Genomic DNA, 101360 nt, shown 5'->3' on the forward strand with positions numbered 1-101360 from the left:
TCTTCCTGACTTCTTTAATTTAGGATCCCCTTAATCCTTTTTACCTGTTTCGCCATCCCCGCCGCCCCCCCCCCCCCCCCCCCCCCCCCCCCCCCCCCCCCGTCCTGGCAACCGCCAGTCTGACAAACAACAAACAAACAGAAAAACAGGCTCTGGGCTAATATTGGCCAGGAAGAAAGAGCTCCCAAAGAAACAAGGTTGGGGAATAGGCCTGGGAAGTTTAGTCATTGAAAGAAAGATATTTCTGGTCCCAAACTCTGACATCTTTGATAGAAGCCTTCTTTTCCACTGGTCAATGGTGAGTGGGTTTTGTTTTCAGGAAGTAATAACCACAAACACTAATGTTTGTTGAGCTGCTATTATGTGCCAAGCACTCTATAAGCATAGTTTTCAATTACTTTTCACAACATCCCTCCCAGCTGGGTTTATTATCTCCATTTTATTTATTTACTTACTTATTTATTTATTTATTTTCATCCCCATTTTAGAGATGAGGAAATGCCGGGAAGTTAAGGAACTTGTGGGAGGTTATAATCTCCCTTCCAGATAAATGCAAACTCCCAGAGGTAGGCAATTCAGACAGCCAGGATTGCCAGAATTGCACTTGGAATTCTGGAGGCCCTAATCCTCAATTCTCACAGTAATGATAGCTGTGAACGGAGTGCCCACAGCAAGCATCTGGTAAACATGGGGAGCTGGCGAGGGGTGGGTTCTATAACATTTTATGTGACTCTTTCTCTCTTTTTTATTTATTTTGTTAAACGTGTATTTATTTTTGAGAGAGTGTAAGTGGGGGAGGTGCAGAGAGAATGGGAGACAGGACAGAAGCGGGGCTCCCTGCTGACAGCAGAGAGCCAGATGCGGGGCTAGAACTCACAAACCAAACACACAAACCTGGAGATCATGACCTGAGCTGAAGTCGGACACTCAACTGACTGAGGCATCGAGGTGTCCCATCTACCTTTTTTATTTATTATTTTTTAAGTTTTTTGCTTTGTTTTGTTTGAGAGAGAGGGCACAAGTGAGTCAGAGGCAGAGAGAGAGGGAAGTGGGGCTCACCCAAAGCGGGGCTCCAGCTCACTCAATTTGGGGCTCAAACTCAAAACCGTGAGATCATGACCTGAGCTGAAGTCAGATGCTTAACCGACTAAACCACCCTGGCGCCCTGACTCTCTTTTTCATTTGTAAAGTTTATAACCAAAACCCACATTCTCCTGTCCAGTCCTCCCTGACTCAGTTCACTTTCCAGAAATGAGCATTTTTAATTATTTCAAAAAAAACTTTTACTTACTTCTGTGTTTCCAAATAACATGGCTATCTGCTGTTTCTTGATGTTTCTATCTTGGATATTATTCTTTGACTTCCTAGGATGGAAAAGGAAATTTTAATTTTAACCTCACACATCCTCAGAAGGCATCTTTCTGTGCCTTTCATCATCCCAAGTGTTTTATCTCAAGCTTGAAATCAGTAATCAGCATCTACGTTATTATGACCTGTGAGTATTATTCATGGCTGAGCTTGTGGTATTCTATGATTCTGTTTCCTTTTTTGTGAACTTTCTCCTTATCCTAGAGGAAAGAATTAATCTCTGTTATCCTCCTCCCTTCCCCCTGTCTTCACCCACCACCTACACTTCTTTGTTTGTGTGCTTGGTATCCTATGGACACTTATGATTATGGTCAAATTCTCTGCAAGACGCATGAATCTCTCAATGCATTCAAAAGTGTCAGTCTGGGGGCGCCTTGGTGGCTCAGTGGGTTAAGGCTCTGACTTTGGCTCAGGTCATGATCTCACAGCTTGTGAGTGAATTCAAGCCTGCTTGGGATTCTGTGTCTCCCTCTCTCTCTGCTCCTCCCCTGCTTGTGCTCTCTCTCTCTCTCTCTCTCTCTCAAAAATAAATAAACAGTAAAAAAAATTTTTTTTAAGTATCAGTCTGTATTTTAGGTGATGTGTTTGATATCTTTCTTTCCCTTCCTTTCTTTCCTTCCTTCCCTCCCTCCTTCCTTCCTCCCTCCCTCCCTCCTTTCTTTCTTCCTCTTTCTCCCTTTCTTTCTTTTCTTTCTTTCTTTCTTTCTTTCTTTCTTTCTTTCTTTCTTTCTTTCTTTCTTTCTTTCTTTCTTTCTTTCTTTTTCTTTCCTTAGAAACATCCTTCCCAGAGCACAATACATGGAAACTAAATAGAATACCAAGTACATAAACAAATAAGCTTGGCTGGGGGTTGAGGGGAGATAGTTATTACCTCTGGGGTGAGCCAGAAGTTTACAAGAAAGGAAACAATCATAGAATACTGTAAGTTTAACTGTGAATGATACTCACAGGTCATAATGATGTGAATGCTGATTACTGATTTAAAGCTTGTGTCTAGAAAATAGAAGGAACTCAACAACTCAGAAACAACAAGAAACGCAACACAAATTTTTAAATCGGCAAAATAATTGAACAGATACCTCACCAAAGAAGATATTTACCAAGAAAAAGATGAACACATGTCTATCTGAAGATTTACACACGAAATGTTCATTGAGCTTAGTCCATAAAACCCCCAAACTAAACAATGTAAATGTCCAACAAGAAAAGAATAAACAAATTGTGATCTAGTCATACAATGGAATACCACTCAGCAATGCAAAGGCATACACTACTGATACACTGAAGCATCTAAAAGTGTTCACACTGAGTGAAAGAAGCTACAGGAAAAAATATGTATATAATTTATTATTCCCCTTATAGGAAGTTCTAGAAAAAGGAATAGAATGCTGACATCCAGAGTTGGAGGAAAGAGATTTCAGATGGTACCAATTGCTCAAGCAAAGGCAGAATAATGGGAAAGCATGGGACTTTTTCTGGAAAAAGATCAAAAGCTAGTTTTATTGATAAATAGAGTGTAGCCTGAGACTTGACAGGAAAGCTAGGGTCACACGTCGAAAACCTTGAACTCAGTACTAATTTGTACTTTGTTTCCTTGAACTTTAAGAGTTTTCAGTAATTCTGGACTTCCTTATTAAAAATGTCTCTTTTGTTGGCTGGCATTCTTGGTTGCTAAAGGATGAAGAGAAATGAGGCTTTTAAAGGTCTTAGCACAGTGTGTTTCATAATGTTCTCTCAATGAATGTTTTGAATACTTATCATCTTATTTGCTTCTTGTTTTTATTTTCTGTTGTGGCAGGCCAGAGTAACGGCTCCACAATATCCTAATCCCCAGGAAACTGTGAATACATTACCTTACACAGTTGGAGGGACTTTGCAAAAGTGATTAAGTTAAGGATCTTGAGATGGAAAGATTATAATGGATTGTCTGGATGGTCCAATGTCTTTTTAAGGGTCCTTATATCACCAGCTCCAGTCCTTGGATTCCCCAAGAAATAGAAATTGATGGCCGTCCAACAGGAACAAAGGCCAGGGAATGTTTTTAAAGAGACTGAGGAGGGAAAGGAGTGACCTAAGCGTGAATGGGTGGGAAGAGATAATAGGAAGTGGGGCAAGCATGTATGGCATGTCTCATTAGCATGATCAATCTCCACCCTCCCTCCCTCCCCCGCCCCCGCAGGATTTTTAGTATTATAATGAGGGAGAAAGTCGGTGAAAGGTCAGCACTGGGGTCCACCTTGGCGAAGACTGGTTTGGTTAGCTCTCTGCTAGTCTACATGATGAAGTCCCTCCTTTAGGTAAGCATGCTGCATTTGCATTCCTGCAAGATAATGCTACTCAAGAGGCCTAGAGTTCCAGCTGCCAAGGAATGCTGGGTTTTGGGTTAGGGTTGAGGGGGCCTGAGTCCAGTCCCCGCTCTGTCTCCCTTATAAAAGGGAGGCAGGTGGATCAGAGACACAGAGAAGGCAATGTAATGATGGAAGCAGAGAGATACTTGGGGGTGCTATGCTGCAGGATGGGGCCATGAGACAGGGAATGTAGGCAGACTCTTGAAGCTTGAAAATGCAAAGAAAGATTCTTCCTGGGGTGCCTGGGTGGCTCAGTCAGTTAAGCGTCCAACTTTGGCTCAGGTCATGATCTCGCGGTTCGTGAGTTCAAGCCCCACATCTGGCTGTCTGCTGTCAGCACAGACCCTGCTTTGGATCCTCTGTCCTCCTCTCTCTCTCTCTCTCTCTCTGCCCCTTTTCCTCTCACTCTCTCTCTTGCAAAAGTAAATATTAAAAAAAAATGGGGGGGGCACCTGATTGGCTCAATCAGTTGAGCGTCCGACTTTGGCTCAGGTCATGATCTCACGGTTTGTGGGTTCGAGCCCCGCACTGGGCTCTGTGCAGACAGCTTGGAGTCTGGAGCCTGCTTCAGATTGTGTCGCCCTCTCTCTCTGCCCCTCCCCCACTCACACTGTGTCTCTGTCTCTCAAAAATAAACATTAAAAAATTTAAAAAAAAAAAAAAAAGGAGAGATTGATTATTCTCTAGAGCCTCCAGAAGGAACAAGCCTTGCTGACATCTTGACTTTAGTCCTGGGAGACTGTCGTTGGACTTCTGACCTCATTTCTAAACAGATACATGTTGTTTTAAGCCACTAGGTTTATGGTAGCTTGTTAGAGCAGGATCTGGAAGTATCCCTTTTCTGTTTCCCTGTTTTCTTCAGTTCTGAGACTGAGCTTGGGATGTCACCAGGGACAGTTACTCTTGGCTAATCTTGGCCAGAATCTGCAAGGAGTTGCCCCAAAGCAGAGGTGAAGTTGGAGAACAGATGAGATAGCTACAGTCATCAAAACAATGAGATTTTTCTGGCTTCAAATTTTGGCAAGTCTGCTGGAACAAATACTCAAAATATGGAAGTGGTTTGCAACTGCACGGAGGCTGAAACCATTTGGGGGAACACAGAAGTAATCTACATTGCCTTAAAACAGATTGTTAGTAGAAACATGGGTGTCAAAGACTCAGGTCTCTGAGGTCTCAGGACTGAAGAGCACGGTAGAGAAAACCTATATCATCCTTTTTTTTAAGTTTATTTATTTATTTTGAAAGAGAGAGAGAGTGACTGGGGGACAGGCAGAGAGGAGAGAGGATCCCAAACAGGCTCCATGCTGTCAGCGTGTAGCCCCACATGAGATCATGACCGGAGCTGAAATCAACGGAGCCATCCAGACACCCCAAACCTATATGGTCTTAAAGAATACCTGTATCATTGGGGTGCCTTGGTGGCTCAGTAGGTTAAGCATCCTACTCCTTTTTAAAAAAAATTTTTTTTTTAATTTTTTTTTTTCAACGTTTATTTATTTTTGGGACAGAGAGAGACAGAGCATGAACGGGTGAGGGGAAGAGAGAGAGGGAGACACAGAATCGGAAACAGGCTCCAGGCTCTGAGCCATCAGCCCAGAGCCCGACGCGGGGCTCGAACTCACGGACCGCGAGATCGTGACCTGGCTGAAGTCGGACGCTTAACTGACTGAGCCACCCAGGCGCCCCTAAAAAATTTTTTTTTAACGTTTCTTCATTTTTTGATAGAGAGACAGAGCGTGAGTCGGGGAGGGGCAGAGAGAGAGAGGGAGACACAGAATCCGAAGCAGGCTCCAGGCTCTGAGCTGCCAGCACAGAGCCTGACGCACGGGGCTCACACCCACGGACCCTGAGATCATGACCTGAGCTGAAGTCGGACGCTCAACCGACTGAGCCACCCAGGCGCCCAAGCATCCTACTCGGAATCTCAGTTCAGGTCTTGATCTCAGAGTCATGAGTTCAAGCCCCATGTTGGGCTCCCTGCTGGACATGAAGCCTACTTAAAAAAGAAAAAGAAAAAAAAGAATACCTAAGTCGTTGTAAACAACCCGTAGCATAATTGGATGTTAAAAGCACTGCTGTGAGGGCTCAGAAGCACCTCGCCAGCAGTTTTTGGGTTTTTTGGGGTTCTGTTATAGAATGATAGAAAGGGGAAGTTTAGGATGGATTATGGCCTATAATTATATAGAAAACAGGACTTGAGAGCAACGAACTTGGATTTTATGTGAGATTTCCAAGCGAAGTATTGGAGGTATGTCCTGGGTTTTTTTGTGGCTTTTAGTAAAATGTAAAAGAGATAAAAAGGAGGGAACTGTTACAAAAAGGAACCAGAATTTAATGTTTTTCTCCCTTTTTGAATGGGAATGGGTTGTGACTATTACCCTAGAAGAGTCTGGGTATTTTGAAGTACAGAACTGGTTTCTAATTTTACAGGTCACAGATGCAAGATTTTGCCTCAGGATAGATTATACCCAGATACTGTACCCACACCTAATCTAGGTGATTTAGGTGGAAGACTTGAGCCTTTGAGCCAGTGAGACTTAGACGAGGTTTTGGACTTGAGTTGATGTAATGGGCTGAGACTTCTGGTCACATTCAAGATGGGTGAGTATCTTTCTCATGCAAGATGCGTATGAGTCTTTGGTAAGAGAGGACTGTGATAGGCTGAGTCCCCCCTTCACCACCCAACAGATGTCCAGATCCTAATCCCCGAAACCTTGAACGTGTGCCTTGCACAAAGGGATTCGGCAGAGTGTCATATACCGACAAAAAGACACACGATCTTTGAGTGAGAAACAATTTATTACTCACAGCCAAAAAAAAGAAGCAGACACATCAGTTTTGTTTGTTAGCTCCCCATACCCCAACTCCCACAGCGTGACATGGTAAGGATCAGATGTCACCTCTCCATCATGCAGTGGGTTGCATGATATTAGACTCTAGGGTTTTGTGGGGTTGCTGGTATATCTTCCCATCCTCGTCTCCAGGGAGATTATCCATTACTCTGGAATGCAAGCAAACAACTCAGGGGAGGGAAAGAAGGCTTTATCTTTACTTCCCTGGTATGTCTCTAGCTTCATGATCCTCAACTGTCTCCCTTTACAAACATTCTTAATGTGGATGCAAATACCTTCATTCAGAGAATCCACACTGAGCAGACATGTGAGATATTCATGGGGAACTGTATTCCAACACTTTATTTCGAGTACCAAAAAGGCAAGTAAAAAAATCACCTTCAATAGAAGACAAAATCTGAAAACACAAATATTACAAGAATGCTAAGCATGGTAGCTGATGGAAAGGAATTGCTCACCTTTACAATTTTAGAGAGAGCCCTTGCCAAGAGAAACACCACCCACTGGAATCAGTGACTATATAAAGGCAGAAGTTGAAATTAATTTGAGGAACACATATTAAGCAATTTAAGTTGCTTAATTATCAGCAACAATGTGAGGAAGCCATATCAATCAATGCCATTTTTGAATGCTTATAGAGATTATCTGACCAAATCAGATTTTAAAATGTTAAAAAAAAAAAAAAAAATGGGGGGGGGCACCTGGGTGATTCAGTCAGTTAAGCATCAGACTTCAGCTCAGGTCATGATCTCAAGGTTGGGGAGTTCAAGCCCCACATTGGACTCACTGCTGTCCATGCAGAGTATGCTTCTGTCCCCCTCTCTCTGTCCCTCCCGTGCTCGCACATTGTCTCTTTCCCTCAAAAATAAACAAATATTGGGGCGCCTGGGTGGCTCAGTCGGTTAAGCGGCCGACTTCGGCTCAGGTCATGATCTCGCGGTCCGTGAGTTCGAGCCCCGCGTCGGGCTCTGTGCTGACAGCTCAGAGCCTGGAGCCAGTTTCAGGTTCTGTGTCTCCCTCTCTCTGACCCTCCCCCGTTCATGCTCTGTCTCTCTCTGTCTCAAAAATAAATAAAAACGTTAAAATAAATAAATAAATAAAAATAAAAAAAAAAATAAACAAATATTTTTAAAAATGTAAAAGAGACTTTGCCACACATTTAATAATTATTCCTGAGAATACAACCTCAAGTTACAGATGTTAGAGATCATTATTTGTTAATTAGATGTACATTACATCCCCACTTACTGTGTATCATACAAAATGGACATGAATTCTGCTCCTATGAAGCACTCGTTCCAGGGTAGCAGATTGACAGAATTAGTTATCAAATAAATAAAAATATTACAAATGATACACTACCAAGAAAAGAAACAAAGGGAATAATGGAACAAAAACTAAGGTGGGTTAGGAAAATCCTCTTTAGGGAAGTTAACGTTGAATTCCATTTATTCTCAAAATGTCAGCCAGAGTCTTCTATTTATTTCATCTTATTTTATTTTTTTAAGTAATCTCTACACCCAATGTGGGGCACAAACTTACAACCCCAAGATCAAGAGGCACATGCTCTAGGGGCTTCTGAGTGGCTCAGTTGGTTAAGCGTCCAACTTCAGCTCAGGTCATGATCTCACGGTTTGTGAGTTTGAGCTGTCAGCTCAGAGCCTGGAGCCCACTTCAGATTCTGTGTCTCCCTCTGTCCATCCCTCTGCTGATTGCACTCTGTCTCTCGCATTGTCTCAAAAATAAATAAATATTGGGGCGCCTGGGTGGCGCAGTCGGTTAAGCGTCCGACTTCAGCCAGGTCACGATCTTGCGGTCCGTGAGTTCGAGCCCCGCGTCAGGCTCTGGGCTGATGGCTCAGAGCCTGGAGCCTGTTTCCGATTCTGTGTCTCCCTCTTTCTCTGCCCCTCCCCCGTTCATGCTCTGTCTCTCTCTGTCCCGAAAATAAATAAACGTTGAAAAAAAAAATTAAAAAAAAAAATAAATATTAAAAAAAATAATAAAATAAAAAAAAAAGAGGCACATGCTCTATTGACTGAGCCAGCTGGGCACCTATGAAGTGAATCTTTTAAAACCTAATTCACATCACATCTTTCCTCTGCATAATCCTTCAACTGCTCTCCATTTCAGACAGAAACCCAGAGGCCCTTTGATGGTCTACAGAGCCCTTCATGATTTGGTGCCCATATAACAGTTCCCGAGCCTTCTTTCTTATTGCTGTTTCTATAGCACTTATTACCTTTAAAATATTTTAAGGGTTATTTATGGTCTGTCTGTCTCTCTCCCTGCCAGTTCCACGAAGTTCCACTACAGAATGATCTTTGCTTTCTTCATTTTGCATCCCAAATGTCTCTAGAAAACTTCCTGGCCTCTAACAGAAGTTCATTAAAGTTTTGGTCAAAGAATGGAAAGTTACATTATGATTTCATTAATATTTAAATATGCCAAAAATAAAAACCAAGTTACCACATACAATGCTATGTTAGCATCTGAATTCAGCATAGAAAAATGTCACAAAATAAGAAACACAAGAACACAAATCAGGGAAGATTCACTTAAGGTGACGGGTGTGCTTGCCTGCTGAGAAGTTCGCTCCAGTCGGGAACACAGGAGGACAGTGCCACCCGCATATCTGCTGCACCTTTCAACCCGTTTCTTTCCTTTGCTTGTAACTGGGTCAGGACTGAAAACCCACGCTCGCACAAACTGGCTGTCGTGAATGGTAACAGAAGCGGGACACTCTTTCTGCTTAGCAGAGGGAAGTCTTCCTTTACCTTAATCCAAAATGCCGATAATGTTAATGCTTCGTAGTCAGTCTTCAATGTACATGAGGAACTGAGCTGCAGTAATTCACTCTCTTCTTCAGGCACCAAGTTTAACTCAATTACTGATTCTGGGTTTCGAAAAGCAAAGGGATCTTTCACCCAGCTGTTTTCTCTTAACGTTTCAAACTTCTCTTCTGGAAAGAAATGGTTAAAAGTTTGAGACAGAGAAGTGAGATGCACCAACATCTCTAATTTTATTTCTTTCAAAAGGTTTTCACTAATAACGTTCTCTTCGATATGTTGCAAAAATCTTGGAAACATGTAGTAGCTGGGACGGCTGCTTTTAAGCCTCGCTTGCCATAACAATAGTGTCTTTTGGAATCCCTGGATGCGTTCGACCTGTTGGAATATATTGCTATTTTCCCCCTGTAGTTTTAAACTCAGTTCGTGAAGAATGCCAAAAATATCTGTTAAATATGCCAATTTCATCACCCAAATGTCATCTTCCAAAATACTTGCCAAATGAGATTTTTTTTCAGTAAGAAAAAGGTGGATCTCGTTCCTGAGTTCGTAAACCCTGCTTAGTATTTTGCCATGAGACAACCAACGAACTTTGGTATGGTATAGTAAGTGGGTACGATTAGCTCCAATCTCTGAACAAAATGTTTCAAGAAGCTGGTTATTTAGCGGACTTCCTTTAATGAAGTTAACAACTTCCACTGCGTTTTTCAGTACTTCCAAGAGATTCTGTGGGATTTCTCTGGATGCTAAAGCTTCACGATGTATAAAACGGTGATTCCACACAGCGCCGTTATTAGTAACTTCTAGCAATTTTTTAATTACTCTGCTGTGTCTTCCGGTTTTGCTTGCTGCTCCGTCACTTGTAACCCCTTTGCAGTTCTTCCGGCTTAATTTATATCGGCCAACAATGCACTTTTCTAATTCTGTAAAAATATCTAACCCGCTTAGGTGTGAGGTTATATTTAAATAACACAAAACATCCTCCATGAAATCTTCTTGCCACGCGTATCTGACATAAACTAAGAGTGTCGTGCCGCTCCCCAGATCGGTGCTGTCATCGAGCTGGATCGCAGTCTATACCAGTCTGCAACCGGGTAAGAAGCATTGTTTCTAAGTGTTCCGCAATAGTGCACATTCGAAGAGATATTATATCATCACTAGATATCGTTTTTAATTTATCAGCCGATTTGTCATCAAAAATTGTACGCACCATATCCAAACACGCTGGAAGAATTATTTTGTCAGCAGCCGTGTGAGCCATTTTCTCTTTTGCCACTCGATATGCAACCAAATACGACGATAATAAGGCTTTCTCGCTAACAGCTGTAGGACAACCAAGAAATCGTGTAGACAACTTTACATCCTTTTTCTTTCTTTGAAAATACTCAAGAGGCTTATCAGTAAGTTCAGCATGCTGAGTTTCTAAGTGCCTTTTTAATTTAGAAGGTTTTAAGCTCTCATTTGCAAGAATATTATTACAAATAACACACTGAGGTCTGTCATTTTCAAAGGGTTTTTCACATTTGATAAAACCGTATTTTAAATAATCTTCATTATAACGTCTTGCACTTACCTTTTTCTTTTTGAAATGTGGCTCAAACGAGGTTGAAGTTTGCAGATTACAGTCAGTATTTCTCTCATCATGGTCACTATTCACATTTCCAGGTGCAGCAGCTGAACTTGAACAAGTGTCTGCACACTTCACTTCATTTTTCCTCTTTCTTTTAAAAACGATAGGATCCATTTTAAAAGTAATGCTAATTAAAATGTTTTAAATGCCACGAAAAAAATTGTGTATATATATATATATATATATATATATATATATATATAGCCTAGATAACATCTTTCCCAAAAAATATAGTTTGCAAATGCATCTCAGTTGAACATCTCAGACTTCACATCTAGTTGTAAATCACGGGAACATAAACTAGACTGCTCACCAACTTTATTATTATGAAAACGAAACAAGACACCAGTGGACAAATGCTTGAAAAGCCATTTCTTAGCCAGTATACATTCTATTCATTATATGCCATCCATTAGTTAATTTTCTTTTCAGATCTTGAAACTGACCTTAGTATTCCTGGTAGCACAATTCTGGCAGAGGAATCACACAAAACACTTGATATATTTTACTGTTTAAAAAAAACTTTCACTGTGACTTACAGAACTGATTTCATGACCTGCTAATAGGTCACACACAGAATGTGAAAAATGTTCATAGAGAGATTTTTCCTGTGCTGTGCTGAGCTTGAGTACGTCTGCTTGATGATCAAAGCAGCTAGCTAATCTGTTAGGCTGTTGGCTGGTACAGGAGCTTTCTTGAAGTGGTAGGTATATATCCTACATTTTCGTTCTTGATACTTTATGATGGGAAGAGTTTTTAAGAATGTCAGTTATGGTCTGACCCAGTGAGGATCCAATGCTGCTTTCCATGGCTAGGTCAACTACCAAGTTGGACCTGATGATATATTTGTAGAACTTTCTTGGACTGCACCCTTGGCCTGGGAATAAGAGCAGAGAGATGACATTAAAACTTTATAATACAGAGGTTATTATTGCCAGCTATGGCAACCTTCAGGATATCCAAGATCATGGGTCCTGAAGCAAAAGGCCTAAAGCTCTTCTCATCACTATGTCGTATCAGCTTAGGTCTATTTCTGTAAGACAAATGACCTAAACCAAGATTGGTAAATAGAAACAATGATGTCAGGGGTGCCTGGGTGGCTCAGTGAAGCATCCAACTTCAGCTCAGGTCGTGATCTCGCAGTCCGTGAGTTCAAGTCCCGAGTCGGGCTCTGTGTTGACAGCTCAGAGCCTGGAGCCTGCTTTGGATTCTCTCTCTCTCTCTCTCTCTCTCTCTCTCTGCCCCTCCCCTGTTCACGCCCTGTCTCTGTCTCTCTTTCTCTCAAAAGTAAATAAGCATTTAAAAAAAATTTTTTTTAATGTTTTTATTTATTTTTGAGACAGAGAGAGACAGAGTATGAGCAGGGGAGGGGCAGAGAGAGAGGGAGACAGAATCCAAAGCAGGCTGCAAGCTCTGAGCTGTCAGCACAGAGCCCGACGTAGGGCTCAAACTCACGGACTGTGAGATCATGACCTGAGCCGAAGTCAGACGCTTAACCAACTGAGCCACCCAGGCGCCCCTAAAAAATTTTTTTTTTTTAAATTTTTTTTTCAATGTTTATTTATTTTTGGGACAGAGAGAGACAGAGCATGAACGGGGGAAGGGCAGAGAGAGAGGGAGACACAGAATCGGAAACAGGCTCCAGGCTCTGAGCCATCAGCCCAGAGCCTGACGTGGGGCTCGAACTCACGGACCGCGAGATCATGACCTGGCTGAAGTCGGACGCTTAACCGACTGCGCCACCCAGGCGCCCCAAAAAATTTTTTTTAATAAAAAAAGAAAAAATGATGTCTGTAAAACCTGGAAGTTGGCATCAGAAACTGCAAAATACACTTAATAAAGCTGAATACAGCGAGCCATGGAGGCCCATGGTTCATCTGCCACTTTAGACTTCCTCCCAGTTCAGTTTGGGTATATCCATCGTAGAAGCACAGGTATCCCCTACTTTCTAAAAGGCTGTGTTATGCCATTTCACTTCTAGGGCAGACCTACATTGATAGCTGTTTTTGCTAACTGAAAGAAATCCAAAGGGATTTTCACTTTTGTGAAAAGAGCCATTACCATACTAACGTAGGTCTTTGGTAAAAGCAAAGTGGCCTCACACCAACTTTCTGAAAGCAGGGGATTTCACAGGAATGCCCTATTTTCAAAGGGGAAACCTGTGCTCACTGCACTGCCCTTTGACCTTGGTGTTATTTGGGTTTTAGTGTCATACACAGCACTTTCTTACATAGCATTGCATCAAGTTGTTCCGCCCTTCTGGGGGAGGGAGGTAAAGCCTTATACTTACTGTAGTGTTTATTAGAAATTCAACAACTTAAGGGCACCTGGGTGGCTCAGTCGGTTAAGTGTCCAACTCTTGCTTTCGGATCAGGTCATTATCTCACGGTTTGTGAGTTTGAACCTCACATCTGGTTCAGTGCTGACAGTGTGGAGCCTGCTTGGGATTCTCTCTCTCCCCCTCTCTAGCCCTCCTCCACTCACATGCTCTCTCTCAAAATAAGTAAATAAAAAAAAAAAAAAATTCAACATCTTACAGAGTGAATAACTGTTATTAGAATCATTTACATTAATATTTTCTTATTATCTGTATTCTTGATGCACTCTGGCATCTGGGTTCTCACGAATCAGAGAGGGACTGGGCATCCCCCAAAACTACTCTAGAGATGGCAAACAACTCATCAGATAGCAACCAGCTCAACCAGTTAACACAACTTTCATATGCAAACTCACCATTCTAGAGCCCACCCCACCTGCACACACACCCCAGCCCACCCCAATCAGGCTCTTAAACTCAGGCAATATTCCCCTCCGCCCCAGTCATCTCAGAGCCAGGTATCTGACAACTAGGAACAGTCCCTATGCCCTAGAGCCTGTTGAAATCAATCAAAAACCCAATTTTAAACCTGCTTAGCCAGCTCATCCTGCCTCACTGGTTCTGTCCTAGAAAATACCCAGGCTTTTCCACAATACAGGCTTTTCTGCAGTTTCCCTTCTGCTCCCTCTGCCTCCTGAAACCTCCTGTTTCCCCCTGTGGCCCCTTGCATGGCTTGGCATGCTCTATGTCCTGCCTCTAGGGATCTGGGTGTATAAAAACTTCCTACTGTGTGACATTTCTGTGTCTGTGTGTCTTATCATGCCTGATTAAAATAAATCCTGAAGAGGTTTTGAATCATTTTTGTTATTGCTCTAGTTACAAAGTCATATAGTTTGGTGCTAATCCCATTGTCCCCATAAGGCCTGTTATTTTTTAGTATAAATCCTGCATTCCTTGAGTTTTTCCAGGAAGTCATAGTGTTAAAGCTGAAATACACATTATCTTAAGATTACTTATTATTTGTCTGGTGAGCAGATTTCCCCCACTCACCTGAGAGAAATATTAGAATCCCCTGATTAGGGGGACACACTAAGTATTTTCCTTTCTTTTTTTTTTTTTTTTTTTTTTTTTTCAACGTTTATTTATTTTTGGAACAGAGAGAGAGAGTATGAACGGGGGAGGGGCAGAGAGAGAGGGAGACACAGAATCGGAAACAGGCTCCAGGCTCTGAGCCATCAGCCCAGAGCCCGATGCGGGGCTCGAACTCATGGACTGTGAGATCGTGACCTGGCTGAAGTCGGACGCTTAACCGACTGCGCCACCCAGGCGCCCCTAAGTATTTTCCTTTCTAACTACCACCAATTCTTCACCTGAGTGAAAGAGCAGACTTGATACTAGGACACAAGCAAGGTATGGGTATAAGGAATATCAAGCGGCTCTCAAAAATGAGCATACAGGGGCGCCTGGGTGGCTCAGTCAGTTAAGCGTCGGACTTCGGCTCAGGTCAGGATCTCGTGGCTCACGAGTTCGAGCCTGCATCGGGTTCTGTGCTGACAGCTCAGAGCCTGGAGCCTGTTTTGGATTCTGTGTCTCCCTCTCTCTCTGCCCCTAACCCACTCACATTCTGTCTCTGTCTCTCTCAAAAATAAACATTAAAAAAATTTTAAAAAAATGAGCCATACATTATTTATATGCCATCAATATTCATCAGCCTATTGCTGTTATATTTATGTGGGGACCTACCCTTTCAACTATAAAGCCAGCTTGGAAAGAGGCATCACAGAGAACGGTAAATTTGAGCAAAAAAGATGTCAGAAAAGTCTATAAAGAAAAGGCTATAGTCTTGGTGATATTCTTCTGTGAGACTTCATTAATTATACCTATATGGACTTTACTATTAACAATAGTTTGACAATAATTGACAAATGTATGACATGTATCCATCGCTATGATATCAGAATATGTTCACTGCTCTAAAAATCCTATGTTCTGCCTATTCATCTCTACCTCCCTCCAATCCCTGGTAATCACTGATTTTTTTTTTTTTAATGTCTCCAGTTTTACCTTTTCTAGAATGTCATAAACTGGAATTTACAGTATGAAGCATCTTTACATTGGCCTCTTTCACTTAGTAATACATATTTAAGGTTCCTTAATGTCTTCTCATGGCTTGATGGTTCATTTCTTTTTACCACAGAATAATATTCCATTGTCTGGATATAAGTTTATTTATCCATGCACCTACTGAAAGACTTCTTGGTTGCTTCCAAGGTTTGGCAATTTTTTTTTTTTTAATTTTTTTTTTTTCAACGTTTATTTATTTTCGGGACAGAGAGAGAGACAGAGCATGAACGGGGGAGGGGCAGAGAGAGAGGGAGACACAGAATCGGAAACAGGCTCCAGGCTCTGAGCCATCAGCCCAGAGCCCGACGCGGGCCTCGAACTCACGGACCGCGAGATCGTGACCTGGCTGAAGTCGGACGCTTAACCGACTGCGCCACCCAGGCGCCCCCTGGCAATTTTTTTTTTAAGTTTATTTGTTTATTTTGAGAGAGAATGTACAAGTGGGGGAGGGGCCGACAGAGAGAGAGAGGAGAGAGCCAGAATCCCAAGCAGGCTCCGCACTGCCTGCGTGAAGCCTGACACGGGATTCGAACTCATGAATGGTGAGATCGTGACCCAAGCCAAAGTTGGACGCTTACCTGCCTGAGCCACCTAGGCATCCCCAAATTTTGGCAATTATCAAAAAAGCAGCTATAAACATCAGTTGCAGATTTTTGTGTGAACATAACTTTTCAACTCCTGTGGGTAAATACAAAGGAATCTGCTGGACTGTACATACGGGTGCATTTTAAATTTTTTTTTTTTTTCAACGTTTTTTTTATTTATTTTTGGGACAGAGAGAGACAGAGCATGAACGGGGGAGGGGCAGAGAGAGAGGGAGACACAGAATCGGAAACAGGCTCCAGGCTCTGAGCCATCAGCCCAGAGCCCGACGCGGGCTCGAACTCACGGACCGCGAGATCGTGACCCGGCTGAAGTCGGACGCTTAACCGACTGCGCCACCCAGGCGCCCCCATACGGGTGCATTTTAAATGAGGATATCAGCAAAGGCTGTGTATCTTTTTGTTGCTGGAGCACACCATAATTGTGGACACAGATTACACATTATAGACAAAGTGTAGTTGTTGATTCTTCTTCTTCGACTTCAAATGCCAAAGGGACTACTCAAGGATCTCATGAGTCCTAACGGCCTAGCATGCTACTCAGGTGCCTTGTTGGTCTCTGATATGAAATGTCAGAAAACAGAAGCAAGTTAGAACTGAAGGGTACAGATCTGGAGGTACAGGCAGGAATAAAGATGGCTGTGAGATGGGTCACACTATGTGGCATAATTCAGTGAGAAACAGGGATGTGAAGAGCTGGTCAAGAGAAATCTGTCCTGTTTGGTCAGTTTAGCATTGGACAAATGTTAAATCTCGAATTTAAGGGCTGAAACTTTACGAAAAGCTTTAATAGGCACCCTGGAGCAATGCTGGAATGCAGCTTCAGGAAGGTGCCAGGGAAGTGGCAGGAGAGGCCACTGAGGAAACGGGTGTTGCTGTAGGAGTAGGATGAAATTGTAATACGCAACAGCACAAAATGCATCACCTTGTCTCTAGGCTAGCACTCTCTTGGCATAGTTTTCTGTTTATAGTAATATAAAGGGTTGGTGCCCTCAGGAAGACCTACAGATAGGGACAGAGGTCAGGGTTTATTAGAGTGGTGGCAATTTTAGATGTTGGTTGCCTTAGATGGGGCTTGGGAATATCAACTTGGCTAGTTATTATAAATGCTTTAATGATGGCTAAGTAGCCTAAGTAACTAGAAATCTACTGTATACAGTACCAGACTATACTTAAAAAGATGTGCATCTGGGAGAGAATTCGGGGACTGGTAGATGCCTTGACTTAATCTTGGTTAGAGGTTTCCTTGAAAGATGGCATGTTCCAAATATTTCACCATGGTCTGAAAAAGGCAAAGCTTTTCTTATGTCCTGTCTTCCAAGATAGGTTGGTAGGACTAGAGAGTTTATTTCTCTTGGATGTCAGAGCACAGTGTATATCATCGATGTTTAAACCAGAACTAAACTGTTGGAAACTCAACTGCATCTAGATTTCTTTTTAATGAATAAGAAGAGTTGGAGGGAAATCACAGTAGCCTTAAAAGCAATCTGACTTAGATACATAGCTGCCCTTAAAAGGTGAAAGAGAACAATTATTGAGTCTTCCTCTCAGTTAAAAGTTCCAGTAAGGATGCTTTCTTGTTTTTAATACTTCTTCCCCTCCAAGAAATCTCAAATCACTAGCGGTTTTTGTTGTTGTTGTTGTTGTTGTTTTTAAAGATTTTAAGTAATCTCTACACCCAACGTGGGGCTTGAACTTTAAATCCCAAGATGAAGCATAGCATGTTCTCCCAACTGAGACAGCCAGATGCTCCACAAGCCATTACAATTTTAAGGATAAAATATGCCATGTTCCCCCAGGTATTTTATAGATATTTACCTTATACAGCTAAAGAAAAAAGGGGCTAAATGTGCTACAAAGTCTTTTGTCTGCCCTCCTTTTGTTTAACTTCTCTTACTGGGAAGTCATAGGAGTTTTGGGGGATAGGCTCAAACCTGTTTTTGGTCTAACCATAAGTTGGGGAATTTTAATTTGAAGAGACATATTCGTAATTAGGAGTCAATGTACATCAGAGCATACACATACTATACATAACATGGGCAAGTACATCAGTGTAATTCTACGGCCCAAATGGGCTCTGCTGGGACAGATCCCTTCATGGCCAAAACTTAAAAGATCATAAACGTGTGCACTGATGCTTAAGATAGACATATTGAGGTTGACCATTGTCATTTCCGAGCAATAATGCTCTTTAATCAGATGTGCATATAGCGTAGCCATCCTTTAGGACAGAATTTCAATTAAGTTGACCAACTAGTTGTACGGGAAGTTTCCTTATATACCAAGATGCACTAACATAGTTATGTGATGTAGTTTCAGGTTACTGATTTTGCACAAATGAATCTTATCTACCTGTTCCTAGAATGTGTTTGTCATATGGTAGGTACTCAGTAAATGTATTTGAAATAAACGAGAGAATGAATGACACTATTTTTACCAGTCAGTGAAAAATAAATTACCAAACTATATTTGAACAATTTGGTAACATGTAAGACAAAGGCTAGTAAAACATATTCTTTAAAATAGGATAATCAAAGATACCCTATTTTACAATAAACTGCTTATAATGTTAAGTAGCAGAAAGAAGGGTCCTATACAAAGATACATGTAAACTATTTAGATTTAGTTTATAAAGCTTAGCACCTAAATCTACCTAAAAATAACTCACGTAAAATACTAGTATCTCACTTATAAGTTTGTATTACTATTCTTTTAGACAAAATCAACTGTCATTTAAGCATTGTTTTTTAAAATATTTTTATTACTCCTATTTCAACCCAATCCTCTCAGGAGTTTATAATTGGCTATGCTTCAGACTGTTGAATTAAAAAAGTATTTCTTTGGTGGGGGGGGGCGGTGCCTGGGAGGCTCAGTCGGTTAAGCGTCCGACTTCGGCTCAGGTCATGATCTCATGGTCCGTGAGTTCGAGCCCCACGTCGGGCTCTGTGCTGACAGCTCAGAGCCTGGAGCCTGCTTCAGATTCTGTGTCTCCCTCTGCCCTTCCCCTCTCAAGTTCTGTCTCTTGCTCTCTCTCGAAAAAATAAACATTAAAAAAAATTTTTTTAAGTATTTTTAAGTTTATTTATTTTTCAGAGAGCATGCTCACAGGAGTGAGGAAGGGCAGAGAGAACCCCAACCAGGCTCCACACTGCCATTACAGAGCCCAACGCAGGGCTGGACCCACAGTGAGATCATGACCTGAGCCAAAATCAAGAGGCTGATGCCCAACAGACTGAGCCACCCAGGCACCCTCAAAAAGCATTCTTAAAGAGCGTACTCCCTCTCCTAAATCAGACAATTCACCTACAATAATAGTAGAGGGAATGTATTAGGGTATAGACCTGGTAGAAGTGGTAATGAAAGCCTGGGAAACCCCTTCCTTTTTTTTTTTTTAAGTTTATTTTTTTATTAAGTAATGTCTACCCCTAATGTGGGGCTCAAACTCCTGACCTCGGAGATCAAGAGTCTCAAGCTCTTCTGACTCAGTCTGCCAGGCCTCCAGGGGGGTAAGTCCTTTTTTAACTGAAACAGGACGGCAAGATATCAGCAAGGTGTCAGCTAGGTGGAACACAGAAGTAGAAAATGTTGCAAGTTTGACAGAAGGTGTGAAACAGTTCTTCAGGAAAGTGGGGCTATGAATGAATGGTGTAGGAAAACGTTTCAGGATTTTAAGCAAGTATGCATGATTGTCTTATATGTTTAATGCAATGATCATTCTTGCTGTAAGCGTAACAGGTGATCTTTAATTCCCTGACACTAATTCTTACATCTTAGACATATCTCCATGGTGTTATGAATATTATCCTCTAAAAATACAGCTTTTTGGGGCACTTGGGTGGCTCAGTTGGTTAAGTGCCCAACTTCGGCTCACATCATGATCTCACAGTTTGCGAGTTCGAGCCCGGTGTCCCGCTCTGTGCAGCCTGGAGCCTGATTCAGATTCTGTGTCTCCCTCTCTCTCTGCCCTACCCCCACTTGTGCTCTGCATCTCTCTCAAAAACAAACATTAAAAAAGTAATAATAAAAATAAAAGTACAGCTTTTCATTTATTTTTATTGCCAGGCACTCACAAAAATTAGTTTTGATCAGTTTTCTCACAATTCAAAAACCTCTAATGGTTCTGAGCTAGTGCATTCTCCCCAGGACAATTTCTTTAAATCTAAGCCTCATCTTATCCTTCATACAATTCTATATTTTAAGCTCTAAGACTACCACAGTTCTTGAAATTTGTCATGCACTTCCACGATTCTGCTTCTGACTAGTATTCTGTTTGTATGGAATATCCTTAAGTCATTTGAGATCCTATTCATTCTTTAAATGATTTAGCTCAAATGCTACAGCATTCATTCACTTAACTAATATTTAGGAACTTACAATGTATCAGGCACTGGGCATACGGAGCAAAAAAAAAAAAAAAAAAAAAAGGATAAATACTGAAAAATTAATATAAGGGAATACCTGTTCAGGTGTTACAATGAATGAACCAGAGTTACGTTACACTGGTAAATCTTAAAAACGTAAGTTAACAAGCAAGCTACAAAAGGATATATACACTGCTGATTGTTAAAATTATGCAAAACATTACTATATATGTTGTTAAAATTAAAGCATAAAAGTGCTTGGGAGAGTGGTTACCTTGGGCAAGAGGGAACAGAATGAGACAGCGTGGGTCAGACAAAGGATTTCAATTTATATTATCAAGGAATTTATGTAATTTATTTCTGCAGTTAGGTGGCGAGTACACAATGTATGATTTATACTTTTGTCTGTATAAAATATTCTACGTTTGTAAAGGACATGTAAGGCTTGATTCCCTCCTGAAGACACTGCAGATCTGTCTCATAACCCGTAACCTAAAATTACCTTCTGTCTCTTGTACTCTCGTTTACCGTATTGCCTCGATGCACTCATTAGGTAGGACACTAGATCCTAAGGGTAGGAACTTGCAGGTATCACCTTCAGGTATATTCACATGTTATCCTCTTTCCAGCGGATTCCTGACTTCTCTCCAGTCCTCTCGGGCCCAACTAGGCCTTCTAAGAATTTCAGCTTGCCTCTTCCAACCGACCCTAGAATAGCTCCGCTCAGACCCTGGATTGCTGTCCCTCTCGCCCCGGGAGGCCTCAATTCGTCCCCTGTGCGAAAGCAGAAGGTGCCTCCCCCAATGAAACCCGGGATATCTCCCGTTAGCAGACTCTGGTCCATCCCTATCAGAGTCTGCCTTTCTTCTCACCTCCAGCCCAGCGCCACAAGCCTCCCGCTTCGCTCGACGAGCGGCGGTTCAGCTCGTCCCATTCTCTACGCAACACCACTTCCGGCCTAACCTCACCACTCACAAACATCTCACTTCCAGCCGGGAAAAAAAACAAAAAACAAAAAACAACACTGGCTCGGCCCTTTGCGCACGCGCAAAACGGCGGACAGGGCCGAAATTTTCGCCTCCCGGCAGTGTCGCGGTAGTCTCGCGGTATTTGCTTGTCCCGCGGGAGTTCTTTTGAAAGCTCTGGCGGTAACCCCGCCCTGGGTGCTCAGCTGCGGGCGGATCGGAGCCGGAGGCGGATTTGGAGTCTGGTCCCGCAGTCTGTCTGGTCCCGCCGTCTGTCGGGGCCGCAGTACCTCTGTGCAGACGAAGCTCGTCCCAGCCAAGTCACGGCGCCATGGGGGCGGAGTAGAAGCTGCTGTCGGTTAAGGAGGCCTTTCAGCTGGCGCAGCAGCCGCACCAGAACCAGGCGAAGTTCGAGGTGGCGCTGAGCCGCACCTACTGCAAGGTCAGCGCGGCCCCAGCCTCGGCCGCCGTCCCCCCGCGCTCCCGGGACCCTCGAGTGGCCCTTGAGCGCACGCTACCCCTGACGGTCTTCGTAAGACGATTGTAGGGAATTTTGAATTTTAGTACCGTTTTACCTGGTTTACTTGTTTAGAGACCCATGTTGTATTTAATGATCATAGTCTTGTGTCTCTTTAGGTTAACAGCTCACGGACTTTTAACATACATCTTCATTTCATTAAAGTAGGCTTAAAATACATACATAAGTACATATTTATGTTTCTGCCCTGTAATGATTTTAACAAAACACACTTTTAAATTCTTGACAAAATCAGTGCAAATAAGTGCATCTTTGTTACAGCGACTTTTCAGGTTGATATATTTATCGCCTTTTTTTTTTTTTTTTTTTTTGTAGACTATACCCAGTACCGGTGGTGGGGGTAGTGGGGAGGTTGGGGGGGTGGAGGGGGGTGGGGTTGTGGTGGTGGTGACCCAGCTCTGGGCTTGAACTCACAACCCTGAGATCAAGACCCTAGCTGAGATCAAGAGTCTGCCGCTTAACCAACCGAGCCACCCAGGCGCCCGTTTATTGCCTTTTATTTATTTATTGCCTTTTATTATGATTTTAAGAAATAGAAAAAAATGTTAGGTGCAGGAGTTTTTATTTTAACTCATACTTCACACGACATGAATCAGTAAATATTTTACAAGCACTAACTACACAGAAGAAATGCTCCTTCCTAGTCCCCACCAGTACTGTCCCTCATAGTCTTCTACAGGTAACCATTTTTTTTATTTTTATTTTTTAATGTTTCTTTATTTTTGAGAGAGACAGAGACAATGCGAGTGGGTTAGGGGCAGAGAGAGAGGGAGGCACAGACGCAGAAGCAGGCTCCAGGCTCTGAGCTGTCAGCCCAGAGCCCGACGCAGGGCTTGAACTCGCAAGCTGTGAGATCATGACCTGAGCGGAAGTCGGTGGCTCAACCGACTGAGCCACCCAGGCGCCCCTAAAGGTAACCATTTTTAATCAGTTTCTTGTTTATCCTTCCAGTCTTCATGCAAATACAAGCAAATATGACTATGCATGCTTATTTCCCTCCATTCTTCAATATTTTTTGCATTGTTTTGCACTTTGCTTTTTTCACTTAATAGTATATTTTGGATATTCCTTATCACTGTCTAGTTACATTTCCTCTTTTTTTTTTTTCTTTTTTTAGCTGTGACATAATTCCATTTTGTGGACATACTCCAATTTGTAGCCAATCCACTATATGTACACACTTGTTTCCAGCCTTTACATATTCAAAACAATTTTTTTTATTCTTTACACCCAAGGTGGGGCTCAAACTCACAACCCTGAGATCAAGAGCCCGTGCTCCGCGGACTGAGCTAGCCAGGTCCCCTAGAAACAATATTTTAATGAATACATGTCGTATCCTACATTTGCACAGGTAACTGTCAGATTGTCTGAAGAGAACTGGGTCAGGTAGGAAATGCAATTTTTTTTTAAGTTTATTTATTTTGAGAGAGACAGAAGCAGCATAAGTGGGGTAAGGGCAGAGAGAGAGGAGAAGGAGAGAATCCCAAGCAGGCTCCTCTTTGCCAGTGCAGAGCCCAACTGGTGGCTGGAGCTCAGGAAACCTTGAGATCCTGACGTGAGCTGAAATCGAGAGACAGAAGCTTAACTGACTGAGCCACCCAGGCGCCCCTTATAGGAAAGGGATTTGTAAATGTGATAAGTACTGACAGCTGCCCTTCATAGAGTGGTCCATTCTACACTCCCAGCAGCCAAGGATGAGAGGTATTCCTTTTTTTTGTTTGTTTGTTTTGAGGAGGAGAAGGAGGTTTGGGAACCACTGGAATATAACCGAGAGGATGTTTTATGATAGAAAAGAAAATTGTAAGTGAAATCCTGAACAGTGTGGGAATATGAGTTACAATGATAAACAATTCATCAAAAAGAAAAGAAATTGCTGTATTATAGGAAGGCGTAATTGTAAAAGGCAGTGTTGAATTGACACCAGTGGGTTTTTTCTTTCCTTTTTTTTTTAAATTTTTTTTTTTTTAACGTTTATTTATTTTTGAGACAGGGAGAGACAGAGCATGAACAGGGGAGGGACAGAGAGAGGGAGACACAGAATCTGAAGCAGGCTCCAGGCTTTGAGCTGTCAGCACAGAGACCGACGCGGCAGGCTTTGAGCTGTCAGCACAGAGACCGCGAGATCATGACCTGGGCCGAAGTCCACCACTTAACCGACTGAACCACCCAGGTGCCCCATGTCCAACTCTTGATTTCAGCTCAGGTTCATGAGTTCCGCCCCGTGTTGGGCTCCTCCCTGACGACGCTGAGCCTACCTGGGATTTTTCTGTCCCTCTCTGTCTGCCCCTCCATGGATTGCTCTCTCTCAAAATAAACTTAAAAAAATTAATGGGTTTAAAGCTTTAAGAGCTTATAAAATTTATTTATTTTTCGGTGTTTATTCTATTATTGAGAGAGAGGACAAACTGCGGAGGGGCAGAGAGAGAGGGAGACAGAGGATCCAAAGCAGGTTCCGCAATGACACCAGCAAGCCCGATGTGGGGCTCAAACTCACGGACCACGAGATCATGACCTGAGCCAAAGTGGGACACTTAACTAACTGAGCCACCCAGGCACCCCAAGAGCTTGCATAATTTAGAGAAAAGACAGCTCCCAGGGGTCTAAATTTATATGTGATGATAAGTAAGTTCATGGTATATGTATATACACACATATTTATGTCCTATGAAAGTCACCTTATAAATATTTTCTATGATAAAATATTATAATCAAAAGCCAATTTATTGTATAATACTAGGTTTAATTTGTTTACTTTTCAAATGCTACCTTATTTTTTTAAGTTTATTTATTTTGAGAGACAGAGTGTGAGTGTGGGAGGAGTAGGGGGTCGCTCAATCTCATAGAGCACGGAGCCTGATTCATGAACCGTGAGATCATGTACTGACAGCAAGAGTCAGCTGCTCAGTGCACAACTGACTGAGCCACCCAAGCACCCCTGTAATGCTAGCTTTAATTTAAAAAACTTAGGAACCAGTTTGAGGCAAATATATTTAAATGAGTACTTAAGAAGATCAAAGACTTTTTTTTGATCCAAAAATTATTGCATTCTTGTTATTTGGCAAATATTATTTCAGGTAAAGTTTATTTTGAGACTCAAATATATATTTAGTAAACCTATGCATGAAATTAACATACTTTTTTTGCATGAATTATGGCTGCCTTATGAATTATTATTGAATTCTGGAATTCTGAACCTGGGGAAAATCAAATGGTTGTCATTATAATGCCACCTGGGAATAATTTGATTTATGTATTTTTTTCAGGACTGAGGCAAATAGCAATGAAGTTGGGTTTTTAGTGTGCCAGATTCTAAGTAAATTCTTGGGAAATAAGCTGGAAAAAGGCCAGATTGGTAATGTTTTGTGCATAAAAAGAATGAAGCTCTTATTAGGCTAAAAGATTAGATGTGAGGATACAGGCAATCCCAGCTCTTTCAAGACTTAGAACATTTGGGTAACGATTGCCCCATGGTTAAAGGTATGTGCTACTTCACGGTGTCTTATTGATTTTAAATGCAGGTAGTTGAATTTTTTCCTTATTAAATATATAATATATAAGTGAGAGAAGAGAGTGTGTGATACATGCATATACCTCATTTAAAGATAGATTGTTTCAGGGGCACCTGGGTGGTTCAGTCAGTTAAGCATCTGACTTCGGCTCAGGTCATGATCTCATGGTTCCTGAGTTTGAGACCCTCATTGGGCTCTGTGCTGACAGTTCAGAGCCTGGAGCCTGTTTTGGATTCTGTGTCTTCTCTCTCTCTCTCTCTCTCTGCCCCCCCCCCCCCCCCCTGGCTTGCACTGTCTGTCTGTCTCTCTCTGTCTCAAAAATAAATAAGCATTAAAAAAATAAAGATACAGGGGCACCTGGGTGGCTTAGTCTATTAAGTGTCTGACTTCAGCTCAGGTCATGATCTCAAGGTCTGTGAGTTCGAGCCCTGCATCGGGCTCTGTGCTGACAGCTCAGAGCCTGGAGTCTGCTTCAGATTTTGTGTCTCCCTCTCTCTCTGCCTCTCCCCAACTCATGCTCTCTCTCTCAAAAATAAATAAAAAACTTGAAAAAAAAATAAAAAAAAATAAAGATACATTATTTCAATAGCAATATTGAAAAATTTTTTTAACGTTTATTTATTTAATCTCTACACCCAACATGGGGCTCAAATTCCCTACCCCAAGATCAAAGCGTCCCCTCTCCTTTATTTTTAAAGTCAATTGCAATCCTTTGATACCAACTTGGTATCCTATAATGTAAGTATAATTAGAGCAGAGCCACAGGTCAAGCAAGGGCTCAGTCCCACAAGACTGCCCTGACTTAGGACACCAGCCACAAGTCTCTGGTATCCCCAAACTGCTTCCACTTCTATGTAGCTAACTGCAAATTTTGGGGATACCCATGACAACCACACCCCTTCCCCAGGTATGAAAATTCTCTAGAATGATTGACAGAATTTGGGAAAGTGATGTACTTACTAATTACAGTTTTATTGTAAAGGATGCAGTGAAACAGCCAAATGGAAGAGATCTATAGGGCAAAGTAAGGGAGGCATGGGGGTGCAGAGCTCCCATGACCTGTCTGGGTATGCCACTGTCCCGGCCTATCTGTGTATCCACCAACCTGGAAGCTTGAGCCTAGTTGTTTCAGGGTTTTTTATGAGATTTCATTGAGTAGATATGTTTGATTAAATAATTGACTATTTGAACTCAATCTCTAGTTCCTCTCCCCTACTTGGAAAAAGGGTGATAGGCCTGAAAATTCCTGCCCTGTAATCACCTGATTGTTTTTCAGCTGACCAGTTTCCATCCTGAATCTAAGGTCTTCACATGCCCAACCCCTGCTCGAGTCCCCTCATTACCATAAACTCACATAAAGTTGAAAGGGACTCCAGAATAACAAGACATTCCTATCTCTCAGGAAATGCCAAGGTTTTTTGAGCTCCAAACCAGGAATTAAGATCAGATACATTTTTTATTACTCCATGAAAGAATAATAAAATGAACACATATACCTAACATCTAAGTTAAATGGAATGCTGAGGTACCTTTGTTAAGTTTCTTATGCCTTTTTCTGAATGTATTCCCTCTTCTTTCCTTCCCAGGGGAAACCCTATCGTGAATTTTGTGTTACTAATTACCTTTCTTTTCTTTTCTTGGTTTTTTTTTGGTGGGACTTTCTCTTTAATTTTTATTTAATTTATTTTTTAAATTTACATCCCAGTTAGCATATAGTGCAACAATGATTTTAGGAGTAGATTCCTTACTACCCCTTACCCATTTAGCCCCTCCCCCTCCCACAACCCCTCCAGTAACCCTCTGTTTGTTCTCCATATTTAAGAATCTCTTATGTTTCCCCCCCCCCCCCCATTTTTATATTATTTTTGCTTCCCTTCCCTTATGGTCATCTGTTTTGTATCTTAAAGTCCTCATATGAGTGAAGTCATATATTTGTCTTTCTCTAATTTTGCTTAACATAATACCCTCTAGTGCCATCCATATAGTTGCAAATGGCAAGATTTCATTCTTTTTGATTGCTGAGTAATACTCCATTGTATGTATACCACATCTTTATCCTTCCATCCATTGATGGACATCTGGGCTCTTTCCATACTTTGGCTATTGTTGATTGGCTTTCTTTTCTTTAGAGTTTACTTTATTATAGTTTTAAGGCTACGTAGATGTATCCCCCACATAAGTACTTATCTTTGCCTTTTTTCACCTTAATATAAATGGAATTATATTACATATACACTTTTGTAAGTGCTTTTTTTTTCCACTTAATACTCTTGGTAAGAATCTGAAGTGCAAATTTATGCATGTAGCTATAGCTCATTCTTGTTCACTACTAGATGGTACAGCATTACGTTTTAGACAGAGGGCACACTTGGGGCGCCTGGGTGGCTCAGTCAGTTAAGTGTCTGACTTCGGCTTTGGTCATGATCTCATGGTTCGTGGGTTCAAGTCCCACATCGGGCTCTATGCTGACAGCTCAAAGCCTGGAGCCTGCTTCAGATTGTGTGTCTCTCTCTGCCCCTCCCCCACTCACACTCTGTCTCTCTCTCTCTAAAAAATAAATAAACATTAAAAAAAATTTTAGAAAGACAGCACACTTGAATTATCCAGTCTCTTTAGTATTATGAACTAAACTGCCATCAGCATGCTCAAACATGTGCTAAAATTTCTCTGGCTAATAATGCCTAGAGGTAGTGTTAGGGACTGAACTGTGTGTCTCCGAAATTCATATGTTGAAGCCCTAACTCCCGATATCTAAGAATGGGACTGTATGTGGAGACAGGGTCTTTAAAGAAATAATTAAGTTAAAATAAGGCCTTTGAGAGGGGGCCCTAATCCAGTCTGACTTGTGTTTTGATAACAGAAGGCAGTTAGAACATACAGAGAACTCATGGAGAGAGGAAAGGCCGTGTGAGGACACTGGAAGAAGACACGTACAAGCCAAGAAAAGGGCCCTCAGGAGAACCCGGACCTGCTGACAGTTTGATCCTCAGAAGTCCAGCCTCCAAAACCAAGAAAAGAAATTTCTGTTGTTTAAGCCATCTCGTCTGTAGTACTTTTGTTATGGCAATTCTGGCAAACAAATACAGGTAGAATTGCTAGATGGGAGTATGTCGGTGTGCAGCTTAACTAGTGGTACTCACGTGTTTTTCTGAAGTAATTGGACCAATTTGCAATCCTGTCAGAATTCTGTTTTTCTTTTTAAGTTTGTTTATTTTGAGAGAGAGAGAGAGACCACAAGTTGGGGAAAGGCAGATAGGGAGAGAGAGAGAGAGAGAGAGAGAGAGAGAGAGAGAATCCCAAGAAGGCTCTGCACTGTCAGCACAGAGCCCAATGAGGGGCTCAAACTCAAGAACCGTGAGATCATGACCTGAGCCGAAATCGAGTTGGACCCTTAACCGACTGAGCCACTCAGGTGTCCCTCCTCATTTCTTTTTGTACTAGTATGTTTTGTTTCCCATTTTAGTTTCTTTGTCCTATAAATATTAGGTGTAGTTAATACTAATTTGAAGAAAATGAGTTATGTAACAAAATATAAGAAAACTAGAAGGAAGTCACATTCTTCTACAGCTTATATAACTGAACAGATGCTTTGAAATCAGTGATGTGAAAAAATCTTCTATAAGCCTGGTTACACTTCACTGAACTATCTTAGAGTTGCGTCATCTGTCTGATATGTAAAAGTAGCCTGCAGTGGCAGACTCACTGTTTTCTTTTTTAGTAACTCCCAGTTGAACTGATGGGAATTTGCAAAAACAATGGTTGTAGGTATATGACAAATTAATTCATCGTTAAGCGCCATTACCTTGATTATTTCCTAACACAATAGAAATATGTAAGCTGATAGGGAGAACAGAAGGTTATATCACTGAAAAGTTTCATGCAATGATCCCTTTGTAAGAAAAAAAATATCCCATGCAATTTCACTAATGTGTAAATACAACAGAGAGATAATCCCAAATAAACACAATGCAAATAAAAACTGGGCGACATTTTATTTAATGTGATGAGTGTGCTGTCTTTAGGAGTTTGTTCCAGTCGGATACACTATTAACCCTGTTTCTTTTTTTAATTGGATTAACTATTTAAAAGTATTAATAAGTGCTATAGTAATTCTGTTTTTTTAATGAGCAGTCTTCATGCAAAAGAATGATAAAGCCAATGTCTCATAATCATTGTTCAGTGTTTGTGAAAAGTGTTAATGTTTTATGTTCTTCTCGAGTGTAATTGATTTTCTGATTCAGAGTTTTAGAAAGCGAGTGAATCTATCCAGATATTTTTCTTGAATGTATCAAAGGTTTGTTTGTGTGTGTATTTGTTTGTTTCTGAGGCATGATGGTTAAAAGTTTGAGACAGGACACTACAGTAAAAAATAGACAAAATATTTGAAACGCTGTTTTTCAAGATAGGAGGCAACGAAGGATGTGAGCCCTCATGGAGAGGAAGCAAGGTGAGTTCTATGATTGCTCCAGCTTACTGCCTTGGGAGAGTTTCTAGGCCACTGCACAGGGAGGGGGGAAACAGAGACAGCCTGGTGAAATCTTAGGAGACAGAGCTGAGAGTCCTTGTAGAGTTTGCAGCAGAGACCATTAGAGGGAAGAGAGCTGCACAGAAACAGCTCTAGAAATCTGGAAGGACTCTTCTTGAGTTTTTAGGTGAGTACTAATCAGCATATGCAGCTGAGGAAAAAACCACCCGAAAGTAATAGAGCAGCTCAAAGGTCTGGGAATAATGTCTGTTCCTACAAGACAGACTGGAAAAGAAAACCTCCTCATTCTCAGGGCATTGGGTAGAGTATACAGAAAGGTTTCACCTCTGTTGTGGGGAGTAATTAGTCCTAGGCCGAGCACTGTTCTGTCTTGCCTTGCGTTTAAAGCAGGACCTGAAAGCATCAAATTATTTCCAAGGAACTGGACCAGAGCAAAGATTTGTAGAAATAAAAAAATACCTTGTACCCAGAAAGATAAAATTCCTAATGTTTAGCATCCAGTCAAAAACTACCAAAGATGTAAATAAGTAGGAAAATAGGGCCCATGATGAGTCAAATCAATTGAAACGGACAAGTATGTTAGAATTTGCAGACATTATACTGTAACTATTCCATTTGTTCAAAAATCAAGTAGACAGACATGGAAGATGGAAAGACACCAACCAGACTTCTAGAAAGAAAGTATAATATGTGAAATATAAAACACCGGTTGGAATAAATGGCAGATTTGATATTGCAGCAGAAAAAAATTAATGAGTTTGAAGACCTGTCAATGGAAACAATGCAAGGTAACAGAAATTTTTAAAAGCATCCAATATGTTGAATAGACTAAGGTGTGGGGAAGGAATTTGAAGAACCTATTTGAAGAAATGATAGCTAAAAAGTATTTAAATTTTGATGAAAACTATAAACCCACAGATTCAAGAACAATGAATCCCAAGGACAAGAAGTATGCAAAAATGTTCACCAAGGCACATCATAATTGTTTAATACCAATGAGAGATTAAAAAAAAAAAAGTGAGAGAGACAAGAGGATAAAGACACTATTTGCAAGTAACTTGGAAACAGTTAAAAGACGAGGATGAAATCCGATTTCTTTCAGGAAACAAATTGTAAAAGTCAGTATACATGATGTATTAGAAAAAGCCCTGTCAACCTACAATTCTATGCCCAGAAAAAGAATATTTAAAGATAAGTATTTATTTAAGTGTTTAGGTAAAACATAAGATTTATTTAAAATATCTTTAAAACGGGCGCCTGGGTGGCTGAGTTCGGCTCAGGTCATGATCTCATGGTCCATGAGTTCAAGCCCTGCGTTGGGCCCTGTGCTGACAACTCAGAGCCTGGAGCCTGCTTTGGATTCTGTGTCTCCCTCTCTCTCTGTCCCTACCCTGCTCATGCTCTGTCTCTCTCTGTCTCAAAGATAAATAAACATTTAAAAATAAATAAATAATAAATAAATAAATAAATAAAAATAAAAATAAAATATCTTAAAAACAAAGGCAAAATACTTTTCCAGACTAAAGCTGAAAGAATTCATCACTAGCAGATCTATTAAACAAGAAATGTTAAAGGAAGTCAAGTCTTTCAGGCAGATGGATATACACTGGAGACCAAAAAACTGATCTGTGGCTTGTTATTTAAGCTTTAAGCTTAGAATGGATTGCACATTTTTTAAGCGCCCCAGTATGGTGACAATTATTAGAGCCTGGTATTAGGTACATGAGGGTGTTCATTATACTATTGTCTATTCTTATGTTGGATTTTCCACAAGTTTTTTTTTTTTTTTTTTTAATTTACATTACCCAACAATCTTATCTCCTGTAAATAAATACAATTCAGTTTTGTACAGTGTTTTATTTATTTATTTATTTACTTATTTAGTGCCTTTGTTCCTCATTTTATTTTATTTTATTTGGCTTTTTTTTATTTTCAACGTTTATTTATTTTTGGGACAGAGAGAGACAGAGCATGAACGGGGAGGGGCAGGGAGAGAGGGAGACACAGAATCGGAAACAGGCTCCAGGCTCCGAGCCATCAGCCCAGAGCCTGACGCGGGGCTCGAACTCCCTGACCGCGAGATCGTGACCTGGCTGAAGTCGGCCGCTTAACCGACTGCGCCACCCAGGCACCCCTATTTGGCATTTTTAAAATTTATTTTTTTAATTTGCATCCAAGTTAGTTAGCATATAGTACAACAATGTTTTCAAGAGTAGATTCCTTAATGGCCCTTACCCATTTAGCCCCTCCTTCTCCCACAACCCTTCCAGTAACCCTCTGTTCTTCTTTAAGAGTCTCTTATGTTTTGTCCCCCTCCCTGTTTTTATATTATTTTTGCTTCCTTCCCTTGTGTTCATTTGTTTTTGTGTCTTAAAGTCCTCATATGAGTGAAGTCATATGATATTTGTTTTTCTCTGACTAATTTCACTTAGCATAATACCCTCTAGTTCCATCCACGTAGTTGCAAATGGCGAGATTTCACCCTTTTTGATTGCTGAGTTATACTCCATTGTACATATATACCACATCTTTATCCATTCATCCATCGATGGACATTTGGGCTCCTTCCATACTTTGGCTATTGTTGATAGTGCTGCTATAAACATGGGGGTGCATGTGTCCCTTCGAAATGGCACACCTGTATCCCTTGGATAAATGCCTAGTAGTGCAATTGCTGAGTGGTAGACTAGTTCTATTTTTAGTTTTTTGAGGAACCATCATACTGTTTTCCAGAGTGGCTGCACCAGTTTGCATTCCCACCAGCAATGCAAGAGAGATCCTCTTTCTCCGCATCCTTGCCAACATCTGTTGTTGCCTGAGTTGTTAATGTTAGCCATTCTGACAAGTGTGAGGTGGTATTGTGCAATGTAATATTTAAACGACATAGATCTGTACTAACTGATCTTGCTACATATATCAAAGTGTTATGCAATTTGTTCTCATCAAATCGGATTTTGAAATCTACAGACTACAGTAAGAACTATTGCTTCTAATTGTTATAGTAAATAAATAAGCTGTGCTGTCTGCAGAGATTTTAATTAATTAGCTGAGACTTAAAGGTATACATACTGTATCCAAATATGATCAAAGAAAGCATGTGAGTCTCTTTCTTTTGTCTCACAATATGCTTTCATGATGATAGTAAAGTTTCATCAGTAACAATGGTGGACTAAGAAATTAGACTGGGGACTTGAATGTATTTTTCTCCTTTTCTTCATCAATAATTTTAGCTTGTTGGGGCGCCTGGGTGGCGCAGTCGGTTAAGCGTCCGACTTCAGCCAGGTCACGATCTCGCGGCCCGTGAGTTCGAGCCCCGCGTCAGGCTCTGGGCTGATGGCTCAGAGCCTGGAGCCTGTTTCCGATTCTGTGTCTCCCTCTCTCTCTGCCCCTCCCCCGTTCATGCTCTGTCTCTCTCTGTCCCAAAAATAAAATAAACGTTGAAAAAAAAATTAAAAAAAAAATAATTTTAGCTTGTTTCCAAGTAGCTTTTTGATTGTAAAGATCTTATGCTTTCATTTTAAGGTAGCAATTATTTGATAAGCCCACAAATCAAATTATCTTTATTATAATCTTCTGTACTTTTTTTTCTTTTTAGAATGTAGCTTGAATGATGGCACCTGGCTGGCTCAGTTGGTGGGGCATGTTGCTCTTCATGCCAGGGTTATGAGTTTGAGCCCCACACTGGGTATAAACACTGCTTAAAAATAAAAAAATTTTAAAAAGGAAGAAGAAGAATGTAACTTCGATGAAGTAAAGCTTTGCTGTTTAAACATTTTTGGTGGTGTCTGAGTGGCTCGGTCGGTTCAACATCCAACTCTTGGTTTCAGCTCAGGTTATGATCTCACAGTCCGTAGGTTTGAGTCTTGTGTATCAGTGCAGAGCCTGCTTGAAATTCTCTGTCACTCTCTCTCTCTCTCTCTTTCTCAGTGCCCTTCCCTGCTTGCACTCGCACACACACCCTCTCTCAAAAACAAATAAGCTCTGTTAAAAAATTTAAAAAAACACTTTTCTCCATATAGTCATTACCTTACATTCCAGGTTCAGCCAATGTTCAGTTGAATGTTCAACTCAGCGTTCAAGTTGAGTTCGAATACTGTTTTCACTTCACACTTTAAAAAAAAAATTATGGGGGCGTCTGGGTGGCACAGTCGGTTGAGCGTCCGACTTCAGCCAGGTCACGATCTCATGGTCCGGGAGTTCGAGCCCCGCGTCGGGCTCTGGGCTGATGGCTCAGAGCCTGGAGCCTGTTTCCGATTCTGTGTCTCCCTCTCTCTCTGCCCCTCCCCCGTTCATGCTCTGTCTGTCTCTCTCTGTCCCAAAAATAAATAAACGTTGAAAAAAAAAAAATTATGAACTTTTTAAAAAGTAATCTCAAAAAACAAAAAATAATCTCTACATCCAACATGGGGCTCGAACTCACGACCCCAAGATCAAGAGTCACACACTCTACCAACTGAGCCAGTCAGACATTCCTTCACTTCATACTTTTTTATTATTTTTTAAATATAGTTTATATGCAGTTTGTATTTATGTGCCATTTGTATTAGTTTGATTAAAATGTTACAATTTACAAAGTTGAAAATGTCCTACTACATAGTTTCTGACAAATGGACTGAACATCTGTAGCTGAAAATCTTGATACTTCTTGTCTGTAGCAGATGAAATTCCTTCACACATTAAGCCACAAATAATTGGATTATATTAGCCAAACATTTTGTACAATTATGAGCTTTCCCAATAAAGCAATAGTTAAGGTGACCATCTTATACCAGGAGAGCAAATGAGAAGTCAGCAATCAAACCATCCTAGTGATTCATGTTTTATTACATCCTTTCCATTGGTTGTTTCTTATTTTTTTTTATGTTTATTTATTTTTGACAGAGAGAAAGAGAGACAGAGCATGAGTGGGGGAGGGACAGAAAGAGAGAGAGAGACACAGAATCCGAAGCAGGCTCCAGGCTCTGAGCCATCCACGCAGAGCCCAACGTGGGGCTTGAACTCACAGACCGTGAGATCATGACCCGAGCCGAAATTGGACACTCAACCGACTGAGCCACCCAGGCACCCCTACCTGATTGTTTCTTATAACAGTTGCTACGATTGATGATGGTATTTGTGGCAACAGGCAATAGTCCTTGCTCAGACTTTAAGCAAGTTGCTCTGGCATTTTCTGTTAAAAAGGTTTGCTGGTTTCAATTCACAATTAGCTTGTGACCTGTTGTTTAAAAAAGCACTATACTATGCCATTTAATTTGCATTTAGAGGCAATATGAAACATTGCTTAGTCTCATTTGAATGCAATCATGAGTCTTTCCAGATTTATGTGTCAGATAGGAGAATATTCCTACTTAGTATGTAACTCATAAAGAATACAAGTTGTTTAATATGTGATACAACTTCCATCTTTACAAATATTGAATTCCTGGGCACCTGGGTAGCTCTGTTGGTTAAGGGTCCGACTTCAGCTCAGGTCATGATATCACGGTTCATAAGTTCAAGGCCCACATCGGGCTCTGTGCTGACAGCTGGGAGCCTGCTTCAGATTCTGTGTCACCCTTTTTCTCTGCCCCTCCCCCTCCCGCTCACACTTTCTCTCTCTCTCTCTAAAAAAATAATAAAAATTAAGAAAAAAAACAAATGTTGAATTTCTGTAGAATATGTTGTGTTATGCTAGGCACTTTTACTGTGTTTTCTCAGGGACTGCTATAAAGGTTAAAGATCTTGCCCATTAGCATATGGTTATGTAGTGCAAGAACCAAAGAATAGAACCTAAGTACTGTGACATGTATTCAAGTGTCCTTTACACCTACCATGATTCAAATCATTAAGCATGGGATAAAATTTCATGACTTTTTTTGAAATTTCATGATTAATAGTTGCAATTTGTAATAGTACTATAATACAGTTTATAATTTTTCACATTAAACCGGAACGTATTCAACAACTGGTAATTTCTTTTTAAATGAATCTTAATTAATACCAGTGAACTGAAAACACAACCAATGTTTGAAAACTCTGATCCAGTTAGCAGTTTGGGTGAGTTTTCTCCATTGATACCTAATGTTTAATAGGCTCCAGTTTCATAAAAATAAAACCAACAACAAATACCTCATATATTTAGAATCTGAAAAGTCAAGTCAATCTAAAAGATTTGCATTACATGAACAAGATAACTAAATGGTCTCTCTCTTTTTTTTTTTTTTTTTTTCAATCCAAAGTGTGCTTATTGGGATATTTTCCCACTCATCTTGATTCGGGATGCTTTTAGTGCTGCTTCCGTCTGAAGCCTTGTTTTTCCTCCTGCAGGCTGGCAGAGGACAGTGGAGTGGCCAACACACAAAACTACTGTTTGTGCATGGCTAAAGATGATGGTCATTTTGGCATTTCACGCCCATGAAGTAGGAGTTGGGGCTCTGCCCCAGGAGCTTCTTCTGTGCTTCCTCTTCTCTTCCAGGGAGGGGTGGAGGACCCTTTGCAAGGGTCATGTTCTCGTGGGGAGGTCATCGCTGCCGGATAAATGGTCTTTCTAGAAAGAGTGTGTCAATAGGCGCTTGCAATCCGGTCTCCAGTAGGTCACAAGAAAACTGAATCAGCTTCCCCTTGCTTCAGCCGAAGGGTTTGGCATGTGGTCTTGCGCACTTCACTTGTGACCCAGATTCCTTTGGAGGGGTGCTTTGGAGAACATCCCTGCATTTTATCCTGTAGTCCCCAGAGTCCTGGCAACAGTCAAATGCATCTCAGCTGAGAGCCCACGATCTTTGTTTTTGTTTTTTCCTGAAATGCCAGAATTTCTGTGTAGTTGTGGATTTACGGGCAGTGAGTCTCATCTCATCCAAATTTGTGCTGCTTTCCTCAGATAAACTCTGGCTCTTCTCAAGTGGCATATAGATTATTTTTACTACATTTAAAAACATTGACTGAGATTTTCGTACGCACAGAGCTCCGTGCTAACCAGTGGGGTTGCTGAGGGTTGTGGGGAGGGAGAGACAGATGTAGCTTGGCATGTATGTTCCCTGTGGGCACTCTGTGACTCAGATATCGTATACATCTAGCATACTGCCAGGGTGGCCCCACAGAAGTTTGACCAGATTTGCCGAGGTCAAAGAAAAAGAAATGAGTTGGACCAATACAAAACCATTGTTGCAGGGAAGGAGGGATTTGAACATGATGGTATGGCTGTACCTCAAATTTGTCCTGGCTCAGACCCCTGACAGATCTCATGCCCAGGGAGCTAGAGGGCTTTATGTGAAAGCTCTTGCACGAAACTCACGAGGCTGAAGCCAACCCTCCTTTAACATTATTTCACAGGGAAGAAAGCCATTCTGTACCACTGTGGCACCTAAGCTCATGATGGTGATCAGCACACGGGACTCCGAGGATGAACGGGAGAACCACAGTGGCTCGTTTGTCATGCGAGGCAGCGGCCTAGCTACAGTGGGAGAGAATCTGCTCCTGAGCATGTCAGAAACATCCCTGGGGAGTCCAAAGTTCTTGGTAGCAATGGTGGATTTTGCTAAAGCTGCAGTTCCTACACCTGCTGGAGGAGCCATGAATCGTTAAGGTTCTTACGTTAACGATACTGTGACCTCCTTTGTACCTGTGGGCTCTTGGGCAGATATGGTCATATAAAGATGAACAAAAGTGTCCCTACTTTCTATCTTTTTTAATTTATTTTTTAAAATTTATTTTGAGATAGAGATAGAATGAGAGCAGGGGAGGAGCAGAGAAAGAGAGACAGAGAGAGAGAGAGAGAGAGAGAGAGAGAGAGAGAGAACCCCAAGCAGGCTCTTCACTGTCAGTGCAGAGCCTGATGCAGGGCTTGAACTCACAAACTGGGAGATCATGAGCTGAGCTGGAGTTGGACACTTAACTGACTGAACCATCCAGGCATCCCAAATGTCCCTACTTTCAAAGAGGGCTCACTTTAGTGGGGAAACAAGAGATGCTCATATCGACAGGAATGCGCCGGGTTCCTCACCAAACAACACATTCTGTAGAAACTGCTGTTAAATGTTTTGAACTAACGGAGAGTCATTTATCCGATCTATGTTTTAGAAAAACTTCTGACTAGCTGGTTTGGAGGAAGGATTGAATGAGAAGAAGCTAAAATCAAGGAAATCGGTCATTTGATCAGAAGGTCAGTGGGACCCAAACTAGTCTGTATCAGTGTGAACAGAGCAGAGGGGATGAGAGATGTTTAAGAGGACTATGTGGGAGCATCTGCTGACCCAGTAGGTAAAAAGCATGCACTCTTGATCTTGGGGTCGTGGTCCAAGCCCCACGTTGGGCATAGATACTACTTTTAAAAATAAAATTAAAGGGCTCTGAACTGTCAGCATGGAGTCTGACACTGGGCTCGAACTCACAAACCATGAGATCATGGCCTGAGTCAAAGACACTTAACTGACAGAGCCACCCAGGCGCCCCAGGATCCAGCTTTTCATTTCGGCTCAGGTTGTGATCGTGTGGTTTGCGGGATGGAACCCCCATATCAGCCTCTGCACTGACAGTAAGGAGCCTGCTTGGGATTCTCTCTCTCCCTCTCTTTCTCTCTGCCCCTCTGCTCACAAGCATGTGCCCACGTGCTCTCCCTCTCTCAAAATAAACAAACTTAAAAAAAAAAGCTTCATACATCTTTAAAAAAATAAAAGTAATCTCTGCACCCAACATGGGGCTCAAACTCATGACCCCAAAATCAAGAGTCACAAGCCCCACAGCCTGAAACATCCAGGTGCCCCTAGAGGCAGTATTTTGCACACTAAAAGATACGAGTTCTGGGACTAGACTGCCTAGATTTGAATCTTGGCGCCATGGATGGGAATGCCTTGGGCAAATCATGTATCCTGTCCATTTCAGTTCTTTCATCTGTGAAATGGGGATGGCAATAGTGCCTACACTCATACAGTCATTCTGTGTGAATAGATCTAACTGAGTACCAAAAAAGTCCTTAGAAGAGTCCCTTGTGCTGAGGTTTGTTTGCTATCGTCATTCTAGGTAGGGTAACTAGGTGAACAGCAATAAAAGTCACTGAAATGAAAATACAGAGGATTGGCAAACTCAGAGGACAGAGAAAATGGTGAGTTCCCTCTTGGGACATACTGAATCTGGTGTTCCTGACCCAGATAGTCACATAGTGTTAGAAATGAGCAGGTTTTTCCTTTAGGGCTGATTTACTGTGTTGGTGGTAAGTGGGAAAGTAGACCAGCTGGGATTTGAACCAAAGCTGGTGTGCTGAACCACTACAATGACTTGAGCCATTTTGAAACCTCTGGCCCCTGAGTAGCTAAAACGAACAACTCGGGAAACTACAGATACTGGCAAAGATGTGGAGAAACGGGAACCCTCTTGCACTGTTGGTGGGAATGCAAACTGGTGCAGCCACTCTGGAAAACAGTGTGGAGTTTCCTCAAAAAATTAAAAGTAGATCTACCCTATGACCCAGCAATAGCACTGCTAGGAATTCACCCAAGGGATACAGGAGTGCTGATGCATAGGGGCACTTGTACCCCAATGTTTACAGCGGCACTTTCAACAATAGCCAAATTATGGAAAGAGCCTAAATGTCCATCAACTGATGAATCGATAAAGAAATTGTGGGGGCGCCTGGGTGGCGCAGTCGGTTAAGCATCCGACTTCAGCCAGGTCATGATCTCGCGGTCCGTGAGTTCGAGCCCCGCGTCGGGCTCTGGGCTGATGGCTCAGAGCCTGGAGCCTGTTTCCGATTCTGTGTCTCCCTCTCTCTCTGCCCCTCCCCCGTTCATGCTCTGTCTCTCTCTGTCCCAAAAATAAATAAACGTTGAAGAAATTGTGTTTATATATACAATGGAATACTACTTGGCAATGAGAAAGAATGAAATATGGCCTTTTGTAGCAACGTGGATGGAACTAAAGAGTGTTATGCTAAGTGAAATAAGTCAGGCAGAGAAAGACAGATACGATATGTTTTCACTCTTATGTGGATCCTGAGAAACTTAACAGAAGACCATGGGGAAGGGGAAGGGGGAAAAAACATTACAGAGAGGGAGGGAGGCAAACCATAAGAGACTCTTAAATACTGAGAACAAACTGAGGGTTGATGGGGGGTGGGGGAGAGGGGAAAATGGGTGATGGGCATTGAGGAGGGCACCTGTTGGGAGGAGCACTGGGTGTTGTATGGAAACCAAGTTGACACTGAATTACATTTAATAATAATAATAAAAACCTCTGGCCCCTGACATCTCTTAATACTAGAGTGTATTAAGATATGGCATCCTATTTTATACACTGTTCGATGTTTAATAATAATAATACCTATCAGGGCACCTAGATGGCTCAGTCAGTTGAGCATTTGACTTGATTTGGGCCCAGGTCATGATCCTAGGTTGTGGGATTGAGCCCTGAGTTGGGCTCCGCGCTGAGCATGGGGCTTACTTAAGATTCTCTCTCTCTCTCTCTCTCTCTCTCTCTCTCTCTCTTTTTCTCCCTCTCCCTCCCTCTGCCCCTGTACCCCGCTTGCACTCTCTTTCTCTCTCTCTCTCAAATAAAAATTAAAATAAGAATACCTATCATTTACTGGATGGCTATTATGTATCAGGCATTACACATATATTGTCTTCAGTCTTCACAATACCCCATCAACGTGTCATAAGCAATATTTTAAAGCAGTGGAAACTAGGGCTCAGAGATGTTCAGAAACTTGCCTATAGTTGTACAACTTCTAAGCAGCAGAGGAAAGACTTGAGCTCAGTTCTGTTTATTCCCAAAGTTTGTATTATTTCTATAGTAATCTATCTTCCAAATTTGGCTCTATTACATTTAATGTATCATGTCGTATTTTGCAAATGATACTATGAGTTCCATGAATTCTATAACCACCTTATCAGGGTTGAAAAACAGTTTTAGTTATAGAAGCATAGTAACTGGAATAGCAGTTCTCAAACTTTAGTTACATAAGAATCGTATACAAAGCCTGAGTCCTTGCCCCAAATGTACTGAATCAAATGTCCAAGGGCGACTCTTAGAAATCAGGTCTTTTTTTTTTTTTTAATTTTTTAATGTTTATTTTTTTTTTTAATTTTTTTTTCAACGTTTATTTATTTTTGGGACAGAGAGAGACAGAGCATGAATGGGGGAGGGGCAGAGAGAGAGGGAGACACAGAATCGGAAACAGGCTCCAGGCTCCGAGCCATCAGCCCAGAGCCCGACGCGGGGCTCAAACTCACGGACCGCGAGATCGTGACCTGGCTGAAGTCGGACGCTTAACCGACTGCGCCACCCAGGCGCCCCTTTAATGTTTATTTTTGAGAGAGAGAGAGGCAGAGCACAAGTGGGGAAGGGGCAGAGAGAGATGGAGGCACAGAATCCAAAGCAGGTCCAGATTCTGAGCTGTCAGCACAGAGCCCCATGAGGGGCTTGAACCCGGAAACTGTAAGATCATGACCCGACCTGAAGTCTGAGACTCTACCCTGACACTCTACCGATTGAGCCACCCAGGTGCCCCTGGAAATCAGGTCCTTAAAAGAACCTGATGTGATTCCAATGCAGGTTCTCCTAGGACCATATTTTGAGGAACACTAAGGATGGGGCTGGTTCAGGTGCTCGTGGTTCTCCGAGTGAAGTCTCACGGCACTTACATTGCCAATACCATACAGAGGATTACCTCCTAGTTATTATTTCAGATCTTCTATTATTAATCTAGCTGAGAGCAAGCACTTAGCTAAGAACCTTGAAGCAGTGTGCACTCTGCCTCCCGTTCTGCCACGTATCATTTCCCACTCTCTGCACCCCTTTCCTCTGTTGAAATTCCCCTCAAAGCTGCATGGAAGGACTTGCATTTCACAGAAAATAAAGTGTGATAGTTGTACAAGAGGAAGAGCATTGTGGTGTGGTGAAAGCAACAGACCCGGCTGCAAACCCTACTTCTGCCTCTCCAAACTTTAGTTTCAGTAAAATTGGGTTGGCATAACCTACTTCACAATGTTGTGAGATGATGTGGTTCCTGGTCTAGTGTTAGTCTTTCAAGAATTGGTGGCTGTTAACAGGCACATGAAAAGATGTTCAGCGTCGCTCCTTATCAGGGAAATACAAATCAAAACCACACTCAGGTATCACCTCACGCCAGTCAGAGTGGCCAAAATGAACAAATCAGGAGACTCTAGATGCTGGAGAGGATGTGGAGAAACGGGAACCCTCTTGCACTGTTGGTGGGAATGCAAATTGGTGCAGCCGCTCTGGAAAGCAGTGTGGAGGTTCCTCAGAAAATTAAAAATAGACCTACCCTATGACCCAGCAATAGCACTGCTAGGAATTTATCCAAGGGATACCGGAGTACTGATGCATAGGGGCACTTGTACCCCAATGTTCATAGCAGCACTCTCAACAATAGTCAAATTATGGAAAGAGCCTAAAGGTCCATCAACTGATGAATGGATAAAGAAATTGTGGTTTATATACACAATGGAATACTACGTGGCAATGAGAAAAAATGAAATATGGCCTTTTGTAGCAACGTGGATGGAACTGGAGAGTGTGATGCTAAGTGAAATAAGCCATATAGAGAAAGACAGATACCATATGGTTTCACTCTTATGTGGATCCTGAGAAACTTGACAGGAACCCATGGGGGAGGGGGAGGAAAAAAGAAAAAAAAAAAAAAAGGTTAGAGTGGGAGAGAGCCAAAGCATAAGAGACTGTTAAAAACTGAGAACAAACTGAGGGTTGATGGGGGGTGGGAGGGAGTGGAGGGTGGGTGATGGGTATTGAGGAGGGCACCTTTTGGGATGAGCACTGGGTGTTGTATGGAAACCAATTTGACAATAAATTTCATATATTAAAAAAAAAAAAAAGAATTGGTGGCTGTTGTCAATGTGAAACACACCTTTGTGTTTAGAGAGGAGATCATAGAGGTACCATGTTGTATGCAAAGGGAGGGAGATCATTTCTCATGAATCAGTTCACTTAGAGGCCGGCAAGATTAAATGCACGTAAATCTGTAACTTTTCGTGAATAATAGCATTCCTCTTATTTCGATCTATCCTAAAGCTGACCCAAATTGGACATTTACGCTTGGTAACATTTCACAACGATCTTTTAAAGTTTATTTATTTTGAGAGAGAGAGAGAGAGAGAGTGCATGCGTGCATGAGCGAGGGAAGGACAGAGAGAGAGGGAGAGAATCCTAAGCAGGATCCACACTGTCAGCACGATTCATGAATCCTGACATCGTGACCCAAGCTGAAATCAAGAGCTGGATACTTAACTGACTGAGCTGCCCCTGGAATATTCTTATTATATATATATATACATATATACACACACATATACATACATACATAGCATTGAATTCTTACTGTGCAAAGCCTGTTACACTTATTAACTCAGGTGTTTGCCACACAACACTTGAGGTGTCTCCTAGTTTATCAGTGAGGACCCAGAAATTCAAGGTTTGGGTAATTTGCTCTGGGTGCCATAGCATGGAAGGATGGGAACCTAAATCTGTCTGATCCTGTGCTCTCACTTCCAACATTAGTCCCGGTGAAATCTCGATATCTGGCTCCCAGCCTGACTGCAAACTCATGAGGGAATCTGGATCAGCATGGCCCAGCTAGGCCACTCCGGAATTCTTGATCCTCAGAAATTGTGAAATCATAAATGTTGTTTTAAACCACTAAGGTTTGGAGCAATTTGTTACACAGCAGCAGGTAACTAATACCCCGAGAAAAAGAAGAAAACCTCTCTTGTTTCTTGTCATTTTGGGTCTTCAGTCACTTACAGCCCAATCTAATTGAATCTCTCCCTTCTCCAGTTTAATTAATTTATAGGATTTGCCCAAAGAACCAGCTTTCAAGGTGCTGTTCCTTGAGGCCCAGAATTCAGAACTGGAGGAGACCAAAGAGAATATCTTGTCTAATTTCCTCTTTTATACAAGCAAAAGCAATAGTTAATATTTAGTGCTTCCTATGCTAGACTCTACAAAGTTCCTTACAACATACAATTCTCAGGACACAGTGAGGAAGAACTCACTATCCCATTTTACAGAAAAGGAAACTGGATTCACACTCTTACCCAGTCTGCTGTACTATCTCTCTACTGTTAAAGAATACTTTTCAAGTAGTTCAATTACAAGCACATGTCAATGTGCTATTATAATCTCGCACTTAAGGGACTGTAATAGTCTAAAATCACCTTGGTAGAGACATTTTAGGAAAAGTGAATGGAACTAATCACAGTAAAATGAATCACAATTAAACTAATTACAGTTAAACTAGTTACACAAAGCAAATAATGATTGGGTAAAGGTCAACTAACTCTTGATAGATTTATCTGGTTGGTTGGTGATTGATTTCCCATAATAGGTAAGCAGTTGTCTGGGAGAGTCCTTTTTACAGGTGTTGTAGATTGTATGTATTAATTACTTATCACGCCTTATCATTCTCAAAAGCTTCCCAGAAAGGGCAAGTGATTTGCCCAAGATCTCATGGATAGGTAGGTAGTGGCAGAGGGTATTTAAAAAAAAAAAAGGTATCAGCCCATGGGAATCAAAGGTATATATGACATTCCTGTTTCTGCCTATATAGCTGTCAGCATCTAAAAATTTTCTGGGAGTTGCCTTATGTAACTGCAGATATTTTTTGTACTGTGTTTTGGGTTTATGAAGGTTTGTTGTGGTTTTTGTTGTTTATTTCTTTTTAGCTAACAGGTAGTGTTTTATTAGTTTCGGGTGTGCAATGTAACGATTCAGCAATTCCATACAACACCCAGTGCTCATCACAAGTGCACTCCTTAATTCCTCTCACTTATTTTTCCCATTCCCCCAGCCACCTTCCCTCTGGTAAGGATCAGTTTGTTCTCTACAGCTAAGAGCCTGTTTCTTGGGGCACCTGGGTAGCTCAGTTGATAAAGCATCCGACTTCTGCTCAGGTCATGATCTCACAGTTCACAAGTTTGAGCCCCACATCCAGCTCTGGGCTGGCAGCTCAAAGCCTGGAGTCTGTTTCAGATTCTGTGCCCCCCTCCCTACCCCTCCCCTGCTCACACTATGTCTCTCTCTATAAATAAATAAACATTAAAAAAAAAAGTCTGTTTCTTGGTTTGCTTCTTTCTCTCTTTGCATGCATTTTATTATTATTTTTCATTTCCTTTAAAGTCAGGTTAGCTAACGTATGGTGTAATAATGGTTTCAGGAGTAGAATTTAGTGATTCCTCACTTCTGTATAACACCCAGTGCTTATCCCAACAAGTGTCCTCCTTAATACCCATCACCCATTTAGCCCACCCCCCCACCCAACACCCCTCCAGCAACCCTCAGTTTGTTCACTGTATTTAAGACTCTCTTAAGGTTTGCCTCCCTCTCTGTTTTTATTTTTCCTTCCCTTCTCCTGTGTTCATCTGTTTTGTTTCTCAAATTTAAATGTCACTGGTAAGGAGGAAGGAAACAGAACTAGTACTTCCCTAAATAATTCCCCCCCGCCCCTTCTGTAGGCAGGGATTAAGCAATTGCCTGCCAGATTTCATCATTACAATAAATGTAAGCCCGACAATTTACAGGAAGCTTATCGGTCCTTTCCGTTCCGAAACTTGCGATGCTTTTCCTCGCTACACGGTGCAAACAGCTGAGTCAAGTTGTCTTTGAGAGTAGCCACCTTTCCCTCAGGCCACATACACAGCAACATCCTGTTAGCTCATAATAGGCCCTTTGAGTGGAAGTCAAGAAGTTGGAATTCACTTGGCACCATTTATTAAGAATAAGATAAGTGACACACAGGTATGTTTAGGAAATGGAAGGCTCTTACTCGGTTGAAATTTTTGCAAAGAAACATTAGAAGCCATTACACACATTATTTGTCCATATTTGTAATGAAGCAAAACTACGTTCTTAGCATTATCTGAACTACTAATCTTCAAAAGGTAACCTAAGGACTGAGACTTCTATATTTGGACATATGTAGTTTATGGGGTAGCCCGCGTTCTTTGCAGTAACCTTTGGCTCCAGGTCAGAGATTAAGAGCACATGTTAGTCATTTAGTTTGTTGACATAAACTAATGACAAAATTGTCTTTTCAGTGTAAGTTTAAGTGCATGTTCTAGGATGAGTAAGACATAGATTTATAGCCCTGATTTTCCACTAACTGGCTCTATGACCTTGGACAAATCAAGACCTCTGTCTAAACAGCATTTCCCTTTTCTGTCACATGAGAAAAAATAGAACCTTCTGCATATAGTAGTTGTAAGGACTACACATGATAATTCATGTAAAGAATTTATAATGCCTGGTACATAGTAAGACCTTAGTAAAATTCAAGCATTGCGTTCTCCTTTCTATTTCCACCTATACATTTTTCTTTCTTTTTTATTCCTCCCTCACTCTGTTGTTCATCTTTTTTTTATTTCTGTCTTACCTATCTATCCCTTTATCTTTTACGTCTCTTCCTCTTCTCAGCTCTTCAGTTATCCTATGCCTTTGTATATGTCTGAGCAATTCTTTTTCTCATATGTAAGGCGCCAGCCAGCCACCTCTAGGGGAGACAGGGCCACACCTGTAAAAAAGGGCACAGTAAGAAGGAGCATCTGTATCCCAATCTGATGCCCTATCAGCTTAGCCGAGAATGGGAAGCATGTGCTCCAAAGATGCAAACTTGAAGTTCTGGAAAGGGATACTGAGACCCATTGTGGACACAAAGGGCCATCAAACAGGAAAATATCCAAGGTGGTAGATAGCCACCCCCCCCAACCCCTGCTTCCACCCCCCCCCCCACCCCCTTCTCCACACCCCTTGTATCTCTAAGGTTTTAAAAGAGCTAGCATCAACCTTGGCCGCTGGCTAGGGAGCTCTTGCCAAGGTGAAGGCAGTCTTATGTGTGTGTCATGCCAGAAGTGCCACAGAGGCTTGGTGGTCTAAAGAATCGAATCCAGCTAGAACTCACTGGAATGGCTTCCAAGTGACAAGCTGGGAAGTCCTGTGTCACAACAATAGGACCATGAGGCGAGATGTAGGCAAAGGTCTCCAGGCACAGTTCTAGGAAGCATCCTTGGACTCTCTCTGTGAGGTGGGATGGGCCTCTGAGAGACTGGCTGTAGCTCTGACAGTGATTAATGTTACACTGAAATCTTTAAACCAAAGCCTAATTTTTAGGGGACATTTTTTGTTCAAATTTCAAGGAAAAAGTAGCTCCCCTCTCCCCCAAATCAACTATAGGTCTACCGCTAAAACACAGCCAGTATCAACATTTTGATATATCTCCTTCCAGCCCCCTTTAAATGTATTCATAAAATGTAATTATCATCAGATTGTAATATGCTCATTTCTCTATTTTTGACATTAAAAGTAGAGCATGTTCATTTAAAACATTGGGAAAAATAGAAAAAATGTAAAAGAGGGAAGGAATCACCTATAATTCTTATTGTTCAGAGGAAACTTATTAAGATTTCGCCTCTCTATTTCTAATCCTTATGCATTTTGTAAACGTGGGTGTGGGTTCTACTGTAAGTACAATTTTGATCCTGCTCTTTTTCACTTAACACTTTACCGGACCCATTTCCTCAGTGTCTTTAAAACATTGTCCCTACCCTCGAAGATGCCTCTAGTCCTACGGGAAAGATGATTGTGGACTAAAGGGCAGGGTACACAGAGAAGCCAGAGAGGCAAAGCAGGCGTACGATACAGGTTCGAATAAAAACTTGGGATAAGCATAAAATGACTCTATGTGCAATGAGCACTGTTGCTACTGATTATGTATAATCAAACATTTTTCCTCTCATAGTATTAAAGATTTAAGTTATTGCCTAAATTCTGTTAAAATGCATTCTTATTAATGAATTTGTACAACTGAAGACCAACAGGTGCGTGTAGTAAAATAATAAAACTATACCAAAAGGTACATATTTGAAAGGTATTTAACTGCTTCCCATCTCAGAACCCCTGTTTACAAATTTCTGTTTTTATTCTAGAAACATACTTTTTGTTTTTTTAATGTTTATTTATTTTTGAGAGGGGGAGGAAAAGGGCAGAGAGAGGGAGACAGACAATCCCTAGCAGGCTCTGCACTATCACTGCACAGCCTGATGTGGGACTTGATCTCACAAACCTGAGATAATGACCGGAGCTGAAATCAAGAATCTGTCACTTACCCGACTGAGCCATCCAGGCTTCCCCGTACCTTTTTTTTTTTTTTAACACAAAGGAGATCCTATTTAACAAAGTATTCTCTACATTTTTCTAACTTAGAAAATCTTGATTTCATTCCATCCAGCAACATAGATTTATCTTATGCTTATGCTTTTAAGCATAAACATACATATATATATACACAAACATATATATAAACAAACATATATATGTATTTACATATATGTGTAAAATATATATGTTAAAAGATGTATATGTATACACACATATGTACATATGTATGTATATATGTTAAAAGGTATATATATATATATATATATATATATATATATATATATATTAAAGTAGGCTCCATGCCCAACATGGGGCTTGAATTCACAACCCTGAGATCAAGAGTCACATGCTTTATTTTTTTGTTGGTTTGTTTTTTTAAATAAAATTTTTTTAATGTTTATTTTTGAGAGAGACAGGGTGTGAGTGGGGAAGGGGCAGAGAGAGAGAGGGAGACACAGAATCTGAAACAGGCTCCAGGCTCTGAGCTGTCAGCACAGAGCCTGATGCGGGGCTCGAATCAGGAATGGTGAGATCATGACCTAGGCTGAAGTTGGACGCTTAACCGACTGAGCCACCCAGGCACCCCGAGAGTCACATGCCTTATGAAATGAGCTAGCCACGCACCCCATATCTTATGCTTTTTTTTAAACAGATGCCTATTTGCCCATTGAATAAATGTGCTGTAATCCAGTATCCTTCTGAGGGACATCTAGTTGTTTCCAGTGTTTTTGGTCGTTATATAAAAAGTTTTATCATACCTTTATGACAAACTTTTCTTTCCATAGTGTTACAGGCTGAAATGTGTTTCCCCCTAAATTTGTTTGTTGAAGCCCTAATCCTCAGTATCTCAGAATGTGACAATATTTGGAGATCAGGCCTTTAAAGAGGTGAGTAAGTTAAAATAAAGTGGTTAGGGTGGGCCCTCATCAAATCTTACTGGTATCCTTGTATGAAAAGAAGATAAGGACATAGACATACACAGGACAGAGGAAAGGCTCTGTGAGGACACTACGAGAAGGTGGCCATATGCAAGGCAATGAGGGAGGTCTCAGAGGAAATCAGACATGCCGACACCTTGATGTTGGACTTTCAGAACAGTGAGAAAATAAATTTCTGTTGTATAAACTGCCTAGTGTGTGGTATTTGTTACAATAGCTCTAGCAAACTAATACACACTGTGACTCATCTATTATTATACAGTGAACACCAATGGGGAAATAGCATTCACTATTTAAATTAAAAAAAGAAAGTAAGGGTTTGGGGCAAACTACAGGCCTGTATATATATTTCCGTTTCTGAGGGCCATTTGCATATAAACTATCCTAAAGGAAAATGAAAGAAAGAAAATGGCCTTGCATTTCAAATCTGGCTATCTTTTCTTTTAATAATGCCATCAACCCTACTAAAATCTTTACTCCTGAATCAACCTAGCCTGTTGCAGCAAACTGTTGATTGGCTGTTTTGACAGACAGTGAGGATCAATTCTGGTACGAGTTAGGACTGGGATTCCAACTGTTTTTGCAACAGCAACATTCTTCCATCGCTTGTTTTCACAACTCACCCCCTGTTGGGGAAAGTGCTGTGTCACTCAGATAAACAGAGTTAAATGCGTTAGATTTGACTTTCCTTGACCACTAAGCTTTTCCAGGGCCCTCCAAACTAGGGTTGGAAAATACTAGCCAAGAGGCCTACCATCATATTTTTAGGTCACCATGGAATGATTTGGCATCTTCCCCCCCCCCCCCCGTGTCATGCAGTTTTTCAGAGACAATGAGAGCAGGAAAGAAGGAACCCTCAATACACCAGGCACTAAGCGATGTGGATTTTCAGTGCTCTGTTCACATGTCTATCCAGTCTCCTTGAGGTAGCTGATAGCTAGATGGTCTGTTAGAGTTCCTTCTCTGTCATATAGGAGAAGAAATCAGAGAAAGGTGGTTTAACTGACAAGCTTGGCCTCCATAACAGTTCCTGATCTGCTGTAGCTGCAGCGACCCATAATGAGACTACGCTGATCAATGTCTTCTTTCTGGGGCTAAAGTTTAATGTAAATCAATCATTTATTCTGGATATAACAGGTGATTAATTGCCACATTACTCAGCATATAGAGCTAATGTTAACAGCTTCTTTCAAGGGGAAGAATGATCCACAGGACTTATTTATTTTTTTATCACTTTATTTCTTTCATTTTGTCATCTTGAACAAATTCCCTGAAATGGCCAGCGTCCAAAGTGGCTGTTATTATTGTTGAGCTGACTGCAGAGCTTCAAATTCTGGGTTACAGCAAAACTGTGTGTGGAAGGATTTGTTGTTGTTGTTGTTGTTAAACACTTATTTAATGTGCTTGCTTCTGGGGATACACAGGTGAGCAACACAGATACAAACAAGTATTGAGAAATAGAATACGGTGTAGTAAAAGTCAGTTAAAATGAGGAAATTACAGAATGCCAAGAATTTCCCTCATTCCTTCTTTTTTTTTTAAAGACTTTTATTTTTAGGTAATTTCTACACCCAGCCTGGGTCTTGAACCTACAACCCCGAGATCAAGAGTTGCACACTCTACCCACCGAGCTGGCCAGGTGCCTCTATTCTTTCTTTCTTTTTTCCACAAATATTAAGTAGTAACGTATGATAGGCATTGTTCTAACCACTGAGCATGAAACAAAATGCATGTTCTCTTGGAACTCATTTCTCCATATAACTGGTTCACCTAATTCTACATTTCAAGACAGCTGGGGGGAAAGACCCGAACGAAGTAAAGAAATAGAGCGGAAATGAGACAATGTCTTCTGGGGGATATTAAAAAACATAGAAGCAAAGCCCTGGTGAAAGAGCAGAGTTTAAAAGAAAGGAGGGGAGGGGCACCTGGGTGGCTCAGTCGGTTGAGTGCCTGACTTCGGCTCAGGTCATAATCTTGAAGTTGAAGAGTTCGAGCCCCGCGTTGAGCTCTGTGCTAACAGCCTGGAGCCTGCAGCCTGCTTGGGATTCTGTGTCTGCCTCTCTCTCTGCCCCTTCCCTGCTTATGCTCTGTCTCTGTCTCTCAAAAATGAATAAACATTAAAAAAATTTTAAAAGAAAGAAGGGGAAAGGGGAAGAAGATGATAGAAATATTAAGGGCCCTATCTATGTTCTATTATTTAAGTGTTATTCTTGTTTCTTTAGTACGGACGATGCATAAACCATATCTCCATACCCCACACAACTAACACAGTGCCTGAGAGGGTGTTACTGGACCTAGATTCATATGGCCAGATTATTCGGTTACTAATTTGTGGGATGTTAGGCAATTACCAGAGTGTCTTCAGGACTTAGTTTCCTACAGGACTACCTCACAAAGCTGTTTTAATAATAATAGCTTACAGGCAGTATTTACTATGTGCCAGGTGCTAACATAAGCAGGTCAAATATATGAACTCTCTTAATTCTCCCAACAGTGACCTGAGGAGGTATTTGTCTTAGCTCTAACGAAGATACCACAGACTGGATGGTTTATAAACAACTGCAACTTATTTCTCATGGTTCTAGAGGTTGGAAGTCCAAGATCAGGATACGAGCGCGGTAAGAATCCTTTTCCCGGTTGTGAACTGCCAATTTCCGCTTCTATCCCATGGCATAGGAAGCAAGCTCTCTAGTGACTCTTGCAAGGGCAGCAATCAGTCACGACCTAATGTTCATGACTTCATCTAATCCTGATTACCTTCCAAAGGCCCACCTCCTAATACGATCACAGGGTGAAGCAGGGGGTCAACATATGAACTTGAGAACACAAGCATTTAGTCCATAGTTTTGTCCCTATTTTCTGGAAGAGGAAACTGAGGCACAAAGACCTCATGTAGCTTACTCAAAGTCATACAAGCAGTATCTGGCAAAACCAGGAATCTTACTTTATCTCCAGTCTGTGCTTTTAACCGCTGCTCATACTTCCTGTCCATAAAGGGCACATAGTAAGATGAGAAATAAACAGATGCGCCCTATTGCAAGATTCTTTCTCACCTTCTATCCATCATTGATTGAATATTCATCAAACCCCTGTGTTGTCACGGAACTGTGACAGATAATGGGGAGATAAAGGATGAACAGATCCTGTTTCTTGCCTTCCCACAGTTTATAGTCATTAAGCAAATAACGTAACACTTTCAGGTTCTCAGCCTTCCCTGTTTTCTCCCGTTTCTCTGTGTGTCCACTAGTCCACCAACCGACCAGTCGAGGTTTGATCATGATCGGCGGAGCCCGTGACAGGGTCTCTCTAGGTTTCCTTGAGGTCTGGAGGGGCGGGGCACGTGACCTGTGGGGAAGAGACTGACCTCTCGGCAGAGACCTTGCTGGTCTCCTTTCTCCCTGAATCTCGACTTAAAATGGAGGGATGTGTACCAAGGTTCTTTCCCCCCACTAACCTTCTGTGATCATTCGCCCCTCCCCTCCCCCCCCTTTCTGACACCCCTGACCTGGTGTTTCTGTGCTTGAGGTACATTCCAGCCTCCCTGATTCCCAAGGGACATTTTTCCTTCCTTGGAGGCGCCAGAATTCCACGCTGCCCTCCCCTCCGGCCTGCTGGGGAGGAGATGCCGCCCTGCCCCCAGACCCAGGCTGGGCGCCCGCCCCGAGCGGAGGGGCGGCCAGGGTCCAGGCGGTTCACGGGGCACCGTTTCCCTGTGGGTCCTAAGTTCTTGGAACCCCGGTCCTGGGCCACCCATTAGCCGGGGCCTTTGACCAGCGGGCAGGGAGGTCGAGCCCGCCACCTGGGCATGGCAGGGAGGCAAAGGGCGGCCTAGGAGGGCCCAGTGGCGCCCAGAACAGCCACCCGGGCGAATGGGCGTCACGGCCCGCGGCGCCCAGGCGCAGCTCCCGGCCCGAGCGCGGCCATTGTGCCCGGCGGCCTCGGCCTCAAGGCCTGGTGGGCGTAGCGGCAGCGTTGAGAGGGCCTCCAAGACGACACCCCCTGCCTTCAGATAATGTGTTTTATGTTGCGAAACAAATAGGGTAAAGACTTGGGTTTCTCTCCTCAGCAAGCGAAGGAGACAAGCACGAAAGGAACCCAGGAGGTAAGAGAGAGCTCCAGCCGCTGCCGCTGCCGCCGCCGCCGCCGCCGCCGCGCGCCTGGTCACGTGGGCCTCGGGGACCGCATGGCGGCGGCCCGCGCGTCCCCGCGTCCCGGCCGGCCGAGTAGGCCGGGCGCGCGCGCCGACGGGGCGGGCGCATGCGCAGGGGGGCGCGCCGCCTCTGCCCCGCGGCGAGGGTGTCTATGGAGAGGCGGCGGCCGCGGCTGCTGAGGCAGAGGCTGAGGCAGTGGCGATGGCGCCCTTCCCCGAAGAAGTGGACGTCTTCACCGCCCCGCACTGGCGGATGAAGCAGCTGGTGGGGCTCTACTGCGACAAGGTAACGGTGTGCGGGGTCTCTTGCTCCGGGCAGCGCGGGCCGCGAGGAGGAGCGGGCCGGTCCCTGGGCGGCCTGGCCTGCGCCGCGCCCGTGGCCCCCGGGGCCGCGCCGCGCGGCTTGCCGCCTGCGCAGCTGTCAGCGCCGCGCTCGCTCCCCCGCACCCTCGGCGGGGAGCCCGCGCCCCCGCCCGGCCGGCGGCCTCGGACGTGCCCTCGGGGCCCGCGGTGCGGCCCCTGCCTGGCTGCGCACCCCTGGCCGGGCGGGCCCGCTGCCTGCGGCCGTGCAGAGCCTCCCGCCCCCGCCCCCTTGGGGAGAGGGGCCCCTCCGCGCCCCACCGACCTTCGGGGACCCCGGGCCGGCCACCTGCGCTGGGCTTCCTGTCCGCCTGGGGCCGGCCGTTTCTGCAGCTGTCCCCCGCCGCCCCCATCGCCGCCGCCCCTCATCCTGCTCCCGGCCGGTTTGGGGGCCCCCGGGTCTGTTTGCAGACGCCACCCACCCATCCATCCTTCCGAACCTCTCGCTCGCTTCCTGGCTCGAGGGGCAGCTTCTCCCAACCACCCCCCTGTTCATCTTACGCCCCCCGGCCGTTCCCTGGCTTGATTTGGGAGAAACCCCAGGTTTCTTGGTCTAGGATGGGGAGACGCTTCTCTCTTGGTTTAGAGTTCTCTTTCTTCTTGCAACTTTTATTGTCCTGGAGCATTTCCTCGGCGTGGATCGTGTGATACGACCGCTACTCTCTGTTGGAATTCTTTACGTGGGCTCCAGTGAAACGGGCCTCGGAAAAAGTTGGTTTAACTGTGCGAACCTTTTTGGACTCTTGATTGGTGCAGCATTAGCTGAAAAAGCACTTTTCTGGAGATGGCTCAGGGCCTTCTGCTAGGGTTTTTAAAGCAGTATCAAGCGCCCACATTTTTGTCAGTGTTACGTTGGGGGAAAGAAGGGCCACCTATGTCCACATAGGTGCTGGAAACTTCGGGCAGGCCCGTTTTCGTGTAGAAATGAACCAGATGAAAAGCATTTCAACAACTCTTGTTGAAGCCCAGAAGTCAGCTTTTGTGAATTTTCAGAACTTCCACAGCACGAAGCAAAAGCCCTGTTGAGGGAAAAGAGGGGTTGTGAGAGCCCAGTGAGGTGGTTGGAGGATGCCCAGAGGGCTCAGGGCGAAGCCACGTTAAAAACCAGCAATTAAAAACGCACTCACAACCACCCTTTTCCTCCTTCCATTTTGGAAATTAAAAAATAACCCGATTCGGGTATAGGTTTAAACAGGACGGGCCAGCACAGTGCTTCTCAACCTTGGTAGCTGATTAGAATCCGCACTCCACCCCCCCCCCCCCAGGCTGTTAAAAATCCAAATTCAGTGCCCAAAGCACTGAAAATTCGGGAGTGACCCTGGCATCAAGTATGAACAATTTGAAGCTCCCCCGGTGAGTCCAGCTCCCGTGCAGCCAAGGGTGAGAACCGTTTACCCAGAAGAAGCGAAAGGAGCGGGTAAGCCATCCATTAAGCTGCCCGACCCTGAAGTGTTTCAGTTAGATCGCTGCAGTGTTTTTACCTCCTCTGGGCTTTCAACTTAGTTATTCCGACAGTGGTCACGAATTGCAGGAAATTAAAAAAAAAAAAGGGAGGTTTTTTTTTTTTTTTTTTTTTTTTTTACTTTCTTAAAATTGAAAAGGGAAAGTTGGTGAGGACTTCAGGAATATGAGGTCTTCTCTGCAGGTCAGCCTGGAGATGGCTTGAAATTGTTACGGAAATTTTTGTGCACGTGTACACTTTCCCAGCGTGTTTGTGGTTTTCGCCAGGCGGTTGTGACTTTCCCGTGGTAGTTAAGAGTCACAGTTTTATTTCGTTATGTGATAGACTAACCAGCCTTATACAGTGCCATTAAAATTTTTTTTTTAAATGTTTATTTATTATTTTGAGAGAGCGTGAGCAGAGGAGGGGCAGAGAGAGAGGGAGACCCAGAATCCAAAGCGGGCCGGGTCTGAGCTGTCAGCACAGAGCCCGACGCAGGGCTGGAACTCACAGAGATCATGACCTGAGCCAAAGTCGGACCCTTAACCCACTGAGCCACCCAGGCGTCCCATATACAGTGTCATTAAAAAAAATTTTTTTTTTAATCTTTATTTATTTTTGACAGAGAGAGAGACAGAGTGCAAGCAGGGAAGGGGCACAGACAGAGGGAGACCCAGAATCTGAAGCAGGCTCCGGGCTCTGAGCCGTTAACACGGAGCCCGACTCAGGGCTTGAACTCACAGACCACAAGATCATGACCTGAGCCAAAGTCGGATGCTTAACCGACTGAGCCATCCAGGCGTCCCTTACAGTGCCATTTTAAAAACCAATACTTGGGTATGGGGCACCTGGGTGGCCCAATCTGTTGAGCACCTGACTCTTGGTTTCAGCTCAGGCCATGATCTCACTGTACATGAGTTGGAGCCCTGTGTCAGGCTTGGGGCTGAAGGCACGGAGCCTGCTTGGGATTCTCTCTCCCTCTCTCCTGCCCCTCCCCCTCCCCTGCTCCACCTCTCTCAGTCTGTCTCTCTCAAGATAAGTAAATTCATTAACAAAAAATACCTGAGTCAAATGAGATTCTTTTCAGTACTTAAATGTTTCCTTTTGCAGTAATTAAGAAAGCATTTTCAATTTGACATAGCATAAGTCAAAATTATCACTAATTCTTAATTAGATGTAGTTAATGAGATTGTTGTAGATATTCATCAAGGAGATTAAAAGTCCAGTTTTCCAAACTGTGGATCAGAGATCAAGGTGATTTAGGGAGAAAAAAACTATAGGAATTCTATATCCAGATTTCTTCTTGATACTAATAGCTAGTGGAAATGTCCTACGATGTCCTTTGGGAGCCAGGGTGGAGAGTAAGTGTTTTTTGATGGCTGAATAATCTTAAAGGACTAATTTAAGAAAAAAAAAATTTTTTTAATGTTTATTTATTTTTGAGACACAGAGACAGAGTGCAAGTGAGGGAGGGGCAGAGAGAGAGGGAGACACAGAATCCGAAGCAGGCTGCAGGCTCTGAGCTGTCAGCACAGCCTGACGCTGGGTCCCAGCTCACGGACTGCGAGATCAGGGCCTGAGCCGAAGTCGGATGCCTAACCGACTGAGCCACCCAGGTGCCCCTAATTTTTTTTTTTTTTTTTATTCATTTATCATCTCAAGTTTTGCCTTCACCATTGTTTGGTGGTAAAGACCAGGGATATTCAAATAGCCAGCAGTAAAACTTTACAAAATGAGAACTAGTTTTTGTACTCAAACTAAAAAGGTACAAGATATATTATTTCACTGTATTCTAATGTTGATTCTGAATGCACGGTAATTATAAAAGAAGTCAGTTTTATTTCCAGTATCAAACTTTTCAAGTACAATATACTTTAGAAGCATCTGTGTATTTATTAGCATCAACTCAATCATTTATATACTTAGACTATAGTTTACTTAGAATAACATACTCTGAAGTTATAGGCCATTTTAAATATTGCTGTGTAATACCTAATTTAATTCTTTGCTCTTGGATTTCCTCTTAAATTTATATACGGTTTCATGGAAAGTTTTTTTCACTGTTATCTGGACAACAGTCCTTTGAAGTAAGTAAAGGAAGGGTTATTCCTGTTTTATAGGTGGGGACTTGTAGGCCTAGATTAGCTAGACCCAATTCACATGAGCAGGTAGTTACAGATCTAGATGGAAACCCAAGTCAGGATCATGATTTCTTTTCTTTTCTTTTTTTAAATTTAATTGTTTTTAAGTGTGTTTATTTTGACAGAGAGTGAGCTAGCGAACATGAGTTGGGTAGGGGCAGAGAGAGAGGGAGAGAGCTTTCCAAACAGACTCCCCACTGAACCCACGAACAATGAGATCATGACCTGAGTGGAGATCGGGAGTCGGAGGCTTAACCAGCTGAGGCACCTAGGTGCCCCAGGATCATGATTTCTATTTATATCATGATTTAATTTGTATGAAACCATAGTAGTTTCTGAAAAATCTTTTTGGGTAACAGTCTGTTATGAAATCTTTTTTGCTAATTCGCTCATCTTCCAGATTGGGAGGATTTTAGCGAACGTTTCATTGGATGACATCCTTTTTCCAGTTTACTCCGATTCCTCAGTCTTTCCTCTAGTCCTCAAAATTTAACATTAATTCTGCCAGTAAGTCTGGAGTCTCTACTGTCTGTTGGCCCTGTGTTGTGTCAGTAGCTTGCATTGGTGATAAAAGGTGTGATTCCTGTTCTTAAGGAGTTTACTGTCTAACATTTGTGCTAAGGTGGAAATCCAGATGGGGTACAGTGGGAGCCAAGGGAAGTATTTGGTCCGCTGTGCATTAAAGTTTCAGGAGTGGTCTAAGTCTCTTTGAACTGAGTGCTGAGAACAAAGTAGGTGGTGGTTCTAAGGATGTGCATGATACAGAGATTCCCAGACTTACACATAAGCCAGTTATAAAAGATTCAAGTGGCGGGGGCTTTATGGAGTGCCCAGGTTCTTCAGGTAAGGATATTAAAAGTGTTATTTACTTTATCAATTTATAAACAAAGGACATTTTGTAACTGAAGCCCTAAGAGGGAAATAAGCTAATAACTTGAATAGATTATTTTAAAAAATGGGATGTAGCTTTATGAAGAATTTAGTTTCTTTGTTTTTCTCTGCATACCTGTAAAAGCTGTTACTGACTGGTATTGGGGAGATTGGTTTATTAGAGGGAATATTGAATTGAGAGCTAGAAAGTGAAGGAAAGGGGAATTTAATGAGTTCCTACTACATGCATACATTATTTCTTTTAATCCTTACAAGAGCCTCGTGATACAGGTATTATCTGTTATTTAAAGATGAGGAAACAGACTTAGTTTAGTAATTTACCCAACCCACTCAACTAGTAATTAGGAGAGACAGAATTTTAATCATAGGATTTTTCCCCCCTTCTGAAGCCCACGTTTTTTTGTATCACCTTATTGATTTTGTTACTTATTACCTGTTACATGATTTTCTGCAAACATTTCACCTGTGGGCCATAGTTTTTTTTCATACAGTTAGTCCATAATATAGTTAAGGTTTTTTTAATTGAGTATAAATCTCCATTGATTGAATCATAGCATTGTCTGGCTGAGTAGATAAAAAGTAAAAATTTATTTGAAGCAATAATGTTTGGGTTTTTATTGTACTATTGTACTATTGTACTATTATATATATATATATATACACACACACATATATATGTATGTGTATATGTATGTTTGAACCTAATCTAGTCTTTAAGTGACACAACTTTTTGAGTCCGTTTGAAGCCAAGTTTTAAGATTTTAGGTTGTAGAGTGTCTGAGACAGAAAGCCAGTTACAAATCCTTTTAAATATGAGAGATACCATGTTACTGGGTTGTTACTATTTGTTGACTATGTGTATCCTGTTCTATATAGGTTTATGGGGTTGAGTTTGCCAGGCATCAAGGTATACAAGTTTATAGGTCATTTAAGAAATTTTATATCCTGTTGTAGCAGTGTTTTTCCTAGTGTGTTCTATAGTCCATTAGTGGGTCATGGAATCAGTTTCATGGGATACAAACAGACTTTAAAAAATGAAATGGAAAAGTATATATTGGAGTACATCACAGGGTAGAGAGGGAAATAATTGTTTCCTGAAATTTGTTTGAAGTGTTTGTGATGTGTGTGTGTGTAGGTTGCACTGTATTTCAGACTAAAGGTCATGGTTAAATGTGTTTGAAAAACACTTCTTTAGAGTAGCATTTCTCAACCACAGCACTGTTGACACTTTGGGCTAGATGGATGATTCTTTCTTGTGACTGTTTAGCTGGATCCCTGCCCCACTAGATGTCAGTAGCACTTCTGCAGTGGTTAACAACCAAAAACGTCCTTGCACATTAGTTCCTGGAGGGTAGAATTGACCTTTGGTGAGAACTATTGCTTTAGAGCAAGGTTCTGACAGTTCACTCTCTTTGTTGGATGTGGAAAGATAGCTTTATTATTGGAACCGATATTCTATGTTGCAGAAAGAACATAAGATTTAGAATCATAGAGGTTTGATCTCTGTTTTGTTGTGTACTAGTTGTATGGTTTTGGGCAAGTTATTTTTTCTGAGCCTCAGGGTTTTCATCTATAAAATGGGAATTATAATACCTACTTTATCTAAAAATACTTACTTTAGGGGCACCTGAGTGGCTCAGTCAGTTAAGTGTCCAGCTCTTGGTTTCGGCTCAGGTCATGATACGATGGTTTGTGGGTTCGAGTCCTGCATTGGGCTCTGTGCTGGCAGCTCTCTTAAAATAAATACGTAAACGTTAAACAAACAAACAGCACTTAGTATATAGTGCATCATAGGCCTCAATATGTCCCAGATATTACTAGTATCTAGGTTTTTTTTCTCAATCAAGTTTGTGTGTTTGAGTAACTTTGCAGAGGCAAGCTAAATTTTAAAAATTCCTATAAACCGATTTTTTAGAAGTTAAGTTGTATGCATTCTGGTTATCTTTTTAGCTGCAAAATTTACGGACTTTAGTACCAGGCTAAAACAATTGCTCATTTCAAGTGGAAATGAAGTGATTTGGGTAGCATAAGGACTTCTAATGATAGTTTTATTTGGGCTAACTATAAAAATAACAGAAAAACCCAAGCAGGGCTTATTTATATTAATTCTGTGTTCTTTGGATGTATTATTAAATTATAACAAGAGCTCTATGAGGTAGTTAATATTATTAGCCTTATGTTACAGATGAAGAAACTGAGGTAGAGAGCCATTTAGTGACTTGTGGCAGAGATGGATTCCTTTTTTAGCAGTCTGGCTCCAGACTCGCACTTGCAGCCACTAAGCTGGATTGACTCTATGAATCATGTAGAGTCCTTTCATGGATCTCATTGGGTTCTCAGTCTGTAGTATGGACCTGGTTTTTATTTTAGCTTGTTATTAAATCTGAAAGATTTCCTAATAGTCCAGTGAGAATGTATGCAGAATTTCCTGCATGTCTTTTAAGATGTTATTTTCCTTAAGTCATGTGAGGGCATTATTTATTTTTTTTGCCATGCTTTGGTTTTTGTTTCTTAAAAATTGTATAGCAATAGTGTGTTTTAAGATTTATCTGTTATTTCTAAGACTTATTTTTAATTAAAAAACATTTTTTATGTTTATTCATTTTTGAAAGAGGCAGCACAAGCAGGGGTGGGGCGGACAGAGAGGGAGACACAGAATCCGAAGCAGGCTCCATCCAGGCTCTGAACTGTCAGCACAGAGCCTGATGTGGGGCTCGGACTCATGAACCGTGAGAGCATGACCTGAGCTGAAGTCGGACACTCAACTGACTGAGCCACCCTGGTGCCCCTATTTTTAATTTTTTTAAATGACCCATGATAGTATTTGCTAAGACTAGCCACTGGTGAATTTTGTTGTGATCTTGTGTAGCATTTCTTAGGATAAAATCAACGTTAGTATAACCAGATCTGTTCTGCCTCTTGTTTTTGTGTGACTCAGGAGCTACGAATGGTTTTTACATTTTTAAACAGTTGGAGAAATCAAAAGAATAATATTTTGACATGTGAAAATTGTATGAGATTCAGATTTCTCCATCCATAAATAAAGTTTTATTGGAATATAGCCACATTCATTCGTATGACTGCTTTAATGCTACAGCAGCTAAATTAAATAGTTGCTACAGAGTATGCCCTGTAGAACCTAAAATATTTATTATCTGGCCCTTACCAGAAAAAGTTTCTCGATAATTTACTTACTTATTGTGGCTACTGTTCCTAATGTTATTTCCCTTCACTAGACTAGAAGCTCCATAAAGGCAGAGATGTCTATTTTGTTCATGATGTTCCTATCTTGAGTACAGGAACAATGCCTAGCTCTTAATAGCTGCCCAGTAACTATTTGAATTGAGTAAAAAAAAAAAAAAAAAAATGCATGAATTTATAAAAGCGAATGATTAATTTTCAAAATGACTAGAGCTAGCTAGCATTTATTAAGCACCAATTCATTTTAATTTCATGGCTACCAGGTGAACTACAGATGTTGTTATTCTCATTTAACATCAAGAAGAAACTAAGACATTGCAAGGAGTAAAGTAACTTACCCAGGGTTACACATTTAAATAAATGGTAGAAGTAGGATCTGATCTGTAGAGACTCTGTTGTGGTTTCCTATAAATGACTTAATACCTAATACACATAAGTTTTACATAAGCTACTTGGTTAATTCTATGTGTAGTGGAATAGTTCTGCTTTAGGTGTTTACCATCTTTTCTGGTGCTTTGTCATAAGCCTACTACTCCTGTTGAGAACAGGCAATTGAGACAGCTTAGGGTCTGCTCCATTTTAGGAATACTGGGTCAGACTTGACAAACCAAGTCTAGGAAGTGTGGTGTCAGTAGCTTCTTCCCCTCCATTCACTGTGTTTTTAACCTAATCAGGTTTTCCCTCTTAAAATGGACTTTGAAACTAGAGTTGATACAATAGAAAGTAGATTTAATATGGCAATGGAGGGTTTGTATATTATTTTGAACTTTAATTTGAATCAGGTTTCTTGATAAGATTATACATTTAAACATGAGAATTTAATTTGCCATTCAGTGTAAAAAATTAAAATTACTTCTGAATAGTTATTTTCTTTGGTTGAATAGTAGAATTAAAGAAAATGACAGTGTATATATTTCTTTATTTTGTGATTGATTTGTGCCTTTCCTTCAAGTGCATTTACTTTCTCGTGCCGTGATGTGCTAGGTTTCCATGTTGTACCGTTGCAGTGCCTTTACCTCAGAAAAATACATGATTTCTTATCTGAGCTGCTAAGTGTTTATTCTGTTTTTCTTAAAAAACAAAAACTAGTTCCCCTAAAATCATCTAATTTTTTTTTAAGTTTATTTATTTATTTTGAGGGAGGGAGAGAGCAAACAGGAGCAGGGGAGAGGAGGGGGGAGAGAGAGAGGGAGAGAGAGAGAGAGAGAGAGAGAGAGAGTGAGTCCCAAGCAGGTTCCATGCTGTTAGCACAGAGCCTGATGCAGGGCTCGATCCCACAAACCAGACTGTGAAATCATGAGCTGACGTCAAGAGTTGGACACTTAACCGACTGAGCCACCCAGGTGCGCCCCTAATAATATTCTGATAGCTCAATATTTTATAATTATTTCTGGAACAGATCAGACTCATCTTGATATTAAAGTTTAAACAAACTATAATAGAGTATTTTTAAACTTTTACATTGTAAAAGTAGTATAATAGCATAAAGAACATTTTGAACAAAGAAAAAAGCACTTATATTATCCTAACACAACTATTTAAAGATTTCATATAACTTTATGGAGTATCTGTATTTAGTATATGTGTAGAATAACAGAATCTTAGGTTTGGAGGGAGTCTGGTCTAATCCCTTTTATTTAAAGAAACTAGGGGCGCCAGAGTGGCTCAGTCGGTTAAGCGTCCGACTTCGGCTCAGGTCACGATCTCACGGTCCGTGAGTTCGAGCCCCGCATCGGGCTCTGTGCTGATGGCTCAGAGCCTGGAGCCCGTTTCAGATTCTGTGTCTCCCTCTCTCTCTGCCCCTCCCCTGTTCGTGCTCTCTCTCTCTCTCTGTCTCAAAAATAAATAAACGTTAAAAAAAAAAAAAAAAAAGAAAGAAACTGTGATTTTTTGGCTCATGAATCAGTTTTCTGTATCATCAAGCTCTTCAGAATGCAAACCATTTTCTTTCTGACCCTAGTGTACTTTTTATTACACCATTATAATTTGTCAATTTATGAATTCCCTTTATGTGTACTTGAACAAATAAGTGTAAGGGAGGTATTTTGCTGTGTACAAAACTAAATAGGAGTGTATTTGAATATTTTTTATTGGTGTGTATTTACATATATTTATTATGCCTTTCTTTTTAAAATGTTTCTTCAGCTTTCTAAAACGAACTTTTCCAACAACAATGATTTCCGTGCTCTTCTGCAGTCTTTGTATGCTACTTTTAAGGAGTTCAAAATGCATGAGCAGATCGAAAATGAATACATTATCGGGTTGCTTCAACAACGCAGCCAGACCATTTATAATGTACATTCTGACAATAAACTCTCTGAGATGCTTAGCCTCTTTGAAAAGGGACTGAAGAATGTTAAGGTGAGTTGCAAAAATGAGTATTTAACTGTCAAAACTTGTGTCCTTACTAGTGTGTCATTAGCAAAACCTATTAGCATTTTATAGTAAATGATGTTATGTTACAGAAAAAAAATATTGTCACACTGTTAAAGACAGTAAGGAAGACTTTATTCAAGGGATTACTTCATTGGGGTTTTGCAGTAGGGAAGAGAGATTGGGCTCAACTGTGAATAGGATATCTAAGGATTTATAGCCAAGGAACAGAGCAGGGATCAGGAAAATTTCTAAGAAGAAACATCAAGGCTGGACTGACTCAAGAGGATTTTTGCTGAAGGCAGATCAGGGTGGTGAGATATTGAGGATGGATAGATACTGACTATGATCAATGTCAAGGGTAGAGGGATTTTTGCTAAACTGAGTCAGAATGACTTTTGCTAAAACTAGACTAAGTGGGCCAAGGACAGAGCTCAAGGTTGAGGCCTAGTTGAGAAGAGGGCTCAAAGGAGCCTGAGTCTATCAGGTTGACGAGAATCTTTGTTAGTTACCTCTTTATTACTGTATATAAAATTTATAGTGAATGCTACTCCACAGGTCTTAAAGTTTTTGTACGTTTAAATTTTAATTACCACAAAATTTTTACTTTCTGGTAACATTTGCTCAACTCTTAGAAGAAAGCTATAATGAATGCAGTTACTGGTGACTAAAGGTGAGATTGTTACTACAATGCAGGAATACTTTTAAAAAATTTTATTAAAAATTATTAATTTATAAAAATTTATTTATAAATTTTTATTTAAAATTTTATTTAAAAATTGAATGTTAGCTAGAACATTTACTATATTCCCTTTTTCCATATTTTAGGGTGCAGGGATGGTTAAATGGGACAATTTGTAATTGTATGACATAAAATTAGACCTATTTGAGTATAGTTTAGGATAATGATATAGCAAGATTTTCCTTTTACTTATATTTGCATATTGTGGAAATGTGAAGTTTTATCTTTTATCTCCCTCTGGCTTGGTGAAGCATAGATTTAAGTTGCAACTCTGTCAAACAACCACACACCTTTCACTTACAGACTTGCGTTCTAGAAAGACTGTTGTGCAGCAGGGAGGAGGATGGGTTGAAGGGAAAGAAAAGACTGAAGTAGAAAGACCAAGACCATTCTAAAAAATACTGTAGTAGTGTCTAGAAGAAGACACTGTAACTCCTTGGTGGAGAGGTGGGTGATGGGGTGAGGGTGGGGTACTGGGTAGTAATGGAAGGGAGATTTACTTTTTATTGAATACTCTTTTGTACTCTTTCAATTTTATGTCATGTTCATGTATTACTTGTTCAATAAAATGATTACGATCTGAACTAAAGTAGTGACTAGAGGAGATAGAGGGAAGAAGACAGACCTGAGAATTATGTAGGACATAAAATTGATAGAATGTAGTGCTTACATACAAAGGAAAAGGGAAAGGAGAAGGAGAAAGAAGAATGAGAATTGAGTCTGACTTTGTAGGGAATATAGAAGAGGCTTGGGGAATAAAAAGATCCATTTTGGACACGTTGGGTTTTAACTGCTTTTGCAATCCAGGTGGGCACTTATTAATAGGAAGAGGTATAGATGGGATTTGGGGACAGAAGAGTGATTTGATTTAGATAAGCAAATTTGATCATTATTAGCATGTGAAGTGGAAATGGAAGCCACTTGGGCATGCTTAGGGAAAATGTGTAAAATCTTTAGAGATTAGGACATTGGGTGGAATATTGGGAAGCATTTGAATAAATTAGTACAAAAAGGAGGAGATTACAAAACACTCATCAGGAATAAAATATTCCCACATTTTATTGTTTAGATTTTAAATTTTAATTAATTATTTTTTTAAATTTAGAGAGAGAGTGTGTGTGTGTGAGCAGGGGAGAGGGGCAGGGGGAGACAGAGAGAGAGAGAGAGAGAGAGAGGGAGAGAGAGAGGGAGAGTATGTTTTAAGCAAGCTCCAAGCTCAGCATGGAGCCCCTGACACAGGGCTCAAACCTGTAACCCTGGGATCATGATCTGAGCTGAAATCAAGAGTTGGCCTCTCAACCTGAGTCACCTGGGAGCCCCTATTCCCACGTATATGCAGTTTCATTTTTAAAAAAAAATTTTTTTAATGTTTTTATTTATTTTTGAGACAAAGACAGAGCATGAGCAGGGGAGGGGCAGAGAGAGAGAGGGAGACACAGAATCTGAAGCAGGCTCCAGGCTCTGAGCCGTTAGCACAGAGCTGGACGCAGGGCTTGAACTCACGGACTGTGAGATCATGACCTGAGCTGAAGTTGGACGCCCAACCGACTGAGCCACCCAGGCACCCCTAAGTGTTTATTTGTTTTTGAGAAAGAGAGAGAGGGAGAGACGCAGAGCATGAGCAGGGTAGGGGCAGAGAGAGACACACACACAGAATCTGAAGCAGGCTCCAGGCTCTGAGCGGTCAGCACAAAGCCTGATATGGGGCTCGAACCCACGAGCTGTGAGATCATGACCTGAGCCAAAGTCAGATGCTTAACCGACTGAGCTACCCAGGTACCCCTGTAAAATTCTGCATGTTTTAAGTTGATAGGGCTGATGTAGAAGTGTTAGATGTTACAGGGAGATGAGATCTGAGTTCATGTGAGAAAGAACTTTTTAGCTATTGTCCAGAATTAGAGTGATTTACTAAACAATGTTGGGAGCCCCTTACCCTTAGAAGTACGTTGATAACCTGACTTTTTGAAGTAGATATGGTCTTCCATCAGCATAACATAACAGGGTTGTAGATCGTGTAGTGGAGGGTGCCCCAGATGAGTTTGAAGGGACTCTGGTGATAATAGTCCAGTAGGCTCTTATGAACTGCTCAGACATAGATTAGGAAAAGAAACATAGAGATTATATAAATGTAGACATTAGAAGTCAATAGAAGTTTTGAGCAAATACTTGCTATTTTTAGACTTTATGACATTTTAAAGTTTTTTCTTTTTTTTTTAATTTTTTTTAACATTTATTCATTTTTGAAAGAGAGAGACAGAGTGGGAATGGGGAAGGGGCAGAGAGGGAGCGAGACACAGAATTCAAAGCAGGCCCCAGGCTCGAAACAGGCTCTAGGCTCCAAGCTGTCAGCATGGAGCCTGATGCAGGGCTTGAACTCACAGACCACAAGATCATGACCTGAACTGAAGTCAGCTGCCCAACCGACTGAGCCACCCAGGTGCCCCATAAAATTTTGTTTTTTTAATGTTTATTTTTTTTTGAAGGAAGAGAGAGACAAAGCGTGAGGCGGTGGGCGGGGGCAGAGAGAGAGGGAGACACAGAACCCAAAGCAGGCTCTGGGCTCTGAGCTATCAGCACAGAGCCTGACGTGGGGCTCAAACCCATGAACCACGAGATCATGACCTGAGCTGGAGTTGGAGGCTTAACCAACTGAGCCACCCAGGCGGCCCAACTTTATGACATTTTAAAGAAGTATAAGATCACATTACTAAAAATCCAAGGTTCCTTTGCAAGATAATTTAAAGACATCTTTTTTTTTTTTTAATTTTTGATATTTATTTTTTGAGAGAAAGAGACTGACCATGAGTGGGCGAGGGGCAGAGAGAAAGGGAGACACAGAATCTGAAGCAGGCTCCAGACTCTAAGCTGTCAGCACGGAGCCTGACACGGGGCTCAAACTCACGGAACGCGAGATCATGGCCTGAACCAAAGTCGGATGCTTAAATACCTGAGCCACCCAGGTGCCCCTTTAAGGGTATCTTTTATGCTTTGAAAAGTACAGACCACTTTGCTATTTGTCAGTCTATTCTTTTTCCTGAGGTTTTATGTTGCATTTTAAACTGATTTCCTAGGATCAGTACAGTGTAAATAATGAAGCAAAACTTATAGGATGTAATTTTTTTTTTATGTTTCTAGAATGAATGTGAGCAGTTAAATTATGCAAAACAGCTGAAAGAGAGATTGGAGGCTTTTACAAGAGATTTTCTTCCTCACATGAAAGAGGAGGAGGAGGTAAGCATAATTTTTTCTCCCTTGTAAATTTGATCTATGAAATTTTTAAGATGTTATTTTGCCTTTCATTCTTCAAAATAATGCACAGGAAGATAAGCCTCCAGTTCATTTTAGGAAAGGAAGAAAAACATTAATTTTGTTCCCTTAGTTGCTTTTCATTAAATCCTTTATGTATGTATGTATGTATGTATGTATGTATGTATGTTTAGTTTTGAGAGAGAGAGAGTGCAAGCAGGAGAGGGGCAGAGAGAGAGCAAGACAGAATCTGAAGCAGGCTCCAGGCTCTGAGCTGTTGAGCACGGAGCCTGATGCGGGACTTGAACTCACAAACTGTGAGATCATGACCTAATTCGAAGTCAGATGCTTCACTGACTGAGCCACCCAGGTGCCCCCTACTCTATACCTTTAAAATTTTTTTTTAATGTTTATTTTTGGGGGAGAGAGAGACAGACAGACAGACAGACAGAGACAGACAGAATCCCAAGCAGGCTCCAGGCTCTTGAGCTGTCAGCACAGAGCCCAACTTGGAGCTTGAACTAGTGAACTCAGCCACCACCCAGGGGTCCCTCATTGAATCCATTATTTAATTCAATTAGTCAACTAATATTTATTTTCTTACTATGTAGATGGCATTGTATTGAATGTTAATAGCTTTTTATGTTTCCTTAATGTCTTCATAGAACCTTTAGGGGATTCTTTAAACTTTTTAATGTTTTGTGTATTTTCATGCTAAGTTTAAAGAATTTTTACTGGGGTGCCTGGGTGGCTCAGTGGGTTAAGCGGCCGACTTTGGCTCAGGTCATGATCTCACGGTCTGTGAGTTCGAGCCCCGCGTTGGGCTCTGTGCTGACAGCTCAGAGCCTGGAGCCTGTTTCAGATTCTGTGTCTCCCTCTCTCTGACCCACCCCCGTTCATGCTTTGTCTCTTTCTGTCTCAAAAATAAATAAACGTTAAAAAATAAATAAATAAAAAAAAAAAAAGAATTTTTACTGATCTTTTTTTTGTAGTACATTTTGGTAATCAAATGGTAGTGTTAAACTTACCAATTTTATTCCTACTACACACGTACTGGGTTATCACTGAGTGGATGAGCAAAACATTTTTCCATTCTCTTTTTTCTCTAAAGTGGGGTGAATATCAGGATTAGGGTAAGGAATAGAAAAGTAAATAATTTTGAGGAGCTGGATTCTTGTTTCGTTGCAAATTAGTTACTGGGGTCATTCTCACTTATGGCTTCACCTTATAATCAGATCTATATTTAAAAAAATAAAATAAAACTACTTTTCAGCTCTCTCCGGACTAATTAAATCAGGTGAGAGATACTGGCCTGGATATATTGAAAGGTCCCCAAGTCATTGTGACGAAACCACCACTGAAGCCACTGAGTTATTAAATAGTGTTTCTTAACCTGTGATGTACATCAAAATGATCTTGGAACCCCCCCCCGCCCCTTCCCGCCCTAAAAAACAAAAGCCTTGTCTTCACTTCTTCAGGATTCTAATTCTGTAAATTGGAGGTTGGGACTAAGCATCTGTTTCGAAGAAGAAATATAGATAGTTCAAGGTCTCAGTAGACTTCTGAGTTTTATGGTTCTTAGTACACTGGGTACCTTTCTCATGATTTAGAGGCCCTGTTGAGGTAGAGTTCAGTTACTGAGGTATCAGAAGGCAGTTAATGGATCTAAATGTCTAACCATATGAGACTGATAAGAGTGTTTGTACAGAAAACCTTCTGCTTTTGACGCTTTTAAATTCCATGGGATTTATTAGAGAAGCTGTAGAAAGAAGGGTCTTTTGGTGATACTCTTTACACACTTTTTTGGCTAAACTAACTTGGTGGCAACAAGTAAAATTTTTATTTTTTTGAAATACAAGGTCATAATACTACACTCGAGCCATTAATAATTTAAAAGGTATAGGGACGCCTGGGTGGCTCAGTCGGTTAAGCCTTTGACTTCGGCTCAGGTCGTGATCTTGAGGTTCACTAGTTCAAGGTCTTCATCGGGCTCTGTGCTGACAACTCAGAACCTGGAGTCTGCTTCGGATTCTGTGTCTCCCTCTCTCTCTCTGTTCCTCCCCTGCTCATACTCTATCTTTCAAAAGTAAACATTAAAAAAAAAAATCTATACATAGGAATCTCTGGGGCACCTGGGTGGCTCTGTCGGTTGAGTGTCCGACTTCCACTTAGGTCGTGATCTCCTGGTTCACAGGTGCGAGCCCCAAATTGGGCTCTGTGCTGGCAGCTCAGAGCCTGGAGCCTGCTTTGGATCTGTGTCTCTCTCTCTCTGCCCCTCCCCCGCTTGCATTCTGTCTCTCTTAAAACTAAATAAACATTTAAAAAAAGGTGTAGAGTAAACAAAACTAGTTAGGCATATTTACTTATGAATATTTTGTCTCATTTAGGTTTTTCAGCCAATGTTAATGGAATATTTTACCTATGAAGAGCTTAAGGATATTAAGAAGAAAGTGATTGCACAGCACTGTTCTCAGAAGGACACTGCGGAACTCCTTAGAGGTCTTAGCCTGTGGAATCAAGCTGAGGAGCGACAGAAGTTTTTTAAATATTCTGTGGATGAAAAGTCAGATAAAGGTGAGATTCGTATGTTTATTTTTTTATTTTATTTTAAGTAGACTCCGCACCTGATGTGGGACTTAACGACCCTGAGATTAAGAGTTGCATGCTCTACTGACTGAGCCAGCCAGGTGCCCCTGAGATTCCTATGTTTAGATAATGAATGATTTAGTTTTGAGGCCATCTGTGTCTTGTTGATAATGAGCTTTAGATTTTGTTTGAGGAATAAATTTAAACCATTTATTTACAAGTGTACATTTAATTGAAGACTAGTTTCTAAGAATTTGATGTTATGACAATTTAGCATCTGCGGGGGTCGGGGCGGGGGGCACCTGGGTGGCTCAGTCGGTTAAGCATCTGACTTCAGCTCAGGTCATGATCTCACTGTTTGTGGGTTTGAGCCCCGCATCGGGCTCTGTTGACAGCTCAGAGCCTGGAGTCTGCTTGGGATTCTGTGTCTCCCTCTCTCTCTGCCCCTCCCCTGCTCGTGCTCTGGCCCTCTTTCTCTGAAAAATAAATAAAAATTAAAAAAAAAATCCCATATATTTGGGCCACAAGCAATATAATATAGTATTTCTTAAAGGAACTCATGTAGTAGTAGTAGTAATTATTATTTTGGCCAATCAAAATTATTGAAAGCTACCATATACAGAGCACTTTTGCAGTATCATCCAACTTTCTGAGCTCCATTGACCATAGTGGCTGATTTTATCCTTCCTTGTTTTTGTCATCATTTAAAAAAAAAAATTTTTTTTTTAAGGTTTATTTTTGAGAGAGAGAGTGTGCATGTGGGAGGGGTGGAGGGAGAGAGAGAGAATCTCAGGCTGACAGCGTGGGGCCTGATATGGGGCTCGATCTCATGAGTGAGATCATGATCTGAGCCAAAATGAAGCATTGGACAATTAACTGACTGAACCACTCAGGGCCCCTCCATCAGATTTTAAAATCAGTTGTGCTTATAGTTTTATTTCCATCCTTTTCCATGTGTCACTGTCTTAATGTATATCCAGTAATACAAACAGGCGTGAGAATGAGAGGTATTGTTTTTCTGTGTACAGTTACTTTGAGAAAACAAATGACAAATGCAAGTAAAATATGTTTGCCTTTTTTATTCATAGACTATTTCCTCATTTTTCTTAAAGATCTTTGATAGCTTTGCCTTTTAAAACCTCATTGAGGAAAATTGGCATCCTCAGGCTAGTAAAAATTTCTTCTGTTTCTACATGGGCAATAGCAATGACATTCCTTTTAAAATTGCTTAAAATTCTTTGAAATTGGTCCTTTTCTCTTTATTTAACAAAGTAGGTGAGATGCATGTTGAAACAAAAATGTTTTTATAGGTGAACCTATAATTAAACCCATAAAACTTGGGTGCTGCACTTTGAAATGCAGCTTGGGCCTTAGACACCAAGCCAAGACCTGTTGTGTCTAGTTTAATTGTAATTACAACATGGGGTTTAAAAGCATCACACTTATTACGTTTAATTTTCCCACTCCTTCAAAGCAAATTATAGCTGTATTATGATTAAATATTTGCCATTTGAAAAGGGTTAGGGTAAAATAATTTGATCATAGCATTTCTGTATTTAAGTTGCTTTTTGAGGGCAAATCAGATGTACAAAGTACCTCAAATTCTTTGTAATCCTTTAATGATGAATCTTTTGTATTCTGTATTCTGTTTTCTTTATTGTAGCGCCTCATTTGCATTTTTAAAAAAATTACTGAAGTAATTCTTTATGGGAAATTGGACATTCAGTGACTATTTTTTATAATAGTTGCTGACAAAAGATTCCTGATAAATGTATACCAGCATTAGAAATGTTTACGTTTTCTCATCTGGCTCACAAACAGTAGGTTAGCCATGGTTATAGAAGTTAGATTTCACAGGCATCTTGTATCAAATGTGAAAATCAGAGAGGGAACACAAGGAAAATACTGACATAATCCTAATAGATGAGTGGAACGTGTTGTGAGATTTGTGTGTGTCATTAAAAATGCCTTGGAGAGCTCATCATCTGGCTGACTCTACACTGAAAGCTGTAAAACCTGCTGGGTTCCTTTTTCAAATGATGCTTCTTATGCTACAAAGGGAGTATTGTTTTTTCTGTGATGCCTTTGTAAGAGGAAGTCAATTCTGTGTTCATGATTGTAGCTCCCACTGATGAAGTATGATTTGGGCCATGATAGTTTAACCCTACGGGTTCTTAACAAGTTGAACATCCCCATGTTACCACTAATCCATGTTATTTCCTTTTCACATCTTGCAAGCAGGAAGGAGTGGACTTTAGGCACTGAACTTTATTTATAGAAATGTGATTGTAACTTCTTACTGCGTTTGCCCTTACAGCCTTTAATGTTCAAGTTTTTCTTTTTTATTTCAGAAGCGGAAGTGTCAGAGCAATCCACAGGTATAACCCATCTTCCTCCTGAGGTAATGCTGTCAATTTTCAGTTATCTTAATCCTCAAGAATTATGTCGATGCAGTCAAGTAAGCACTAAATGGTCTCAGCTCGCAAAAACTGGATCGCTTTGGAAACATCTTTACCCTGTTCATTGGGCTAGAGGTAGGTAAATGTGACTTTTAGCTTGTTTAACAAATAATTTCAATCCATTTTTTTCAAGTGATTATTCATAGATGTTAATAAGCAAGGTCAGGAAGGGAAATTCTGAGAGGTTGACCAAAAAGTAGATTTTGTAGTTAGATCACGTGTTCTTTGTATACTACTTTTGAAAAACTAGCGGTGCTGAAGTATCCGTGAGTGATTTATGTGATGCGTGCAATTTCTTCTAAAATAATTAGGAAAAAACAGGGGAGAGGTTGCTAAATAATTGGTAAAATGTTGATAATTGTTGAAGATAGGTGATGAGTTCATGATTATTCGTTATGCTACTTTTTAAATGCTGCTTTCTCCTACTTTTGAGTGTGTTCAGAGTTAAAAATGAAATTAATGCATTGTCAGAACAGCTTTAAATAGATTTAGTATTTTAAAAATAATAGAATAAATTCCATAAAATTTAAAGATGAGGCACCATTATGGCTGCCTTGGCAGTGGCTCAGAGTAACTGAATCTGTTTTTGTCTTTAGCATGTTTTTGTTGTGATTGGTAATGCCTCATTCTACAAATCACAATTTCATATTTAATTCACTGCGGTAAGTTACTTTGACGTGTGAACAATTAAAGAAAATTTCCTTTTCATGAGCATTTAATGCAGTCGTGGAGTAAATGCAAGTAATATGGCATACATTTTTCTGTCATTGAATTAAAACAGTTTCATCTAAGTGACCCTGTTAACCTCAAATTTATGTAAAAGTTTTTTGTTTTCTATAATTTATGACTTGGACGTGGAAATATGTGTTTCTCTTATAATTAAGTTACAAATTGAATTTAAAAAGTTTTATTTTTTTATTAATATATAGCATGTTTAAAATAGCTGTTGTTAGATATTTATTTTTTGAGCAAAGCTATTTGAAGTATTGTGTAGACAAATGATTAGAATTAATATTTTGATGTGGAATAATTTTTTCTATTAGTTGTAGGAAAATGAAATATTAAGTGAAAAGTCAAGGCAAATATGGATATATTTAATGCTTTTTGTTTAGTTATATTTTTAACTGTTAACTAATTTGAATTAAAAGATAATTAGGTACTATTTGATATAAAGATCAAATGTGAAAATGCTGTGCAAGACTTCTGTGGTGTTCATCAGATCTTAAATATGCTTTTTTTTTTTTTAATATGTTTAAACAAAAAGTTTCAATAAAAATGTTTGTTTATTTATTTATGGTGTTTGTTTCCAATGGTTCTCAATCAGAATTTATTTTACCACCTTCCAGGGGACATTTTGAAATGTCTATGGAAACATTTTTGTTTGTTTTTATTTTGGGAGATTATACTGGCCTCCAGTGAGTAGAGGCCAGGGTTTCTGCTAAATTCTCTCCAGTGCACAACAAAGATTACCAAGTGCAGAATGTCAATAGTGTTGAGATTGAGAAACCATACTTTAGATATAATGTTAAAAGTTCAGTAAGTTAATTCTGCATTGTCTCTCACTTCACAATCATACAATTTAATCGCAGTGTATTCTCCAGGGTCTTTAAATTTATGGTTTAGCTTTCCCTTAATCTTTCCCCTTCGACTTTATGTTCCTACCTGTTGCTGAACTGTCGACTATTCACTACTGAGCAGAAAGTCTGTGCTTGCTTTTATTAGCTGTCATCATTTGGAGGGTACTGGTGCCAGTGTGAAGTCACAGTAGGGGAAAAAGGTTAAGTTCTTTTCGATGATTTCTAAAATTGCATGTAAGATTATTGATGGTTATTTTTCATAATTCTTTTTAGTATGTCTGAAATTGGTCCTTTGTGTACTATTTACGTGTAATATTTTAACCATGATTGAATATTTCTAACAATAACTGGCCCATTGCCTAGAACTCAAGTATTTTCTGTGTGCAGAGATTTTTATTGGAAATAGATGATTTTTTGGGCAGCGGTAGCCAGTGTGATCTTATTTTGTTTTCTTACTTATTTGTGGAGTAGGTGACTGGTATAGTGGTCCAGCAGCTGAACTTGATACCGAACCTGACGAGGAATGGGTGAAAAACAGAAAAGATGAAAGTCGTGCTTTTCAGGAGTGGGATGAGGACGCTGATGTAGATGAGTCTGGTAAGCCACGTTGGGAGTTCACGTTAGTCCATGCGACTCTGGCAATTGATACTATATCCAGCAGTTATGAATTTACAGATTACTAGGTGTTAAGGTTTACACATTTTCTAAAGAAACATTTACATGTTTTCTAAAGAAACTCGTGTTTTTAAGTCTACTACTTTGTAAGATTTGAAAGAATAATAAGCAGATTTAAAGTTTATTCTGTTTAAAGTAATTGTTAAGTGTGCGTAGAGGTTTTTTTATATTTAGATACTTAAAAAAATTAAAGACTGTTCTCCTTTTTGAAGTAACGTACATCCATTATTGCACTTTGCAGTTTACAATGTGATTTTTAGGACCATTTCATTTGACCAGTTCAGCAGTATTTATTGAGTCCTCTGTGGTCTAGAGGAAGGAGTGTGAAGCTGTTGAACCTGTTTCTTCATTTGTAAATAGTCCTACCACTTGCCTCACAAGGTTCTTGTGGAATTAGGAAGTAATATATATACATGAAAATCCTCTGTAAATGGCGAAGGATTGTAAAAACTAGGGTAGCCATTCTTTTTAAGCACTGTGGGAGAACTCAAGCGTGACTAAGGTTATCCTTACTGTTAAAGAACTCATATGGGAGAGAATTTGGAATACGCAATCCTTAATTCAAGGTATTTAGTAAAAAATGGCATAATAGAGGTGCAGAAAGATGCTATTTGGGAGTATGGGGGAGGAAGATAATAAATACTGTCTTAGGTACTATTCTAGGAAATAATTGCTAAAACTTGATGAAATAGTAAAAAAAAAAAAAAAAAGGGACAAGACACTAATACTTCGTAAAATTGAAACATTAGGGAATTTTTATTCTAAATTGCTCACTTAAAAAATAGTAAGCTGGTCTGGCAAAAAAACTAAACATATAGAAAGTGAGGACTAAAAGCATATAAAGATTATTTCAGTAGCAAGTTTACTTGTCTGAAGTGAAGTCGCCACATTTTACATAGTTTTGAATGTTTATGTGTTACAGGTTTGAACATTTAGAGGGTGCCAGGTAAGGAAGAGATATTTGCCAGTTAGATTTGGTGATGTGGTTACCTTGTGACAAGAGAACCCTCTTGAACATGAGGTTAATAGTGAACAAAATGGGAAAAAAAAATCCTTGGGCTTAAAATTTGAAGAGGAGAGATAAACAGTAAATGCAGGCAAAATATATATGCCATATTGGATAGGATCTAGTGCTGTGGAGAAAGAAAAAAGGAAAGGGTGTCATAAAGAGAGGAAAGAAGTTACAATTTTAAATAGGGTGATTAGTTAAGGTCCTCTGAAAAATTTGAGCAAAACCCATGAGTTTTAAAAGTCTTTACCAAATTTAGTGTATTTGTGTCCACACTTGATAGCCAAAGACCATGCTTATCCATAAGCATTCATACTGAAAGGGAAAGGTTAAGGCTGTAATGATTGAGCCTTAAGGTAATATATTTGTTCAGCTGTTTGGTGTATCTCATATTAAACTACTCACTGTGCTTTATGTTCGTGCTTTTTAAGTTTAGTTGTCTTTACTAGTCTTGCGGAAAGATACTGTTCTTCATAGGATGTTTAATTTATTTTTTTGATTTCACAGTAAATAATACAGATTTAGATAGGACTACAGAATCAAAAGACTGACTTGGGAATAAAATTATACCAGAATAAATAGAGTGTGCTGAAAGTCATTTTTTTTTTTTTTTTAAAGTTTTCATTTATTTATTTAAAGAGCTGGGGAGGGGCAGAGAGGGAGGGAGCGAATCCCAAGCAGGCTTCACACTGCCAGTGTGGAGCTAGTTGCAGGGCTGGAATTCACGAACCGTGAGATCATGACCCAAGCTGAAATCTAGAGTTGGACACTTAACTGACTGAGCCACCCAGGCACCCTGCTAAAAGTAATTCTTATCTCTGTACTTTACATATATGTCTGGCTAAACAAGGAATTTAGGGTAAATATGTAAACATTAGTCACAAGTTGAGAATTATTATGCTCTGTCTCCCAAAAATAAATAAATGTTAAAAAAAAATTTAATAATATGAGATTTGGGAGCACCTGGGGCGGGGGGGGGGGGGGGCTCAGTTGAACGTCTGACTCTTAATTTTGGCCCAGGTCATGATCCCAGGGTCATGGGATTGAGCCTCGAGTGGGACTCATTGCTCACTGGGCAAGGAGCCTGCTTAAGCTTTTCTCTCCCTCTCCCCTGTTTGTGTGCTCGCAGTTTCTCTCTCTCTCAAAAAAGAAATGAGACTTTAACTTACTCTGTTAAACTGTTTAATGTTTCGAGACATTCAGGCTAGGTCTTTGGGAAACATAAGAATGATAGGATCCTGAGAAAGGTGATACAGGTATTCATTCTTTTTAGTGTAGTTAGTGTGTGTTTTCCCCCTTACATCAAATTGGGATTTGTAGTGTTTTTGTTGTGCTGGTTGTTATAGACCTGCATTTCATTGTAAGTATCCAAGCTCTACAGAAGTGATTAAGCAAACATCGGAGCGTGCCTGGGTGGCTCAGTCAGTTGAGCACCGAACTCTTCATTTTGGCTCAGGTTGAGATCCCAGGGTTGTGGGGTTGAACCCTGCGTTTGGCTCTGAGCTGTCAGCGCCTCCTCTCATTCCTTCTCCTCCTTTCTGTCAAAATAAATAAATAAACTGAAAAAAAAAGTTATTAAGCAAAAACCAAATGCTGTGCTTAATTTTAACTTCTTAAAAAATTCTAAGGCACTTTACTTTTGCTTGATTCATTATGACCAGGCTCACTTAATTTTTATGGTTTTAAATTTGTTTTTGAGAGGCGGGGGGAGAGAGAGAGAGAGAGAGCGCGCGCGCGAGAGAGAGAGAGCAAGCAAGCAAGCAGGGGAGGGGCAGAGAGAGAGGGAGAAAGAGAATCCCAAGCAGGCTCATTGCCTAGTGTGGGAGCCAGAGATAGGGCTGGATCTCACGACGGTGAGATCATGATCTGAGCCAAAATTAACCGACTGAGCCACCCAGGCGTCCCATGCTCACTTGATTATTTTAAGTTTCTTCTAACTCTTTGTCCCTTCTATTTTATTAAAAGAACAAATGATACTTTTTATTATGGATCATTTTTCTTTTGATATCCTATATTTTCTTGAAGAGCTTCTATGCTTTTAAATAGTCAGAATTTTTTTTTCCCCCAAAACTTTTTAAAGTGCCTGAAACTGGAGTTATTTTTTTCTTTCTCTCTGCTGTACCAACTTTGATATGGAAATCACTTTCAACTTTGAAGCAAATGAGAAAAAGTCTTCCTTTCGTTCTCATTGTAAACCTTTTTTTTTTTTCCTTTTGTCTCTTTTTAATGTCAGACTTGTTAAATATTAAGTTCTGGCGAGTGAGACCTTGTCCATTTAATTTGCTTTGCATACATAAGGGAGTTTAAGAATGGCAAAAAGAATTTCATATGTAATAAGTTGGTAATTCCTTGAGCAGCCTAATTATCACTAGTGTATCAAATACTTAGATTTTTAAATTCATTTTACAGAGGAGTCTGCCGAAGAATCGATTGCTATCAGCATTGCACAAATGGAAAAACGTTTACTTCACGGCTTAATTCACGATGTTCTACCATATGTTGGTACTTCAGTAAAAACTATAGTATTAGCATACAGCTCTGCAGTTTCCAGCAAGATGGTATGTATAAATTGGCACTTGTTTGGGTATTAAGAAAAAGTAGCAGTGATCTACATTTGGTTTACTTATTTCTGAATTTAATTAAGGGGAGAAAAAGAAAAAACCACCCTTTTACCCAGGAGAGTGCTCTCCCATGGGTAGGCATACACTGCTGACTTTCATGTTATTTCATGTCAGTTTTCATAGTATCTTTATATGTAGATAACTGTGCACATTATAGGAAGGAAACCAAGACTAGGAGAGGTTAAATAATTTATTCAGTTTCACAGATACTAAGTGAGAAAGCCCAGTTTTATATGATTCTTTATATGTAAGGCATGGTAAAATGGGCAAGTGAGATTAAATCACTGGTTTAAAAGTCTGCATCAGAATATCCTTGGGTATTCCTTAAATATAAATTTCCTGGGTCTAGTATTATGGTTACTAAAACAGATTCTTGAGAGTTTGAGCCCAGAATATATATTTGTAGTGCAGTATCCAAATAATTTTTACATGCACAAAAGCTTGGGAACTACTGGCTTATATTATTTATTAAAAGTTATGTCTTTTTCAATCTAACTAAAAGTCTGCAGATTTTCACAGTGATTTCCCCCCCCCCCCCCCCCCCCCCCCCCCCATTAGGTTAGGCAAATTTTAGAACTTTGTCCTAACTTGGAGCATCTGGATCTTACCCAGACTGACATTTCAGATTCTGCATTTGACAGGTGAGTTATTTTTAAATATTTCAGTATAAGGATTTCTACTTATGAATTAGTAGAATTGTTCTGTAGTTTCTTATTTTTATAATTGCAGTTTAATTGTGCTATTATTTGTTACTATCCAGATAGATCTCAGTCATGTATGGTTACAACTTGATAGCACCCTCCAGTTCTTTGCTTTTGTCCATGGGTTCCTGCTGATCCAAAACTTGAATCTGCATCATCCTTTTGTCTTTATAATCCTGTACTGTGTCTAGACCTTTGAGCCTTGCTGTACCATCATGTAGATTGGCACTATACGTTTTTAAGAAGTTTCTAGTTTCATTTGGGCTCCCAGTGCCATATGGCAAAGCTCCCGCTTACATTCTTCATACTCTGAAACTGTAACACTTTGGTCAACCGTAGTCTTCACAGGTTTTATTTCTTTAGGTGCTATCACTTCCCTTCTTATTCTGCCTCACCCTTCTCTTTCCCACTGTAGCATTTGTATCAGCACCTCTCTGCCTGTTTCAGAGGGAGAGGTGTACCCTTCTCTGGCTATGGCTAGTTCTCTCTCAGATGCTAGAGCTTGTTTCTTCTGGATCTTCCTCCTCTAATTACTAGTTATTGTCTTTCTTTGATGTGTGTACCGCCTTGCCTCCACTGGTTACTTTTCAGAAAAATAAGTGAAGTCTCTCCCTTCCATACCTTTCTACCCTTTCCTTACCCTTCTATTATGTTAGCAGTACTCTTAGTCCCTAATTACTCTTACTGTCTTTTCCTATCCTACCATGTAAAATGGTGCCTGACAGTAGATGTTCAGTAAATATGTGACTGATTATATTAGATTTTAAATCTTTCTTCTAGTTTTCATCTACTTTTGAAGATTTTAACAATATCCACTAATAGTCTTGTTACTTCTTAATTATAGTTGGTCTTGGCTTGGTTGCTGCCAAAGTCTTCGGCATCTTGACCTGTCTGGATGTGAAAAAATCACAGATGTGGCTCTAGAGAAGATTTCTAGAGCCCTTGGAATTCTGACATCTCATCAGAGTGGCCTTTTGAAAACTTCTACGAGCAAAATTACTTCGACTCCATGGAAGAATAAAGACATTACCATGCAGTCCACCAAGCAGTATGCTTGTTTGCACGATTTAACTAACAAAGGCATCGGAGAAGACATGGATAACGAACACCCCTGGACTAAGCCTGTTTCTTCTGAAAATTTCCCTTCTCCGTATGTGTGGATGTTAGATGCTGAAGATTTGGCTGATATTGAAGATGCTGTAGAATGGAGACACAGAAATGTTGAAAGTCTCTGTGTAATGGAAACAGCATCCAACTTTAGTTGTTCCTCCTCTGCCTGTTACAGTCACGATATTGTGGGACTAAGGACTAGTGTCTGTTGGCAGCAGCATGGCGCTTCCCCGGCCTTTGCATATTGCGGTCATTCGTTTTGTTGTACAGGGACAGCTCTGAGAACTATGTCAGCGCTCCCAGAGTCTTCTGCATCGTGTAAAAAAGCATCAAGGACTAGACTGCTCAGAGGAAAAGACTTAATTTACTCTGGGAGTGAAAAATCTGACCAAGAGACTGGACGTGTACTTCTGTTTCTCAGTCTGTCCGGATGTTATCAGATCACAGATCATGGTCTCAGGTAAGTGACCTGTTGCAGAATATTAGGAAGTGGACATGTTCACATTCTCAAATGTGAGATAAAAGTTGGAATCTAGGGGCTCCTGGGTGGCTCAGTTGGTTAAGAGTCTGACTGCAGCTCAGATCAAGAACTCACTGCTTGGGAGTTCGAGCCCCTTGTCAGGCTTGGCTGGCAGCTCGGAGTCTGGAGCCCGCTAAGGATTTCTGCGTCTCCCTCTTACTCTGCCCCTGCCCTGCTGGTTCCGTCTCTCTCTCTCAAAAATAAATAATCATTAAAAAAAATTGGAATCTAAGTCATTACTTTCAGCTGATTTACTTAAGCAAAAGAGTACACCGGAGTCTGTCCTACTTCAGAGCATTGAAGCAATATAACCTGAGCTCGAAGTTTCATTTGAGTCAATTTAAATTCTTTGTGACACGTGGAAGACCACTGAGAGTTTAATCAGTGCTTAGCAAACGCCTACACATTTTCTAAGGTGCCTTAGTGGATGTAAAGGTGAATAAGATAGTTTTCCCTCAAGGACTTGTAGCAAAGAAGAAGATAATGTATACCATATTCTGTTGCTGTGTGTTACTTGTGTCTACTCTTTAAAAAAAGTTTTTTTTATGTTTATTTATTTTGAGAGAGAGACAGAGTGACTAGGGGAGGGGCAGAGAGAGAGGAGAGAGAGAGAGAGAGAGAGAGAACCCCAGGTGGCCTCCGCACTGCCAGCACAGAACCCAGTGTGGGGTTGAACTCACAAAACCATGAGATAAAGACCTGAGCTGAAATCAAGAGTCAGATGCTTAATTGACTGAGCCACCCAGGCACCCCTATTTGTGTCCACTGTTTAAGGCATTTCAAACGAAGATTCTGTGGGGATCAAAGTAGAGACAGAGAGAGAGACCTCTCATTCAATTGTAGTAAATGATCACAGAATATAATGAAGAGGGTCACCTGGATGGCCCAGTAGAGCATCTGACTCTTGATTGCAGTGTTGTGAGTTCAAGCCCCATGTTGGGCATGGAGCCTACTTAAAAAAAAATTTTTTTTAAATGAAGAGATGACATTGAGTTGAATCTTGAATAAAAATGAAGGATTTTGGTAGGTGGCAGTGGGAAAAGGTGCCATTGCAAACAGTGGGGAGGACTTGAGCACACGGTAGTAGAACACTGTTGGAGCTGCTGTTAGGTTCTTTTGCTGTTATGGCTCTTCTCAGCCTTAATAATATGCAATAATTATTTTGTCTTTGATACGAACTTTTAGAAATTGACTATGTGTTTCTCTTTTACTCTGTAATAGACTTGAATTTTATTAGGGCTCTTCAAAAAAATTTTTTCTTGATGTTTGTTTATTTTTGACAGAGAGAGACAGAGCATGAGCAGGGGAGGGGCAGAGAGAGAGGGAGGCACAGAATCTGAAAGCAGGTTCCAGGCTCTGAGCTGTCAGCACAGAGTGCAATGCGGGGCTCGAAGTCACAGACCGCGAGATCATGACCTGAGCTGAAGTTGGGTGCTGAACTGACTGAGCCACCCAGGCGCCCCTAGGGCTCTTTAATAATGGGGTCCTAGACAAACTAAACAATGAGTTCATCTAACGTAAAGCCTAATACTCCCTCTTTTCTCCTAAGTATGATCTTTAGCAGATTAAGTTGGACTCAATAGGGAATGTTTACAGGAGACTTGTATCCAGTTTGGTTGTAGTGAAGGATATGTATTGGGCACTAGTAGAATATAAGTCTATAGAAGTAGGTTGAGGGTATATAAATGGAAGGTAGAAAAGCAGAAAAATAGTATTTTTTGAGTTGCCTTCTATATTCTCTCTTTGTTCTTTAAGCAGTTAGGTCATTATAAAAAGGTATATACAGTGTGTGTATATATATATATAATATATATATTTAAAGTTTATTTGTTTATTTTGAGAGAGATTGAGTGGGGGAGAGGCAGAGAAAGCCGGGGACAGAGCATCTGAAGCAGGCTCCATGCTGACAGCAGAGAGCCCGATGTGGGGCTTGAACTCATGAACTGTGAGGTCATGAGCTGAGCCAAAGTTGGACACGTAACCAACTGAACCACTCAGGCACTCTCAAAAAGGTATATTTATTTCAGATATACCCCACATGGTTTAATAACTTATAAAAACGTTTGTAGTTAAAACTTTTATAAATAAAATCCTATTTTAAATCTACAGGAAAGTTAGCTGAAAGGGATCTTCGTAAAGGTTTTTGGGAAGAAAATAATTCTCTGCTAATTTATTGGCATTGATACTAGAATTTGGCCTGCTAAAAATCTTTAAGGGGTGCAGCATTACACTTATTCTTTCATTATTTGGGATTTTCTTTTCTCTTTTTAACTTAAAATGAGTCATGGTATTGTATTGGGGATTTTGAAAAATGTGGAATGTCTGTAGAAGTAATTTAATGCCATTATACCCCCTTAAAGTTTTACAAAAAGCAAAGCACTGTTGAGTAGTATTGGAATCGAGTAGCCAGAGTTTAGAGGTTTTGATCTTTGAGCATGACCTACTTGTACTGCCTTCTTAAGTTCTAGATAGACCATGTGTGAGAAGTTCCATATTTTACTTTCTCTTTTTTTGTCAATAAAGTCTTTAGCAGATTAAATTGATCTCTTTCTTCTTAGAGCAAAGAAGGGTGGAGGGGAGACATTCGTTAGCTCAGAGAGGTAGCTCTTCTCAGCACCTAGGTTCTATTACATGTTTTATAGGACCCACTTGGAGCTCTGTTAGGTTATTAAGTGTTCTTACACAAAGTGTTGGAGAAAATGCCATGTGAAAAATGCTCTTACACAAAGTGTTGGAGAAAATGCCAGTGAACCATGGTTCACTTGATACTGGTTTTTTGATTTTTGTTTGTTTTTGATACTGTTTTTCCCCTGTATAACTGGCTTTGTCTAAAACACTTAAACTGAGGCTTATATAAGATGAATAGGTGACGCATGGTAGGTTTTCACTAAGTAGTAGCAGTTCTGCAGTAATTGTTACCTTTTTTTAATGTTTTATTTTTTATTTATTTTTTTAATTTTTGAGAGAGGGTATGAGCAGGGGAGGTGCAGAGAGAGGGAGACAGAGGATTGGAAGTGGCTCCTTGCTGACAGCAGAGAGCCCAATGCAGGGGCTCAAACTCACGAACCCATGAGATCATGACTTGAGCCAAAGTCAGAAGCTCAACCAACTGAGCCATCAAGGCACCCCTGATTAGTTTTGATATGAGCCTTTGGAAACTGATTACGTGTTTTCTCTTTTGCCCTGTGATACAGTAGAGCCTTGAACAGCATGGATTTGAACTGTGTGGGTCCACTTAGACACAGGGTTTTGTTTTGTTTTGTTTTATAAATATAGTACAGTGCTGTAAATATATTTTCCCTTCCTTATGATTTTCTTTATAACATTTTATTTTTTCTAGCTTCCTTTATTGTAGGGATGCAGTATATAATACATATGTAACATGTAAAATATGTGTTAATTGTTTATGATATGGGTAAGGCTTCCAGTCAAAAGTGAGCTATTAGTAGTTAAGTGTTTGGGAGTCAAAAGTTACACTCAGATTTTCTACTGTGTGAGGTGGGGATTGTTGGCATGCCTGACCTCCATGTTCTTTAAGGGTCAGTGTAGATTTGAATGTTACCAGACTTACTTATTTATTGATTTATTTAGAGAGCATGTGTGCACCAGTGGGGGAGGGGCAGAAAGAGAGGGAGAGAGAATCCCAAGCACGCTGTCAGCACAGAGCCCTATGTGGGACTCAATCTCACAAACTGAGATCATGATCTGAGCCGAAATCAAGAGTTGGGCACTTAACTGACTGAGCCACCCAGGGGCCCCTTACCAGATCTCTTTAATAATCAGATGGTCAGATATTTTATGATGAAGAATTTACCAAGCACAAAACCTAATACTTCCCTACCATTATAAAAGATACTTAATATGAGGTTATTAAAAATCTTTCAGAAGTCCTGTACCAAGAGTGTTTCCCCCTGAGGTAACTCCTGCCATTATGGTTGGACTGCTGTGCATCATTCCATTAATTTCCTGTGTATTCAAACCCAAATGCATAGACTGTAGTTAAAGCAATAAAAAGCAAAAGACAACCATATTCTCATTTTGTTCCTTTTTGAACTTTTTACTATATATATATATTTTTTTTAATTTTTTTTTTTTTTTTTTTTTTTTTTTTTTTTTTACTGTTTATTTATTTTTGAGAGAGAGACAGCATGAGCAGGGCAGAGGCAGAGAGAGAGGGAGACACAGAGACACAGAATCTAAGCAAGCTCCAGGCTCCCAGCTGTCAGCATAGAGCCTGACGTGGGTCTTGAACTCACAAATTGTGAGATCGTGACCTGAGCCAAAGTTGGACGCTTAACCAACTGAGCCACCCAGGTGCCCATATTGTATATATATATATTTAAAATGTTTACTTATTTATTTTGAGAGAGAGCATGAGCAGAGGAAGAGCAGAGAGAGAGTGTGCGTAAGAGGGAGAATCCCAGACCGGTTCTGGCTTTGTCAGCCCAGCCCGGGGCTTGTTGCCCAAGCCCAGGGCTTGAACCTGTGTACTGTGAGAGCATGACCTGAGCCAAAATCAAGAGTCAGGCACTTAACCGATTGAGTCATCCAGGCTTCTTTATTGTGTTTTTTTTTTTTTTTTTTTTTTAATTTTTTTTTTTTCTCAACGTTTATTTATTTTTGGGACAGAGAGAGACAGAGCATGAACAGGGGAGGGGCAGAGAGAGAGGGAGACACAGAATCGGAAACAGGCTCCAGGCTCCGAGCCATCAGCCCAGAGCCCGACGCGGGGCTCAAACTCACGGACCGCGAGATCGTGACCTGGCTGAAGTCGGACGCTTAACCGACTGCGCCACCCAGGCGCCCCTATTGTGTTTTTTATATATGTATTCCTGATGTGGCTTTAGTTGTGTTTGAATGTAACTTGGTTTTAAAGTAAAAGGAATTTTTGGTTCAATTTAAAACCTAAAATTCATTTCCAATACCATTATCTTTTTCATTACTACTGTGCCGTATTAAAACTTATTTGTGGCTCTGTTTACTTTTTCTCTTCCTTCCTCCCTTCCCTCCCTCTTCCTTCCTCTTTCTTTCTTTCTTTCTTTCTTTCTTTCTTTCTTTCTTTCTTTCTTTCTTTCTAATTTTTATTTAAGTAATGTTTACATCCAACATGAGGTTCAAATTCACAACCCTGAGAACAAGCCTGGTACCTCTCAGTTGAGTTTTCAACGTGACCAGTTTTATTGTCCAAAGAATGAAATAAGACATATGACCATTTGTAATATTTCAGAACTGCGGTGATGTCTGAGGAAATGTCAGTTTTCCTGTGTTTCTTTAGTTTTGTTGGTATATTTTTAAATAAGCCAGAATTTATTAAAAATTCTGCATAGTTAAAAATCAATTTCAAAGGGAGTCAAATTTGTGATGAATCTAATTAAGATGTTTCTTCTATTTGCTTTCAGTGAAAAAGGGTTTAGAAACTTTCTGGTAAGGTTTAGAAAATGCTAGAAAGGGGCATATTTCATCTAACAGAAGAATTATAGGGCTTTGTTTGAATACTAAAGAGTTTCCACCCCTACTTCCCTCCAAGGCAGGAAGTGAATTCCTAAGTGAAATTTGAAGAAAAGCATGAAAGTGATTTTTAGTTGTTACTTCATAGTGTGAGTTTGGCACTTATTATTAACTTTTGATACTATTAACCTTAGAAATAACAAATAAAAACTTTACTGCTATTGGGAATGGAAATAAATTGCATTTCTGCCTTATGGTTTTACAGGTAGTGGTGAGGAGTTTACATATGAGATATCCTTGAAATAAACACTTTGAGTTTGAATTTAAGGAAGAATTAATTTTGATAACGGGGAACCACATAGGAATATCTCATCTAATATCATTTAGACTGGTAGCTAACTGAAAAAGTCTGCAATCTGAGTGCAGATGACTTCTTTAGTTTCCTGAAGGAATCTTTCTAAATCATTTAGATATTTATTGAGCACCTACTAGATAACTTGCACTGTTCTAATTGCTACGGATCCAGAGTAAATAAGACACATTCCCAGCTTTCATAGAGTGTATAATTTAGTGGTAGAAATAGTCAGTAAACATGTAATATCAGACTGAATGTTCTAAAGAAAAGTAAAGTTAGTTTATAGAGTAGAGAATACAGAGAATGCTCCTTCATATTTGAAAGACAGGAAAGGCTTTGAAAAGAGCATTTTTTGAGTAGAGATTGGAATAAAGTTAGTACATTTTATGTGCATTTCTTGGGAAAAAGGCTAAGGAAATAAATGCAAATTTAATTTTTAAAAACAATTTTTGTATTCGTTATGTTCGTTTAAAAATTATTTCAATTACATTAATAAGTACAATTGATGTCAGTAGGTTTGAGAACAGATATAACTCATGCACTCATACAACTTAATGTATGGGAACAGAGGTGCTAATTGGGAGCTTTCAGGATATCCTGCGTTAGTCATTATGTTCTGTTCAGGGATGGGATAGCAATTAGTTCTGGCAAATTGGTTATATAGGGTTTGTGACATGAGCATTGACTATAAAAATGTACATTGAAAAATCAAAATTAAAAAAAATTATTTTATTTTTAGAGAGAGAGAGTGCATGTGTGTACAGGAGAGGGACAGAGAGAGGGAGAGAGAGAATCCCAAGCACGTTCCATGCTGTTAGCCTGGAGCTCAATGCAGGTTGATCTCATGAACCGTGCGATCCTGACCTGAGCTGAAATCAGGAATTAGACACTTAACCAACTGAATGACTCAGGTGCTCCTGGTCTTACTTTTTTGTTCAGTCAGATATTCTCTGTCATTTAATTGATGTATTTAGACCATTTACATTTAATATAATTATTGATATTGTTAAACTTATGCCTACCGTCTTGCTCTTTGTTTTCCTCTTGTTTCATCTTTTCTTCTTGTTCTGTCTTATCCTGACTTCTTTTGGATTTATTAAGTACTTTTTAGCATCTTGTTTTATTTCTCCTATTGGCTAGTACCTCATTTACTTAATATTTGCTCCAGGGATTGTATGCATTTTAAGAAAAAAATTATGGTAAAGTATATGTTCTATAGAGGTTACCATTTTAGCTATTCTTTTTTTTTTTTTTTTTAAATGTTTGTTTATTTTGAGAGAGAGCAAGAGAGAAAGAGCACGCACAGGGGAGGGGCAGAGAGAGAGGGAGAGAGAGAATCCCAAGCAGACTCCATGCTGTCAGCGCGGAGCCCTATGCGGAGCTCAGTCTTGTGAACCATGAGATCATGACCTGAGCTGAAATCAAGAGTTGGATGCTTAACCGACTGAGCCACCCAGGTGTTCCACCATTTTAGCCATTCTTAAGTGTACATTTCAGTGGCATTAAGTACATTTGCAGTGTTGTGTAGCCTTCACCACTATACAGTTCTAAAACTTTTTCAAGACTCAAAACAGAAACTCTATAACTATCAAGCAGTAACTCCTTGTTCTTCCTTCGCAGCCTCTGGTAACTTCTGTTTTACTTTCTGTCTCTGTGTATTTGCATCATTTCTATATCCTAGATACATCATATAAATGGAGTCATAACACTTGTCCTTTTGTGTCTGCCTGTTTCACTTAGCATAGTGTTTTCAAGGTTCATCCATGTGGTAGCATGTATCAGAACTTCATCCTTTTTATAGCTGAATAATACTCCAGTGTATTTATGCATCATTTTATTTATCGATTGATGTCATCATTAGACATGTGGATCCTTTATACCTTTTAGCTGTTGTGAATAATGCTGTTGTAAAAATTGGCATACAGGTGTTTGAGTCCCTGTTTTCATTTCTGTAATTTCTTTCAGTAGTTTAAGTTTTCAGTGTTTAAGTCTTTTGCCTTTTCAATTAAAATCATAAGTATTTAAAATTTTTGATGGTATTGTAGATAGAATTTTCTTAGTTTCCTTTTCTGATTGCTCATTGCTAGTATATAAAAATATAGTTGATTTTTGCATGTTGATTTTGTATCCTACTTTGCTGAATTTATTAGCTCTAACAGTTTTTTGTATGAATTTTTTAGAGTTTTCTACATGTAAGATCTTTCTACAAAGATAATCTCACTACTCCCCTTCCAATCTGGGTGTCTTTTATTTATTTTTTTTCTTATCTAATTGCTCTGGCTAGAACATAAAGTGCTATGTTAAATGGCAGTGTCTTTAGTAATTAAAATGATAGACTTTATTTTCTTACACTTCTAGAGGCTAGCTTTCCAAATCAAGGTATTGGCCAAACTATACTCCCTCTAAAATGTCTAAAGGAGGATCCTTCCTTAACTCTTTCAGCTTCTGGTAGACCTGTGTTTTGATTGGCTAGTGGCAACGTAACTCCAGTCTCTGTCTATGTCTTCACATGGCATTTTCTGTTATGTCCAAATTTTCCTCTTCTTACAAGGACACCAGTCATATTGGATTAAGGTCCACCCCAGTGACCTGATCTTAACTTGATTAAATTTGCAAAGCCCTTATTTCCAACCAAAGTCACACTTATAGATGCCAGGTGTTAGGACTTCAGCATGTTTTTAGGGGGAGAGAGGTGATAACAATTTAATCCATAATACCAAGGTTTTTTTTTTTGGTGGTGGTGTTAGTGGTAATACTGCTTTATTTAGGCTAATCTAGTTGTGTCTTCAAGTCCACTAATCATTTCTACAGTATCTAATCACTGCTAATCTCAGTGTATTTTTATTTCTGAAATTGTATTTTTCATCTGTAGTACAGAAATTTCATTTGGTATGTTCCCCTCCATATATATATGTATATACACACACATAAACATATAATAATATATGTAAATATACAAAAGCATACAAAGACATTAATATATGTATTGTTTTGGTTCTTTTATGTTTGTATGGTTTTTAAATCCTTGAGCATATTTAAAATATAAAACTGTTTTAAAGTCATTGTCTATTAATCCCATCATTATCATTTATTGGTCTGTTTCTATTGATTGATTTCCTTCCTGATCTTTGAATGTCTAGTAGTTTTTGATTGGATACCAGATAATGTGAATTATACATTGTTGAATTCTGGATTTTGTTCTATTCCTCTAAAGATTACTATTTTGGAATCATTTCCTGGTCTGTATTGTTTCTATAACTTCTGTATATTTCTGTAACTTTTTGTTTTCTTATTGCATATATTGTCAATACTTTGTTTAAATACTTCTTTCCCCAGTTGAGGGCAGAACCTGTGTTTTATTCATCCTGCATTTTATGGGTTAGGCTTGTGCCTGACATACTTGGACGTTGGTGGTAAAAAGCAGACTAGAGTGATCTCCCTAGAATGCATTTCTTATTAGTTGTTATTACTCTTCTATCTAAACCTTTCAGTGAGTTCAGTTGCATTTTGGTTAAGTCTAAATTCTTGGCCTTTGCTTACCTCTGTAGTTTATATCTTATTTCTTAAATCTCTAAATTTTGATTTGGTCACATCCTCACCCCTGCCAAAAAAAATAAAAAAAGACAAGAAACAGACATCTCTCTCTCTCTCACACACACACACACACACACACAGAGCCATCCTATCTTTAGCCATATGCATCTATTTTCTCTTCCTCCAAGGCACCATATTTCTTACATTTAGATATTTGTATTTGCTTTCTCTGTCTGTAACATACATTTGTTGGCCAATTTCTGTTTTTTTCTATCACAGTTTAAATGTCCCTTCTTAAAGGAAACCTTTTTGGGTCCCTCTCCTTCCCCCATCAGTGCCCTTCTGTGTGTTCCTGGGAGACCATACATCATATGGTATTATAATTGCATATTTATTTTTGACTTGTTTGATTTCCCATTAAGCTCAATGAGAGCCTCTCTTGACATCTTTTTTTTAAAATAATTTTTTTAATTACATTTTATTTATTTTTGATAGAGAGAGACAGAGCACAAGTGGGGGAGGGACAGAGAGAGAGGGAGATACAGAATCCGAAGCAGGCTCCAGGCTCCGAGCTCCAAGCTGTCAGAACAGAGCTGGACATGGGGCTCGAACCCACAAACCGCGAGATCATGACCTGAGTCGAAGTCGGACGCTCAACCGACTGAGCCAGCCAGGCGCCCCTTGACATCTCTTTTAAGATAGACTCTTTTAGTTTTCAGAACTTTATATTGTACAGAAAATTAATGTTCTCAGTTTTGTTCCTGATATTTTTTTAGCTCTGCCATTGTCATTTTAGCTCACTCCTCATTTTATCCTATTTATATTAATGTTTTTATTCTAGGATACGCCATTAGGGTTTCATTTTTACTGACATGTAAGTCACTTACCATTAAATTCATTCTTTTAAAGTGTACAAATCAGTGGTTTTAGTAGATTTACAAGGTTGGCGAGCATCAGCACTAATTCAGAAACGTTTTCTTCATACCATAGGGAAATCATATACTGTTTAACAGTTACTCCCCTTTGCCCTCAGTCCCTAGCAACCTCCGATCTACTTTGTCTCTATGCCTATTCTGCCTGTTTTGGATATTTCATGTAAATAGATTCATACAGGGGCACCTGGGTGGCTCAGTTGAGCGTCCGACTCTTGATTTCTGCTCAGGTCATGATCTCATGGTTTGTGGGTTAGAGCCCCACGTAGGGCTCCGCACTGACAGCACTCTGAGCCTGCTTGCAGTTCTTTCTCTCCTTCACTCTCTGCTCCTCCCTGGCTCATGCTCTCTCTCTGTCTCTCTCTCAAAAGATATAAACATTAAAAAAATCGATTCGGGGTGCCTGGGTGGCTCAGTCAGTTGGGCGTCTGACTTTGGCTCAGGTCATGCTCTCACAGTTCGTGGGTTCAAGCACCACATCAGGCTCTGTGCTGACAGCTCAGAGCCTGGAGCCTGCTTTGGATTCTGTGTCTCTGTCTCACTGTCCCTCCCCTGATCGTGCTCTGTCTCCGTCTCTCAAAAATAAATAAACATGAAAAAAAATGTTTTTAAGTAATAAAAAAATAGATTTATACGCTATGTGGCCTTTTGTGTCTGGCCTTTTTCACTTAGCATGATGTTTTCAGGGTTCATCCATTTGGTAGCATGTGTCAGTAGTTTATGGCTATATAATGTCTGTTTATCCATTCATTTTAATTAAAATTTGGGTTGCTTCCACTTATTGGCTATTATGAATGATGCTGCTGTGAACATTTCTTTGCAAGTTACCATGTGAACATATGTCTTCAGTTGTCTTGGGCATATGCCTAGGAGAAGTGTTGGGTCGTATGCTCTCTGAGGAACTGCCAAAACTAGTCCGTAATTTTCTTGATAATTTTCACTTAGTCTGTAGGAGAATGAAGATTATAGTTCCAAGATTTAGTACTTCTTTCTAAGAATTGAGTTACTGTTAAGTTCTTCTAGAGAAAAATTTCATAGACTTGTTTATTGAATGTCTTGAGGAAAAATGTAAGAAGTTTTTCTCAGGTAAATTACTGCTGCCTAAGTTAGTTACCGTGTTTTATAGAAATTCTTGAATTTTGTCATTATCAAATTGGAAGATCTGTTAATAGTGGTCCAGTAGGCCATAGGAATATATAATTTTCATAGATTAATATATTCTACTTGTTGGATTGTTTCTTTTACAGGGTTTTGACTCTGGGAGGAGGGCTGCCTTATTTGGAGCACCTTAATCTCTCTGGTTGTCTTACTGTAACTGGTGCAGGCTTGCAGGATTTGGTCTCAGCATGTCCTTCTCTAAACGATGAATACTTTTACTACTGTGACAACATTAACGGTAATGCCTTTTAATAATGAGATAATTTTGAAGGAATAGATTTAAAAAATTTTAGCAGTTCTGATAATTCATAGGGTTTGTATTTAATTTTCTAGATTTGTAATTACCAAACTGCTTTACTTTCAGTGGTAGTCCTTTACATTTGATAAAATTAAAAAATCACATGTTTTCATTTAAATTAGCTCCTATAAAGGTAAGTTTTTCTTGCAGATGGGTATTTCAAATATCTATCATGCCAGATTTTTGGAATATGTAGCAGTTTAATACATTCTTAAATGGTAAGTTGTAGAAATACTAAAATTCTTATAAAATTTTGGGAAACTCTTCTAGTGATGTAGCACTCGTTAACAATTTAGATGTATTGATGTTCTAGATACACTGTTTTCTTAGGGATGATCAGTCAGTTTTCTTGTGGGACAACTTTAAAAAATGCAGTTGGGAAAGGAGGACTTTGGTAATGGGAACCTCTTGGGGATCCTGGCTCTGGTTCCAAATCAATCTCATGGAAGTTTGAGGTGGGGTTGCCATGTGATATCGAAGAGGCTGAGTTGCTTTAGACATGACTAAAATTCCTATAGTGTTATGGAGATTGATTCCTGAACCTACTTGTAACAGTCATTAGATAAATACCTATTTTGATTGTTTTGTTTCTTTTCTTAAACCTTCCCTACCCTGTGAGCCTGTTGAGTATGTTTTTTCAAGGTATTCGATGCCCTTTTGGGCTTTTGATAGTCACTAGGAGAGACTGAAGTTTCTAGAAGCATATAAAAAGCTCCTTCTCAATTATTAGTAAGCAAATCACCCCCTGTATTTATAACTGGAAAAATATTTGTATAGTTCAGATTCTGCTGTGCACCTTTTTACACCATAAACTGTTCCTTGAAAGCCTGTGTCATCTTAAGATGACAGGAATATCAGCTGAGTTTCTCTCAGGGAGAACAATTGACAGGAGCCAGGAAGACTGGAGGAATGGTCTCTTTAATGACATACTTGTAGGCAGAGAAGTTAGCAAATTGCTATTTCTGGGAGATTAGATTTTCCTTAAATACACATAAAGAGACAGGAGATTGAAGCTCTTTTATTTGTGGAATCACATTGGTCACGCAGGAGATGACTTCCCTTGTTCTTGAAGTAGCAGCACTAAATAGGAGCATTTCTTTGCCTTCAGTGTATAATCCAGGAATGGTGAGAATGAATGTCATTTTAGTTGCAGCCTCTAAGTGTACAACAAGTAAGTTTGATTGCTTCCATGAACAATTTGCTGCTTTTGTAGATGGCAGTGAATTTGAGATGGGAGATTTTTTTTTAATGCACGGCTGTCATTGTACATGCAGTGTTGTACTTCCCAAGGTTTATAGGACGTATTATGAAAAGTAACCAGTAAGCAGTTATTTTTATAAGAAAACATTCTCATCTTTGTCTTGCACTTGAATTGCCCACAATTGATTTTAGCATAGGTTATGTTTGTGGGAATAAATGTCACAATTGAATTTGCTAGATTTGTTTTGGGGTATATAGATGTTACAGGGTGGGGGAGATTGGATTTCAGTTCATTTTTATGATCTGCCTGCTTGTTTTGCATGTAAAATTTTTAAAACTTCTTGAAATAATTTAGGTGATGGGGTAAAGTTAATTACTTAAAGTCTTTTGCATTTTGTTAGGATGTTAGAATTTATTTAATCTTAACTGGTTTTGAATATATAAATATTAAAGTGTTCCAAAGGAGCTGCTACATTCCTCTTGTTGAATGTGATTTTTTTTTTTTGATAAATGAGTGGTAATTTTCAATAAGTGAATTTTAATTAAGATATCTGACTTTGAAAGATTTGAAAGGAAACTGATAGTGTTTGTATAATCCAATATTAAGTCTCCCTTTACAGCTTCTTAAAACATAATTCGGGGGAAATGGAGATCCTTTAAAATTTATAGGATGACTTATCATATTAACTTGTGTTCCGGAGTTCTAGCCAGTTGTTCCTAAAGTAAACTTCTGATAGAATTTTTTCCTTAAAAGGACTTATGGACAACCTAGAAAGTGTTAGAATAAAAGTTGCATTGTATCCAGTTTTGCAAGATGGCACCATTGATCCAGCCTCTTTTGCTACGACTCAATTTGTACAGTAAATATGTACTGACCACTTATGGGGTCCCCTTTTTATTATTATTTTTAATTTTTCAGAAAGTAGTTAATATGTTTTATATATGGTCTTAGAATAATAGGAGGCATGTTTAGGTAACAGACTATTTTAAGTATTTGAGTAACATTTAAAAACATATTTGTCAAAAGAAAGCGTACATAGTTAGCTACCAGCTCACTAACTAAAAGAAGTAAATACTGATAAACGATACTCATTAACTAAATAATGAGTGATAAGTAAAGCAGATGACCTAAGCACTGGCAGAGATTTTGGAGAAGATAAGTTAGTACCAGATATCCAAATAATACCTACTGCGAGCAAGACACTGTACTAAGCACTGATTAAAAAATGCCATTTTTATTCTTCTGAATGATTCCTCATGACATTTACATTTGTTATTTGATAACGTTAAGATTTAAATATAAAAGAAGGCTTCTTCACCATAACGTTTAAGAAATTCTCTGTCATTTAACAAGTATTAAATGGAATTGCATAGTTTTGGAGCTCTGAAGAACACTTGGACAATGATAGCAAATAAACTTTTTGTACTTATCTTGCATTTCCATGTCTGTATAATTTATGAATTAAGGTAGATTAGCTCATAGTTCTGGAGGTGACACAGTCTCAGATGATTTGCTTTCTTATGTTTCTAATTTAAGTTAAAGAGGAATTAAAGGTAAGTGAAGGTAAGTGCAGATATACAGCATAAATTATATACTTAAAATCCAGGAAAAACAAATCGGTAATAAAAATTTGGGGAAATAACTATAGTTAACATTCTAGCTCTTTTTATCTAATGTTTTAAAAATGCTTTCTTATAAAATTTATTTTTTACCATGCATTTAAAAATTTAATAATGCCAATTTTATTTTCCTTGTTTCTTTATTACTCCTTTATGTAATTTAGCCTTTGTATATTATAACCATTTGAGTTTTCTGTTCTATATAAACATAGACATTTGCTGGTGATGAGTCAAATATTTAAAGGGAAACTGCCTTTGAGTTGTCAGTGTTTATGGAAGTGCAGCTGGCTGCTTGAGGTACTTGGCAAAATAATGTAGGAGGTATCTTAGTTATATTTCTTTCTAATGCTGCCTCACTTTTTCTGCTGTCCATTTATTCCCTTTTCAAACAGTCCTGTGATGCTTAAGAGTCTCACTGTTAACTTTGGTTATGGTTTTCATGCTTTGGAAACTGCTCTTCTTTTCTGTTTACTACAATAGGAGACTAACCAAAGTTAAAAACAGTGGTTATCTTTACTTTTGCTTTGCCCTAGGCCTTTAAATAGAATAAAATCTCCTCATGGTTGACATCACTTTCATGATTATTAGGATCAGACACCTGGTCTGTAACCTTAAGACGGGATTGTAGTTTTGAGATAGTATTGTAGTTATTGTTTAAGTACCCACCACCTTCTCTAGATCGATCAATGCTTTGCTTTGCTTTGCTTTGCTTGCTGTCTCTTTCTTTTTCTTTCTTTCTTTCTTTCTTTCTTTCTTTCTTTCTTTCTTTCTTTCTTTCTTTCTTTCTTTTTCTTTCTTTTCTTCTTTCTTTCTTTTCTTTTTCTTCCTTCCTTCCTTCCTTCCTTCCTTCCTTCCTTCCCTCCCTCCCTCCCTCCCTCCCTCCTTTCTTTCTTTCTTTCTTTCTTTCTTTCTTTCTTTCTTTCTTTCTTTCTTTCCTCCCTCCCTCCCTCCCTCCCTCCCTCCCTCCCTCCCTCCCTCCCTTCTTCCTTCCTTCCTTCCTTCCTTCCTTCCTTCCTTCCTTCCTTCCTTCCTTCCTTCCTTTCCTTCCTTCCTTCCTTCCTTCCTTCCTTCCTTCCTTCCTTCCTTCCTTCCTTCAAGCAGGCATGAGTTGGGGAGGGACATAGGGAGAGGGACAATCCCAAGCAGGCTCTGAGCTGCTGGTACAAACCATCAGATCATGACCTGTGCTGAAACCCAGTAGTCAGATGCCCCACTGATTGAGGCACCCACACGCTGCAGATTCTACTTTTTGATTTGAAAACACTTACATATTAATTCTGTCTCTTCACTCTGTATAATTAGAATCCCATTGAAACTCAGATATTCTAGTGCATATTTGAAGGAGGGGGCACATCTTATATCAATGTTAGCGGGGAATTTGTTTTGTGATGTTAATACGGAGATGCTGACAGATAAGCAGCTGGGTTACTTTCAACCTAATATGGGACACACATTTTTCTTCCCCTGTTATCTCTAGTACCATCCTTTAGACTTTTGAGAGCAAAGAGTGACCCAGGTAGACCTGAAGCTGCTGAGCCTGTTTTTTTTTTGGAGAGGATGGTGACCAGCTGTTTAGTATTTGGAAAGATAGGAATCTCTAGAAGAGCTTCCTTGATCCTATTGGCCCCTTGGCAGCTCCCTTTTATTATTCCCTGCCTTAGAACTGTGCTTCACCTGCGTTGCTTTCATCCAACACTTCCGATTTTCCCCAGGCCATTGTTGAAATCAGCATAAAGTTTCTTCCTTACCTTTCTGTCCTTTTAAAAAATAGGAATATGGAAATTTTAAAGTATTTTAGGGAGTTTTAGTTGGAAAGTTGTCTTAAAATCTCCAAGTCTCTTTCCTCTTATTTCTCCCTTTTAAAGACTCTAGAGTAGAATTACATACTGAGAAATACGTTTTTGCAGAATCCACCAGTTTAAGCATTTCATCCTAGGACTGCATGTCAGGCAGCGCCATGGTAGTGAGGCGGGAGATTGGCTCTTGATGATCGGTAGTAGGTGATTGGCAAGCAGAGCAGGAACGAGTGTTTTACGGGGTGAGGAAAGACGAGCTAGGAAAAGGTGGCGCGGGGAAACGCTGCAAATCTGTTTAGAAGGAAAACTTGGTCAAAGGTTGTGGAAGAAGAGTTTCTAATACATATCTGATAATATGTTCTAGGACGTTTTGGTTAAGATGGCTAACCTGGAGTCTTGTTTTCAGGGAAAATAATAACAAAATGCTGCTTTGTGAATTTTAAATATTTGACATACTGAACTTTTCATTTTTTAAAATAGAACAGGTTTTAATTTTGATTAAATAAAAAATGGGCTTGTAATTCAATTTTATATTTGAAATAATTTTAAACTTTTTGTTAGGAAAAATTTTAAACATATAAACATGGAATAATACAATGAAGCCTCATGTGTTACTGACTTTGGCAGTTACAAACGTGTGACCGATCTTCTGCCGTATTAGCATTGCCCGCTCCTGTACCTGTGCCCCACATTGCAGGCATCACCTCTGTTTTAAAATGAAACATAAGTATTTGAAAATAAATGAAGTCCTAACCCATTGCAGTCCCACATATGCTGGTAAAGTTCATTAGTTTCTTTTCTTAAAGATGCGTTATTTCCATATTGAAATCCATAAACATTACACTTCATTGATTGTATATCCAAAGAAGTGTGCCCTTGGTATTTTGCGTATGCCATTTTGGGACTACAAGGAAAAGTTAAATTCTGGGAAATAAGTGTTTTGTGTGTTTAGATGCAAGTAGTCTTTTTCTTATGTTGATGTTAACATAAATGCCTTCTTTTGCAGTGGATTACTACTCTATTATTTCATCTGTTTCTTTGATGTTTCTTTAAAGTTTATTTATTTTGAGAGAGAAAGGGAGAGAGTGTGCACGCAAGTGGGCAAAGGGCAGGGAGAGAGAGAATCCCAAGCAGGCTCCACACTGCCACTGCAGAGCCTGATGCGGGGCTCGAACCCATGAAACATGAGATCATGACCTGAGCTGAAGTCAGACGCTTAACCGACTGAGACACCCTGGCGCCATTTATTTACTTTTGAGAGAGAGAGCGAGAGAGCGTGTGCACATGTTTGAGCAGGGGAGGGGTTGGAGAAAGAGAGCAAAGAGAGAAAGAAAATCCCAAGCAGGCTCTGGACTTTAGTGTAGAGCCAGACATGGGGCTTGAACTCACGAACTGTGACCTGAAATCAAGAACCTGAGCCGAAATCAAGAGTTGGATGCTTAACCAACTGAGCCACCCAGGTGCCCTGCATTGCTACTTTAAAAAACAGATTGCTATTTTGAAAAACAAAACAAAGCTTATTTGAAATATGTTTCTGAGTTGAACTAGATATCAATCCAGAATACTGTGATTTTTCACTTATCCATTTGACATAGTGTATAAAATTACATAGTGTATGATCTGTACATATCACAAATAACAAATGCAAGTATTTTGGTTTTGTTCATGGTGCAGACCTACTGAAAGGCTTTGGTATAGTTAAAACATCCTTTTGCACATTTGCCTGCCTTTATGAAAACTATGATTCATTCAAAGAACTTAACTTTTGTGTATGTGCCATGATATCTCTCCTTTGATATTTCTCACTCTGGGCTGTGTTCCCTAATGGATCTTTTATCTAATGTTTGGGTAGCGTAATGTGACTGGAATAAAATGTCAGTTACTCCACAGTGTTTTATTTTTCTTTCTAATTGAGTCACAGGTTTTATTATGTCTTAGATATGTTTATTTAGCTAATCATTGATTATATACTTAATTCTGGAAGATAATTTCACGTAACTCTCACCATTTGTTTTGCTACAGATGTTAAATAAAAATAAGGAGAACATGTTCAGTCTATGTCTATATAGTTTATTTAAGTTTCGAATATAATGTTTACTGTAATTGCTGAATAGTGGATTCTTTAGCTGATGTATTATGGATGGGGCTGTTTTTGTCTTAATTATATTTCTAGGAAGGATGTTGACAGTTTAAGAAATCTGTTGTTAAGTTACCCTACAACATTACTTCTGTGGGTTATCTTTTTGTCTTAGATTTTTATTTTGTAAGATTGTTGCCAAAACAATTATTTCCTTCCCTTCTTTCCTATAGATTTTGGACCAGTTAAAGTAGAACTGCTGTTGCCTATTTTTGTGTCTAATTTTTTATACAATCATTGGGACATTTTATTTCTATGTTATACATGGATTGCTAGTAAAAAAAAAAGTCAGATGTCTTAGCTCTTTCACGTGATCTCTAAGAAATTCCTCCTTTCACACTTTTCTGTTTTTATACAGGTCCTCATGCTGATACCGCCAGCGGATGCCAGAATTTGCAGTGTGGTTTTCGAGCCTGCTGCCGCTCTGGCGAATGACCCTTGACTCCTGATCTTTGTCTACTTCATTTAGCTGAGCAGGCTTCCTTTCATGCACTTTACTTATAGCACATTTCTTGTGTTAACCATCCCTTTTTGAGTGTGACTTGTTTTGGCCCCATGTCTTACAGCCTCAGAAATCTTAACTTACCAGTGAATTGTACAGTGTTGTTTCTCTTGCAATCATATTTTTGTTTTAGAAAGGGATTAGATCTTTTCATAAGGGTGAGAACAGTTTTATTGGTTTTCTTTTAAATGGAATGCTTTGAAAAGAATGTCACTAATGCCATGCCATTTGGAGTATTTTTTAGATTAATTTGAGTTTTAAAGTCAATGGGGGTTATTGGTTCTCTTTATATATAAACACTGTACGAAGCTTTGCAGATCCTTTCAAACATACATTTCTGAAGTTTTATTTTCAAAGATAGCACATTTTGAAAACCAGTCTTTTTTTCCCCATGTTTCCTTTATTTGAACAATTCTCAGAGGGCCAATTCAAACATACCCATATATAAGGTTCCTTAAGATAGTAGAATAAATTGGCTTCTTGGTGTTAGCTCAGTGAGCTAGCAAAGCACCAATGTATTTGTATTTGCTTTCTTCAGATACTCCTGGTTCCTACCACTGTCCCTAAATTGTCAAATTTGGAAGGGATTTTTAAAAATTCCACAATCCTTTGAAGAAATGTATCAATAAAATTTACTTTGAGGACTTTACCAAATAATTTTTTGGTGTTTTGATTTTATTAGAAATCTCAATTCACATTTACATTAGTGTAAAATAAGATTAAATATTTTGTTTTGAGCTCCCATGAAGTCATGATCCTGGCAGTTTTAGACAGATACCTAATTTTGTTGAGCTGAATGGTCTTTTTTGAAATTATTTGTGCAGTAGCCAGAATTTGTGTATGTCTGTCTCCATTGCTGTGTGAAAAGACAGTGGGAGTGGGAACCTATCATTCAGAAAAACACATATTGAATCAGTTTTTTAAAAAATGTTTATTTTTGAGAGAGAGAAAGAGTGCTTGAGCAAGCATGAGCAGGGGAGGGGCCAAGAGGAGGGGGCGGGGTGGACAGAGGATCCCAAGCGAGCTCTGTGCTGACAGCAGAGAGCCCGATGTGGGGCTTGAACTAACGAACTGTGAGATCACGACCTGAGCCGAGGTTGGACGCTTAACTGACTGAGTTCCCCAGGCGCCCCTGAATCAGTTTTCTGTAATGTGCTGTATAATGCTGTGTCCAAAAAAGAACAGTCGGCAGCATGCCATCCATCTGCTGTTGGAAATACATGCAAGTCTCTGGAAGAGGAAGCAGTCTTGCAGTCTTGTTACTTGTGGTCCCAGGCGTTCTTTTGTTTGTTTTATTGAGGGACAGGAGGACTAGGAAAGATACAAACTACGGCAGACAGATTTCAGTTCAGGCGAAGAGAAGACTATTTTAGACAGCTGTCTAAAGATGAAGGAAGAATCATTTGATGAGAAATCCACCCATTCTTTTAAGTCTCACTATCATTTGAATTAAACATGGCAGGGGAGACCCACCTCTTGGGGCGTGGCTATGATAATGACTCCAAAGTTTCCCCTCTTGTCAGGGTTCTCTCCTTGTGTCACAGCTGACACTTGCAAAATGTTTCTTGCATGTAGGAAAAGACAGCTGTGTAAGCAG

General features: G+C 40.1%; 2 protein-coding genes and 1 long non-coding RNA gene across 9 annotated transcripts; 2 read left to right on the plus strand and 1 right to left on the minus strand.

Moving 5' to 3' along the window:
• Window positions 1-6496: 6496 nt before the first annotated feature.
• On the minus strand, window positions 6497-34003 carry FAM200B (family with sequence similarity 200 member B). Of its 6 annotated transcripts, XM_045474491.1 has the most exons (7): window positions 21261-21402; window positions 11524-11861; window positions 10928-11075; window positions 10565-10677; window positions 9343-10438; window positions 6844-6965; window positions 6497-6717 (listed from the first exon to the last, which is right to left on the minus strand). In XM_045474491.1, the coding sequence occupies exons 5-6, from the start codon at window positions 10339-10341 to the stop codon at window positions 6885-6887; spliced, it is 1080 nt and encodes a 359-aa protein (XP_045330447.1). In that variant the 5' UTR covers window positions 10342-10438; window positions 10565-10677; window positions 10928-11075; window positions 11524-11861; window positions 21261-21402; the 3' UTR covers window positions 6497-6717; window positions 6844-6884. The 6 variants fall into 6 exon arrangements, 5 of the variants coding, with proteins under 5 accessions (XP_045330447.1, XP_045330446.1, XP_045330445.1 ...); XR_006711562.1 differs by lacking the exon at window positions 9343-10438 and having other exon boundaries at window positions 21261-21378; XM_045474490.1 differs by lacking the exon at window positions 21261-21402 and adding an exon at window positions 33913-34003 and having other exon boundaries at window positions 9343-10677.
• LOC123596154 lies at window positions 21536-29379 on the plus strand. Its single transcript, XR_006711563.1, has 2 exons — window positions 21536-21795; window positions 28261-29379. It is a non-coding gene; the product is annotated as an uncharacterized LOC123596154 (long non-coding RNA).
• Window positions 34004-52940: 18937 nt separating the features above from the next.
• Window positions 52941-100412, plus strand: FBXL5 (F-box and leucine rich repeat protein 5). Of its 2 annotated transcripts, none has more exons than XM_045474495.1 (11): window positions 52941-53082; window positions 63310-63525; window positions 67415-67510; window positions 69913-70099; window positions 72463-72645; window positions 74619-74744; window positions 78241-78389; window positions 79011-79093; window positions 79998-80723; window positions 92300-92448; window positions 99620-100412. In XM_045474495.1, exons 2-11 carry the CDS (start codon window positions 63391-63393, stop codon window positions 99694-99696), a joined length of 1911 nt encoding a protein of 636 aa, XP_045330451.1. In that variant the 5' UTR covers window positions 52941-53082; window positions 63310-63390; the 3' UTR covers window positions 99697-100412. The 2 variants fall into 2 exon arrangements, with proteins under 2 accessions (XP_045330451.1, XP_045330449.1); XM_045474493.1 differs by lacking the exon at window positions 52941-53082 and adding an exon at window positions 53126-53416.
• The last annotated feature ends 948 nt before the right edge of the window (window positions 100413-101360 follow it).

The sequence above is a fragment of the Leopardus geoffroyi genome, chromosome B1 (assembly GCF_018350155.1).
Source record: "Leopardus geoffroyi isolate Oge1 chromosome B1, O.geoffroyi_Oge1_pat1.0, whole genome shotgun sequence".
NCBI classification, from domain to species: Eukaryota; Metazoa; Chordata; class Mammalia; order Carnivora; family Felidae; genus Leopardus; species Leopardus geoffroyi.

Excerpts from the sequence above, each read along its gene's own strand:
- FAM200B (XM_045474490.1), bottom strand. The coding sequence starts at position 10,341 with ATGGAGGATGTTTTGTGTTATTTAAATATAACCTCACACCTAAGCGGG. Across the intron at positions 6,966-9,342 it reads TATCGGCATTTTGGATTAAG|ATTTTGTCTTCTATTGAAGG; the intron begins GTAAAGGAAGAC and ends TTGTGTTTTCAG.
- FBXL5 (XM_045474493.1), top strand. The coding sequence starts at position 53,333 with ATGGCGCCCTTCCCCGAAGAAGTGGACGTCTTCACCGCCCCGCACTGG. Across the intron at positions 67,511-69,912 it reads ACATGAAAGAGGAGGAGGAG|GTTTTTCAGCCAATGTTAAT; the intron begins GTAAGCATAATT and ends TGTCTCATTTAG. Across the intron at positions 80,724-92,299 it reads ATCACAGATCATGGTCTCAG|GGTTTTGACTCTGGGAGGAG; the intron begins GTAAGTGACCTG and ends TTTCTTTTACAG.